The sequence below is a fragment of the Saccostrea cucullata genome, unplaced genomic scaffold (genome assembly GCF_032062105.1).
Source record: "Saccostrea cucullata isolate Sc308-1 unplaced genomic scaffold, CSIRO_AGI_Scuc_v1 ctg652, whole genome shotgun sequence".
NCBI classification, from domain to species: Eukaryota; Metazoa; Mollusca; class Bivalvia; order Ostreida; family Ostreidae; genus Saccostrea; species Saccostrea cuccullata.
The window spans coordinates 4,503-148,681 of NW_026919061.1; the positions used below are offsets into that span (position 1 = coordinate 4,503).

Genomic DNA, 144,179 nt, shown 5'->3' on the forward strand with positions numbered 1-144,179 from the left:
TGGAAATCCTTTTGCGCAATACATACGATTTAATTGGAAACGATACTTAGATGATTGTTTCATTTTTTGGACGAGATCTACTGAGGATTTACAAGAATACCATACCATTCTTAACAATCTACATCCTTCTATTAAATTTACCTTGGAAAAGAGCAGGTTAGAACTACCCTTTTTGGATATTCTTATAATTAAGGAGGGTCGCAAAATCATAACAGATTTATACTACAAGAAAACGGATTCCCACCAATATCTCATATTTAATTCTTGCCACCCGTCACACGTTAAACGTAACATACCTTTTAATATGGCAAGACGTGTTTGTACCATTGTCATAGATGAAACCAGAAGAAATGGCCGTCTACAGGAATTAAAAACATTTTTGCTCAGACAAAAATATCCTAACGACTTAATAGATATAGCAATTGAAAAGGCCAAGTCAATACCGACTGCAGATCTCCGTTCTACTAGACGAGGACGCCAGGAAAACAATAAGGAAATCCCGCTGGTCGTTACCCATAACCCACGGAACCTTAATATATATAACTCCGTAAAACAGTGTTTTCCTATTTTACAGCAATCCCAAAATTTAAAGGAATTAATTGACCCAAAGAGCATCATCTATAGCCGACGCCAACCTCCAAACCTAAAGAAACTCCTAACAAGAGCCAGATTCTCATCGGATGAGGAAAAACGCACTGTAGCCAAATGTATGGATCCCCTGTGTGGAACCTGCCCTTATTTAAAAACCGGAGAAAATTTTACATTTAAATGTGGTAAAACGTTTACCGTCAATGCGAATATGTCATGCAAAACTAGAAATTTAATATACTGTATGACTTGTACTTCATGCGGGGAAAACTATATTGGACAGACCGGTAACAAACTAGCTGACCGTGTAAGAGTCCATAAACAACAAATACGAGACCCCTCCGTCAGGAATACACCTTGCAGTGAACATTTTGATTCATGTGCGAATGGAAACTTTATGATATTTCCATTTTATAAAATCACAGAAGATAATGAACAATTACGGAGGGCCAAGGAAGATTATTTTGTTAAATTATTTCAGCCTAAATTAAATGTAAATTGAACATTTTAGCTCTAAAGAAATGTTCCATTTTATTACAATGTACATGTGTTTAACTCTATACATTTGGCGCTTTTTTGACATTTACCTGTGCCAATGTATAACGCTGCCTTTGTGACGTCATAATAACGACGTCATAACAACGAAGTTGTATTGTTTTTATTATCATTGTTACACTCTGAAGAGCCGTAACGGCGAAAGCGCTTAGTGTAAAAAATTAAACGTAAACTTGTTTGTTTATCTTGGATTTAATTTTGATTTATAACTTAACCTATACCATGGACTTCTACAACATTTCCCCTATATATATATATATATATATACTTTTATATATATTTTTATATATATATATATATATATATATATATATATATATATATATATATATATATATATATATATACTCCAACCCCGGGCTGGGGCGGAAGTGGGTATCCATGTAAAAGTGAATTTCTTTGTGCTTTCTATATTAATATTTCTTCACTTAGGGCAGTTATGTTAGTTTAGGAGTTGTTGTAAATTGTGCTTTATAAATAATTAATTTCATTACAACATGTATTGGTAACAATCCTCTGTTAAAACTAATGTCCAAATGACTGTATCTCACTTCTATTCTCAATGACTGTGTAGTGTAGGGCAGCGCCGCGAGAATTCCATTGGCATCGAAAGCAAGTTTTTTGACTTGCCTAGATAGCCGAGCGGTCTAGCATTGCACTGCTAGGAGACAGATTCCGAAGGTCGAGAGTTCAACCCCGGGCTGGGGCGGAAGTGGGTATCCATGTAAAAGTGAATTTCTTTGTGCTTGCTCTCTCTCTCTCTCTATATATATATATATATATATATATATATATATATATATATATATCAGGATATGAACAAAAACTGTGAATTACCATGTTGATGAATATTATTATACACGTTGTAATTTTTTTTAAATCGTCTTTCAAGTTATTGCTAACTCAGAAAAAATATTCTTCTCGAACATTACTTCTCGAAGTCCATTACCATTTTTTTATTGAGGTGGGAGCAACATCTAGAGCAACCCGGCTACTGGAAAACATTTTCATAATGAATGCTATACACTGATTCAGAAATTCACTGATTAAACTATGATAATCGGTACTCATACGCACAACTCTAAACGTTTTAATCTTATATATACATGCATACTACAATGATTCTTTAGTTTTATTTAAATATTTAACACATAAGTGATCAATTGCTTCTATTTCACTTCTACAAAAAGTAAGTTTTGGAGAATCAGTCAATCTTAGTTCTAAATTCTGTGTAATATATCACACAATAATTTACGCGCATTAATTTGCAAGATTTATTCAATGATAAATATTATTCAAACTATTTTACGTAAAATAAGATTATATTTATTGCCATGGTTACATCAAATAAAATATTATAAAGATTAAAGTGATATATTAAGCGAAGATTTAAAAACTAAGTTCAAAAAGGTCAACTTAATTGTACCGCAGCTCAGTAAGATGCACACTGACCCCCCTATTTTTTCTGCGATTTTGCTATACGAGTATTTATCCACAATAAACTTCTAAAAAATCCTGATATTCTAAAATTTCACGAGTGACATACCATAATTCCATCTTGGTTGAAATATTCGTTCTTCCTGTTATATCCCATTATATTTTACAAAATTTGCTTTCACACTATGAGTTTTTCTACCGAGCAAAAACTTGAGATATGGGCATAATTATCAAATAGAAAACTTAGAAAGACAAAGTAATCGTGAATACGGCTTTTCTTTGGGAAACATTCTTGGTTAAACATAATGCATGGGTTATTTGGGTTTTAATATCTGTTTTTGTTCAGCTTCAAACATTTATCCCACAATTTGTAGCTGATTTATGAAGTCCTCTGATCCGACTTGATGTTAAAGCATACATCCAGTGCAATCTATCATTTTAACCTCCATATTTAGAAGTCCTGAACTATAACAATTCTTTTCGTATCATTTTACTATTCCCAAGGAAATGAGACATTTCTGACTAAAGAATTCTGAAAATTTCAGAATTAAGATTTGGCAAGGCGAGAATCAAATGATTTAGTTAAAGTATGTTTTAAGTCTTAGTCACTTTAACTTCCCATTGGGTGAATTTCACCATCCATTATTATATGTGTACCTTAAAAATCGTGATTATTTCGAATTCAAATTGCGAAGTATTTATGTACATAACAGATTGTGACTGGTAGAAATGTGAGAAAAACAATGAAGATTAAATATGATTATCATTCTGCTTGTGATTCATTATAATTTGTTCGTAACTGTTGGACAGGGTTGGTCTTGAATGCAATGACGTTAGTATAAATCATATACAGAAGCGGATACCTTATAATCAAACTTGCCAGACAGATGAGAATTTGTTACTCCCTCATCATTATAGTCAAGTCCTACCATGCTAATTAAGCTCTTATTTCCAGTGATTGCCGCTCTACTAGGAATAAAAAGGATCATTTATTTATTCGGTCACCAGTTCCATTCCAGTGAGGATCATATGTTATTCTATATTGCTGTAATATACAGAGGACTAAACATTAAAAAAAAGCAAAGCATTGAAACCGTTTTTTGTAACATTGTAAGCTCAGGATTCAGGATGAACCAGGACTGGTCCTTTGAAGGAGTGTACGGTAGAGTCTTCTATCCAGTTTTAGGTGTTGTGTTGGTGACGTCTATTATTTTGAATTGTGCCTGTTGTTTTATGATGATGCTGGATAAAGAACTTCGAAAAGAACACCAGAACTTAATTTTCATGTCCATTTCAATGATGGAGCTTGTTATTGATACAATGTACATGTATGGAATGTTCGCAAGAAATCATTCAGTGTATAGTTGTATCGCAGTACATCTTTTCATATGTGTGGCAAGACATAGTCTAATATTGCTTCTACTATATCAGTGTATAGAATGGATGTGTGCTTTACAAGTTTCACTTAGACATTGTTTTAAAATGTTGAATTCAAACAAGTCTAGGGTAATTTTTCTTTGTTTTTCCATTTTATTTTCGACGGCTCTAATACTGCCATTTTTCTTGATGTTTTCGCGGAAAAGCTCGGCATTATGTGGAATGCATGATATATTACGATCAAATTCAAGATTTTTCCTGGATTATCACAGAACAATTTTGTCCTTGGAAATATTGGTCATGTTAGTCATATATACATACATTACAATTAAAATGAGGAAAAAAATTACTCGAGTTCAAGGTGTAATTAAAATAAAAAACCAACAAATTGAAACTGAAACGAAAGAAAATGTAATGTTGGCGCCATCAACGCGTTCAAGTAACTTAATATTCGTAAAGCCTGTAACAGCTGCATCCAACAGCATTCACCAAGAGAAAACTCGAAGTCAAAAGGACCTAAGCATCAAAACTCAATATAGATCATCTCCTAAACAGGAAAATGAAAATGATACAAACATGATGTCAATCCAAAATAATGCACCTTACACATCTGGGAGGAAAGAAAATGAGAGAAAAACAAGTGTATCTGGCAAACAATGGCAAATAAGAGCTTTCAAAATGTTACGCTCGGCAGTTCTGGCTACAGTTATACCCGCCTTGCCGATGATTATGGTACAACTGATAGCTTATATCAGACCAGCCATTCTAAGTCAAAAGTCAGATGTGATAATTTCTCTGTTTAATGTTATACACTGTGTGCTTTTCCCGGTATTGTTTATAATTTCAGTGAAAAAGTTTAAATGTTGTGTTAAATAAAGACTTAAGAATTAATAAAAGATCATTTAAATTGCACAGAAAATTTTGAAAGGAGATATTTCCCTGTAATATCAAATTAATTTTTGAAAGTATTTTTTAAACAGGAGTATAGGAACGAAAAGTTTGGTATTTAAAGGGACATGGACACAGTTTCAGCAAAAAAAATCAACTCATTTTCCATTTAATTAAATATTTTACATTTTTGTTTTATTGTTTAAAAATATTTAACTTAGGTATTTCTAATGATCATCAAAAAATTAAATTTCAGTGGTCGAGATACAAGACAAATTTAGAGCTCCAAACCTTTGTATCCAAGGGTTTAACTTCGTTCGTTATATTCACCTTTAATTTGGAACTATGGAAAGAACAGTGCTCTGTTAAAACTTTTTATTTCCTCTCTTAAGGATAGGGGGATACAGCATGTCATCGGTAAGCTTTGCGAACTGTGTTAAGCAGACCTTTAAATATACAATTCCAAAAATACTTTCTTCTTGATGTTGCTGTAATTCTTTTCTCAGATGAGTTTAAAAAATTAAATCATTAATGAATATGTAACTATAAAATAGTCAGAAATGACATTCCTAAGATATACATTATATTTTAAAATTCTTATTTAATAGTGTCAAATTATCATTTCACTGATCAAGTGACAAACTTGATATATAAAAGATATAACTTGTCATTTATAAATGATGGTTATGTACTCACCCAAAGATATATTAAATTAATTATGTGATGCAGTTTTTCGGATATCGAGCATATTTTTCGTTTCTTGTAATTTTGGTATTATTCTACATTTTGTATTCAATCATTTTTAATGTGTGATATGTTTGATGATTACTAATGTTCCTTTACATTGACAAATCCCTCCTTTGTGATATAAATAATACTGTAACTTCATTTGCAAATTTACATTGTTGCATCCACTCTGATATAATGGAACTATATTCACAATTTTACAATGTTTGATCCATTTGTGTATAAGGAAACTGTACTTTGCATATAAACATTTTGAAATCCATTTTCTTATACTATAACTATTTTAAAAAGTTTGTACAAGTCTAGATTTGATTTTATCAGAATATTATTATATTTTGATCACTAAACTTTTTTCAACACACATGTGAGTTTGTCGAAGTTTGATGTGTAGATAGGGAAAGTGGAGGCTTAAAATGTTAAATACAAGAAACTGAACGACTTATTTTTTATTTCAAAAGAACATTATTAGGACTATTTTCAAATATCATTTAACTTGAACACTGTGGTGACTTTAAACACATGCGTTCATTAGTTTTGTTGTTAATATTCCTTACGAATAAAATCTTTAAAAACAGATGCTTGTATGCTGCAAGGTTCTTTCAGAATTTTGGAAGGAAAAAACTTTTTAAATATTTCAAAAGTATTTTTTCTGTGATACCCACAATATTATGAATATTATGTTTTATCCTTATCATCCTAAAAAAGGATATCATTATATATTCTATTAAACTGTACAAATGGAGATACATTTACTACTATTACTATTTACTATTTTAAACCATAGTTGCGTGAAGTGGGATATACCTTTAGTGATAAAGACAGGTGGTTTTTTTCTTTACGTTTATGAATGGCAAACGTGATTTCATTATCAAATACCCCACTTCAAATAGGTCCAAATACTAAATGAACTTGAGCGATAAAATTTTTGATAACTGAATTAAGCCAGCTCATCTCTGCGGTTATAGTTGTAGTGATGGATAAAATTTCATTATCATTTTTCTGCTACTCGTGGATAATTTCTAAATTGTCATCATCATGTACGACCAGTGGGTACTGCCAAAATACGGTAAGTTGGAACCTTAAAAGAGGTTGTACACCCGGACATAACAAAATATTAGACATGTACACCCTGACGTAAGGAATGTAAGACATGTACACTTTGATATAACAAGGTATGTTAGACAGGTTCACACTGACAGAACAAGGTATGTTAGATATATAAACCTTCACATAACATGTATGTTTGACATGTACACCCTAACATAAGAACGTATATTAGACATGTTCACATTGATTTAAACGAAGTATGCCAGACATGTACACACTGCCATAACAAAGTATGTTAGACATGTACACCCTGACAAAACAAAGTATGTTAGACATGTACACCCTGACAAAACAAAGTATGTTAGATATGTACAACCTGACATAACAAAGTATGCTAGACATGTACACACTGCCATAACAAAGTATGTTAGACATGTACACCCTGACAAAACAAAGTATGTTAGATATGTACACCCTGACATAACAAAGTATGCTAGACATGTACACCCTGACATAACAAATATGCTAGACAAGTACACCTTGACAATATAACAAGGTATATGTACACCCTGACAGAGCAAGGTATGTTTAGGCCAGTACAGTTCTATTTTTTAATAAAAAAAAAGTATTGTAATACTCTTTTTTAACAGTCTCATAAACAAAATCAAAACTTATAAGATTGTTAAAAGGCGTCGAAAATTAATTACATTTGTCACATGAGTTTTACATCCTGCCAAAACAAGGTATGTTAGATATTTAAGAACTTGTACATCCTGCTATTAAAGGATATGTTAGATATTACACAGGTTGTACACTCTGATATAAAGGACAAGGTTTGGTAACCGCTGAATCTGGCTACTTATTTGAAATAAAAATCAGAACACAGCTAAAACTATGATAATTTTGGTTAAGAACTGAAATTGATGCCTGTTTTAAAACCAGCACTAATTTTGATTCAAAGCATACACGGAGGTCATAAGAGGGTGCAAAAGGTTGAAGTTTTCCCAAATTTTCTCAATTCTGGTGGAATTTTGTCAAATTTGAGATACTTTTCACTTTGGAAAATATAGAACACAAGCTTGCCTATCTGAGATTTTTACACACAAGATGCATCTGATTCTAGTATATGAAATATATAAATTTGGTAGATAGACTTACCTGTGCTCTATGTTTTCTGAAATAAAATGTGCTGTAAAATTGATTAAAATTTGAATAAAAATGAGAAAATTTACTTATTTTCTTACATTCTTGCTACCTTTATGTATCCCATAACTTAGAACCAATACTCATTTTGTGGCAGGGGTGATAAGTAGTTTTCAGTTAATAAACTGTTGCATCATTCTGAAAGACACTCCAAACCAGGGGCCAAAAAGGCGTCTTACCCTATCTTGTCCTTTTTTGCGTTAATGTTTGCTAAATTATGTATTGACCTAAAACAATCAGCAATGTTTGTTGTATGACATGATTCCATTTATCAGCTGAAGCGTATTTGAATTTGGTTCATTTGTTAGCAGAGCTTGTGTATCAGTAAGGAAGCCAAATCTTCAGAGGGTGAGTATACATCAACTGTAAAATGTGGCATTCAAAGTATCTAGATACCAACAGGAACCGCAATTTCTATTGTTTCCCTGCTTTGTATTCTAACATCCATCGTTTTGTTTACCAAGCACGCATATTAGTCTTTCTTTTCTTGTGTTCAACTTATCCTCATGCACGGCTGACGTCTTATCAGGCCACATATATACTAGTATGTCCATACTTTCAACACGTAAGGGGTGTCTTGCTCTTTAAACAAGGTATATGGACAATTCAAGGTTACAATAAAAAAAATGTATAGTTCTTGCCATGTCTTGTTATGGAGAAACAAAGTACTGTCTAACAGGTGATATGAATTTGGTTCGGATTCGCGGTTTATTTAGCCAAGTTCGGGGTAAACAGCGGGAACGTGTAAAAATTGACGTTATTCAAGGTCATTTATCAGTCCAGTTTAAGTTAAATAGCAGGAAAAGGGTACAAAATTGATCCATTACTTTGCAAGTGATCAACATTGTATGCTTCTGTGAAATTAATAGAAGAACTGTTAATGGTCCAGGGGTATACAATAAACTTTGTCTAAATTATCTATTTCAAGATCACTAGTTAAGAAACTGTTAAAATTATTGCCTTTTAACAAGTTTTTTCCCTTCAAAAATCTGCAACAACCTCTAACATCATCTTGTTAATATACCGGTATTTACTAAAGTAAAATTTTTAAAAAGATCAAAGTATATTGTTTTGTAAATATTATAATACATGAACTAAAATGAAGTCCACCAACAAACTTAATCATTGTATACTTTTAATCTATTTTCCTATTTAGACATATTCTAAACCCATTTTCTTAACAAATCTACAATACTTAATGCACTGATCATAACACAGAAATATATTTCGTTTACTTTTTGTTTATCTCTAGTTTCTCTGGCCTGAATTAAGACAATTTTTAATGCTCTCTTTATATAGAAATACAGATGTTTTCAGCTTAATTGAATGACAGTTCTAAGATATCAATAGCGAGAAACAATGTACTCCATTGTATTTAGAGATATTTGAGAGTCTAACCATTTCGGAGGAAAACCCAGGCCCACCACGATGTAACCATGTCAGGTGTAGTGAATGTTCAGAGGGAAGGTGCGTCCAGTTTTGTTGGAGAGGACCAAATGATGGTAAGTTTATATCTTTTATTTAACATTCCAAAAAACATTCCAAATCGAAATACGAATCATACAAATCGTTATAACAGTAAAATATATATTTGTCACACATATATCAAATATATTTCTTATTATAACTTATCATTTTAACTTTAAAGTTATCAACCTTTAGTAAAAATCTGGATAAAGTGAAAATAAATATTACATATTTTTTATCATGAGGTTATGTTAACTATATCCTTTTAGTTGAATTTTATAAAATTATACAGAAAATATATTTAAAAACGTATTGAATTGGTAAAATGATTTTTTTTTTAAATGTTCGTTTTGAATTGATATTGAAATGTTTGATATCGAAATGTTCTACACTGGTTTACATGTAACTGTCATCCGTTACCTTTAGTCTCCGCTGCCTCGCTGACGGGGTTTTACGGGTATCTTTCTACTGGTTCAAATCCAGTAAAGTCCACCACATTTCTGATCAAACTTAACAAGGACAAATGGCAGAATACCGGAATTACAGACAAAAAGGTAGTAAAAATAATTCCTGCTTATAAAGAAAAAAAAATACTTTGAATTGTACAATGCATAAAAAATATAAGAATTATTATGGTACATTATTTTGCTTATTATATAATAAATACACTACAGGTTCATTGTTTTCCAGTTCTTGCAATTTTCTGTACAGTTTCTGTACAAAAAGAATCTCCCATATTATTATGAAAAGATTATTGCATGCTTTTTATGATTTTTTCTTCAGTTTTCCATTGTATTCATCTTTATACATTTTTATCTCAATAAACAGAAGGCGATGTTTTGTGTGTCGTGTAAATATAACGATGGTAGCCGATGTGTGGCGAGAGGTTATGTCTGGAGTTTACCAACGCTTAACGTTAGCGGAAGTGGATCAAACGCATGCTCAGAATCTACGTTTAAATCAGGTACTAGTATGTTATTTCCTGGAAAACTTAAAAGCTTTCATTCCTGAACAAAGAACAGTAACTCTTGAAAATGATATAAATATACTCAACAAAACTTCAAAATTTGTATAGGAAAGTTAAAAATTCAATAAAGATCAGATCTGCAAATGCGTTACGCTATTATATAATAATTAAATATTTCGAATTCATTATATCTAACCTTCTTCTCGCAAAAACCCACATATATCTAGTTTTCATGTATGAACCTTCCTTGTCACTAATAATGGTTATATTAAATTATAATTATTGCAAAAAAAACTTCTCTGAAATGTGTTTGATAACTGAAATGTCGTTGAATTAAATCCTCGAAAAATTCAAATTCAAAACATTCATATTTGGTTTTGTAAATGAAAGAATTAAGTGACTACTTTGTTTATTCTATAGCGAAAGATTAATTAGTTGATATGTTACTGACTTTTATTATGTAAATTGTGTAACATTCTAGTTACCTTCAACCAGTAATTCTAACGTTTATTAAAATACAATGTCAGACTTTATAATGCTCCACGTACATAAAGCAACAGAAAAAAAAATCACTCAAACCAATGGAGGTTTTATATATTTTGAAAAGTATTATTATGACTAAGTTGACAAATAAATGAATCGGGATAGTCTACAGCTTCTGTTGTGAAAAGTTATTCCAGCTTATTCCATTACTTAACAGTCAAAGTTAAATCCATCTGTAATGGTTTTTAAAAAAAAGATTTTCTTTGAAAGCCATACAAAGACATTGGAGTCCTATAAATAGAATAAAATTATATTTTCATACATGTAGTGGGAAGGATTACATTGTTGCGTTTTTTTTTCTGTAGTGAGTAACTTGTATATTATTTCAGTGTTAAAACTTCGAACAAGATTTCTCTTTTCAAGGATAAAAACTGAGTAGAAAAGTCATAGATAATGAAATGTTTTTTAGCAATGCTTCGATGGAAAGCTGATTAGTTTACTTTACACAAAAGAAATTCAAGTTGTTCACCTTCATGAGAAACAAGGTACATGTATAAGGAAATACCAATTAACGCAAAACAGTAACAAGAATTCAAATTTCTATGAACTCTTTACCCGGGTGTTCTAAAACCCTTTGGCCCTTTTCACAAAAACTCTTCCAACAAAAAAAAAAAAAATTCACAATTCTTTAAGATTTTTTAAATAGAGATACTAATTTTTTTTCTACTTTGATGTTATTTACAATGTTTTCTAAAGTAACTGAAAAGTAAGAGTTTTGTGATCTACTACAATGTGGATACCCCTTGAAGAATGGAGGTTTTTGTCTTAGTCGTAAGATTTTTTTGTGAAAAGGGTCACTGGTATCTTATTTTAAAACGAACACGTCAAATACTGTGAAATCACTAGTTTCGTGGGGGATTACATTTCGTGATTTTCGAGGTCTACCACGAAAAGCTATTTTTCACATATATTACTACTGAATAAATTTTCAACCACGAAATCAAATCCCCATGAAACATATTTTCATCAAATCACGAAAATCTGGCCACTCGAAAATATGTGATTTTACAGTATTTGGACAAGGCAAATACCACAAATACATTAAAGACACTTATTTTTTTACTTTTTGTTTAAATATTGTCTTGAAGGAAAATTAAGAGATGACAAATATGATATGAATTTAAAACAATTTTCAATCAATGTTATGAGAAATATTTCGGTTAAAAAAAATCGATCTTGTCAATTGATCAATGTTACATCTACTAATTTTTTTTTAATAATGTGAGAAATACAATTTAAAGGTAAATATATCAAAGATTATAGATATCAAATACTTTTTAAGACTAGAAAAACTGAATACTGCAATGCGACGGAGTTGATTTTAACTTGAAAACTGAACATCTGTCATTTTTTGTTGACAACTTGAGAAATATCTCTTCATGTTTTTAAACAAATTTTAATTTATTTGCGCCTTTCATCACGGTTCATATCACACATTAATCCAGAAAGCAATCTTTACCAAGTAATTTACCTTAGAAAACTAATAGTCATAAACCATTAATGTTAAAACTGATATTTTGGATTATTTCCTTATTGTATCACATAAAATATGCAATCATAAATGATAAGGAAAGTTCAATCCTCAGTAAAAATCGGAAACTCTTGATATTGTGATGATGAAAAGAGTTTTAGTACAATTTTATTGCAAAAAATCTAACAGTAATACATTACTTTTTTTGTATTGTGTTAGAAAATGGAATAACAAAAATTATCATACTTGTGAATTTTTAGAATGTCGTTTTAAAAGAAATCAAAAAGACCGAGTACCATGATCTAAATGTCTGAGCAAACTCTCTCTCTCTCTCTCTCTCTCTCTCTCTCTCTTATACTTCAGAAATATTAACACAAGTAGTTGGTTCTTAGATGAAAGATTTTCCAAATCACAACTTACTTCGACCGCCATGGCTTCAAATGCATCGACCATTATATCTAAGTCACCTGTGCCACTGCCGAAAGAATACTTGCCAGCCATTGTTGTATTTGGTGTCATCCTGGGATCAGCAACGTTTGGAATGATAATATTTTTTGTACAAAGAAGACATAAACATGAATCCTATGTAGAAAGTAAGTGAGGAAATGAAACCTAACTTTTATGAAGTTATTATCTAAATTCCATATATCGGATAGTCTCACTCCTTCCAGCAATTGCAAGGAAATGATACTTTCATTTTATTTTGCTTTTACATGTATAGAGAACCCCACTTTTGATGAAAACTCCATTAACGATACGATAAGTCTTGAAGATGATGATGATGACCTAGTTAGTGCAGTTACTATAGGACAGGTAGACTTACCGGCCCCAGATACTCCCAAGACATTTCACGAAGACTCAGAAGACCTCATCAGCGCCGTTACTGTGGGACACGTGGAGCTTCCAGTTTAACTCCATGAAAACGTCAACCGTGGAGCTCAAGGGATACATACTGTTTGTAATTCGTTAAATTTAGGACGATGGCACCAAACTAAAAAGAAACCAACAGTACTGCAATGCAGAAAAGAGCAGAGAGAAGAAACAGATGATATTGTTCACAGATCATGCGTTCAATCAACAATTATCCCTCGAATACGGACATGTTTTTTTATCTTTGCAAAGCAATTTACATTTATGCAAGATAAAAGACATGCGATCGTGATTATATCATTCCAAAAACTGAAAGGCAAGCACGATGTTACTGGTATCATGGTTTTTCCGAAACCCAATTTTTGAAGAGTTCAGATGTAAATCTTGCCTTTTTAGTCAAGTGCATCTTAATTTTTGAACGACCCTCGTATTTTAGATTTGATCAGTTTTATTAAACCATACCAAAGCTGTATACTGGCCTTTGTGTATCTAGTTCTTATATGTTTTTTAAAAAAACTTTTTGCTAAATATTTAGATCAGCCAATATGTATAAACCAGATACAGAACACGTTTTAAAAAGCCGAGGCATATATGTTCAATATAAGCTGCCAGGTAATTATATTCATAAGGAAATTAATTGCATGGATGTTGTAAAATATTTTCAGTAAATGCAATAATAATAAATTATTCAGGGCATGTGTGTATAAGTGTTTCTTTAATTTTCATTCTGCTTATCTCAAATGGAATACAAAAACTCTTATTGGCCTCAACGTCTTTGTAACCATCAAAGCAGTCCATGCACGCAAAAGGTCTATGATGAATTAACTAATGCGAAATAAAACACTTATGTTTACGTACATTGAAACTTGTTTCTCGACTGCATTCATTCCTTTATTAGAGTCCGAATTTGGCTGATTAAATCTGCGGGCTTCCGTAGATTAAAGACATTTTTTCAAAATAAAAATCAAACAAGAAAATTTCCATATATATAAAAAGATATTTCACTTGTCCCCAACCTTTGAGGTGAACATTACATTAATATTTTTCTAGAGAAAAAGAGCTTCCAAATCTATACTTTCTGTTATGAAAAGCATCTCTTCAGCAGAATTGTAAAATACATGTATTTCGTCATTTCGTAGGGGATTTTCTCTCTTCCATTCTCTTCAGTTTCATACATGTGTCGATGATTGATTTCATTGACCCAACCTGAAATGAAAATCCAGAAATATGTACGGTTATATCAATTAAGATAGTAACAATAATCGCCTGTATTTCACAGTTTTATTGTTAAGCATCAATTCCTTCATTACATTATTACGTTATGAAGCGAACTGTGATCAGATGTTTTTCTAGTTTTCATCTTCAATATTATACGTAAATCATATACGTAAGGACTATATGAAAAGAGAGACATCGCTGAGACAGACTTCACCCGGGATATCATCAAAAATATGATGATTAATTACAGACCATGTTTTTATTACATTTTTGCCGCAGTGATTGTATCCTCATTAAGTTTTCAAAAAGATATCGGCGTTCTATTAATGACTGAAAATACCCTTCCGTTTGATATGCCTCGCATTGCGCCTGCAATAGACATGGGTGTGCGGGATGCTAAGGAAATATATAATGTAAATTTCAAAACAATTTTGTCTAATTATTCTACCGACTGCAATGGTGTTTGGACGGAAGGTGTAGGGAAAATATCTGATCTCTACCATTTTAAGAAAGTTCGTGTGTTTGTCGGTCCAGCGTGCTCTCAAGGTGTGATCTCGGGAGGGCATCTGGCGGAATACCTGAGAGTTCCTCTTGTCACGGGGGTAGGAGATTTAGTGGAGAGGTCCCCCCAAAAAAACTTGGGATATGAAACCACAACCATTTTGTCATACTCCATTGATAAAATGTCTGGTAAGTTTTAAGCTATTCTTATTGCTTATGCAGCAGCTTGCATGTTAAAATCCAAATTATTTATCATCGTAAATAGTGTGACCAAAAGAATAACAGAAAACTAAAATCAAAACAAAGTTATTAAAATCCATTTTTTACGCAGAGTTGTCGATTGATTTTCCCGTATTTACCCATCATAACACGGCGGAATGTGACTGGTCGGTAGGATATACTCACTCCTCCATAGCACCCGATCCAATCTTTTACGTTTTAGAGCTCCGTATTTGTTCTGCTCCAAAATTTGTATAGTATAGTGGACTTTTGAGCTTGAATACATTTCGTTATCGCATATATCATCTTCGTCGCGTGAGAGAGCTATACCTTCTTCCTGTATGTTGCTTATAAATGTAAAAATGTAAATATAAAGAATAAATTCTAATCTTGATTTTCGGATGATAATCAAGCAGATTGCTTGGGTAAAAATTTATGCATAAATGTGACTTTACTGCTTGATGAAGATCAAGAACATTATTCAAGCTCATAAGTCAATACAAACATTACATATCAGGAACAGAGCAAACAAGGACCTATAAACATCAGAAATGGAATCATGTGCCATAGAGGAGTGAGCATCCCCTGCCGACCAGTCAAACCCGCCGCATACTCTTAGTCTTGATCGGAAAATGACGGAAAAATCAGTCGACAATTCACTGACGTGTCTAAAATAATGGGCAAAGAATTGGTATTAAAACCGTCTGTTAGTGTATGACTTACTGATAGACTGCATTTGCCGACGAGGTAATAGTATCGACATCCGTAAACTTAAGAAATTATGTTTTTAAACAGGACTTGATATTTTTGTTTCATCAACTTGTTTGTCCATAATTTGTTTTAGAAATTGTTCATACTTTTAATACGTTCTTGTGTATTGAATCACTTAAGAGATATAAACCAGGTGATAATGGTACAATGTAGAATCTTAAAACGCTTTTTCTATAGTGTTTTTTGTTTAAAATAACCATGACAAACAACTTGCCATATCTTAGCTGCAGAACTGTAGCTCTCTGCTTGAGAAAATTTGGACAGCTAATTAAAGCAGAGATCTGTCCAAATTGTCTCATGCAATGAGCTACTGTTCTGCAGCTAGCGATAACAAAACACATTCAGCAGAATACTTTACTCCTCCTACTGTTCTGGATTGGTTTCATTTATTTCAAATACGTTAGGAAACAAGAAATATACATCTGAAAATTAAAACAAGTTTTGGCAGTCCATGAACAGTAACCTGTTTTCCACTGTTTTATGTAGAAACCTGTGGAGCTACCTTCGATATTAGACTTCAGGTCCTTATTTCAGTACATTTAAAACAGCATTTGTCTCTTAGTTTCCATGAAAGAAATTTTGCTCCATTACGGATGGAAGCACACCGCCATCTTATATGACGAAGACGATGTTTTCTTCCGGCGAGTAGGAGAGAACCTGGCTCTGGACTTCCGGAAAGACGACACACTCAGAAGGCCATACGAGAAACCCTTCCCAGAATCCACCGAGAACTTCTCTGGTATCCTGTCTGAGGCCTCAAAGTATGCTAGAGGTGTGTTATTGATAAGTTTATTAATTCTTTTTCAGCTTTATCAATGTGCCGTTTTCCTCATTATTTTTATAACAACTTTTTATAACTTAAAATAACAACTTAACTCGACAAATAATTAATTTTAATATTGAATATAATTATATAATTTTCTTATATATAAATATATAATAACACAGTCTTAAATACCATAGAATGCTGAAGCATGATAAACATAAGCTGAAGCATGATAAACATATAATGAACCTAACATTACTTGCATTGTTTGAAGACGAATATACACTGCATGATGTCATTTCCTTTATCCTCGACATTTACAACATATTATTCCATGTTTGTGGTATTAGAATAGTACGTTCGTAACAGATACAAATTGATCAATAACATAGAAATTAATATATAAACTGTCAATCTGATAAGTTACATAGAAATAATAATTGAAATGTAAATTTATTGATCAGGCATTAAAATTGTGTACAGGGAAATCATCCAATAGGAGAAACATTAATTTTGTAGATTTGTGTACATGAAGTTATCGACTATGTACTCTGGTAGTAAGATAAAACTATCACATTTAATTATGTTCCCCAAACGGAGTTTGGGAACATATTGTTTTTACTCGGTTTCTTATTATTATTATTAAGGTCTTCCGTCTTCACGGAAGACCTTATAGTGATTGTATTGTTTCTTATTATTCTTATTCTTTTTTTGACAAAATTTTGTGCAGGCGATTTCTCGAAAACTATTCAGCGGTTTTTCATGAAACTTTCACAAAATATGAGTTATAATATGAAGTTGTTACTTCCGATGCAAAATTTGGAAAATTCGCTTCTGGTGCCAAGTTATGGACAATTTCCTGATTTTAAAATGCAATTTTGTCGCCCCTTTTTATCGAAAACGGTTTAGGATATGAACTGGAGACTTCTTGGAGATGATAGATCATTACTTTGTGGTTTGCAGAATCACCTTTTCGTGCGTCGTCAGTACTTCCGGTCGTTACGAGATGCAAATTAAAAAAAATCATATTTTCTAACTTTTTTGTTTTTCAGTATTTTTCATTTATTTTCGGCTTGTTTATAGAAACCCTTCTAATAATGCTTACTATATAATTTGTTTGAATGGTGATAAGTCTAAACTCTAGATATTAGCATTCAAAAATCTGAAGGGGGTCCAAAATGGCGGCTGTCTCTGTCAACGCCGACATTTCGCAATAGGTGTTTACGGAGGCAGCCGAGCGTTTGTTTGAACGAAAGTAACATAAGAATAAATGAAAGGCAAAGGAATACTTGGATTGTCACGTCGTATTTATGTTGCAGTTCTGTGTCAAACTAACGTCTTCTATAATTGGTTTTGGCTGGTTTTCAAACTAGAAAAAGAAAAGACTAAATGTGCAAATGAAATTCGATACCTTATATCTCTTGTGCATCGCCGAAAAACAGATCTTAAATCATACTTATAAGTAATGCTTTCTCAAAAAAGAATATCAATTAATTTTGTCAATATAAATATAAACCACTGTTTTTCCTATGCACACTTGTGTCATATTAAATTAATAAATTAGACAAAAATAAGAAAACGTTTTTTTAAAGATCGCTTCATGGAGTTTGTTTTAGCATTCTTGTCTCAAAGACCTGATTCAAGTTATTGAGCATAAACGATATCGGATTCCTGACAGTCGTAGGGCGAGCCATGTTTTCCGGCGAAACTTTTCAACCTTTTTCGATTAACTATTCGGGATAGTTCACTTTGAGGATAAACAGGAAATTGAAAAAAATTCATAACCGTTTCACCGCTTTAGTGTTACATGCATATGTACAATATGGAATTTGTAAAATGTGTTAAACATACTTTCTAAACTTCGAATCTTAGGCTATAAGAACGTTCTTTTCTTTTAATTTCACTAAAGCTATCACTCCTATTTAATAGAACATTCCAAAGAAAAGGGGCGAAGATTAACTCATGGTGTTTGGCGCTACAATTTGAATAGTGACCCGCCTTTCATAATTTTAAGAGAGAAGCACTGTATCATTGATATATACAAGTAGATTTAGAGTAGAGCTCCCGATAGCGTAATATTTAGTGCGTTGGAATTTCATGTGGCGACTTTGGTTCAATCCCCCTTGTGTGCAAATCTTTTTTTTTTACTTTTCAAATCGATTTTACGTTTTCTTTCCGGAATCGGACGGAAGACCTCTCGTTGCTCGCAACGAGTTTCATCTAGTTAAGGTCTTCCGTCTCCAACGGAAGACCTTCTTGTTATTCTTCGGTTTCTTTTTCCCTATTATTATTAAGGTCTTCCGTCTTCACGGAAGACCTTATAGTGATTCTATTGTTTCTTATTAAGGTCTTCCGTCTTCACGGAAGACCTTATAGTTATTGCTCTGTTTCTTATTATTATTATTATTATTATTTTTCTGACACGATTTCTCGACAACTACTGGATAGAATTACATGAAATTTTCAGGAAAGATGTGTTGTAAGTTACTCTTGAAAGTTCCAAGACAGTTTTTGGAAATTCCTCTCTGGTGCCAAGTTTTGGACCATTTTCCTGATTTTAAAATGACTTTTTGTCCACGATTAAACTCAAAAACGGTAAAAGATATCAATGTGAAACTTTCAGAGTTTATAGATGATGATCAATACTTTCCAGGACGCAACTTTTCGTTCGTCGTCAGTACTTCCTGTCGCTACCGGAAGCCAATTCAAAAAGTCCAAATTTTCAACTTTCTTTGTTTTTCAATATTTTTCATTTATTTTTGGAATATTAATAGAGACACTTCTATTGATGCTTACTATATAAGTTGTTTTAATATTGGTTAATCTGAACTCTAGATATTAATATTTGAAAATCTGAAGCGGGCCCAAGATGGCGACTGTCTCTGTCAACTCCGACATTTCGCAAGTAGGGGCTTATGGAAGCAGCTGAGCGTTTGATTAAACCATTCTGACATAAGGATACATGAAATGCAAAAAGCTACTTGGACTCTCACGTAGTAGTACGTTGCAATTCAGTGTCAATCTTAAAAAACTTAATTTACGTTTCACTGCTTTAGTGTTACTGGGCTAGATACGATATGTAATGTGTACAATGTGTTAAATATACTTTCCTAACGCCGAAATAAAATAAAGGTGATAAGAATGTTTTATTTAATTAATTTCATTGAAGCTATTGCACCTCTTTAATAGATCAGTACAAAGAAAAAGTGCGAATATTTACGCTTAAAGCAGTATTCCCAATAGCTAAATGGTTCGCGCGTTGGGGAGAAAAGAGAAACAAAAGGCGCATTCACGTTGGCGACCTGGATTCACTCCTTCTTGTGATCAAAAGTTTGAATCACTTTTTTGTTCGATTTTACAAGTTTTTTTTATCTGAATCGGACGGAAGACCTCTCGTTGCTCGCAACGAGATCGTATCTAGTTATTATTATTATTCTTTTTTTTCTTCTTTGTTCTCCGGTACTTTTTTTGTCCGCGAGTGTTCTCAGAAACTGTTCACCCAACTGAGCTAAAACCTTTTTAGGGTTAATAGGTGTGTAGTGTAGGTGTGCAACACGAAGGTTATTTTGCGCGCATACGCATGCACGTGCGGGCGCGTGAAATGAGTGAAATGACGGATATACTTTATATAGCCATAGCTTTAACATTTTTTGATGAAATATTTTAAAACTCATTTAATAAGGATATATTAATAGTGTAGATAATGTGACACTTTCAAATTAGCACGAACTCACGCGCATGCACGTGCGCTTCGCTCTGATTCGCTGCAACAAAAATCTCAATATCTTTTCTGTTTCTTGACGAAATGCTATGAAATTTAAAATATAGGCATACTTTAGGATGTACTACAATATGATATATAACAATTGTCATGTAAACACGCGCATGCACGTGCGCTGCAATCTGATTGGCTTAAACTTTAAATGGCTATAACTCTCTTGTTTTTCAACGAAACAGTATGGGATTTAGAACATAGACAAACATAATGGACAGCGACAAGGAGGTATGGTCGTCATGCACATGCATACACGTGCATGCACGTGTGCTTTGCTGTGATTCGCTGAAACAAAAATCGCAATATCTTTTTTTTACTTTTTGACGAAATGCTTTAAAATTTTAAACATAATCATGCATTAGGATGTCCTTCAATATGATATATAACAGTTGTCGTGAAAACATGCGCATACACGTGCGCTGCAATCTGATTGGCTTAAACTTAAAATGGCTATAACTTCCTCGTTTTTCAACCAAATAGGATGGGATTTAGAACATAGACAAACATAACAGACTCCTACAAGAAGATACAGTCGACATGCACATGCATGCACGTGCGTGCACGTGAAATGAGTAAAATTACAAATATACTAGATTAAAACGTATTTTTTAATACTTTTGGATAAAACGCTGTAATTTCTAGTATATAAATAGTGTAGAAAAGATGATATGGTCATTACGCACATGCATTCAAATGCGCATCATGCAATGCATAAATTTGAATATACTGAATATACTTCTGGGAAAACATTGTTATAATAGATAAAAGGCATAGAGTTCGTCTTATTTAATGAAGCTTACAGGGAATAAGGCACCAAAAGGGAGTTGGGGAGCGTTTGGGGAACATCTGTAACGGTTCCCGTTACAATTAGCCCTAGTTACTATTTATTTTAGTATTTAAAAGTATTTTAAAACCCAATCAAATGAACGTTTTAAATTACATTCATAAATATGTTTTGAGTCTGCAATTCATGTCTTGACATATGATGCCATTTTTAGATGAAGTTTCTAATACTCAGTAGTTCCCAGATTCGTGGTTCTCGAACCTTTTCTTCTCCACAGATATTTTTGTTATGGATGCATCCCTCAGGCGTTGAACAGAACCTTAGCACTATTAAAATAGTGAATCATTTAAATCACAGTCTTAGACATGATTTGTGAATCAAATAAACGAATAGTAGATAATTAATTGATGTGGTACATGTATATAAAACTGGACAAAGAATGCAGAAATATTTATTTGATATATATACAGTAAATTAAATTTTAAGAATTTTCCTTCAGTTTTTATAATACTGGCAAAAGCTCGGCAGTTCAGAGACGTAATGTACCACGCCTACAGACAGAATATGGTACATGGAGACTATGTGTTCATCACTATTGAACTTTTTCCAAGCACTCACTGGGGATTCTACACTAGGTTCAGCGATCAGTCATATAGTATGTCATATTCTTCTATACTTTCTAAATAAACAATAATTTTGTTTAAAAACTTTGTAAATTAAGTTTGAATGAAATATTAAATGGGACATAACCCTTGTAGAAGAGAACTAGTCCTGTGAAAAAAATTAAAGCATTTTAATTTCTTAGCTTCCTGGACAAAACAAATTATAATCTACTAAAAATCTATAGAGCACCATTTATCACGTTGATAATATCTTATATCAGAGATGATTTGTCTACTTTTCTAAGGAACCGTCGGTTATTTTTAGTATTTTAAATTTTTAAAAAAAAATTTCTCTCTAATTTTCCCCTTAGATGAATACAAACCTTTAAAACCACATTTTTGTGGGAAAACGTCGTTTTTCAACTTCTAGGATAAAAATGATTTTTTTATTAATTATGTTTTCTTTAAAGTAAGCAATTGTTTTTTTATATTATTGACTCTGACAATAAGTTTTGTATCGCAGATGATTCCTACAAGAACGAGTACGTGAGGGTGGCATACGAATCTGTCCTCATTCTCTCCTTAATGCGACAGGGAGGCGTGAAGTACGAAACTTTCAAGACAGAGGTGCAAGCCCGGGCTTTCAAGGATTATGGCTACATTTTGGATCAAAACGAGGCTGTACGTCACGTCCATATTTTATATACTTGATAAAGTAATATTTCGAGAGGTCGTCACAAACATTAGTGTTTGAGGATGTATTTTTTTGGCTTATTTTGGGTAGAAAAGATACAAATATCAAGTACAAGTTAAATATTCTATGGTATTTAAAATTTATCTACTGGTATTAAAACTTTTATCACTTTAAAGATACAATTGTAAAATTTTGAATGTGAAATAAAAGTCGCTTTCGTTTACTTGCAATACACATGACTAATCATTTTCATGATTTTTTGAGTATGCTTTTCAATTGTTTTTGACACATTAATATTAACGAATTCTTATTTACAGAATAACTATTTCATCAGAGCGTTTTATGCCTGCGTTATTTACCTGGCCATTGCATTCAACAGAACCATCCAGGAAAGGGGAGATCTGACTGATGGTTATGCCCTGGCCAGGAAACTCTGGAATCAAACCTATAAAGGTGAGAAAAACACTATCCTTTTCAAAAACTTATAGAAAAATTCTTGTTAAATGCATCAGATGTATTCGGTATGTATGATAGTTTTTATGACATTTTTTTTCCATCATCATGGAGAATTTTTCAACAACTTTGGGTTATCGTGCTATCCAGTTGGTTTGACAGCTAATTCTTTACAACCTAAGTACTTAAAGTCCTCGTTTCTTTGCTTTCCTTTTTCTTTTTGTTTTCTTAAGATGAACATCATTTTTTATTTGTATGTCCTCTTTATAAACAACTAATAAGTGAATTTTGCACACTTTTTAATAACACATGTATATCTTCAAAGAATATTTGTAATTTCATACGTGAGGCATTCAATATAAGAAAATATTTGTTTACTGTATGTATGACTTGCGCTGCAATTGTCAGGCATGATTATATTTGTACGGAGCTACGTCAATTGTCAATTTGATTAAAAAAAAAAACCTGCCAAAATTTATTTACTTTATACAATGTATATATTTCTAATGTTTTGGTAGTGCCTGCTCTTGATGAGGTGATAGCTATTGATGAGCATGGTGATAGAATTGCCGACTTTGACGTGTTTGATCTACGGAATGGATACACCGATCCCCCACAATTTGGTGTAAGATTTTAATGATTTTAATAACACAAAAATCTTAGTTTTACTATTTTTGCTCCCAGAAAATGAAAAGTTGGTTTCAAAAATGTTAACAGTAATCTAGCTCAAAAGTTCAAAAGTTGCATTAATATAAATAGGGAGCAGAGGAGACATAGATTTCTTTCAGAGTTTGAATCAAATGCGATTGAGAAGTAGACATCCCCATACTCGCCTTGTGCTCTAACTTTGTCATTATGGGGTAAACGGAAAAATTCCTTAGACAATTCAGTGTAGACAGAAAAAATGGCCTAACAATTTCTTTGAAAAAGCGCCAGTCAGCATTTGACTTAATGATAAATTGTATTTATTGACAATGTCATTGTATCCAATATAGGACTTACAAAATGATTATTATTTTTCAACGAGGTTGTTGATTTCCTTGTTTCATTTATTGCTTGTCTATTTCTTGCATGGGTATAGAAACTGCTTGTAATGAAACATATGGAGATAACGAACAGTATTCAAGCTTAAAAGTCCATAAAACAATACAACTCAGATGCAAAGGAAACACGGATTGTCAAACATCAGAGGTTGAATCAAGTGCCATGGAGGAGTGAGTATCCCTTGCTGACCGGTCACACCCGCCGTGTGCTCCTTGTCATGATCGGGAAATAATGAAAAAACTAGTCGTCAATTCCGTGGACTAACAATTAGTATGAAAAAGTCATTCAGCATTTGACTCAATGATAAATTGTATTTGACATTGTCATTGTATCGACCATAGAAGTTCCGAAATGATGACTTTAAATGAGACTGCTGATATTCTTGTTTGTCAATAATTTACCTCGTTTTAGAAATTGTTCAAACGTAGAGCATACTCTTGCGTATCGAATCGATTGAGATACATTAACTCCGTATGCAGGTGATGAAGTGATGAGGGTATATTGCTGCGTAAGTAAGTGAAGATGAACGGTCGAAAAGTTAAAGTCATCATGTTTATCATAGAGCTTGGTTGTTAGAATACCATTTACGTCTTTTTCAAGTAAAATATCTAATTATGAACAGATGTGACAGATTCTGTGGTTTCTTTTATCTTATGCTCACATGGATATATCGTATCGAAATCAGAATGGAAATTACCATTGTTTATTGACACTACGTCGTCGATATATCTAAATGTCGAAGTGTTTTCATATTCTCCTTCATATGAATACAAAATTAGGTCTGCTAATAATAGAGCAAAATTCGTACCCGTGGGAATTCCAATAGATTAATGGAAAAATGGTCTCCAAAAACAACAGGTATTTTCATTCAAGAAACTCAAGCATCTTTTTGATGTCAACTTCAGAATACTTGTGTGTACAATCAGAATGATTTTTAACAAAATAATTTTGCAAATAACTAATGGCAAGGTAAGCGAATTTAGGAGGTCCAATGTTATTAAGAAAGGAACTGTCAATGATATCAAAAAGCATGGACTTTAATTTTCTGTGGGGATTGGTTAAGAAATAAAGTCCGCGTTTTTGTGAATGTTGCAGTAAAACCTCCGATTTCGAGAAATGTTGTTTGAAAAATAAAAGCCGAGGCGTTAACCGAGGCTTTTATATTTCAAACAACATTTCGAGACCGAGGAGGTTATTCTGCATCATTCACGACAACAAGGACCTTATTTCTATTCTACTACAGCTGTAAAATACGAATGATCGTTTCTCTATAGAGAAACGAATTAGGTCACCATGCTGTAGTAGCGCTGTTCCATTTAGCACCAGAATATAAATTTGTTTGTTTACCTGTGAATAGAATGCAGACGACTTGTGCTTTCGTCGCATTAAATTTAGCCTTTTATTAGATATAGATCTGTTTGTAGATCATATAGATTAATCTTATGGAATATACAATAACAAAATTAGTTTCCTATTTTACCACTTTATCACTAAAATCACGTTTAAATATGGCGTAGGGAGGTCCATGAAATAGCCCACTTAGCTTCAGAAACCTACATTCATCAGCTACTTTCTGCAATATATAGTGTTTAAATTGCAAAAGACAACACATCGATGTGGTCTAAATATGTATTTCATTCTTAAGTCAAATTTACATTTCAACTACACAGGTCTGATACGTGTTTCTAATCTGATAATTTTTTGATGACGTTCGTGATTTATTGGAGAATAATGTCCGCGGCATTTCTTTGATCTCGGCAATAATCGTAGTAGAATTGTGTACAAAGTTGAAAAGTCCTAAGTTTTTAAGCTGTTGATTTTGGTGAAATCGTGTGATTTCAAATTGTCCAAAAGCTCCTTGGAATTTTAAGCATCTACATCTGATTTACACCACTTCTTGAATATATTGTTGCGCAGTTCTCTTGAAGTTTCTCCTTCACTAATGTTAATATCTTAGTAAGAATAAAGAAAGAGGCTTGGTCGAACATTTACTGGAACCTACTATGTATCTTTGTTTATAAGGATTTTAATGAAGTTTCAATATCCAATATAGATATGGTAGTTCAAATTCATTTTGGTTCTTTGTAATAAAAATGCTCAAAACTGACATGATTTTGAAGAACTTCTTCCTAGAAAGAGAACTATGAATATGAGTTGGATAACCACTTGTAGAATTAAATCCGAGTTCTTCTAAAATACAATTTATATAATGAACTTTAGTAGCATGTTCTTGAGTATCGAATCAACTACCGGTATGACTTAAACTCCATGTAGAGCTGAGAAAGATATATTTGTACATAAATAAGGGAAGTTTGCAAAAAAACAGGTGAAGACGTCATTACTTCTATCAAAAGGGTCTGCTCTGTTCTTAAGATACGATTATGTCCATTGATAGTTGAATATTCAAATATGAAATACATGTATATATCAAGTCGACATATATCAGCAAGTAACTTTTATCCAACGTTTATCGAAACATCAAGTCGATAACCACATCAAGTGTTTTCTTTTTCTCGTTATAAGTTTTTAAATAATTTCTGCTTCATATGAATACAAACTTTCCGCTTATAAGGAGGCCTAATTGGTACAATGTACCGATGCATTTGGAAATTCCGATTAATTGTTGGAAGACCCTAGATCTCCAAAAACTTTAAAGGTATTGCCAATTAGAAACTAAATTATCTTTCACAATCAATTTCGGGGTACTTTACTTAGAATCATTTATTTTAAATTATCGATACCATTCGGTGATTCTTGTAGTTGTTACATATAATGTAGGAAAGTTTATTGCCTTTTCCAGAATCGTTGGGTTGCCTTTTCCAGCGTCCTTGGGGAATGGGATTCTACAAGAAGGGTTAATATGTATATGTACATATACCCAGATTTTAACAATTATTAATTAAAATTAAATGTGATTCTTTTAGGACATTGATACGATAAATTTTCGATGCAGGTTGTAGGGAAGTTTTATGGGGCTACCTTAAAGTACGGTCCCGTGACAGGCATTGCTATTAAGTGGATTAAAGGACTTCCTGTAGATGTACCTGCGTGTGGATTTAGTGGAGAGCTCTGTATACAAAACGGTGAGAAAGCAATCTAGAATACCTTAATGACGCAATGCAGAATTATTCAGATATCAAATTAATGAAGATAAAAAAAATGTTTGCATTTTTTCGTTTAATTCTTTGATTTTATATTGAGTTTAAATATTACTATTCCTTTGCAATACATTTGCATTTAATGTTAGCTATCATTTTGCTAAGCCTCAGCGAAAGATACATACTCTGGAATCATTAATATTCTTGTGGAAAAAATATTCCTGGATTTAGAATTATCGAACAATTATTTTTTTTTTCAATATATGTATTCATTTAATTTCTGCATATGCAAGTTACCCAGGAAATTACATCCCAGCGAAGCGAACAAAGTGTGCTTTCCCACGAACATTGAACACCGCGAATTAGAATCATTCCACAGTATCTATCTAAATATCAATTCATGCTAACAGTGATATAATTATCTATTTCAGTGGATAAAACTACCCTGATGATAGGACTAGGATTTTTGTTCATCGTCATAGTATTCTGTATTCTGTTTGCCATAGGATATCATTTTCACAGGTGACGTTGTTCATTTCACAAGTATATGTTATGCTATAAGCTATATGTGTTCCTGAAGTCAATTTCACAAGAAAAGATATTCGAACATCAATATCACAAAAACTCTGGAAATTAAAATTATTCTAATCAAGAATTCATATTAAATAAGAAGCATATTTTATTTTGTAAAAATATTGACTTATCCAAAAATTGAATTTGATACTTATTTTTATATACAGAAAGAACCATGCATTATACGAAATGAAATGGAAGATAAATTGGGAACATGTTCAGCTAAAACTCACAGGATCAACAATGACGTTTGGAAGTTACAAATCTGTTAATACCTTTGTAGGTTTATTCCTAATTTTAACTTAATCGCATTTGCAGACTATGCATATATTATAAAGTTTCCCCCCAAAATTATTTAATTGTATTGTTCATTTTTTCAACTGAAAATTTTATTCCACGGTACAATTCATCTAAAGCTTTAGAACAACACCCTCGTACTAGATATTCCTATTTTTTTAGTCTGTTGAAGGAATATGAGGGAAAAACCGTTGTTTTCAAAGGTTATCCAAACTCTTAAAGCATATGCTAACCATAACTTTTCTGAAGCAAGCAACCAAAAAAAATTTAATTCATAAAAGGGAAAGGACGTATCTAAGTATTTTGACAACCTTCCAAACCGATTCAATTTGGTTATATGTTTATCCAGTAAAATGCTTTTCTAATGTTTGCATCGTTTTCTGATTTTAAGCATGATTCAACAATCGAGCCGGAAATTCTATCTACAAGGACTAACGAGACAAGTCGACAGGTCTTCACTACTGTCGCTTTTTGCAGAGGAGTTATTGTGGCTATACGGAAATTTGCCTTTTCTTCCATTGACCTCAATAAAGACAACCTCATTGAATTGAAACAGGTCTGCTTCATTTAAAATGTATATTTCCCATGGTAAAACATGGACACGGCTATTCTTTCTGTAATATTAAAGGGTGCCCATCTCCTATCTGCGACTCCTCCGATACCACAGAGTAAAATTCAATGAAACTTTCAGAGATTCTTAATTACATAATACCATTTAATTTTTGGATTTAACACTTATTTCGGGTCTCCCAGAGCAAAACATGGACTTTGCCTTTACAATCATAAAGAGGCGTGGAGTAATCTAGTGATCTCAATGCACGAAGTACCTCTAGTTTCTCGTTTCTGAATGTCTTCTTGACCAAAATAGTAGCCTTAATTTGAACAGCCTAATATAAACCTCCTTTTGTATCCATAAAAAGAAACATATTGTCATTATTAAGACTATTATCTAAAGGCATGATAACCATAAAGCTACGGCGCGATAACAATGACGCAACGATCAAGATGCTATAGCACTATGACAGTTATGCTCTGCAGAGACAATGCGGTTGTGCAAGAACACGATTGAGCGATAGTGAATAACGCTTTTTCGTTATTGCACCTTTGCACCTGTCATCACTTTCGCAATGTTACAGCATCACGCTTTCACTTCATCATGTCTTTGCAACATCGTCATCGCAATTTCTCCCAATCACATTATCGTCATCGCGCTTTCGCACCCTGTACCAGCGCTTCATTGTCATCGCATTATTGTGTCATTGCATAAATGATCCAATCCTCCATGATGCTATCAACTTCATGGTCCTATCCGGATTCCTGTACATTTCTGTTAGAATTACATTACTGTTTAATTTCTCGATTTCATTTTAGTTGCTGTCTTTACGACATACAAATGTTGCCACTTTCATAGGCGCTTGTGTCGATGTGGGGAAAATATCCGTGATGATGGAATATTGTCCTAAGGGAAGTTTACAGGTATCGACATTGATTTTGTTTCTCTGTTTTGTTTCTGTTTTTATTTGTGTGTGTGTGTGTTTATTTTCTTCAGGAAATTAAATACTGCTTAAACTTTTTTTTCTTTTTCTGTTTTATTATGAAGAACACATTTGAACAGTTCTTATAACAAGCTTCACACAAACTAAATAAAAATCAAAATGACATTATCAGCAAATACAATTTATCATTGAGTCAAATGTCGACTGATGTTTTGATACTAATTGCTAGTCCGTTATTCATACACTGAATTGATGACGGATTTCCTGATCATGACAAGGAGCACACGGTGGGTGTGACCAGTCGGCAGGGGATGCTCACTCCTCCATGGCACCTGATCCACTCTGATGTTTTGAAGGTCCGTTTACTCTGCTCCTATTATTTTGTATTTTTCTATGGACTTTGATATTGAATACCGATCGTTATCTCCATATCATTCATTTACAAATGCAATATTTTATGAAATATATAATTTGATTTCTTTAAAAAATCAAGAAATTGATTTCAAAAACCTATTTTCATTACGAAAGAGGCTTTACCGTCCTCTGTGAATTTCTTTTCTTCGACAGTCGTCTATCTGCAGATGTTTTCATTTCTTGGACAATTTTTTTGCGAATAATATCTTCAATTTCTTTGACAATTGTGTTATATTTGTAGATGCTAAACTATCGCACTGTTAGTTCATTTATATCTGTGCACACTGTCATCGAGGAGAGCAAATTGTTGACATCTGATGGTCTTGCTTCCTTTATTCTCACTACCTTGATAGTTTTCTACTCTGTATATAAATACGCAATAACTTCTACCAATAACGCCTACTATTTGACATTTGTTTTGTATCTGTGTCTACTGTTCTTACCGACACTCATTGCTTTAACAATAGTTTTGTATCTGTATAAACTATCCTCATTGAGACCTCGTGCCCTGACACTAGCCTTGTTTACTAGTATGAGATTACTGTCGTCAGTGACATATTGTGCTCTGGCAGTATGTGATAACTGTCATCAGTGACATATTGTGCTCTGGCAGTATGTGATAACTGTCATCAGTGACATATTGTGCTCTGGAAGTATGTGATAACTGTCTTCAGTGACATATTGTGCTCTGGTAGTATTTGATTACTGTCGTCAGTGACACATTGTGCTCTGGCAGTATGTGATAACTGTCTTCAGTGACACATTGTGCTCTGGTAGTATTTGATTACTGTCGTCAGTGACATATTGTGCTGTGGCAGTATTTGATAACTGTCTTCAGTGACACATTGTGCTCTGGTAGTATTTGATTACTGTCGTCAGTGACATATTGTGCTCTGGCAGTATGTGATAACTGTCTTCAGTGACACACTGTGCTCTGGAAGTATGTGATTACTGTCATCGATCATTAAGACCTCGTTCCCTGACACTAACCTTGTATATCAGTATGTGATTACTGTTGTCAGTGACACATTGTGCTCTGGCAGTATTTGATTACTGTCGTCAATGACACACTGTGCTCTGGCTGTATGAGATTACTGTCGTCAATGACACATTATGCTCTGGCAGTATGTGATTACTGTCCTTAGTGACACACTGTGCTCTGGAAGTATGAGATTACTGTCCTTAGTGACACATTGTGCTCTGGAAGTATGTGATTACTGTCCTTAGTGACACACTGAGCTCTGGCAGTATGTGATTACTGTCCTTAGTGACACACTGTGCTCTGGAAGTATGAGATTACTGTCCTTAGTGACACATTGTGCTCTGGAAGTATGAGATTACTGTCCTTAGTGACACATTGTGCTCTGGAAGTATGTGATTACTGTCCTTAGTGACACATTGTGCTCTGGAAGTATGAGATTACTGTTCTTAGTGACACACTGTGCTCTGGCAGTCTCCAGGTTTTTTTATGTGCTATTCTAAACTTAATTTAACAGAGTCTTCTCGAATCTTATTTTTCTGTCCTTGATTTTCTTCCCTCTACAGTGGTCTGGTATTTCTGTATTTTGTCTTTTCTTGTGTCTTAAAAACAAGGTTGAAACTCTTTCTTTGCCAAGCGCTCGGCACTTTGAATGTACGTTGCAAACCCCCAAATCGAGGCCTCTAGTCACCGTGAGCTTTGGCACGATAAACATTCTTCAATGTTCGATGGTTTTGAGTCTAAATCTGAAGCGCTTCACTGGTATATGGTGACGTCTCGTCTCTATCTTTAATAGTGAAAAAAATCTCGAATGGGACGTAGAACAACATACAATCATTTATTAAATCAACCAATCAGTCAATCAATTAATCTGTCTATCTTTGTCAATTATGTTCATTTATTATTCAGGAACTGTGTACTGATTGTATTTGAAAATGTTGTTAAAGATATGCTCTTTTCTCTACATTTATAACCTTTACAGATTATACGCTGTTATGCTAATTATATCTTATTATGGATCTCTAAAGGAATTTTACTGGTGTAGAATATTTTTTTAAGTAATTTTATAGCAAGTAAATCAGCTGATCGGTCATGTATTTTTGTTCACTTCACACAGGATATTTTGCAAAACGAAAGCATTGAATTGGACTGGACGTTCAGATGTTCTCTCATACAAGATATTATAATGGTTAGTAGTTAATTTTCGTTAAACACTAATGAAAAAAATCTTTTTATTAAAAGTATCCAAATACTAGAAAGTCCGATGTCGTACGAGATTTTTATAAATTTATCTTCTTTTTTGCTGCTAATAATATGAGCTTATCACTTTTAATATTTACGATACTAGTATTACTTTTAAGTCTGATTAAAAATATATAATGTTATAAAATCGTTAGGATAATTATTCATTGCTTGTAACACGAGTTGCTGTGGTCCATATTCTCAATTTTTGACTTTCAGGGAATGAATTACTTGCATGGAAGTGACATCAAAATTCATGGTCGATTAAGCAGTGCTGCGTGTGTTGTTGACCAAAGATTCTCGTTAAAATTACGATGTTATGGTCCGAAGTGTTTCTATGAAAAAGAGGCAATAAAGAAATCATCAGTAAATTACAATAGTATGTATATTAAATGGAATTGATACAATCAATTATTGATGAAAATGCCCCCCCAAAAAAACCCAAAATATTATTTAAGATAATATCAATCATTTGAGGTTCTCTTTTTCAGAACTTTTGTGGACAGCCCCTGAAATACTGCGATCGAAATACTGGAACCCAGGAACACAGAAAGGGGATGTATATAGCTTTGGAATTATCCTCCAAGAGATAGTGGACAGAGCTGCCCCATTCGATAGCTACGCTATGATTGCAGATGGTTAGGAACTCTTTTTTTTTCATAAGATGATCCGCACCAATTAAGCAGAGTAAAGAAATCTATGATAGAGGATTAAAAATTCATTTTCATATCGAAATATCATGCTGATGTCTTATTTATGTGACGTCATCATATAATTTTAATCAAATATGATACATAAAGCTCTGTTTCCTTTTTTTTCTTCAAATAACACACTTTTTAAAAATACTACAAAATTGAAAAGCAAAACAATTTTCATTCAAACAAATAAGTAAAAGTGTCTACGAAAAAAACCTCAACCAAATTAAAGTGTGAAAAGGGGAAAATCCATAATTTTTACATTATTCCAAACTATATGTCATTGTATAAGTTTAACCAATCTTGGCAGCTTTACGTATATAGAATAACAAATGTAGAGAGTCCACCATTCCGACCACTGCTAAACGACAGATATTCAGAAAAATTAAATATACTGATGACAGAATGTTGGTCCGAAATCCCCGATGATAGACCTACATTTGACGTCATAATTAAAAGATTCAAAACAATCTTCAGGTAAGAACAAACCAACACTTACCTTCCGTCATACTAGATACCAGGGTATATGACTGGTGCAAAATTTTATTAATGTGTAAAACAAAATTGTACCAGTCATATTTTGTCTAACTTGACGTTTCGGAAGGTCGTGAGTTTGCGGCCACGACTGAACTTGAATGGGACGTTAAACAACATACAGTCAATCAAAATAATTTGACATAAATTACAGGATATTCCAGCATTTCTAATTTGTGATTCTGGTAGTACAAGTTTTATAAAATATATTATGATATGTAAGAGTTTTACAGCTCGTAGAAATATTTTGAAAAAACACCAAACGATCTTATAATTAGTATATTTTTTACATGTCATAATTATCAGACTACGATTTGAAGACTATTATGTAGAAATGAGTCGGGTTTTTTACTTTAAAATGTAGAATTTTCACAGTAAAATGACATTAAATTAGTAATCGCAACAAAATATTTTTCTCTGGCTCTGTTTCATTCCCAAGGAACTTCCCTAAAAACTGACTTATTATTTTTTTTTCTATTTGCGTTCAGAGGTCGGAGTAACAATATAATGGACAACCTGATCAGACGAATGGAGCAATACGCCAACAATCTAGAAGGACTGGTCGAGGAGAGAACAAAGGCGTACGTGGAGGAGAAACGAAAAGCAGAGAATCTGCTAAATCGAATGCTCCCCAGGTGATACTATTATCTGTATACATGTAACCTTGATTTGCTCCCAGCGACATTAATAATTTGATGGATTATGATAAAGTAAAATTGTCTCTTGGGTAGATTTTATTTTACTAAATAATACATAATTGTCTATGACTATTTTTATTAGCATTGATACTGTTGATTGATATTCTGTGTTTCCTTTCATAGCTTTGATATCAGGAGAGACTGAAATGTGATGCATATACAAATTAAAATATGTGATTTATTTTTGACACACATTGATAAAGTTACAGTGTTAAGATTGAGCTCACTTCAAAGTAGTGAGGGAAGCTTGAGATGGGCGTCCAAGTAGATTTCTTTTCTACTATTTTTATACCATATAATTGATCATAAATAAATGAATACTGCTTTAAGTTTAAGTACGTTTCTCTGTACCGGTCGGGTTTCAGATGCTGCATTTTAAATCAAAGGAAGGGTCGGGTAATGTCTCATATACAGGTTAAAATTTAAAAGCATGCGGGTTTAAAAGTCACTATTATCTCTATATATACCACACTTATACATGTACCTCGTAAATTTACTTACCTTGTCATCGGTCATTTGCAAAATTATTATGTTAAAAACATTCTGATTATACACAGGAGTAAAATCTGTAGGAATCACATGGGTACCAATTGCGCTACGTTATTAGCAGTTTTTATTTGCATTCATATGAATATATTCAAAGTCTTATGCATGAGAAGAAGAAAACACTTGATCTGGCTATTAATTCGACATTAATAATAGTTATTTCCATTCATACGTCGAAGCGATATATTCAAATGAGCTTGAATTAAAACATTCCACAGACTCTGATACATTTATTTCATATTTGGATACATGTTTTTTGCTAATTTAAGACGTTAATAGTAATCCAACTACCTCACTTTATGATAAATGTGATGACTTATTTTTTCAATTGTCAACTCCTACGCAGCAATATACCTTTATCGCCTGCATAAGGGGTTAATACTTGTATCCCTTAGTTGATTCGATACGCAAGAGCATTCTCTAAATTTTTATATGAAAAATTTCTAAAACGGGGAAATTATTTGACAAACAATTTGAAGACATGAATCTCAACATTCTCGCTTAAAGCCATCATTTGAGTTCTGTGGTGGACACAATGCAATATATCCTTAAAGTAATTCCACCCTCCTATGATGTCATAGGTTTTTGCAAAAACTGTAATTAGTTTAAATTCATACCTAATAGAACAATATCTCTTGGAAGAATGCTTTACAATAGGTGTAATGATAAATATTGTTAAGTTAAAGAATTTAAAAATGCATATTTTCTATATTTAATCAATTATTCGATCTTTAAAAATGTTGGCAAGGGCAATAACTCCTTCCAAGGGCTCTTCATTCAGGCATTTGCTTTATTGTAAAATAGTTTCCTTGATACTCACAATTCAAAAGTATCTTTTACGTAGGAAGTATTTAGGAACACTCAGCATCAGAATTATGCATTTTAACCAGTTTTTACATATTTTTCATAATACTGTTTACAAAAAATGTGCGATTTTTTTATGTTGACATACACTTCTGTTTATTTATGTTTCGCATCTTAAATAATATGGTGACCTATACATTTTTTTGCAATAATTGGAAAGTTTAATGTATATTAAAAGAAAATAAATGCAGTTTATGTACTTTGAACCTATAAAATTGTGAGGGTGGAACCACCTTAAGTCAAAAGTTGACCAGTTGACGTTTTTCAAATTATTTGTTAGATCATTATTTAGAAATCGCATTGTGCACGGATTTTCCTTTATTTCCTGATCATGAAAAGAAGCAGACGGCGGGTGTGACTGGCTGGTGGGGGTGCCCACCTCTTTATAGCACCTGACCCCACTTCTTATGTTTTAGAGGTCCATTTTGCTCTGATCCTATTTTATATTGACTTTTGAGCTTGAATACCGTTTTTATCTCCATATGCCTCATCTATGAATGTACATTATCAGACTTGCTATGGATACTGGAGTTGAGTTAAGTTATTTTTCCAGATAAGAACAATTTCAAATTTTTGGATCAGTTACCAAGAAACTATAAGAACTATCTGAAATACACGATGTAACTTGCATGGATGATGCACAAATGTGTGCATTATATATAGACCTACTTCGGGTGCAATTTACGTTTTCTGAGTGAGTGACCAGGTGAGTTATTGGAGCTGTCTCATTCAAGTGGAACTTCAAGCCCACATTACCCTTTCTAAATCAAACTTTCAAGGATTCAGCATGTATAGGGTTGCTCACGAAGAGAATTTCTTGAAATGCTGAATTTGACCTACATTTTCTGAATGAGAAACCTTGTTAATTTTTTTGGACTAAGTCCATTCTTTCACAAAATAATTCCAGTGAAACTGGAGGCCATATGTGGACCAAACATGCAAAGATTTTGCATCTAGAGATGCATGCACACCATCAGACTTGCTTTAGGTGCTGGATTTGTCTCACTTTTAACTAAACGAAATATGTATGGATGAGGCACACTAACAGACTTACCTTGGATGCTAAAGCTGACATACATTTTCTGAAAGAATGAAAGTCTTTGTTTTTGAACAAGTCAATTCCCAAATTACTACAAGCTCTAACCTGGACCAATCTTGGATCAATTTATCATATAAGAATGTACACTATTTGATTTTTTGTAAGAGGGAGTCTTTGCCTCATTGAAATATAACAATGTTGAGATGAGCTCTTCAATCTTATATTACCTATGGTAATCATATCCTCCATCGAACAACTCAAAGAACTTCCATTAGTTGCCTTTTTCTCTGTTATAAAGAGTTTTAAAAGGTTGAAATGTACAATCAAGTTCGATATATCGCTTTCCTTCTTTTACGTAAAATACGGAGATCATGACTAGTTATCAGACTCAAAATCCAAATGAAACAATGCAATTTGGGAGCAAAGCAAACACGGATCTCTAAAACATCAGAAGATGGATCAAGTGCTATGAAGGAGTAGACATCCCTTTTATGTATATAAAGCATTCAATATTGAAATTCATTTATTTCAATTCAGGTAATTTTGTTTTGGTAGATCCGTGGCTAAGAGTCTACAGCTAGGACAGTCTGTTGATCCGGAGACGTTTGATGAGGTGACTATCTACTTCAGTGATATTGTCGGATTCACCGCTCTGGCGGCCAGGAGCACGCCATTAGAGGTGGTGGCCTTCCTCAATGATCTCTACACCTGCTTTGATTCCATTATCAATGACCGAAAGGTGTACAAGGTGATTTTTGTCCACTGACTTCATCACAATGAAAATTAATGAGTTACAGTTACCAATTAAAAACGCAAAACAAATTACATTGTATGTCATCACCAAGAGCGCACTGTGTATATCTGTATATTATTACTTGCATTTTGTTTTGTTCTACACCTTGATGATTAAATCATTTAAATGACAACCATTTGAAATAAATATGTTACAAGAAGAATTTAATTTGTTCGATGACGTCATATTTTGGCTAATTTTGCACCTGAAGAAGTGGTCCGATCAACAGTGATTGCTAAAATTATTTCAGCGTGTTAACTATATTAGCTATTTTTATGACGTTTTGTTTACTGCTGAAAATTAACTTCTGAAAATTGTGAAATTGCAATTCGTTTTTTTTTCTTTTGATCGATTCTACAGAATATGATTTCGTAGAATGTTTTTAGAAATTCAAATTCCCCTTTCTCAAGGACATATTTAGCTAAAAAGGTTTCCAGAGAAAACTTATTAAGAATAAAGTAAGACATGTCAAAAAGTGTATTATTAGATATAATAATCGGATTCAAAAATTATAACTATGTCAAAATATTAAACAAGATATTAAAATTTAATACTGTAACAGTAACTCAAAAATAACTCGATGATAATTAAACACATTAAAATAAGTTTATTTATATACCAAACACTACGATCTTTTTCAGGTGGAAACCATAGGTGATGCTTACATGGTTGTGGCAGGCTTACCAGAAAGGATAGGACCTTACCACGCCAAAGAAATCGCCGATATGGCACTGACAATCAAAGACAAAGTACAGACATTTACAATACGACATCTTCTTGACGAACAGCTCAAAATCCGAATAGGACTCCACTCAGGTACAGCTCTAATTGTGACTGGGACATCATCTCAGCCCCTGATACCACGTCTGGAATTTCCGGAGTTGTTTTATGCCTTTTTCACAGATCGTTATTGTTGTATATTTTCTCTACATCATTCACTGTTGTGCTCTTATTTTGAAATCCATGTACGGGTATTTGTCTTAATTAGACCCATAAAAAAGCCATAAATATCAAGGTCTACTTGATTGATGATGCAACGCCATTGTTGCTTTCTACTGGTATACCATTGTTGTTGGGTTACTTCTATATTCCTCATTAAGATATTAACAGTAGTGAAGGAGAAAGTTCAAGAGTACTGTGTAACAATATATTCAAGAAGTGGTTTAAATCCGATGTGGATACTTAAAAATTCCAAGGAACTTTTGGAGAATTTGAAAGCACAAGATTTTACCAAAATCAACAACTTAAAAACTTACGACTTTTCAACTTTATACACAACCATTCGAATTTCCCGCGACACATCTGTTTCATATTTGGATATTTTACTTGAAAAATACGTTAATGGTAATCTAACAAACAGGCTCTATGATAAACTTGATGACTTTAACTTTTCTATCGTCAACTTCCCTTACTTATGCAGCAATATACCTTCATCACCTGCATACGGAGTTTATATATCTCAGTTGAGATACGCAAGAGCATGCTCTACGTATGAACAATTTCTAAAACGAGGTAAATTATTGAGAAACCAGAATTTCAGCAGTCTCGTTTAAAGTCATCATTTCGTAAGTTCTATGGTCGATACAATGACCTTGTAAGAAAATACAATTTATCATTGAGTCAAATGCTGACTGGCGTTTTTCATACTTATTGTTAGTCCATTATTTATACACTAAATAGACGACGGATTTTCCGTCATTTCCCGATCATGACAAGTAGCACGGCGGGTGTGACCGGTCAGTAGGGGATGCTCACTCCTCCATGACACCTGATCCCACCTCTGATGTTTTCGGGGTCCGCTTTTGCTCTGCTCCAATTTTGTACTGTGTTATGGACTTTTGATTTTGGATATTGTCCGTTATCTCCATATGTTTCATTTGGTTAAATATACCGCATTATTGTTTGTTGTTTTCTACATGTACATTTGTTGCTGGAGTAGTAGGAGGTAATAATATAGAGTTATTGCTTGATATTTTCTATAGGTAAAGCAGGTGCTGGAAGAGTGGGATAAACATTGTTACGTTATTTTTGTTGTTTCTATAGGTGGAGTAGTGGAGTTAACCATGTCGCATTATTGTTTGTTGTTTTCTATAGGTACAAGTGCAGTTGTTGCTGGAATAGGGGTATTAATTATGTTGCGTTGTTTGTTTTCTGTAGGCACAGTCCGCACAGAGGCGTTGACCATGTAGCGTTATTGTTTTTCTATAGGTACATGTACATTTGTTGCTGGACTAGGGGTATTAATTATCGCGCTTTGTTGTTGTTTTCAATAGGTAAAGTTGTCGCTGGAGTTGTGGGGTTAACCATGCCGCGGTGTTGTTTAATTTTTCTATAGGTACAGTTGGAGTAGTGGGGTAACATGTGTAACCATGTCGCGATATTGTTTGTTTTCTCTAAGTACAGTTGTTTGTTGTTTTCTCTAAGTACAGTTGTTGTTTGTTGTTTTCTATAGGTACAGTTGTTGTTTGTTGTTTTCTATAGGTACAGTTGTCGCTGGAGTTGTGGGGTTGACCATGCCGCGGTATTGTTTGTTTTCTCTAAGTACAGTTGTCGCTGGAGTGGTGGGGTTGACCATGTCGCGGTATTGTTTGTTGTTTTCTATAGGTACAGTTGTCGCTGGAGTTGTGGGGTTGACCATGCCGCGGTATTGTTTGTTGTTTTCTATAGGTACAGTTGTCGCTGGAGTTGTGGGGTTGACCATGCCGCGGTATTGTTTGTTGTTTCTCTATAGGTACAGTTGTCGCTGGAGTGGTGGGGTTGACCATGTCGCGGTATTGTTTGTTGTTTTCTATAGGTACAGTTGTCGCTGGAGTGGTGGGGTTGACCATGCCGCGGTATTGTTTGTTTGGGGATACAGTTAATACAGCATCAAGAATGGAGTCCTCGGGGGAAGGTAGGAATTTCTAGAATGTCAGAAACAGTTGTGCTTCACTATAAATACACTATCAAAAATTCAGATCATTTAATATATCTCCACTTGTACTGAATGTTATTTAGCTACCTTTGACGAGAAACTATGCATGGAAATGAACAATATTGGCTGGAAAACCTGTATTAAAACGAGCTATCTCTATGTCATATAAAAAAACGTATACAAACTACCTTCTGAAATTGTCACTGTGGAAGAAGAATAAATTTATCAAAGTGATCAACCTGGCAAGAATTGACCTAGACGGTAAAAAAAAAAATAATACAAAACTTTTTTTTTCTTTTTCGTTGAATTGTTTTCTTTTTCGTTGAATTCAACAATTGTGACGATTGGATTGAAGATATATTTACATACAAGATTTTTGTTCCGAGAAATATTTAATGCTTATTTTAAACTGATGCATGTCTTGTTAATGTTTTTTCTCTCTTAGATACAAAATTTTCATTTCAGCTATGAAGATACATATATCTGCACCAACAAAGATAATACTTGAAAAATTCATTGAATATCAAATTCTAGAGCGAGGTGAAGTTGATATCAAAGTAAGAAATGCATAGAGTTGTTTTCATGCAAATATTTTCTTGAAGTAGTAAAATATAATTTATTCCAAAAATTTAGACATGTCTAGCCATTTATTTCCTTTTAAATAAATGGGTCCACAATAGATTATCTTGAGGGAGTTATCATTTGATAAAAGATACTTTTTTTCTATTCAAGGGGAAAGGCCTGATGAAAACATTTTGGTTGGAAAGAGTACACTGAGAGGTATTCAACAATCCTCAGTCTTAAATGGAGTTACATTCTCTTGAATTTGTGGTTTTCCAAATAAACTTCTCTTTGTATGATATTTTGATAAATGCAATAATTCATTTTAGACCATTTTTTAACATGTACATTTTACCATTTTCAATTTTCAAGAGAAATGCAAGTTCATAGCTCCAGGACACATCATGAACAAATACTAGTACCAATTATTGTATTCAATCAAAATTCTGAAATTAAAAATGCAATGCAGAAGAATTCAAACAGTCATGATTTGTCGTTATTTTATTCTTGTAAGGATTTGTCTGTGAGCCGGTAAATGTTCATGATATAAAAAAAAAACATGAACATTTATTGTAAAATGTGAATTTATTTTGAGGTAATAACTGAACAAACTGAATTTGAAGATGATGCATACTAAATATAACCCATAACTAAGGAAGAAACAAGTACACTGCAAGTTTTAGGGTTACCTGCAAATTAAGATAAAATTCTCACAACTTTTAAGCAAAGTTCGTAAAAATATCAGGTACAAGAACCTACAATTTTTCAATTTTTTAAAAAAAATGTACCATTTACATTACAGATTTGTAGCATCTTCATTGAATCTGTCAATACTGTTTAAAAACTATGAAGAAATACAAACACTTAATATTTAAATATTAATTACATCTATAGTTATTAAGCAAGACCTTCACATCCACATACATGTACATGTAATTACTCTCCTTAAAGTAGTGTTTTCCTAGTTTAATACAACCATATTGAAAAAATGTAAATGTGTTTACAAAGAGGTAGGCTTGATAAATTAAGATTTCTGTTGTTTTTGGTTTGGTTTTCTTTGACAAACCAGCTGTACTAATTCAAATATCATATTGACATTATATTATTACTATAAAGTTTGGAAGACCATATAAAGTTGTATTCAGCTACAAATAGTAAAATACCATTTCCTTCAATTCCCTGACTCTGTTATTTTCAACAACCTTCAGTAAAAATTTCAAAACATATTATTCAATGATCCCTATCAATATACAGTGGATAATAAAAATATCAGGATTTGCAGTTTGTACCAAATACAATAGCACCATATGAAATACGAACATTCAAAACTTGTGTACAAGGCCAACATACATACATTTGACAAGTTGTATAATGAAGAAGGTGAAAATGAGAAGCTAGTATAACAAAATCAAATATTAATTATAGCAATTATCTATTGATCATTTATTTAAAATATGAAAATTAAAGATGAATTGAGAGATTTCTAGTCCAATTGACCTAAAACTTGGTGTATAAAGCACATGACAACCCCTGTGTATTATGTCAGATCAAGAGAAAGGTATATGGATACACTTTGATGTACTACAAAAAATGTACCTGTATTATGCCCTATATTAAAGCTTTAACCTTCGTTCTCTGGTAAAATTCTCAATTCTTTCCGCTACCTCTGAGCGTAACATACTTTTTCTTTAAAACAAAGGAAAAAGTTTTCAGTAATGTGTAATGAGAAATTAAGAATATGTTATATTTGTCTTAAGATTCTGTTCATCTTGAATAAAGAATAATGACACACGTAAATGTAAACAGTTGTTCTTAAGCAGCAGTAACATCACAGTTATAATGTATGAGCATTATGTATAAACCATGCTATAAAATGAGAGACATAAAAACGTCTAGAACACATGCGACTATTACAAATTTTACCATAAAAATATGTGAATACATATAGGACATAAGTACAAACATACAGTCATTCACTTTACAATAAAATGGGACATGACTGTTTACCTAGTTCTAATTAATACAAAATCTTCACAAGACTGAAACAGTACTTGTGGCTAACACATCCCTGCTAATATAATATATACCTTGGCAAACTTATGCAGGTCAGATATATAAAACACCTGTACAAATCATTTCCAACTTGGAATAAATTTAAATAAAAAGCTATAATATACACTATAAAAAAACATGACACATTTGTCCATCTCACTGGGTCTATACTGTATATAAGCCTGGTATTGATCATAACATAAATCTGAACCTTAGTCAGTATTATACCTTTAAGTAGCAATGTACCATAAATTAAGTGGAAAATGTCCCATGAATTTTAAAACATAGTCAATCACACTCACAACTGTCTAAAACAATACCACCACATTTCCTTTTCATGTTTGGATTGAAAGATTGATACATAAAGACTGGTATCACAGATTATATATAACTTACAATAATGCTGACCATATATCTCTTATATAAATGTAATACCGATACTCCTCCACTTTAGATTACATGCAAAATTTGATCCCTATCTATAATCCATAGATTTCTTTCCAGCCCTGTTACAAGTCTGACAGTGACATGTCTACATGTATATTAACCCTAGGTCTTGCAGTTATAATACTCTGTGGCTTTATCGTTTATGGCTTGTAGATACTCGGCCATTCGTCGATTTAGTTCATCTATATCTGTGGAAAGTTTGTTTAGTCTCTTTTCATTGGTATCAAAGTTCTGCTGCATTTCTGAAAAAAAATCTGCCTGTTTTTAATACTGCTTTGGATCTTTCAAGACCATGCAACATTTTCTTCAAATGCTAAGATGCTAACATTATATGTGTCTTCATTTGAATTTGTTTGTTATTTATTTATATTGACATCAACATAAATTAACATTAAAAATACATGTTTATCAAGAATTAAAAGTCAAGTTTTGAAATGAACTTTTCATTAAGATGAATTCAACTCATATCTTCTCATAAATACTTACCGGCTAAATTCTTTAATTTGGCAGTTGTATCTAAGGCAAGTTTATCTGCCCTTTTCTTGAGAATCTCAGCTCGTGACTGAGCTTGAGTTGTGAGATTATATCTGGAGTTCAGATTTTGAGCAGTGTCATTATACTTGGTCTGCAATTTGTTGGCAGCCTGAAAAGAAATGGAGATTTCTTCACATGTCCACAAAAATTTAACATCAAAATGAAAATATTTTCTTTATTATTTTGCAGAGGTCTCTGATAAGATTAGCTGTGATGGTACAAATGTATGAAAAGTTAGCAAGAAAACAGAACTTGTACATATTTTCTCTTTTTTTGGGGGGGGGGGGAGAGAGTTGGTTGGTGATAGGGTTAAGTTCATTTACTTCACATGTCTGCAGTTTTCATCAAACTAAATTAAACTTGTACATGTTGTAGATGGGAAGTTTATAGAATAGAATGATCTGATTTTCCTCGTTCCTTTACTGACCTCCTCTGTTTTCTGGGCCAGTCTCTTGGCCTCCTGGGCCGCCCTCTCGGCGTTGGACACTTTCTGCTCGTTCTCTATGTACCTCCCCTGTAGGTCCCTCAGTCTCTCCCTCAGGGCCCCCAGTAACGCCAGGGACTGGTTAGACTTGTCTGTGGCGGCCGCCGTCTCCGACTCAATCTATAACACAACAATCAACAGATATCATTGTTCATTATCTTATTTACATGTACAATGCAATATCCCCTTCACTTGAACATTGTATGTGCATTACTGGAATGCTAAATTAAAATATCAAAGTAAACGTAAATATCTGTACTTTTTTTCATTATATATATATATATGCACTGCCCAGTATGCTCTCCCCTTACCTGTGTGAGGTACTGCTCTGCGTCCAGTATGTCTATGTCGGCCTGACTGATGGCCTTCTGAGCTGCCTCCTGGGCAGATGTGGCCCCCTTCAGATTCGCCTGAACATCCTCTGCCTTCTCCAAAATGGATTTGGCATCAGCCCTGTATGAAAGTAAATGTAACCATTTATAATGCAGATATCACTATTGCAAATAATTTTACTTTTTATGCTGATGTAAGAAACATAACTAGAGCTATCAATCATCTTTGGGTTGTAGGATTTACATTTATTTCCTTATGTATAATAAAACTCTATATTGACAAACACACTGAAGATTCTGACTTACTCAGCCTTTTCAGCTCTGTCTTTTAGACCCTTGGCCCTGGCCAGATCACTGCTGGTCTCTGCTAGAATATCATCAATATTCTGGAGCCCCTGTATGGTGACATTAATCTTCTGAGCCAAATCCATAATCTGCTCCGGGGTCAAAGAAATACTCATTGCCAGCACTTCCTCTGCGATCTGTTATAAAAATAAAGTAAGGGATATTGATGTTATCAACACTTCTTGTAGGATGAAGACAATTACAACTGCAATCTATATCAAAATGTACATACACCTCAACATTCAAGAACATGTTAATACACCAAATGAAAAAGTATGACTATATGTTCCATAAATTCAAAGTCAATAAAGCTGAAAAAATAAAGGCACATATGTAAATTATTCCTGCTGTCAACCTACCTGTTTGATATCATCAGGAGTGGCGCCATCTGCTGACAGGAAGCCAGAGATCCTGACAAACAGATCCTGAAGAGCGGTACGAGCGAATTCGGTCTCGTTTTTAACTTTGAGGGCTTCATTGTAAGCCATCTGGGCCTCATCTCTCCCCATCTCTGCTCCTCTCTGGGAATTCTGCAGCTGTAAAGCAATAGAAACCTCATTACAATCTTTTATCTGTAATGTAGACTACAGAATTCCGTAATTTAACAGTAACCAAAATGTGTCATATCTGAACACTTTTTGTGCATTCTTGTCCTTCAGATTTATGCCCCCCACAAAGTAAGTTTGAATTTTTATGTATTCTTCATTTTTTGAAATAAGCTACACTTATGATTATTTGGTTAAGTCATACAAAGCATAAGGATCCGAGTACATCAATACAAGTACGCTGTATGTTTAAAAGTAACTATCTTCCTTCAAGCTCTAACCTTCTGTAGGAGATCGGTGGCATTCCTCTCCTTGATGGTCAGTAGTTCCTCCGCTTTCCGTGCGAGGTCCAGGGCATTCTCCGCTTTCTTCACAGCTCCATTCTCACAGCTCTCTTCTCCACCACAAACACCACATCCACCTCCCCCACACACAGGGTGACACGGCTCGCCACGCTTGTCACATACCTATAACAAAAGATTTACAACATCATCAGTATCTTCATAGGTGCTTTAAAAATGATATCATAGAAAATGTCATTTTTCTTGACAAATCCTGAATCCCGACATCAAATTCAAACCTTGATGTCTTCTTTCATCAGAAATGGTGCAAAAAACTAATAGTCTCTTTACATTAAATCAAACATGTGATGCTTAAAAATGCATTTAATCCATAAACCAAAAATATCAAGTAGGTTTTGTACCATTTCATTGATGTCGGCTATTTTATTCCCGAGGCCTGAGATCTGGTTGTTGATTTCGTTGAGATTTTCCTCGTTCACCTTGACCTTTCTCTCAAACTCGGCATGCTGAGTGTTAATCATGTTCTCTACTTCCAGTCGGATTTTCTCAGACTGGTCCAGAATTCCGTCTGTAGCATTCACTTTCCTTTGGGCGGCCATGGACACTTCTTGTGCTTTCTTTGTTAAGTTATAGGCACCTAAAACATCAAACATAAAATATTGAAGGGTCCATCCTTGCAAGTTACCTCCACTTTCCTAAAAAGAGCTTCATGTGGTCAAAAACTTCAATATTTCATTACATTTAAGGTACAGTGTGTTTCAGACTTGATGTCAAGCCTTAATTACAGGAGTCTAGATTTTATTGATCCTGAATGTCATAATTCAAACTAATTTGAATCTTCACAACTTAAGGATGCTTGCTTATTAATTTGCCTAATTTATAAAGATTTAAAAGCTTCTGATTTATCTATGCATAATGCAATTTGGGACAAGTGCTTCCTTCAGCCCTTACCCTCTACATCCTGGGCCTGTACATTGGTGGCGTTCTTCTTGAGGTTTTCTATTTTCACTTTCAGTTTGTCGACTCCCAGCTGTAGGGCCTTAATATCGTTGTTACTCTGTCGGATGCTGTCAGATCTCATGTTTATTTCCACCTCAGTTCTCTCCAAGTCACTGTAGCTTATATTCAAGGATTCCCTTCAAAAAAATCAAATTTTTCATGGAGATGAATATTTTAGTATAAATTAAACTTAAACAATACATGTATGAAACTAAATGAAACAAATGTTTGATAATACCTTGTAAAAATTTTTAGAAGGAAAAGTTTGTAAAAATTTTTTAAAGAGAATAATTATGGCGAAATTTATCATTACAACTATTGTAAAGCATTCTAACAAAAAAAACCTTTAGTTTTTGCAAAAACCTATGACATCAGAGAAATCTTTGAAAATAACTGTAAGATCTCAGCACAGTAGTTTTAAGCTGTTGATGACATAAATAACTAAATGTGATTCTTTTATGATAAAGTGAATTTTTCTCAGGGGCAGAAAGTATCCAAAATGTGAAAATTCAGCTTTAATACAGTGTATTTCCTAGACTTTTAAGATCACTACTTATATAACATATTCAGTATATTTATCTGAAGCTGTGAACCTGAGCTGCTTGAGGTTCCTTTCGATGTCCTTGATGTCGTTGGATGACACGTTAGCGTTACGGATGATGTCCCGGATTTCCTGAATGTTGTTCTCCATCTCCATAAACTCTTTCTCGAAGGCTTTCTCTACTCCAGTGGCTTTGATCTTCAGGGCTTCATTGACCAAATACTGGGTCTGGCCTTAAAATGAAAAGTCATCATATTAAATGTTATAATAATACACTAAATGCCTAACTATTCTACGAATAGTGGCCTCGTTTTTTTTTTAAAACAGATTATACATACATTAAACTACTGTAGATCACTTAATTTTCGTGACACCTTATTTTTGCGAGATAGTCATTGACTCTTTATTAGCGAAACAAAATTTTCACGAATTGTGGTCATTGCTCTATATAATCTTAAGGAATTCTATTATGTATACGCGAGAATGAAATTTTCGCGAGCATATCATCTCGCGTTATTACGTGAAAATAAAGTCCTCGCTAATAAAAAGTGATTTACAGTAAATATGGCATTGTTCTCTTTTTTTTGTGCCCCAACCTTGTACAGAAGTCATAATTTACATAATTTACACAAATCTGAATCTGCACTACAAGATCTTTACAAAGCAATATCACTAAAATGCAATTCTTTATAAGGTTTTCGCAGAAGTTTCAATATTTATTCCCTTAGCAAACCTAACTCCTGAATCCAATATTTAAAGAAATCTGAATGTACACTACATATGAAGGATGTTTGCAAAACTACCTGACTTATTATGGCCCTGCTTTTTTTTTTTTTTAGGGAGAAAGAGTATTTTGAAGATAATTCTTCCACATTCCTTTGACTTGCTTTTGCTGTTACTACATCCTAACCAAAGGGCCATAAATTGAACAAACTTGAATTCAATTTACCATTTTATGAATTTTTTCAAAAGCTTACAAATCTTTGATAGACACTTGAACAATGGGCTCAGATGAGGCAAAAAAGTAAACAGTAAATCAATACCTCTGAGATCTCTGATGACTCGGTCCCAGTTGTCAAAGCACTCCCCACAGGGTTTACAGTTAGGGAGTTCTCCAGTGGTACCTCTGTCACAGCGATCACACTTATAGCCGCTTATACCAGTCAGACACACACACTGACCGGTACGACGGTCACACTGCATGTCAGCAGACCCCTGACCATTACAATCACAGGCTGCAAATAACATGGAAAGTATTAATAACTTAACCATAACATTTATTGTCACATCATTGATAACATACACATGTATCTACTGAAAGTTACACATTTTAATTCATATTATATTTTTTATTTTGTTTTACTTAAACTATTATAAATTTGGAACAAATACAAATTCTCCTCAGCTTACTCATCTATTGCTTTGTTATGTACCTGTACACTGGACTTCAGGGTCGCCCCAGTAGAGATCCTCACACTGGCTACAGTCTCTGCCTCCCCTCCCTGACTGACACGAACAATGGCCATCAAACTGGAAAAACAAAATGGGTTTTATTTAACCATTTCATCCTTGGATTTTTTAATTCTAGAATCTTCAGTAATCACAATTTCCAAGAGGACCTTCAGCAATCTTTCATGAAAAAAACTCTAAAAAAAAAATTTTACAGGTCTCATCAATTGTCATTACTTAAGATTTTCCTTTACCTGATTACAGGTGATTCCCAATGATCCCTCAGGGTCGCACCCACAGGCTGAGCAGCCCTCCCCACTGGTAATGTTCCAGTACCCGGGCAGACAGGCATCACACCTCAGTCCTGTCACATGAGGCAGACACGGACACTGACTGGTCTCTCTGTCACAGGGTCCAGCAGAGCTGTCCGTACCATACTGGTCACACACACACTCTGGAAAAATCAGCAAAAATTTATACCTGACTGCACTGATGATTAATTTCAGTTTAAAATATATTTTATTCATTGAATTGGATTGAACAGCAGACATAAATTAATTATGATTAACTTTGGTTTACACCTTAGCTTACAACTCATTTATATCATATGAAATCAAACAAACCATCACTTTGGATATTCTGTGAACAAAGGCAATACAGCTTTATGAACTACAGACAGATGACAGAGCTTTAGCACTTACCCACACAGCTCTGGGTGGTGGCATCCCCATAGTACCCTGGCCTACACTTCTCACAGTTAAACCCCTCCGTGTTAAAAAGACACTTCAGACACTCCCCAGAGGACGTATCACAGCTGCCATCCACGTCAGGGTCTATATTGTTATTACACACACACGGCTCACAGGTACTGTTGGCTATCAGGGGGTTTCCAAAGTAGTTCTCACTGCATGTGTCACAGTTAGGACCTATGGCAGGATAAATTCACCACAGGGTGAGTTCAACTTAATAAAAACTTGCTTTGTACATTAGTTTCAAAATTTCAATTACTGAACATTTAGAGCACACAATTATGTTTGTATCTGTATTAGGATATATTTACCTTGGTAGCCAGGTAGACAGTTACAGACAATGACCCCCCGTCTGGGGTCCTCCTCACAGGAGTCAGCGTGCTGGGTCTGACTGGTGGGACCCCCGGGACACATACAGGGGCGGCAAGGCTTCCTGATGTAACTTCTGGGATCACCATAGTAACCAGCATCACATCTATGGAAATAAATTATGATATAAGAATCTTTACATGAAGCAAGTTAAATGTTTAAATTTTTTAACTTAAAAGCTCAAACAGCATTGCATAAGCAATACATATATAGACAACAAGAGACACTATATTAATGTTTATAGTATATAAATCCCTACCGTTCACAATGTTCTCCAGCAGTGAAGTTCAGACATCCGATACATTTTCCGGTCAGATCGTCACAGATTTCTGCGTTTCCATTACAGTCACACTGTCGACACTGAGGGAACCCCCAGTATCCGGGCTCACACTGACTGCAGTCCCGGGATCCCACATTATAGATACACAGACACTGTCCTGTCTGGGCGTCACACAGGTTGTCACGAGATCCGTACTCATGGCAATTACAGGCTGGTAATCAAAATTAATTATCATGTAAATATGTACACATTTAGAAGAAAAAACAAATCATGACATATCTTAACAATTATATTGTTATGGGTTCTCAATTACATTGTATAACATAATGTATAACAGGTTACAAACTCTAAAATTCTAATTACCAGAACAGCCCGCAGGTCCAAAGTTGTAGGTACCCGGGGCGCAGCGGTCACACTTCCTGCCGACGACATTAGGTTTACACAGACACTGTCCACCGGCTGGTTCGCACTCTGAGTTTAATGAACCAGTGGGATCACACTCGCAGGCTGTGATAAAGAAATCAACATCATTTTCACAACCACTACAGTCTCTCTCTTTATTTCTACATTAACTTAAGATTAATTTGGACTAAATAAGAGCAATTTTTAATGAAAGTAAGAATTTTAAATTTCAAGTTTAACTTACGCAGAGCTCGATGCAGCATGCTTGTGCTGATGCTGAAAGTCAGTTTTTTACAGAAGTCTGAGTAATTAGGTCGGTATGGTGATAGCTGCTTCTCGCGACACTGGTAACGGATAAACTGGTTCTTCATGAAGTTCAAATACCCAAACACTTGGAAAATAGGAATGCTGTCTGTGGCAGGAACCAGCACAATCTGTAAAGAACAAGGCACGTTTTAGTGATAAACAAACTTAGACTCAATGGATTTGATTCAGGTTTTTATAGTTGCTTATGTTTGATTTCCCTTCTAAAAAATTTACTGAAAAAAGTTATATAACTAAGCAGAAACCCAAGCTTACTGAGTCGATGAGGGCTGTAGCGTCTGGTGTGGATAATCCAGACTTATAACGACGGAAGTCCAGACGGATTCTGTAGTTTGTATTCGGCTCCAGACAGGCCGAGGGGACAACCTCTACATACCGTGCTCCTATAAAAAATTATATTTAATTTGTGCAGGTCTACTTTCAAAACAAATTAATTTTTTCAGTGGTTTAATACTGATATTGTGCCAATATTAATCAAGCCCTAATACTAATTATTCCAACTTAATTCCTTCCAACAGACCTGGGTTAAGTGTGGTGCTTTTCTCATCATCTCTAGGCACATGATTGGCACAGGGTCCATTCTCCTCAGGGATTTTGTCACGACGGATCGTTACCAACACTTCATCCCATACCTCAGGCATCTGTATCAAATACAGTACAAAACTAGGTCAAAAGTACCGTAAATCTGGAAATTTTTACGTCAATTTTATTTTGCGAGTTCGGGTCAAATTGCTGTTGATTAATTTTTATGTCTCAAAATTTTGCGAATGACCAATGCTTTGTTTACATTTTCTCATAGCTAATTTATTTTTAAGAAAAATATTTTTGCGAATGCAATGAAATCGAAAATTTGCTAAAAATTTCCAGATTTACGGTATGACATGCTATGAAACATCAGAGAAAATTGTTAGCTAACATTGGAAATTTGATGAGTATTATTTACCAATACTTACCTGAACTTCTGAGAGCAAATGACAATGAAAGAAATTATCAATACAGATCTTACAGTACATAAGTTACATCCATCCAAAAGATGGAGTATTTATTATCCTATTACACACATACACTGAGTGTTCTGAATGGAGTTACCTACCCTTAGATCATATCGGATGACTATGTCGTAGTTAGTGGGGAACTCTATGTCGCTGACGTTAAACTCCAGACTGTCCCCCTCCCTGATCAACATGTACCCCGGGCCGGTCCACGGCTGATAACCATCAGGGTAGGGCTCCTGGATGTACTGACGCACTTGCTGTTGCAATGAAACAAAAAAAGTTCATAAGAAAGTTCAAATAATGAAAAGTTACTAAATAAGAATATTCTGTTTAGAATCTTTAATTTTTACTGATAACAATGATTAATCTCCTAGATTGCTTTGTTATTTCACTCTCGGTAAAACTTGTTTGAGAAACAGATGGGTTCTTCTCAATTCATTTTTTTAATGCAAAATATGACAATGCCATAGAAAACAGTAGGATTTTTCCACGTTTCTGAATTCAAAATGCCTTTTTCCACTTACTCCAAATCCTTTGGCTAACTCAGCTTCATATCGTAGATAATCCAACATAGCATAGTAATACCCAGGGCGGGGCTGGTCGCACTGTTTACCAATGATGTTAGGTTTACAGGTACAAACTCCAGTCACCTGATCACACTCCTCACTGATAGACCCGCCCACATCACAGTCACAGGGGGTACACCCAGTGTCAATATCACTCAACCCATAAAACCCAAGCTGAAAAAAATTTACAGCAATTTTATTAAAAGATAAAATCAAAAGTAAGAATTCTTGAATGCTACATAAAGGAAAATAACAACATTTTCAATATTTTAATTTTTTTAAGATTTCAATTTTTGACTATAAAAGGTTTGACTTACATGGCAGGTATCACACCTATCTCCTGTCACATAACGTTTACACAGACACATTCCACTATCCTTGTCACAGGAGGAGTTAGTCACGGTACCAATCATACTGCAGTCACATGCTAAAGAAACAAATATCAAAATTTAGAAATACAGTATCTGTAAATGTTATTTCTGTATAAAACAACGGCATAAATTTTTAGATGACTTCTTCTGTATAAAACATGGGCATAAATTTTTAGATGACTTCTTCTGTATGAAACATGGGCATAAATATTTAGATGACTTCTTCTGTATAAAACATGGGCATAAATTTTTAGATGACTTCCTACCCTGACACCCCTGTGGATTGGCCTCGTTAAGGTTGTAGAAGCCATCTTTACACGTGTCACAGCGCTTGCCCTCCACATGCTCCCTACAATGACACCTCCCGGCCACCAGACCGTTAGCCTCGTCTGAGTGGTCGTCACAACGCCCCCCAAACATAGATCCCGAGGGGTCACAGTCACAGGCTGAAAGATATAGAAATATGATAAGTACTTTAAAAACGTACATCTCAGATATTATTGTAAAAGATGGAACCAAGGTTTGACTTACAGACGAACACATTAACTCTAAAAAAAAAAATTCAGTTCTAAGTACATTTACAATTGATTTGAAAAGTTAATATGTGGTCTTATAGTTGTGGAGTGTTACATTTACATATGGTTGAGGAGTACTACATTTACAAATGGTTGAGAAGTGTTACATTTACATATGGTTGAGTGTCACATTTACATATGGCTGAAGAGTGTTACATTTACAATTGGTTGAAGTGTTACATTTACAATTACATTTACAATTGGTCAAAGTTTTCCATTTACAGATGGTTATGTTACACTTACAGATTGTTGAGAAGTGTTACACTTTTGCTCACAGATGGTTGAGATATTACACATGTAATATATTTACAGAGGACTGAATTATGCAACACTTATATTTACAGATGGTGGAGTTATATTACACTTACGTTTACAGATGGTGGAGTTATGTTATACTTACGTTTACAGATGGTGGAGCTGCGGATGTCCTGGAAGGGGTCCTGGTAAAACATGTCCCTACACTGCTGACAGTTCCTCCCCATCGTGTTATGTTGACAGTCCAGACACACCCCTCCACTGATCCCCCCATTGTACTCATACACAGCAGGGTCAAACTTACACTTGTCTGAGTGACCATTACAATTACATTCTGAAAACAGAGGTTTTGTGATTATATTTGAACTGCTGTGGTATCATCCATCCCTACTTATACAAGTTTCGATCCAAGAAAAAAATCTTTTACATCACAATTTTTTTTTAAATGTGTTACAATTGAGGGTTTTTTTTTACCATGAAAAGTATTCTTTGTTAATAGCAAAATTTTTGCATAACATACAATACAATGCATGTATACAGTGAATATTGTGAAGGAGAATTAATACATTTGAATATTATCATTTTATAAAATCTTCTCCTACATACTTTTACAAGCATTAGGAGAGTCCCTCCTGGCAGGTCTCCAGGGGAGGTCATTATAAAAGTCCTGACACTGCTCACAGTTACGTCCCTTGGTGTTGTGTGTACAGACACACTGGCCATGAACCTAAACGCACAGAAAAGTAATATATCATTTAAATTATATATATAAAAATTCAGTTTTCAAATTTGAGTCATGAAATACTGTGATTGTCTGTAAAAAAATTCTGTACATGTAACTTGAAAGTGAACTGTGCATTCTTCATATGAATTCAGTAACTCCGCCATCAAAGGTAGCATTCAAATTGTGTAAATTGTACAAAATATAAGGATTTGATGAATTTTCAGCTTAATTTTTTCTTTTGGTGACTTTCGACATCGATTTATTTTTTCAAGCCACTCTATAGTTTCCATCAGATTTATAGATTGCTCATATAACTCACCATGTCGGGTCTGACATTATAGCCACTGACAGGTTCACATCGGGAGGCGTGGCCGTAACAACTACAGCTTCCCCTCACCGTCATGTCGTACATAGAGTAGTAGTATTTATCCTTAATTTCCTGTCTACTGTCCAACAAGGTGTCACCTAGGAAAGAAATGGATGCCACATTTATACACATTCAGACTTTTGAAGTACATGTATATTAATAATGCTGCTTTATTTATAATTTTTACATACATTTAGTACCTTCTACTACATGTAAATGACTAGTATAAATGTTTAAAATTGTGCATATATTTATTTTTGTACATGTTGTATGAGACTCCTCTTTTTCTACAGCATCTCATTAATGATCCATTGCAAAATAAAGGCCATAAATTATTACAGATTTTTGGTGAATTCAAAGCATATATATATATATCAAATACGCATAAAAATACAAATTAAAATATCTTTGAAGACCAACTGCAAGGAATCAGCCAAAATTTGCTGCAAATGCTGACACGCTTATACATGTTATGGTGACCTTTTCAGTATGACATACATGTCTGGCATATCAATTGTACATAGGTTGACAAAACTGTATACACTAACATCTGTGACATTGGAAAGTTAATTAATCCTCATTTCAATTTATTTTTTGTAGTGTTTTTCTTTTAAAAGTCATTCATTTCTAGAAACTTGCCTTCGGCCAAATTGCACCTATTCAAACAAACCGCAAATTTCAATCCGATCGACAATCTTACGTTAACATAAAAAGTTTGTGAAGTGTAGACTTTTGTTTCAATGACCCAGACATTGTTTACCTTCTTAGCTCTGACTGTAGGTGACATGTGCAGATGTACAGGTCAATCCAAACTTTGATCTGCTAGACAGATCTAATACATTAACATTCCACAAAGTCAACAATCCTCCCTATCAACCCACTGGTATTCAATTTTTTATGTACTTTGTCAACTTAACCAAGTTAATGAGATACAAATTTCCATAATATTGTTTTTTGTAGTTAACTTTACCTTAATTTGAAACTATTCTTTTAACTTTTTGAGAGATGCATATTAGCACATTTTTTTCTGTTATCTAAAAAACAGCCATAACTTTTGAACCATGAAACAAGACTTTCGACCAATGAAGCTCTTTTAAATGGCACCAAGCTCAATGACCTTGTGACCTTGACTGTGCTAAAAATATATTTGCATTTTTAGAGACTTTATATTTTTTTCGACCAAAAATAATTTCCACATACACCTTGACTGTGTGTTGATCGCCATAACTTTTGAACCAAACTTCATATTTGGTATGACTTGTTCATTTGTGTGACTGTGACTTAATATCTGCCTCCCCTTTAAAACACATCAACACATAATAATAAAAAACATACATCTGTGTGGATTCAAAGGCTTGTTCATTTTTTCAATATTTTTGTACCCCCTCCCTTTTAAAGCCATCATCCTCAATATAAAAAATTCGTTCAATTTCGTGTCAAGTCAACAACCCCCTGATTTAATAATTGAGAAATTTCAAGGTCTTTATAACAATAAGGTGAAAAAAACCATACAGAGAGTTAATAACAAAAGCCTCCATAGCCATTGATCAAAATAGGGATGGAATATCTAATCAAGTGAAAGAGGTTTGAAAAATTAAAATTTGATGAGTACCAGAATTGGACCTAGAACAGACAACCTATGAGCAGAAATAGATGCAGTGGCATGATTCCCACATGGAACACAAATACATTCCATATTTAGTATATAAAAAATAACAACTTTCAGCTCAAGATCATTGCCATGGCCATGTACTACATGTACTTCTATTTATGGAAGTGGCTTTAACATTAATTACAGCAAAAATTATCTCCTGTCAACCCAGTGAATGAATTCATCAAAACAGATACAAAAGAGATGGTTGATAATCAGGCAGTCACCAGTGGGGTACCTACCCAGTCCATGGAGTTCTGTCAGGTTCACTCTCAGATTAGTCAACTTCAGTAAGTCCTGAACCTTCTCATCATATGGATTCTCTATCCGGATAAACGGTGGAAGGACACGGAATATCACCTACAAAACACATACAACCAACAGTGTTAATTCTCAAATCTTGTCAAGTATATAAAGTTTAGGCTTCAGCATATATAATTCCAAGTCTTCAAAACAATGATACAAATTAATCAAAATAACAATTTTGAAATTCAACCTTCCTATAATGGGATTGAAGTATGCTGCTGCCTTGTATCTAAGTATCTGTCTAAGGCAAAACTATGTTTGCTATGGTCTTGACTTTTGAACCATAGATCAAAATGTATAAAGTTGGGCATATTGTTGCCCATGACCTTAATTGTGTTTCATCACTTTGACTTAAGGTCACAGAGGTATCTCAAATGTCAAGGTCACTTGGCTATGACAGTTTAAGCTGTCACATCAAAAGAAGTTTATAGATTTCTTTATGGGAGTGAACTCAGCATTTTAAAATTATTTTCCTACCTAAATCCTTAACATGCTGAATGTTTATATCATTTGACTCAAGGTCATGTCTAAATGATGAAGGTCACTAGGTAAGGAAATTCTGAAATTCATATTGTCAAGGAAATACCTTTGTATAAGTTTACTGAATTATATTAATCCTTTTACCGAGAAATGGTCATTATGCCATCAAAATCATATTGTAAAGGAGGGTATGATGAATGGTTATGGCTCAGAAAAACACCTAACTGTATTATCTGTTTGTATTTCATGGAATATTATTTCAGTGGAACTATAGCAGCATGTAAGACATCAATCTTATGTAGGTACACATATTACAAATGATAAATCTTTGGAAAATAAAATTTCAATCTTTAAAGTGTTATATTCAGAAAATACCATGCCTTGAATTATACAGTATACCTGTAAGCTTTCAAATCATACCATACCTGTCAGGTTTAATGAAATACTAGATATAAATCCTCGCGACATTCAACAACTAATGTGTTCATTTCAAATAGATATTTACATTTAATTGTGTAATCTATTTAAATGCCACACAATAACTATTCTTTACAAAGTAATGAAAATATAACAATGCTTGTTGAGAAAATAAATATTCATAATTGACATTCCCATGGATTTGGGGGGTTTGATATAATAGTCTGGTCAAAAGAATTTGGATGTGTCATGTTTTGCTAGATGTACATATTATAGCCCCCTGCATTCATTTATTACATAATAATGGGTTTTGGCTCCAATTGCATACCATTGCAGACATCTGGATTTCATCATTAAAACCTGCCAAAAACCTGCTATATCAAGGTCAACATGCACTATATTTAAAACTGTTTATATAACATACAGAAACTCATCAGCATTTATTTACTGGTATAAGCATAAAAAATTATGAAACAGGCTTAAATAGTAGAATTCTGGGTCCATTACAAATCAAATGCTACTCGATCTGTCTGAAGCAAGTACCTATACATTCATTAAATAAGGACAGTTTCTGCCAAAGACATCGGACTATCTGACCTGACCATTTGTACATGCAGTGCCTCAAGTCCGATGGGTCAGTTTTTTCACCGGACTGCAATGTCCTGTTTTGAAGTTTGCTATTTTGACTTGGAGTCATAAATACATTCGTTTTATGAAAAAAATATTGTGCAAATCCAACTACATGTACCTAAATGAGTGTGATAAAAACCACTCAGACAGTAAAATTTACTTGGTTCTGCTTTTTCCACCTGTTTCAATTTCTTACATAATATTTGGGGTTTTACATTTGTTTCTGTTCTGTGTGTTCCACAAGTACATTGGGCTAAATTTCCTAATCCTATGCGACCCAAAAAACTTTACAATGATTGGCACTGTTTAAATGTGCCAGTGTACCAATGTATGTTTAATAGAAACCATTAATTCATCTCATTCAATAAAATGAAAATTACACAGCTCAATTCTCAACTCAATTCAGTTTTAATATTATCTTTGCAGATTAATCTGCAATGGCCAATACTTTGTAATATAAATGTGCAATAACACACATAGGTATAAAAACACAAAGGATGTAAGTCTGACTGGAGGGGAAACTACAGATTAGCCGGCCACTTTAATGATCAAACCAGCAGCTGTAGCTGTTACAGATAAAATGATTGTGTGTGAGAGAGAATGTAAATAGAACCCTCACAACATATACCAATGGGTGGGGCTCCCTCATCACACACAAGTGTGTGTAAACAATCAATAGAAACAGCTTCTACACAGCTTCCAGGAAAAACTCTTATCAGCAGAAAATTCCTTGCTATTTGAAGTGGTTCTTCCACTGAATGAAATCCTTTCTAGTAAAAAAGTAACTGAAACTGAAACTATAGTGAAAACATGTACTGTACATGTTACTGTATATTGGTATTCTTTCACAAACTGCTTTATGAGGTAAAAAAACAAAATCATAGATCTTGTGGAACATTGCCCTTCAAACAATAAGACTAAGAGACAAAGAAAAACCTCTAATATAAATATATAAAGCACGATAGCACCTCAGTAAAAATAACGTACATCGTCGGACGTCCGAAGACATGCCTTTAAAGTCTACTGTGCCATTCAAAGACACCCTTGGCCCTTCTAAATCTATAGCTATTAAATAAACCGTGCACAGAGTAGAAAGAAAGAGACCATCCCACCCCCCACCCCCCACAACACATACATTTTCCATTCCAGTAAATGTCTTTTCTTCATATTCAGTTTATAAAAACTATCAACTTTGTGATTTATAGTGTTGCTTAAGATATGCAACAGACACCTAAAGTGATGAAGCACGAGTTAACCTTCAACATATAGAGTGACAGCTTGTAAGATGACAGTCAGTGGCTGGTGTCCTAAATAACAGTCTGGTTACTGGAAAGTTGTCTCAATCATTCTATGTCAGCAAAGAGGGTTAAGGTATAAATATATATGACCTACATCTAGAAAGAATTTAATACCACTGATAAAACTGAAATACTAGTATTGGAAAACACTTGAACCAAAAACAAACTCAAACATTGTGTGCAATTCCTGTAATTCAAAAGAAAAATTATGCAAAACAACCCAATGTTAATGTATCTTTTACTCTGAAAAACTAATGCATCTCTTGGATTCTATGTCAAAATAGACTAGCAGCTTCTTTTATAGGTCCAAAGTAAAATGGTTATATCTTGTTCAATGCTTGTGTTGTATGTGTACTGTTTCTGATAATTCTGACATTCCACACGGCTTTTTAAGGTCACTGCGAATTTTCTCTTTCTTTATGGCGGAGTGACCCCCGAGGTCTGGTCAGCTGGTGGTCTATATACCTGACACTGAGCTGTTTTACCTGGCAGCAATCAGGTCAAGGTGTATTTTACCTACAAGGTGTTGTTCTTTCACCTGATCATTTGCTCTTAAATGGTCACTTGAATGTCCATGGACGATTTAAATAAACAAGGTTTATCATAATCCAGACCCAAATCTTTCCAAATATTTTAAGTCCTTGTGGTTATAATTTCCCCCACATTGAGGTTGACTTGTGGCTTTGAACCTATTTGTACTTCACAACTTTTGAAGTGTAAATTTTACAATATTTTCAATTTCTTGGCAATATCTAAACTCTCTATCAAGCTCCAATCTTTTTATAAACAAAGAATTTACTTTTCTTTCTGTTAAAGTCTAAGAAATTCCACAGGGAAATTAATATGATCAAGAGATGAAACCTGTAAATTCAAGTTGCAAATATTCTCAAGTCTCTGGTGCTTCAACATGTTCAATATCAGAAAATTTACCCTCAAAGAGAAATGCCACAGATCTGCCCTAGTTTCATAAATCATAATATATATTTCAAAGTTTGGATAACTGTGCCATATGGAGTACAATTACTGCTTTCAAAAGCAAGTCTTTTTTAAATGTTCCTAAATGATTATTAAGGTGAACTGTAATGCAAAAACACAAAATTCTCCACATTTAATCATCCAAACGAGTGTCACTTTGTAAGCCTGTATACCAGCTCTGTGTCTGGTGAAGTGATCCTACGGGTTAATATGTACCCGCCTGTGCCTCCACTGTATAGATAGCCCTGCTCTGATTTACCACTCTCTATTGTCCTGCGGGCCATACGACCTTAAATCACCCTCCAGCTGTGTCCCACAATGCCCACAATCAAAGTCGTCTGCTGGGTACACAAGCCACTCACCTGTCATTTCTGTCAGTTCCTAACTCAATGTTTACCCAAACCCACCCTGCCACTCTTTGATTACCCTTGTTTTACTATCGAGTTTGTTCTGAAGTTATTGAAATGTAAACAGATGTTCAGTCATTCACCCAAACTGATATATATTTCTAAAAAAATATATATATGTGTATGTGTATATGAATTAAAGTAGCCTGCAAAAGCTCATAGATGAAGTTAGAAACTAATCTGAGCTTGGATAATAACCCTAAAATATGTCTGGGTGTCTTCAATTGAAGTTTAATCTTAAGGTCATCTGTGTTCACAATCTATAACTCATTTACATGTTGCATATGAATCTGCTGTCTGCAAAAACCACTAAGGGTAAAGTTCTGTTTTGCATGAAACAAGTTAGAGAAGCCATGCTCCATACCTAAGTATGCGACATTATAATAGGATATCTGTCTAGCAATGCTAAACTTTTATACAATTCACAAATTGAAAATTCAGAAGATCATTTTATTGGAAATTTGAATTTATGGGCTCACTCACTTTTATGAGATTTTTGTAGTTTTACGCTACTTGTGAACCCAATTATTTGATTGATTCAGCTCAGCTCTCCATCAAGCTTTAAAACATATAGGACAAAGTTATCAAAGATTACAAAGTTAAAGATGACTGCATTAGTGAAAATTTCACACAGAATGAATACCTGAAAATTCAATGGATATTTTCATTGTATAAATGGTGTTTTAGTTATAAGTATCCAGTAAATATGGCATCTGAAACATGTTCATGGATGCATTATCTGATTCCTGCATGTTTGGTTCATGCTAGGGTTCCAGATAGAAGACAATGGACCTTTCCTGCTGTACTAACTTTAACCTGACCAATCCTCTGCAATATGGCAAACAAAGCAAAGTTGGTATATACAGAGATGTAGAGAATTCTGAGATGTTATTACTGTTATTGAGGTTCAGGTTCAGCTTTCAAGAAATACTTCATAAGAAGCACCTCAAGAAAGTATACACAAAATTAATCTGTTTGGAAGTGTATGCAGCAAGTTTGGTCTAGTAGGGGCTTCTTTAGATAGATTTATGGAAAATGGACCTGCATGCCTCTAAAACTTAAACCTGATGGCTTTAATACAGTATAAGCATACTGTACACAGGGTTATTTTTGCCACATTATTTTCCCCCTTTCACACTTGCAACCAATATTGCCCCCTTTTAATTTTGCCCAGTCACATTTCTGTTGTAGACATTATACTGTAAGTAGGGCAAAGGTCTAAGCGAAAATAAAATCAGACGTGAGGGTGAAATTTTCCCTACATACAGTAATCTTAACTTGGTCAAGGTGAGCTAAATAAGGACATCTTTCCTTCTAAGTTTGAACTTTTGAGTTATATTATATTTCATTCCTTCAAATTTTGATCATCAAAGAGGGAGGAAATAATTACAAGGGAAAATATTCTAGTGAGAGAAGTTAAGTCACAGGGAACAAGCATAACTTTTTTTTCCCTTACCTGCATGAGTTTTTGAGTAACATTTAACCTTACAACTTTACTCACCTCTCCCTCTGTAGAGGGTACTTCATCAGAATATCGATCATCACAGATCACTTCTGACAAATCTCTGGGTGGCCATCTCCTGACTCCGGGCCACGACTCGTCACACCGCTGGGCAAAATATCGGTACACCTTCCACGTTTTCCCAAAGTCATAAGAACGCTCGATCAACAGAGCTTTTGGTCTGAAGGTCTTAAAAGTCATGATAAGATGAGTGAAATGAAACTCTGCCTCTAAATCCAACTGAATGTAAACCTGCTGCTTGCCGTTTTCTGCCTGCCACCATCGCAGCTTCCTTTCACGGAATGACGACACAATGTTGCCGATCCGATGGCTGTTTCTGTGGTATTCTGACCATGGCTGGCGAGAGTCACATGTAAAACACTTAGTGTCCTCCTCTAAGTGACTGACAATACAGTAGTTCTCTGGCCGTCTCAGACCACACGTGGACGAGGAGGTCAGGTTAGCCTCACGACCTATGAGAAGGTCCCCGGTCGCAGGGTAACAGCTGCCTGTTTCACACCTAGGCTGCCTCTGGGAGTGAGATCCTACAATACATACACAATGTTATAGAAAGGATGATAGGTATCATATAATTATATATGAACAATTTGTTTATTGAAGAATTTTACCAAATATACACCCATATACATGTATCCATGTACAATGGACCTTATATATACAGTAATATTGCATATATACCATAAAATTTTCATGTACATGAAGAGACTTACTGGAAAAATTCATGCACTAGCTAATTAATTCTTTGAAAAAGAGAAAGCAGAAGGGGAATTTATCACCATTTCAAATTGGGCGCTTAAAATTTCCTAATTTGCAAAATAATCTATTGGAAATAATTCTAAAAGCCTTCTCAAATGAAAAACTCAGTCATCAGTTCAGAGAGTGTCACATATGTATAAATCATCAGAATTCTAATTGAATGTACGACATTACAATTACTTTGAGGTAAGTTGTGTGTTATCATGCCACAAAGCAAAGGAATACAGGATAAGGTTAATTCCATCTATTAGATATATACACAATTCACCAACAAAATGAATAGAAACTGCTGTTTAAACTGGAACAGGCTACTGACAGATAAGTTGATGTTACAGGGGTTTCAACCACCTACCCTTACAGAAAAAACTAATAGAAACTTATAAGTGTTTTATAATCCACTTATTAGCAACTTATAAGTCACTTATAAATTTTGAAATTTACTTATAAGTGTACTATAAGTCAAAGTATGTATAAGTGAGGAACGGATTTCGTTAATACTTCACTTATAAGTAAAGATGAGCTACATATCAGTGAATATTTCACTTATAATACCTCACTTATAAGTGAAGATCAGTATGGTATGAGCAAAGTATTTAAGTGTGGACTTAGAATTTTTACCCTATACTAGACTTCTCTCAAGGAGCATTATGGGTATTCAAGGTAGCCAATCAGAAAGTTTGTCTCTGCAGAGATCAGCAACAAGAATTTGAAACCAAGTTTGTGTCTGTGAAAGGATGTTGGAGATTTTAGATTTATTTTGAGTATGCCTTCACATCAGGTACAACAAGTAGGTTCTATTTACATCATCTCTCTATCTTAACTTCCTTTGCCTGAAATTTTGAATCAATTGACTCAGTTGCTTTCAGATTTCATAAATTTGAAGAAGCCTCAAGGTTATTAAATCTTGTTGCCTTTTTGTTCAACATTTTTGTTTGTAAACTGAATTAATATGTTAAGTTTGCATCATCAAAGAAATGTCATATGAAAGTGATTTTTTTTCCATAAAATTTTTACTTGATTATTTCATCTAAAGTGCAGATACATGTGTATATGTAAAAAAATAGATTTGAACATATCATGCAACCCCTGCATGGTTGGAAGTTCTGTTCTAAATTAAGATCTTACAGGTAGTGTTGTACTTCACTTATAAGTCACTTATAGTCACTTATAAGTGACTAATACTTGATAAAGTATGAAGGGTTAATGCTTGAATTATAAGTCACTTATAGTCACTTATAAGTGACTGTACTTGCATAAAGCATAAGTGGCTAATACTGGCTTATAAGTCACTTATAGGTCAAGCAGCTCATTTGCATATAAAATCCTAATGAGTAACATATAAGTCACTTATAAGTTAAATGTATCAGTGAAGTGTAAGTCCAGAATAAACAACTTATAAGTAAAAGAATAAATCACTTATAAGTCACTTATCAGAAATTGTTGTAAGGGTTGTATAAAGTCAGCATTTTGTAAATTTTATGGTCATTATAATGACTTTGATAGCAAATATAACCTATCATTGGGTCATATTTTTGCTGTCAGACTTGTTTCATACTGATTGTTTTAGGCACTATGATTTAGATCTATCTGGTTGTGACCAGCGGACACAGGATGCTGATCCCACCTCTGGAATCTCCAGGGGTCCATGTAATATGCCCCTTCACAGTTTTGTATAGTTTATGGATTTTTATTTAGATTGATCACTCTGCATTATCTTCATCCTTTTCATTATTTTAACCAAAAAAAAAAACCACAAAAATTCTCAACAGTATTAAAAAATGTTGAAATTTTTATTTCATTCTGCTCTTCAAGATTCTTAAGCTTGTGTCACAACATATGCAGCATTACCCCCGTACCTCATAACTCTATATTCTTCACTAAATAGTGGCATCAGGTAACATCCCAGGGAAAAGTGTACATCTTGCCGATAGAAAATTCTGAAATTTAAACCCCGACACTTCTGATTCACTGACTCAGTAAAACAGAACTGGGGTCTCTAGAATTACCGCAGACAGTAATTTGACAGGCCATGTGGTGGTGAATTCCTAACCTGACTGACATACTTATCAGCAAATCTCTAGTTCTCATTACCTATACAATGATTATTCACATTTAATTTAACCTAATGCCTTCTTCAGATTGCTGATTTTCTTTTATTTATGTCCACTAAGCCAATGTGTAGTTTTCCGGGTAGACTGTGTTAGTCATGATTTCTCCTTTTCCAATAAAATCAGAATGAACATGCCTTCAAGTTGACTTTTATGCATTAAATGAAAAGAACATTTGCTGTAAAAGGACCCCATCTGGATTTACTTTCTCAAATTTGCACATTAAGGAAGTCTATACAATTCTAATAGTCTAATACTTGTGCAGAAAAAAAGGCAATTTTTCAAACTGCATTCGCATATATTTTTGACTCATTCATGCGGGAAAAAAATGTTGATAAGTGGAATGTTTTGCGTGAATATTAACTAAGGTACAAACATGTAACAGTGTACTTACATGAATTACATAAAAAATGACTTCAAGTGCCATCAAAATTCTAATTTAAAGTCATGAAAATTAAAGATGGCATTCATAATACAGTATATCATTAAAACATATTTATTTTCTGCATATGTAAATATAAACGTATGATTGTACTACAAGTTCCTTGTGAAAATTTTTCTGAAATTCTGCACTTGAACATGTTGAACATCGGAAATCATCACAACTTCTAACACTTCCAACTTGACTCCCATGTTAAACCCATTTAAGAGGAAAACAAGAGGCCTTAAAGTTGATGTTCTCAATGGCTTTTACATTGTTCTTAAATGGCTTTATGACACATATATTAAATATTTGGAATGTCTTCTCTCTGAATATTTTCTCCGTGTAGATTATGAGAATATATGATGTTTGTAAACATAAAAACAAAGAGAGCCTATACATCATTTACAACTGAAAGTGTTGATACAATGAATAAAGCCCCATTTATCTGTATGGAATGTTAGCTATTCTGTGAAACATGTATCCATAAAAAACAGTACCCACAACGCACAAATCAAACTCCCTTAAACCTGCTTCTGAACATGCTTGTAGGTCATTTATACTCCATCAGAAAAACATAAAAATCACTACCCAAGATTTTAATCAGTTACCATACGTATCAAAATTCTCCCATTTCCCCTTTAAATCCAATTCCCCCCTGATAATCGGGAGTGATCTGTCTTTGTTAGCAGTTGATGGGGATGAGATCTGGCAGTTATCAGTAAACCACTGCACTAATGGGGATGTAATCTGACAGCCCGGAATGACAAGCCGACAAATCTCAGCTACCGAATCAAATGTTCCCACAGCATAGCAACAAATTCTGGATCATTATTGTAAAACCTGATCACTGTCACAATAGAGGGGTTGTGGGATATGATATTTAATTTTCAAAATAGTTGTTCTTACAATGAAATGCAATGTTCATTTCAAGCATGTACAGAATTATATAACCTATAATTTTTTTTTTCTCATTAAATTTCAATTATACCAGCTAGAATACATTTTTTTCAAAGCTTTTAAATTCAACTTTTTAAAAAAATTTAAATAATTATAATTGGTAGCTAACATTCTAAAGTTATTTGTACTGCAGTTTTAATTTCTAAATAGGTTTCGAATTTTGATGCACCTGTATAAAGAACTTTAAATTTTGTGACCTAAAGCAAGATCTATTGAATATCCTTACAAGTTTCTTGTTGAAAAATTGCTGTTGATTTTATGACTTTAATCCAGTGTTATATTATTTCATTCAACATGAAACTTTGTTTTTCACATTTGAAATGTATGTCAAGAGCACGAAAAGACAGAAGCCACATAATTGGCGCTGTTCGATTTTTGAACGGCTCTGATTCATCGGTATTTTATTTTCTTTACAGGTTCTTGGCAGAACTTGATTAACTTTCTCTCGACTTTATTTACAAGGCATTAATCACATGAAAAAGGTAATAAGAGTTACAAAAATCCTTTGAAGTATGTTGCTTGACGACTACCAACGGTGGAAACTGCGTGTGTGTTTAGTTATTCAATATTATACATGCATCATAACCCTATACAACAATATTTTTTCCCATCAAAGGTGTTGTAAGTGCATGCAGATGTTAAATATGTATAATGTCAAAATAAGCTGCTTAATTACTCATACATATGAATAAATACACCATGAACTTACATGTTTTAGTACAAAGAGAACAAAAAAATAATTCAGGACATCTCTGTTACTCTGTTCTTTGAAAAAGTTCTTCTATAAGTTGTACAATAAGGATCATGGCACCTTAATTGCTATGATTTTAGAGGTTTCTTTTTAATGTTAAAATTTTACACAGATTAATTTTAGATGTATCATAAAAACAATTTTCAAAATATGAAGCATAATGTTTTGTCAAACTATAGATTCTTAGACTAGATTATTCATGTTAAATACCCTTCATTCAATTCTTACAGTCTTTATTCCTACCCAGACATAGAGTAGAGTATATACAGTGATTGTATAAGAGTCTTGAACCCCAAATTGCTTTGTTAGCTCTATGGTGGTACTTTGTGGAGAGGGATGAATTAAGATAAGAAATTTATTTAGGTCAGGCAGAAAAACCTCCCCATCTCTCCACAGCTTTGATAAGAGATAAGATAAGCTGAAGCCGCAGTTTGAGAAAATAATGGAGGCTTGTCTGCAAGCCATTAAATCCTACACAGAATTATAATCCTCAAAGCCTCTGCACACCTACAGGGTACCAAGAAGACCACAACAGACACCATTTCTGACACAATTTATCAGACATTTTATAACCTAGTAAATGTGGTAAATAGGCAAAATATTAATGTTTCAACTCAAATTGGTTATTTTTCCTTCACTCATCATGCTCATAGGTGTTTGCAAAGTTCCTGAAGTTAGTATAGTGAACATGCAAGCTCGAACTCCAATGATACTGTGCAATTAAAAATACACTTGAAAAAATCTCATTAATAATGTAGTTCTATAATAACTATCCAAAACAATGAAAGAAACAATTTTTAAATCAAAATTATTAATCGAAGGAAAAGAAGTTTGGTTGGAGCTTCAGTTTTGAAAATTATGTAACTTCAACTCTTCAAACTTCATATGACCCAGTTGAGAGACAAATGAAAGGAGTGTTCCATGGGTCAATGAAAAAGCAAGAGAACAGCATATTCCTCTTTAGACATGCTGAATAAGTAAATATATGCTGCTGACAATACTCCTTAACAGCTTATGGAGGGCTCTCTCTCCTTATCATGGTTCAGTTCAGCCTAGGCAAATTTCCAACAACCCATTGACTGGCAGAAACAGAACCACCAAAACCTATGTCTTACACATGTTTCTGCCAATTTCTAAAATTCTGGCAGGCAAAAAAAAGTTTATCACATGATAGACTTAAAGTAAACCAGCAAGTGAAGGAAGAAACTTCCCAGTTCTTCTGACCTTTGTTTGAAGGGTCATACTTTAGAAACTTACCTTTTAACAAAGATATAAATAGGAAAAATTTGTACAGTGCACTTGAATCCATTTTCAATAAATAGTTCAAAACTTTGTAAAAATCCCCATAAATTTGAATGCTGTTTCTTGTTCTCGGTGCACAGAGTTTGTAGTTTTGATAATTCAACAAGAACGGCTTGTCCACGGCACACTCTTTCTTCAGCAGCACTGCCTCACGATTTCTGATGGCAAAAGATGGTGCTCCCTACTACTTACAAAGGACAAGCCTACAAGAGAGAAATTTAAATCCATATTGTACACTTGTAAAATAAATTTTTTTAAAGATCATTTTTTTTTAAAGAAAACAGTGAAAAATTACTTGTGCCGAGTTGGTTTTATTTCTCATAGACTGATAGAGTTGATTAAAAAGAGTAGTGTTGTCATTTGTGTTTGTGCCATATGATTTAATTATTTTCTATTGTTACTAATCAAAAGACTTGAACTTCCAAACAGTAAAAATTAGTCCCAGGTGCCTAATTACGCGCTCATTAACAAATTAATAAGTTAGAAGCCCATGCTCTCATTGCATTGAGCAAACAGTGTCAAAAAATGCCAAACAAACTCGGGAAGTTTTAAGATCTTGAAAATTTAACCTTATTTTATCTTCAGTTAAAAAAAAATAATCTTTCGATACTGAACGTAGCGCGACGAGAAACAGAAGACTTACCGATTCAACTCCTCCGTAGCACCATGGTAAAAATAGTATCAAGTTTCCCCCACCACAATCAATCGGCAATCCTCGGCTGACTCCGCTTCGCTCCATTCAAACCTCGGATGTGATAGGTGGAGGAATACGCAGCAGATCGCTACATTTCTCCGCCGGAAACTGCCTTGTTACTCATTTCATATTTCGCTCTGCCTAAAGTTCTTAGAAAAGGTATCTTTATTTTTGTAATTCCTCGTGTTAATTACAACCAAATGTTAGTATTCTTTGAAAGCAAGAACACAGTGATGGGTGTACATCAAAGTAACTCGGATTTCAAAAATATAATATTTGAATGAAATTCAAATAAGATCACATGACCGAATCAGCAAGATGGAAGATCACCTTTGACGTCCGAGGTTATGTGCGAGGCACGAGTCATCCGAGGAACTCCGATTGCACCACAATCTCACCACTCTGTGCCGGAAAGTGGCGATCAGGAGATTAAATTTTACGACAATACTTTTAAAGTCCTTAGCCTTCCTTAGTGTTTGAAATCGTGAAAATTGTCATGAATGAAGTATTTAATGGAGGAGAGTAACACTTATTTCTTTGTAGTGATTTAGCGTTAACTGTGTAAATATGTGGGGGTGGTCGTCAGAACGCTTGATCAAAGGGCGCGGACTAAAAGATTTTTTGTAGGGCCAAAAATAAATGTAGACTCACAAACTTGTGCAGGGACTTTCAACAGGTTTATATATATCTTTAACTATTGACAATATACTTTTTTTTTTTACATTCAACAGTTATATCCCCCGAACTTTTTGTTGTAGTCCAATTAATAGACGTTTTGTGGTGAAAATTATATCAAAAATTGTAAAAAGTCCGGAAAAGTTTAGCCATCAGATATTTCGGACTACTTATGTCGGTGTCTTCTAGCTATTCCCACTTTTTAAAATCTCAATTCCACCTATTCCCACTTGCAAATAACAAAAGATGTTTAGATTTACCTGTATTTTGTACATTTAAAGACAGAAAATAACGAATACATCTATGAGAAAATATGATTTATCTTGGATTTTTGAAATAATAAAAAGATCTTACAAGAAATAGCAACTTAGTACCTAAATTTAAGAACATAGTTAATTATTTGTTTACACAAAATTCCACCTACTCCCACGTGAAATTTCATCTTTTTCTACCCGATTTTCAGAAAGTGGGAATAGCTTGCATAAACCCTTATGTCTGTAAGGTGGAACACTGACAAATTCCAGAATTGACTGGGGAAAATGTACCAAAAGCAGGGACGTATATACTAGTATATACATTGTAGGTCCCTGCCAAAAGTAGGAAAAGCTTCAAATCAACCCTAACTAATTAAGGCACTAATTGTTTCGGAAATAAATTTGTTCACCCATATCATAATAGTAATGTTATTACTACATTAAGGATTAAAATTTTTATTTCCAAAACAGGTGCCTTTGCCCTACCCCCCCCCCCCCCGGAGAAAAATGGGATTTTCGTGTTTTGAAATTGGGGGGTCAGATTTTTGTGGAGGCCAACCTCCTGCAGTTTTAAAACTGTTTGTACGTTCGAAGTTTACCCATGCTCTCGCGACTGTGCATCTTTGTATATGCATACAATATGCCATGGTGTGCAGGCCCTTTGGAAGCAAAATCAGTTGAAGGGGGGGGGGGCACAACCAAACATTTTCTGTTTGGAGGTACTACTAACTACCAACTGCCAAAACTTCTTTGACAAGCCAAATAAAGGTTATCAGACGTTTTTAATCATTGAGGGGGCACAAGCATATGGTACATGTACATGTACCTATATGTTTTCTACAGCATTGTATTTATCGGGAAAATAGGGGGCAATCCCCTCCCCCGGTTCCTGTACGGCCATGTGCCGCCGTAACATAAGTTGAAAGAAATTATGTATGCATATATGCAGGGGTCAATGTGTGTCTACACAAGTTTACATTTTAAAAAAAAAAAACATTTTTTCCTCTTTCACTTTTGATATTTAGTTGAATTACTTTTCAAGAGCAAAAACTCTTGTCAAGAGATTTTTTTTACATAAGAAAAGGCCAGTTAACTCCCCCTCGCAATCGTCCCACTCATCACTGTTCAAACCTTCTCTCATGTTTCAAATCATGATCTTGGGCTATATATAGGTGTAAGATGCGGTTAAAATAATTAATTAATATTCTTAATCACAAAAGGGTCCCGTCTTGCATTCCACCATATTTCAAGTTAAAGACTACACCTTGTATGTCCTACAAATATGTACATCAACTATTGTTTCCAAACTTTTTAATTACAAAAAAAGACTTTACAGGGCCTGGATATCGAATATCTTAAACAAAATCCTCCATAGTGTTCATGTTCTTCACTCTATAACTATAGCCCTGCTGGACACGTTATAACTGATGCCGTAAATATAATTATTATTAATAATGAGGACCTTAGATCACTAATTTTAAAAAGTCCGAAATAAATGGAACTCCTTCCACTGGCCTAGGAATTTCAAAAATATTATGGACTCTGTAGAAGATCACACCAGGCGATTGGTTAGACATGAAAAGAAGGCCTTGACACTTTGTCAGAATGGATCATCTAAATGTATCAGATTTATGTTAAAATCACACATTGAGCGATTGGGGAACAATATGAAATTTTAACGACATCAGTACAATTCTCAGTTATCCTTGGACTTTCAGTAAGACGTAGTATTTTCGACGTTACATAATTAGCGCTGAAAAACACAGTCTTTTATTCACTGTTGAAATATACATTCCAGCGAATGTCAACGAGATTCTCATTGATTCAAAAATATAAATAACATCAGCAACTTAAAATTTTTGTTGACAAGAATGAAACGACTTCAGTCTCACCCCTCTTCCGTACGAAACGCTATCATTAGATGATTGAAACACTCATTCATCATTTGAGAGATGTTAATTACGTAGTGTCGAGAAAGTCACGCCCTACCGAAAGTCCAAGGTTGACTGAGAGTCGTACTAGATTAATGATCAGTACGTACTTGACAAGGAGCATACGGTGGGTCTGACCGGTGCAGGGGATGCTCACTCCTCTATGGTACCTGATCCCACCTCTGATGTTCTGGAGGTGTGTTTTCTCTGCTTCTATTTTGTATTTTAATTTGTTCAATTGACTTTTGAGCCTGAATACTGTTCGTTATCTCCCTATACATGTATTTCCTGCAACAGATTTCAGGTTTTACAGTCTGGATTAATTAATGACTGTTATAGAAGGATATAGTTTGACCTGAAGACAGAAATGAAACAGAAGGCTGATGAAAAAGTTTTTGCCTGAAGCGTGTTTAATAAATCTTTTACCGGACAAAATTAGTAGAACCCTTTCCGGGTAAGCATGGACTTTCAGTAAGGCGTGGCATTCTCTGTGCTGAACGTAATTAGCTTCTCCCAAATGGCGAATAGATTCTCATTGGTTTATAGAAATTAATAACATCTGGAACTTTAAATTGTTGTTGACAACGATGAGACGACCTAAACTCCACCTCTTTGCCAGACGAGACACTGTTATTGGTTATTGGATACACTAATTGGTATTTGCCCGAATTTCTATCCCATGTATTATTCAATAGTGAAGGAAAGCTGTGTAAATTCCAGTAGCTAATAATGTAACGTCGAGAATGCCACACCTTTATACTGAAAGTCCAAGCTAAACTGGGATTGTCCTAAGGGATCATACCGGGTATTTTTACACAAGAAAATATTTCTATACCTATGAATTTAAGTGACAACAAGGCTTCAATAATTTACAGTATGTGTCATTCACACGATTCTATTCTTGAGTAATACGCATTTGATGAGATTTGCGGCATATTGCTCATGAAAGTATGTGTCGTTAAAAAAATACCCTGTAAGTGGAGCTATGGGAGCATAGAATTAAGTATCATAGATCGGGAATATATCACTAATAAGAAAGTTTCAGTATTTCTGGCCAGAACTATGATGGTGATAAGACGCTATGCAAAGGCATTGAGCATGTACAAATGATCTAATTAAGGCAGAGGGGATGCTTGAAGCTGCAATGTCAAATCGCAACGTCGCGTTGCAGAAAGACTTCATATTTCCAAAAGTCTAATTAGCCGTTTATGGAACCGATTTCACAGGCAGGAAATTGTCAAAGAAGGCTAAATTCGGGATGTCCAACATGTACGTCAGTTCGTGAAGATTGTTGTTTGACCAATTTTACTAAGAAGCACCGCTTCCAAAACGCTCTTAAGCTTAATGCTGAGCGTCAGTGAGCAACGGGTAGACGGTTACTTAAACAGTTCGAAAGAGACGTCATGAAGCAAATATCAAGACCTTCCGACCAGCCGTACGTCCAGTATTAAAATCAGAGCATTACAGAAATCGAATTGTGGTCAAAAGAACAAAAAAATTGACCATAATGTCATTGGTTTTCTGTTCTATGTTCTCTTCTCAGACGAGTTGCGATTTTTTTTTACTTCCATGATGACAGAAAACTTGTTTGTAGGGCATATGGGGAAAGATATGTCGATTCTTCAGGTCATTAGGAAGCAATTTCAGTTTGGGGGGGGGGCACATCCAATATTTTTAGGTGGGGGCACTATCGCCAACCAAAAATTCATTGACAAGCAAAAAAAAAAGAATTCATAATTTCATTTATTTAATAATTTTATGTGTTTCTTTCCTTTCATATAATTAAGACTTAGAGAGTGGTGAACTTAAGGCATTCTAGAATTTGCAATTGTTGTGAGTGGCCAACTTGCACATTATTTAAGGAAGGGGAGGATATGAGGGTAATGGGTGACTGTTACTTTATAAAGTTAAAAAAAGTAAATATTCGACAATGAAATCTGTCGCTTTTATATTACTGATAAAATCCGCATTAAATTGAGAATATCAAGATATCTAACGGTAACTGCTTGTAAAACGTGTCTTTTGTGCATTTTCGTCCGCATAGAACTCGGGTTATTTCCCTTTACTTCTAGCAACATTGTACATAAGTGATTTTTCAGTCCCCATTATTAAGAACAGGCTTGTGCTCTATATAAGATTATAAATGTATGCGTTTTCTGTCAAAATAATTACATGCACCCTTTCAAACAATTCACTTGATACTGTGAGCTGCTCTCAGTAATCACTCGGCAGCTGGTAAACAATGTCTGCTATTGAGTTTTTGAAAAGTACATGTATGATGACTTGCAAATGATTAAACTCAATATTCTAATTTATAAGAAAAAAATCAGATATATTTTCCATAAAAATGGAACTCGTAAATTTACATACTTTGTCACTGCAATTGGTCATTTGCAAATTATTTTGTTAAAGTAAATTCTGATTGAAGACACAAGTACTCTGAAGATGATATTAAGAAGATGCTCGAGTTTTTGATTTACAATATCTATGTGGTTTTTGAAGACCGAATCTTCTACATGTAACTCTCTACCGGAATTCCATAGGTACCAATTGTGCCCTGTGATAAGCAGATCTATTTTGGTATTCATATGAAGCAGAATTTGTTCAAAAACTTTACTTGAAAAAAAAAAAACACTTGCTGTGACCTTCAACTTGACATTTAGATGTATCGACGACTAGTTGCAGAACTGTCAGTAGCTCTCTGCTTGAGAAAGTCTAGCTGCTTGAGAGAGATCTCATACTAGTAATGAACAGTAGGGTATTTTTTGTGGAGCTGTTATTTTGGGGTCTTTACGATTTTTTCCTATTGTGCACATGATGAATAAGTTAAATAAATATAATTTGTGAAAAAAATGTCCAATAAGCCCCATGGTTGAATATCGGGGGAAGGGGGGGGGGGGTGGTGGACGTTCCAGTCCTGAAGTACCTGTGGCCTAGACCTGCAGCCAAATTTGATAAGAAAGCTCCCTTTTTGCCACCGTGTCTCTGCACTATTTAGGTGCAAAAACTGTAGCGTTATGGTTTTATATACATTTATTAGCTAGTCTTTGACCAAAAGACTAATATAAAGCTACAATTCTGCAGCAATAATACACCCACCTTGAGCCCTGTGATTGATTGATTGTATACTGTTTAACGTCCCTCTCCAGAATATTTCACTGATATGGAGACGTCACCATTGCCGGTGAAGGGCTGCAAATTTAGGCCTATGCTCGGCACTTAGGGCCTTTGAGCAGGGAGGGATCTTTATCGTGCCACACCTGCTGTGACACGGGGCCTCGGTTCATACGGTCTCATCCGAAGGACCGCCCCATTTAGTCGCCTTTTACGACAAGCAAGGGGGTACTGAGGACCTATTCTAACCCGGATCCCCACGGGAGTTGAGCCCTGTGTATTAATTGTGTATTGATAAGGAAGACGAAACGTTCGATCGATATGTAGTCAAACTCAGCATGAAAATAAAAACCTATAACAATTTCTCTGAAACAATTAAATCAAAAAACGATCCAATGTCAGTTTACAATTGCTAACAAGTCCATTATAACAAACAAAGAGATTACGAAATGCCGATTTTAAATGATGTCGTTAAGTCCTTTGAATATCAACTTATAAGTCAATAACCTGTCTCGGTTTTAAAATTGATCATACTTAGTATTCTATGCATGCTGTTGAGCATCAAATACCATCTAGTAATAGTAAGTTTGTAGGGATATGATGCAGGGGAACGCTGGATATTATTGCATAAATAATGAAATGTAATGATAATAATAATGAAATTTGACGATAGGATCGTTTGCCATACAGTTTAGTTGTTAGTCGGTCTTTATCTTCTATATTCAGTAAAATATCCAAATATGAAACAGACACATGGCAGACTCTGTGCTGTCTTTCATTTTAAGTTCAGTGAGATTTTGTCAAATCGATCATGGGCGCTCCCCATGTAATTCTGTAAAAGACGAAAGGTCTACCCCTCTATACTATAAAATCAACTATAGTATATAGGGGTGGTCCTATATATCTTTCGTCACTTGCAGAATTACATGGGGACACCTTTAAATCGACATAGGAATGAATATAACTATAACTGTTAATTTATAATACATCGTTGATATATCTAAGTATCGAGCTGAAGACCACAGCAGGTGTTTTTATACCCCCCGCTTGAAAAGTGGGAGGGTATATAGTAATCGGTATTTCCGTCCGTCCGTCCGTCTGTTACGCTTTAGTTTAGGGTACCCATCTCTTTTCCGCAACTCCTCTTATACTACGGATTGAAATTTAATGAAACTTTCACAGAATCTTTATTACGTATTGCCATTGTGCACCTCCTATTTTACCTTTTTATTCGACAGGTATTTCAGGTTTCCCATAGCAAAACATGGACATTGCCATTATATTCTATATTTATATCCTATGACGTCACCTTTAACATTTGATAAGACGAGTTATTCCTCTTTACACATTACCGTAAAACAATAGCACAACATCGACATCATGGGAGGCGGGGGGTATCATTTAGTGAGCTCATTGCTCACAGTACCTCTAGTTTTTAATAAAGATGCCTTAATTAATGAAGAGCAAAGAAAATTGAAATGATGTCTTCAAATTCTCAGACTTAAATATTTATATTATTTTGAAAATCAATACATTTATTCATTATTACGACTGCTTTCTGAAAACACATAACCACTGCTAATACCTACAATATTTATTGATCGGGCTCGGCATTCACAATGTTATGAAAACAGGGAAGGTAAACAGCTGTTGAATAATCTGCGACACACAGGTAGGAATAGAGCTTGTAAATACGACAGTATTACAGTTTATACAACACATTTAGGCCTATCTTACGTTTTCATTAGTGTGTTATCTGGTGTAGGGGGTGTTAGTTAGGGTTATTAATTATCGTTCCCATGATAATGAAAGGTCGAAAAACACACACAAGGGTCGCCTGGTACAACTTGAATTATCTCTGTAATTATGGAAACGATAAGATGACAGAACCTGACTATGTTATTGTCTGTCTTAATTTGAGTATGCTTAAAGTGCATTGTTATGTAACACTGTTATGAAATCCATTCCAGAGAGATTGTGTAACTGTCGCTGTGTCTGTATACATGTATGACGCAATCTCTCTGGACATCTAATGATCTTGCATTGTAAAAGAATTTTATAAGTAAAATATAGCAGACACCTGATATATGCCATACATGTTAACCTACTGTGATGAAAAAGAGGGAGATTCAGACCTCAAAAGCGGTAGCATTGCGCGCGTGTTGTTTAACGCTTGGATTATCGATATCTTTCATGTAATATACATGTATATTATAAGCTTTAAATGAAATCAGGTACCTACACTAATTAATCTTAAATATCAACAGCAAAGAAGAAGACAGAAACACCTTAAGTTTGACATAAATTGTACAAATTCAAATATTTTTCATGCTCATCATTTTGCTTGGATTGGCTGCTTTACTTAGCCTTTTGAAGTGTGATCTTTGCTGAAATAGCCTAGAAGCAATAATTCTGAATGTTCATACAGTTTTTAAACAAAACAAATGATGGCGTGGTTTAATCTAGATCTAAAACAAGTTCGTATCTTTCGTTATATAAATTAGATTTCCGCGATGATCGAAAACGAAAGTAGAGATGTGCCACATGGCTTGGTCAATCGAGTGATTTCTATTGACTTTATTGATAAAGTTGTGAGCTTCTGTGCTTTTAAAGACGATGTCAAATGTTTTCATCTAATTCTTAAAAGCTGTATCTCCTTTTTCATGGCAGGGATGTTGATAAATTTATCGTAACTAATGTAATGATCACTGGTAGTCTTATGTTGTTGTCGTTGTCAAATCCGTGCTTGAAATCTATGTACAAAAAAGCGTTTGTATGATTCCGAGTCAAATCACGCGATATCTAGCGAGATTTTATGAGAGTGGCTTCAAAAATGGATACCCAAGTGAACCAAAAATACTTTAGACGCAGCTTTTGTAGAAAAGCGGTAGATTTCTGAATTAAATCGGTAGGCGGGAGATGGAGTGAAAAAGCGGTAGACTCCCGCCTAAATCGGGAGAGTTAACATGTATGTATATGCTGTATTAAAAATTTGAACAACGGTCTCTGAACGGTCTTTGAACTGTTCTAAACCCAACAGCCCTGACAAACACTCAAAATCTTATACAGTACTCTTCTTAGTTGAAGGAGAAAGCCTATTTGCCGTTTGGCTTATTAAAGTGGGATTTAAATTACTCGATACAAAGGGATGTTTCATGTTTATGAAAATCTTCAACATACATGGTAAAAAATGTATTTCAAGTGATCAGGCATAAAATAGTATTTTTTTCTCTGACTGATTATAAATTCATAATTAAGATACTGATCTTAATTTCCTTTCCTTCCCAAATACTTGTTCTGAATGCTTATGAAGAAGTTCAATAAAATCTGGATACTAATGTCCATTCAATGTGGCTAGTTTATGGTATATGTAGTAAATTGTATTGCTTTCTGAGTTTCATAAAGGCAGGAGTTTACATGTACAATTTTACTTGTTTATACATGTACATACTATATATATAAAGTATGTGACACTGAAGTGATTGTATATATACTTAGTATCAGTGAATTTTTAGGATGTTCTTTTGACTAGTAAATGCTGTTTGAAATTATACAGTCCTACTTTGTCACATGAACAATTTACTCATACATGTACAGTGATGTACTAGATTTTAGTTTTCAAAATCATGTGATGTTTTATTAAATAACCTTCAAATGATTTTTGAGCAAACAACCTGGTATTTGAACTCTTGATCAATGAGGTTTAAAACCTCAATATTTGTAATGCCTGTATATGACTTAGCTAAGATATTTTTATTAAAGAGAAACATTTATATCCATAAATCAACATAAATTTAAAATTGTTCAAAAAGCTAATATTAATACATGTACTGAAGTATTAAAGAAACTTTCTTAATGTTTGATAAACTAAAGTATTTCTTGTGACTGAAAAAATTGATTGCTTTTTTATGTTCATATGTATAGATGTTGTAAAAACTTAAAGTTTACAAGAAGACCTACACACTTATATCCCTCCTTCCTGATCAGAAATGTGATTCAGGTGTGTATCATTCTGAAGAGTCCATTATCTGAAGTGGTGTGTATCACAAACTTCCTGTGACTTCAGGCATTTGTTGATAAATATGTAAAAGTTACATGTAACTCATAGAATACCATGGTCACAACTCACTTTACTGTTAGAAAAAAAGATCATTCTATAAACTTTTAGTAATATAATTTTTGTATCATCTGCTGACAGTAATAAAACCTTCAGATGTATATGTTTGTGGTGTATACAATGAGGCATCCTAATAGCTTGGACCATTATAGTGGGTTAACCCGTAAAGCACTGTACTGGCATGCCAGAGAGACTGGATTGAAATCCATTTGGAGTGAAACATATGGAGATAACAAACAGTATTCCAGATCTAAAGTCCATAGAACAATACAAAATAGGAGCAGAGCAAACACAGACCTCCAAAACATCAGAGGTGGGATCAAGTGCCATGGAGGAGTGAGCATCCCCTGCTGACTGGTCACACCCGCAGTGTGCTCCTTGTCATGATTGGTAAAAACATGTCTCTGTCACAAACATATTATTTTTATGCCCATTGCTTGAAAGATAAGGGTTATATAGTGATTGGGTGTCAGACCATTAGTCTATATAGCTGTTTGTCCATCTGTTACACTTTGGGTATATAGAAATCTCGTCGAGATCTGCAACTCCTTTTCCACCAATGAATAAAATTTATAAATGAGACTTTCACAGAATATTTATTACATAGTGTCATTATGTGCATGTCCTACTTTATGTTTTGATTGGACAGATATTCTGTGTTTTTCCATAGTAAAACATTGACTATGTCATTATACACTTATGACAAGGGGGGGGTGGGGATGAGTATAAGTTTTCATTTGTTGTCTGTTACACCATTGACTAAGAGTCCTTTTTGAAATGCAGGTTTTCTCATTAAACTTAATGCTTTCCACAGCTGGCAATAGCAAGCCTTTGTAAGTATTTTAGGGAGATTTCATTATCATGGTTTGTTACGTTGAAGTTTGCTCATCCTTAGAACATGCTGAGGGAAATTTTTTCTTTCATTATTTCTGGAAGTTTTGTGAAGTTTACAAGCATGTTTACTGTAGGATGTTACAGATTATATCAGAGTGTTTTATGAGTTATCAACTTATGCCTTGTTTTCAACAATAAAGGTATTGCGTTCCTAGAATAAACTGGAAATTTGATCCTTACTAGGTATAGACATGTCACAATAGAGAGAATTGAAATACTGAAATTCTGTTTAGTGATCTTATATGATTCAAGGTAAACAAGTTAACAGTTTAAAAAAAACTGCTTTTTGCTGAAGTCGGTCAGAATAAATATTTTAAATTTTACTGTGTAGTATTCAACTGATGCTTCTAATCAGTTTATATCAGGTGGCACTTCCTTGTGGAAAAAAATATCTCTTAAATCATGCTAATATATGATGAAAAATCAATATAGTCACATAGCTTTATATTTTTCTTTTTAACGAATAACTGCAGTATTTTCATTCTCCAGCATGATACTGGTTTAAGGACAGATCGTGACACAGGAAAAAACAAAATGGATGCTAAAATTGATAGATTATATATTTTCAAAGCTATATATTCAGATTGTTTTAAAAATAATTCATGCGGGTATAAAATTTCTTAAGTATAAAATTGTAAACTTTCTATCATCTTCAAAATTCTACCTTTTTGCCATCACCATAATAAATGTATACAACTTTTTATCACTTGAGGACATTTATTTTGAAACTTTAAATGAAAAAATAAGATGTGCGCGGTTAAATTGTTTATTGTTCTTATATAAATATGACATTTTTTTGATTTTTGGAAAAAAAAAATCATTTGTCCTTTACCTAAGATTACCCGGTATAAGTTCAGATCATGATGTACAGATCGATACTTTAATCATGTAGTTTGAAGAAAATGTTGACAATTTTTCAAACAATTTCATTTTAATTTTTTTTATAATATTAATTATTAATGTGATTAATAATAAGTTTTTAACATAAATGCTGATTAAAAAAGGAAGTTGAATTTATTAGGAATTATCAGCTACAGTAAAACTGATATCTGTTTATATATTTGTACTGCACAGTTTGCCAGGAACTGTATTTGACAAACATGAACATACAATCTAATCAATCCAAATCATGTTATATCATATTTTAAATCAGGACATGTGGTGCAAATATTTTTTTTCAACTGAAAAAAATATTTCTCCATGCAAACATAAAATTTAGTTACAGAGTAGGGAACCTTCTAGTGCGTTGATGCAGAAATCCTTTGAGGATTGACTGCTTGTATAGTGATATAGATAAAATATACATTATCAATCATTTCTACTATTTTCCTTTCCTGTGTTTTTCCACAATCATTTTACCTGTGTCAATAGCACGATATTGATGTCACTTTTGTTGCCTAAAGCAAAAAAATTATCCAAATGGTGACAGATTTATTTACAAAAAGGATTTCCACCATCTTTTGTTTCTTTGATCACAGCGAGTTAAGGAAAATCCATACAAGATTGCCATTCATCAGGTAACATTTTCTTTGCTTTTTTTTAAATGCCGCATGGAATTGACCCTTTTTGGAACATGATTCTGTGCCCTTTCTGGTGGGAAATGTTAATGACATAGACTTACAAAGTAGCTTTAATTACCATTTTTACGATGTCTGTTTCACTGTAAAATACATTAATAAGATGGTAGCTTGGCTATATATCCTGTATTCTTATTGTAATCTAACAATTGAGGTTTTGATCAAAATCATTGAAAAAATTCAATATATATGCTTACAAGTTTTATTTAATTTTGTGTGAAAAAATAGAGAAGAAAAAAAATGAAGCCAACTTGACTTTTGGGCAAGGAATAGCATAAGAGGTGTTTCTCAAAGGATTTTTTTTAATACATTGAGCACTATGGCCCCACAGGCCTGTTGTTTTAAGGATATATGAGCATTCTAAGAGTTGGTATATATTATTGTATCTTAATACAGGTATTTTCTGTAGGTGGAAATTTCTGTGGTTTGACCCCAGAAAGGTATCTCATTAAATCAGTGCTCTTTGTATACCCCAAAAATTCATTTACCCACAATCTCTTCTGCTTGTTTATAATTTGGCAGGAAAATGCACTATTTTGCACTTTTTTGCAAGTTCTAGTGACTTGTTTAGAGTGCATAAAATGGAAAGAAAACTTTTTAGCTCACCTGAGCTAAAAGCTCAAGTGAGTTTTTCTGATCACATGTCTGGTGTCTGTCTGTAAACTTTTCACATTTTCAACCTCTTCTCCAGAACCACCCGACCAATTTCAACCGAACTTGCCACAAAGCAACCTTGGGTAAAGGGGGTGCAAGGAAAGATAAAACTTTTTGGGAAACATCTTCAGGTATTGTAGATTCATATCTGTTCAAACCCGGAGGGTAGGGCGGGGCCACAATGGATGATCAAAGGTCTACATAGGAATATATAGGAAAAATCTTTTAAAAATCTCTCAAAGCATGATCCCTTAGGTAGGGTTGGGCCACACTAAGTATTACAAAGGGGAAAATGTGGTGAAGAACAACAGAGTTAAAGTTGCTCAGGTGAGCATTGCGGCCCATGGGCCTCTTGTTTTATGTATACCCTTCTTTTTGAATTCTTATGGAAACCTTTCATTTAGGAATTAAAAAAAGAGCAATACATTTAAGAAATATCTAAGAATTTCATGAACTTAACATTTTATGATCATTTGCATGTTCCAGATTAATTGATCGACATGTATTTGCAAAATTCTGCAAAAACTGACAAATGCAGAAAATATTTTTTCGACAGTACTGGTATATTTCTTACATTTTACTTTTGATTTTCTATTTCCAGGTTTTTAGTGATTCGCTTTCAGTGAAGAGCACACATACATCAGTCAGAAGTCAGCATTCAAAGAAAATGTGAGTTCTATTTGATCTGTCATAATATGTAGACAATAACGCAGGCAGCTTTTGCACAATGTATTTTGTAAATGCACCAAGGGGTTTTTAGGGGAGGATGGTTTAGTTTTATGATTTTGAAACTGACAATGAATTAAGCAACTTTTCTTTCTATAAAACTGATTTTAGCTTTTCAGAGTGCTCAGGTGGGCAATATATGTAATATACCCATGGGCTTCTTGTTTAATTGAGTTTCATTCATATTTTAGCAGGTCACATCCAATGCATAAAAATAACCAACAATTTAAATTGCAGGATGAATAAATTTTGCAATTCAACTTCAGAACAACATTAATACTTTGGAGGCAAACATTTCTCTTTTGTAAGACTCGAAGAAGAAAATTGTTGTATATCTAAAAATAGATTTTATGTAAGTCTTAAAGTGCATGTCCACTGGCATTAAGTGAGGGACAGGGAGTAGTGGTTATATATAAAACAAGTCAGTTGGTCAGGAGGTGAAAGGAATTGGACCATATAATAGACCTGTTAATGGTTCATATATAGGTATACATAAAACATAACAAAGAACAAGGCCAAAAGGTTAAGATTCAGGCCACAACCAAAACACACCTACTCATTTATAGATCTTTTATATCCTAATAGTAATTAATGATGGGAGGGAAGTTTTACTTCTGACTGCATAAAAGTGATCAGTACATGTATTCGAAATTTAATTATGGCATATATTAGTTATGTGGACTTATAATAATGCCATAATAAATGCTGTTTTTGTTTTTTTTTTTGGGGGGGGGGGGGGGGGTCAGTAAACAAAAAAACATAAAAGTGACATTTTGCTTTCTCTTTGTTATAAACCGTACAGTATTAAAAGCTGCAGTATCTACAGTATTAAAATCAGTATCAAATCAGTATCAAAATCTACAGTATTAAAAGTTGCCATACACATGTATTAATATTTTGGAACCTTGAAAACTATTATCCTCAGCCTATGGGGCTTGGTGATTTTTTTTTTCTCCTCATATACAAATTGGTATTTAAATCATGGCATTGACCTCAAATATAAGAAAATATGTAGCTATAATATCACAAAAAAGACATGTGAAATATAAAGCTAATTTAAATTAGATTAAAAGAAATCAGGTTTTAGATTTTATTTGAATTTAAACCATTGAAGTAATTTAAACTAATCTTTTTCAACCAATAAAGCATGATATCTCTGTGCATTTTACACATATAACCTAGCTTTACTATAATGAAATGATTCCAACTGATTTCTGTATAGTGTAGAAAAGCCATTCTCATTGTTGAGAAGATTTTTTAAACAAGATTGCACTGTTGTAAGAATTTTTAGTGAAGTAGAGATATGACCATGCCCCCCCCCCCCCCCCCCCCCCCCCACACACACACACACACACACACACCCTGACAGACAGAAAGGCAAAAAAAACAAAATGATACAATATGTATTTCCATGCCTCCTTAGTGGAAACAAAAAGCTAATCTGTGCATAAATCTTTTTATTTATAGTTACCTATGTTTTCAGTACAATGCATAATAATGTAGTTTTAATTGATACTTTTTACTTATGCATGTATATTTACTAATTTAAGTAAACAGCTATTAGGAAAAGTTAAATGACAGTTCAAATTTGATATACAATACATATGTATTAAAAAAATTTCTGATTTTCCTACAGGTTAAGATCTGAATAAATTAAGTGTCATGAAATAAGTGTATCATGTGACTCAATCTTAAAGTGGTTTGAAATTCTGATAAAATTGCATGATTAAGAAGGCAGTCAATATTTTGCAGTGTATATAGTCCCAGACTAGTCCTATTGCAGGCAAACCAGGAAATTTGACCCAGCTTCTATTTAGATCATGCTTGGTGGTTATAGTAAAAATTGAACTAGAATTTGGAGAAGATATGTTTTCACATAAATCCCTGTCCAAATTTCAACTGTATCGGTCAACAACAGGTGAATGGGCATTGTTCTAAAATTGACCTAGATTCTAAAAATTTTGTATTTTAAAACTTAAATACCCATTTGTGGAAGTCATAAGATATTTGGAATGACCTTGGAGCTAGGAATTCATTGTATCATGTAATTGATGTAGCCTTGGTTTGCTCTGTAAAATTCAAGAGTCACAAGATACACAAAAATTGAATAAGACACCTCTGGACCTGAAGAGTGTAGACATTTTTCCTTTTCTCTCTGACAAAAACACATGGCTGTAAATGTGACTTGGTGTGGTGTTGTGGGAGTCATGAGATATTAGGGGCTCTCTCCTGTAGGTTACTTACCCCATCAGCACGATCAAACCAACAGAACAACATTAATTAATGGAATGCTAGATTTTTGATTCAGTGGAAGATGTGTTGAAAGCCAATGACATTGTTTTAGTGTCTTTAGCAGTTTGTAGCTAAGTCAACTCAACTATTGTCAGACATTAACTATAGGATGAATTCAAACCAAAAAGCTTGTTTCTCAACAAGAACCTGCAGATAGTTCAGAGCATTATATTACACATTTCATTGTGAAATAAAATTCTAGTATGTTGGGTATGCTGCAGCCAGGGCATCAACGATAGTTGGAAATATTTTGCAAAGCCTGTTATGCATAAATTATATCCCCAATTTCCAACTGCCGTTGATACCCAACAAGCTAGACAGGGATCCATTCCTTATATTTCCATTTCATTGTAAAACAAAATTGTAAATTTAGATCTGAAACATGTAGTTTAATAGATTTTAATAACACAAGGCCTCCCATGTCAATTTCAATAGTTCCTACTCACAGAACACAAAGAAAGCTGCATGAGATTTTCATGCATATTAGCTAGGCCTTTATTGTTAGCTCCTGACCTTTCACTTGGTGAAATTTACATTCTGGTTGAATTATCAAGAAATCATCTTATCAAACTTTCAAAGAGTTATCACAGAGAAAAAAATTAGAAATAAAAATATTAGCTTATTTGAGGATAAATTGAGTCTTTATGCCCATCCCCCACACACCCTTAATACAAATAACCACTGGTTATGCTTACAGTATATGGTGTAATGTATTGGTGTAATGTATTTGAAAATGTACAAAGATTGCTCAATAAAATATATATAAATATATAAACACATTAGAGAGGTGAATGACTCAGAAAAGTGTCTATTTCAAATAATCAGCTGATATCCTTCAGATGCACTCCTAATAATTTTCCATTTTTGTTTTTCCCCCAAATAAACATCCTCTGTTTTAAGAAAATAACAAGGATTTTGCATTTTTATAAAATTATGGAAAATAATAAAACTTGTCATCTTTCATGTGGAGTTTGACATGAAGTTGTACTTGAGGTCTGAACAAAACATTTTGTTGATCATGAATCATGTACACATCCTGGTCAAAATCAACAAGACAACTGCGACTTCAAATATGAAATGCATTATCACACTTGATTTTCATGTTGCAATTTATTAAGTCTTTTTTATAAGGTTTTTTTTTTTTGGTAGATATATAGACTTTATAGAAAGGAAACTGTTTTCTCTCCAAACTCAGTCCTTAATTTTAAAGTGAAGAATCTCAGTTACTCTCTCCTAAAAGTACTTTTATCCTTCCTCCATTCTCTCACCAACCAATCCCCCTCCTTTCTTTTTCCCGAAGGGGACTGGATGCACAGCATAAGACATGTTAGCTAACCAAAGCACAGACTTAGGTTGATGCAGAATACCCTTCTGTTCTAATCACTGTTTGGGGGGGAAGGAGTTTAATTTCTTTAATTACAGGGCTGATTAATTGATATATACATTGTACTTCTTTAAAAAGGTCCCATATTTTTGTGAATAGCTCAGTCTTTTGCTTCTGGTAAGCCTTATAGGCCATGTGAATTTATTTCTAAGCTAGCTGTTTTCTTACAACCTTTGATGGGTCAATTGTACTAAATATTTTATAAAATCTACTTTATAATATTTGAGAAATCCAAAGGTTTTTCCAGCATATCAATTAATTATGATGAATATTGCACTAAGTGTATTTATACTCTTACATTTTAATATCTTTCTCATGATTGAGACCCTAGGGCAATACTTTTAATGGGATATATCTTTTTATTTAATGTTTTGTTCTCTATCAGATCAGAAAATTGTGATGGTCTCATGACTTGTCATATACAAAATTCATTCAAGGGAAACAACTCCGTATTTTCTGAATCTTTTCTGTTTATGAAATTCTTGACCTTGCATCACTGTAATTTGTATTGGGCCTATGAAGGCTATATAAGAGAAGGGACAACCCAATTCCTGATAGCTAGATCTTGTGGTCTCTGGGGGCATTGCTTCAACACCAAGTGTATGGAATAAGACTTTCCTTAGAACAAGGGCAGCATGTTCACTTTGAGGTAGAGTTTTACTCCTTTTCCCAAAGTTTTCTCTCTTTTGTGATTTAGAATTTTTTGTTTGGTTTTATTTTTTATTTTTCATAGAATTCAAATTATTCATTTTGTGTGTGTGTGTGTTATATCTGCTAGGAAAAATAATTTGTTTTAGTCATATTTTTTTGGTAAAATTTAAAACAAAACTTACTTTCAAATTTTAAAAATTTTAAATGTTATGTTTTAAATCATGAAAAAATGATTTTGATTGATATTAAATAATTTATTTTCTTTTTAAAATAAAGACATATATTTTGAAATAAACAAAACAAGAGATAAAAAAAATAATATGTCATGTTGACTTGACACGATAAAAAAAAAACTACCAGAGATAATGAAAAATTGACAAGGTTTTGATGTATGGCCATCAGATTAGATATCCATCATTCATTTTCAATGAGATAAGATAGTCATTTACAATCATAAGATATGACTGGGTCATCCTAGTTATTCCTTTGTAAACTCTGCTGGCCTTGAAGAACAAATCACAAGACCTGATTCAGTCATATACATGTACAACAGCTTTGTCACGTGGAGAAACCCCTTCAATTTGTTCCATGTTTTACACAATTACAAGCTTGTATGATTGTGTCATTACCTGTGATCAGGAGGACACGTAGGATTTATTCTTAGTAGAGAGTCAGAACATTTTAGGCTATTTTAAAACTTGTAAGTAAATTTTTCCAAGTAAAAAAGTTTTTTTACAGCACAAAGTGTTTTATTTAGAAAAAAAAAAAAAGAAATACCTAAATATTGGTTTAGATATAAATACTGGAAAATCAAGTGCTTTGCATGTATTTGATAGATGTTCTAAAACAAGTACGTACCGGTATATGCATGGCATGCATTTTTTATGCTCTGTTAAGCTTTTTTTATGTGACAAATATTGTTTTGTACTTTCAGAAGCACCATGTCCACTGCCTTGAGATGTCCGTTTTTGTCCCGAATTCCGGTCAACCAGGTCAGAAAGACGGCCAATCAGCTGATGACCTACGCCGAGCGATGTCCAGTAATGGTGCATGCCATGAACTACATGTCTACGCCAGACATGATGACCGTGACAGGTAATTAATAAAACACATTTTTTAAATTAATCCCTAATTAGGCATAGGTCAATACAAAACAATGGAGAGTATAAAAATAAGACATTTTGGCTCAGTCCTCATAAATAGGAAAATCATGGAGAGTTTTAAAAAAATTAAACATGTTATTTCTCAAAACCAAATAAGGGAAAGTTTGATATACATGTATTACATGATTCATAGCAAAATAATAATAGAGTAATTGAATTAAAATAAGCATCAAAACATTGAACATGGTAAAAGTACTAAAGCAAACATGGACATTATGAGTCTCCATGGAAATGAGAATTTCTGTTTTCAATTAATTTCTTATTAAATTGCTTGTCAGGTAAATCCTGTTATGAAGCTTGTGGAAATTCCACTGTAATAGAAAATATTAAAGTATGCACAGAAATGATAATTTGTGGTTTTTATCAATAAGTAATTTTAACTTAATTTTAACTTTAGTGAAATATTTGAATTCTTGACTGCCTTTTAAATGCATACCAAACATTCCTTGAGATGTTGGATTTTTTGTTATTGTAGATAATTTAACATTTCTTTAAAAATTATATTGTATATAAAACACCTCTAAAGACCAGTGTAAAATAAATACAGTTGAAATTTGATTTATCCCAAACACTGATATCTCGAAAGCCATGGATATGGCGAAGTGATCTGAAAGTCTCAACACCTAATTCTTTTAAATTAAGTATTAATCCTGGATAACTGGAATCCTTAAATATCTAAAAGGTTTTTCTCAGTCTCGCTGTGTTTGATGTAGTGAGGTTTGACTGTATTAGTTTCCTGTGACCCCCATTGATCATTGAAGGATTCTCTTTTACAGACGAGCCCCTGGAGAAGCAGTGCCCATTCTTTGCTAAGGAGGGACTGGCCATTAAGGACGTCAAGAACCATGTCTCCTCACTGAAGGAAGCTAATCCTAAGAAGGGTAGGTAGCCAATGAAAATGGAGTGTGACTTTAATCATATCAAATATGAATTTCAAGCAAAAACATCAATTTTTTCAAATATAATATCATAATAATTCATGTTACATTGGAATAAATCTTTCAGACTATTATTGTGTAAATAATTTAAAGTAAAAAAGGGAATGTATATTACATAACAGAAACCGTAGCTCAGCCAGATATGACCGTTAACAAGGCTACAGCTGCTGAGGCTGAGATTGCTGCCCCTAAATACCCCTCAGGCATCACTGTGGAGAAAACTCTTGAGTACATGAAGCAGTGGGGGAAAGACAACAAGAAAGGTGAGGGAGGTGTATCAGATGGGGATAATACTTAACAGGGGAGAGGGAATAGGGTTTCAAGCAAATTACCTTTGGATTAAAAGGGATGAATTGTCCTCTTAATTAAAATTAATTTCCGAGTACTTTCAAATTCATAACTGTTTAGATTTAACAAAATATTTGTTTCCAAATTGAAACTATGAAAGTGCCTTGATAGCTGTTTATTTAAACTTGTTAAGAGTTGGAAGCAGAAGAGGAGAAGCAGGAGGAGACAACTGAGGGTATAACTTGATTGCTGGAGTTATTTACCTTTGTTTTATCCTTACATTTTGCTTTATTTTGTGTGCAGTTCCTTTCTGTCAGTCTAATTTTTAATTGATTCAACTTTTTGTTTTCAAAATTTTTCTGAATTAATTTTGATACTAGATGCTAGCTCTAATTTTATTTTTTGTACATGTATGCTTCACAAAGTATCATCTCTACTTGATTCAAGTATATGTGGTATAAGTAGGAATTCAATTTTGGCATCATAAAGGGATGCATTGACTTTGCTATTAATTCTCTAGGAAAGTTTTCTGTATAGGACATGTGTCTATCTCTTTTTGCTAAAATTTTAAAGAAATTTTTTTTTTTTTGCTAAGCATACCATTTATATATGGTAATAATATTAAATTATGTAATTTTGGGCATTAAAAAGTAAAGAAAGAAGTAGAAAACATGATCTAGCTAGTACATGTAGTAGGAAATTTCTAGAACATGTAGCTTTCTTGCAATAATTTTAAAGAAATGATTTTAATTTTGCTGAGTGACATAAACATAATTATGTTTGAAAAGTGTTGTCAATTGTAATCCTTCCATCTTAGATTTGTAAAAATTTTTCTGCAACCATTTATCATGGTTAAAAGAAAATCAAGTAATGGTGTAATATACATGAACACTTAATGTTTTGAATGCTTGCGCATTTGGACTACAATTGCTTTGTGCATGAAGTAACTGTGTTCTTAATTGTGTTAATTATGATGGAATGTAAAAATTAATCCGTAACAGATAATGAGAGTTATGAGTATTTATTTATTATAAAATTATATGATTCTGATATAATTAAAATGTAACTGTTAAGATTCTTAACAAAGGTGCTGAATAGAACAGAAAGCCAAAAGTAAACATGTACATTATGTTAATTAAAGAAGAATGCAGGTGTTTAATTAATTTTTCTTTTATTATCAGGTCAACCAAAGCTGTTCAACTACGAGGATTTCTTTGAGGGTGAGATAAACAAGAAGAAAGACGACCATACCTACCGCGTGTTTAAGAATGTCCAGCGCAGGGGGAGGGAATTCCCCTTCGCTGAGGACCACTCCACGGGGAAAAAGAAGGACATTACTGTCTGGTGTAGTAACGACTACCTGGGGATGAGCTGGCATCCCAAGGTCATCAATGCTGTCAGGTGAGGGGTCAAAATTCAAAATATGAATATGATCGAAAGGAGAAATATGAATTGGAAAATCAGTGTAGTAACAAGTTCATTCTAACTCATGAACATAGATATTTTGTCCATGAATCTTGTTTACAAATTCCATCATATAGTATATTTGAGCTGAATAAACAGAATGTACATGTATAAGGAAATGTGCATGAACAGAATATTGTGTTCATGCAGTTTGTAAAAATTAGATTTTTATGTAGATGTATGTAAGTCAGTAATTAAAGCATATTTTCTTGATTTCAGTGAAGCTTTGAAGAAGCATGGTGCTGGTGCAGGAGGGACTAGAAATATATCGGGGAATTCCCCTCTACATGAAGGTCTGGAGAAAGAGCTAGCATCACTTCACCAGAAAGAGGCTGCCTTAGTGTTCACTTCCTGTTACGTAGCCAATGACACCACTCTTTATACTCTAGGAAAGGCTATTCCAGGTATGATAGAAGAGTTGTCCAGGGGTAATTTCTAGATTTTGAAAAATATTTTGTCTATTGATGAAAAACACAATGCATCATATTTTAATTAAACTCTTTAAATTTTTGCATGTTATTGCAGCACTGTAAATTAATTGTTGTAAAATAACAATTAGATTTTACTTTACTCTCTTATATTTGGAAAATATTCTACATTTCAAAACCAGATTTAAAAAGTAGCAGTCAAATATATAATAAAATAGGACAGATTAAAACTAAAGTTATACATTATATAAAAATGCCGAGCAATATTATACACACAGAATGACTCCCATCTTCTTTCAGTACATTTTGTTTGGGTCAATTTGTTATGACAAGATATACACAGGAACCAATCAGTTATCGGTCTCTTCTAATTTCTCTTTTTCAGGTGTTCATATGTTTTCTGATGCTGGAAACCATGCTTCCTTGATTCAAGGTATACGAAACAGTGGCGTCCCCAAGCATATATTCCGACATAACGATCCACTGCATCTGGAGGAACTTCTGCAGAAAGTGGACAAGAGTGTCCCGAAGATTGTGGTGTTTGAAACCGTGCATTCCATGACAGGTAACTTGTTCTCTCAATATGCTAGGTGATAAAGATATTCTTGATGAAATAAGAAAAAAAAATCAGGAAATATAAACATACATTTGAATTTTGGTACCTCGAAAACCAATATTTAGATTTGACTGTATATCTATAAACTCTGATATCTTTGATGAAAGGACCGAGGCTAAGGGGGTTCCACTTCACATCTTTATTATATCTACAGGTGATGTATCCCCCCTGAATGAGTTGTGTGATGTGGCCCACAAGTACGGGGCTATAACCCTTGTAGACGAGGTCCATGCCGTGGGTCTCTATGGTGACCACGGGGCAGGGATCGGGGAGAGAGACGGGTGTATGCACAAGATTGACATTATATCAGGAACTCTAGGTACGTATCAGAAAAGATTGAAGTGGAAAAGTTGATTCAGAGTATAGTTGGAGTCATTTGTGAATTATTGCAATAATATTGGAATACATATAAGGTTTCAGCAATTTATTTTGATAATAGTATGCATGCAATATCCTGCAAATTTACAATTTTCTTGTATTCATATTCTCACTAGAAGTACATGTATACAAGTTTTATAATGTGAGGAACTTTATTTATTACCAACAGTAATTTTCTATTACAGGTAAAGCGTTTGGTAATGTTGGGGGGTACATTGCCTCCTCCGCCCGTACGGTGGACATGATCAGGAGTTACGGCGCGGGCTTCATCTTCACTACCAGTCTCCCTCCCACAACTCTGGCAGGGGCAACTGCCTCCATTAGGGTAACAACTCACTTATACATTGTTATGATTTGTACAATCAAGTCTTAGGAATCCTCACTAATAATCCTTTTATGCTATAGTAAAATATGCTCATATAAAGTGCCAGGGCCAGATGATTTTACTTCATTAAAAATATAATTTGTATGTTCCTTTAGGATAAAAACAGCATCATTTTGTCATAATTGTGTTTTCCATAAACATGATTTACTCAAATATAAAGCATGTTTAGTTTTCAAACATATCAAAGATTAAAATAAGTTTGTTGGTTTATAAACAGGTATTGCGCAGTGAAGAAGGGAGACAACTGAGGGCTCGCCAGCAGAGCAATGTTAAATATCTGAGAAGTAACTTGATGGAGGCTGGGATACCCGCTCTACACTGCCCCAGTCACATCATCCCTATTCACGTAAGAAGTTTCAATTGTATCTCAGCTTCACTTTTTTGTGAAAATTTCTGTAGTCTTAGAATCTTGTACTAAAATTCTTTAAATAATTATCATAGAATAATCATAGGACATTCTTGAATAGAATCATGATGTTCATTTCGTTGAATAATGCATACATTTGATTGAAAGGAATTAAATGTTAAAATAAAACAAAGTTGCAATAACCCAAGCTTATATCAGACATTTTTTTCTCATTCCTAATTTCTAATTTCTAGGTTGGAGAGGCTGCATTGTGCACACATCTGTCAGCCGAGCTCATGAATAAACATGACATCTATGTCCAGGCCATTAACTACCCGACCGTGGCCCGGGGGCAGGAGCGGCTCCGCGTGGCCCCCACCCCCCATCACACCAAGGCCATGATGGATTACTTCGTAGCCTCGGTGGTCAGCGTGTGGAAGGAGAATGGTCTGGAGCTAAACAGAGAGCGGTCAGTGTGTCCCGAGGAGTGCGAGGTCTGTCAGAAACCGCTGGACATCCAGATACTGCAGGCCGTGGAGAAAGTGTGTGGGCGCTCCAACTGTACCTACGCCTCGCTCCAGCAAAACATCGCCTCGCTCCCGCAAAACGTCGCCTTCGCTTAAAGGGAGGCAACTCAAGGAAATAGTACAAGACATTAAAAAGAAAATAAAAAATGGAAAACTGGAAAATGTTTTAAAAAATATATGGGGGGAAATATTTAGATAATGACAAAATGCTATTGTTGAGTAAGTCTTACGATTGTGTTTATTTTTCCTAAAAATGTAACAATTATTTTATTTTTTTATACAAGCAACAAAAGTTTATTTTTTTATTATTTGATATGTTTAAAGAAAATGTTATTACATAATGCATCTTGTGTTTGATTCCGATTAAGAAAAAAGTAACTCTAAAAACAGCCTGTAAGTTTATTTCCAAAGGTTTTCTTCAGGCTTCGTAGCTTTGTGTTGGTTGTAAAATGTTGTGGCCTTCACTTTTAGTTTAGAATATCTAGCCAAAATTGGTTTTAGTATAAATTTTTTTCAAAAACTAGTTACCATAGCTTATATCATCCCTTTAGCATTTTATAAACATGACTTCAGTGAGATGATGCAGTCACTGGATAGTTATTTTTATTGTATCTCAGAGGAATCTCACTATATACATGTACTTAAAGCTATTATATAAAGGCATTTTGAGTCGCTTGACATCCTTCGTCGGCCATCGGTCAACTGTAATTGACACGATGGCGAATAATATACTTACCTGTTTTGTATCTGTTAATATCAAAGGCTTGGAAAAACAAGATTTGATTTGTTATATATTTATATACTTAGATCTCTACATTTAAGTTATAAATTGTTATTGTATACTGTCTTTATGATGAAGTATATTTTATAAATCAATCATGTTCATTCTGTTTAACTTCCTGAGGTGTTCTGAATTGTAAATCCCATGCCACTTTTATTTTTTTTTCTTGAAGGGTACACATGTAGTATAAATTTCAGTGCCTGCTGTGTTTATTTGGACAAATAATTATGAATACTGCTAAGCTTATATAGGTATTGATATCATTATGAATCATCAATTTAAAATAAAGTTAATAAATTTAATATGAAATGTGGGCATTTAAATGATTGTAGTGGGCAATTTAGATTCTTTCAAATCTTTATTCTTTATAAGTGGTGATGGTATTTTGATAGGAACACAAAATTTTGATTATGTTTTTGTCATTTTCATGAAACCTTTTATAATATCCTAATTTTCTTTACTGTTTATTTACATCAGCTGATTAAGATATTTGATTTTCAGGATGTGTCAGATTGAACTTCATTAATTGTGACATTTGTACATGTGTGTAAAATTTGTTGGTTCAAATAAAAAAATCATTTGGTATATGTAAACAATTTCGAAACATGTAATTATACCATATAATATATAAAGTACCTATATGTATATCCAAAATATTTGCTTTGAAATTTGTTCTTAAAATTCACTGCCAAATATTATGACCAAACTTTGTCCTTCAGGAAAAAAGCAATAAATTTTTGAACATCATGTCTTTGTTTTTGTTTTGTCTCTGTTAAGATTTTAATTAACTGGAGATATGCAACAGATGTGCACCTAAACTGTAGCTTTCAGTTCAATATACAGAGTTTTGTTTGACTTGCCTATTTTACACTTTACATTATCTCATTTACCTGTCCTGTTAATTGATTACAAATGATTTTGATAATTAAGTGCTTTTGCAAAGCTTCAGACTTAGCTGGCAGAGATGGCCTGGCTTAGCTGGTCTACCTACATGTATGCACTTTAAAAATAAGGATAAGCTAATTGAATTGAAGAATACCCAATGGCCAGTCCAACAATTTGGAAATGGGAGGTCTTACTTGAGACTTACTAGTATTAGTTCCGAAACAGAAATATGTAAATATCATCTCGCTTTGTGATTGGTTCAGACAGAATATTGAACATATTTTTTCTTCATTAGGTTCATCTAAGACAAATGTAAATATTTGCCTATGTATATTTAAGGACCTATACAATTATTCTGATATCTTGGACCTAAATGAAAAAAAGTGTATGAACAGTGACTACACAGTCAAATAGATTTCAGTGCATTATTCATAGGCGCTTGGGTCAAGGATACTGTATATTTTCTATAAAATGTATTGTCGAGGAAATTCGAACTATACTCGTAATATTTTTTTTCAGTCTGCAGTGTTAATTTTTAGTTTTTTGTAAATCTTTCTGCTTCATATACACTAGCATGTCACGGAAATTTGATTTTATGCGCGCTTTAAAAATGACATATCCCAATGTATACTAAAAAGAAACGTTTCTTTTTTCATGTTTTTAGTATACACAGACTGACTGAGATATATGTCTCTGGTATACAATTGAATATGTCATTTTTATACTTGTACATTATAGAAATTATAGAAAATACTCAAATTTTAACTCAAACATTTTAACAAATAACCATAATTAAATACAGCTTGTAAAGGTAAAGGATTTTAAACATTTAACTATACAGGCCTTGAAATATCGCAAATTAATTTTTTTAAGGAAGGCCCGGGTTTAATTTTCTTTGTTTATCGAGGTAAAGAGATCTACGATTTCATTTTTACCATAAAAAATAAAATAAAATGCATTTCTACTCAACGCCTCGAACCACGAAATCAAACCCCCGCATATCAATATTTTTTCCCTTCAAACCTCGAAAATTTGCGCTCACGAAAATGTTTGATTTTGTAGAATTGAAAATTTTACAAATTCAATCGCTGAAAAGAGGATAAATTCTTCATTGTAAAGCATCTTCTACGATTTAAACGTAAAATGTAATACTATTAATCATTGCATGTATTGTGCTGTATTTTGCTGATGCTGTACGTTAATTATGCAGTGCCGTGCATCCCTCTTATCTCAATTAACAAACCACTTCTAATTAAGTACATCATTTAAAGGTAAAGGATTTTAAACCTGCAACTAAATTGCCTTACAAATGAAATTAAATATATTTACATGTTTCAAAAATGTCTATCTGGTATGTGAACGCTATTTTTGAAACATTTGCATTAGTAGTGCACAAATTATCTTCCCCTAACTTTCAACTTGTTGACTTCTCAGCCACCCTCACTCAAGAACAGCTAGGCTTTCATTCTGAATAAGGCTTTATTCAGTCAGTAAAACATAAAATGCAATGATATTCCTTGAGTACTTGTCATTAACAGCCAACAATCAATTTTGAAACTGATCGAGTTTCTTTAAATACCATTATATGAAATTATATGAAGCAACGCTAGTCTCTTAGACTAACAATTTAATGACAAAGTCCAGTAAAGTAAATTCTTTGTAACCCAGACACATCTTCAGGTTCCATTTGCATGTACCATATCCTGTGCACATATTTTATTCACTGCAAAATTTCGAATATTTACGAACTCACAATAAGATCTCTAATAGAATGCGTGTACTGTACAAAAGATTACATGCAGCCTACTTGAGGTAAATGATACAACATTCTCCAGATTTTCATAACCTTACTATAAAACCTTACTATAATAGATGTTCAAGTTATCTCCCCCTAACCTTCTACTCAATGATTTTATGCAAATTCTCAGTCCTCGTCACTTAGGCACAGGTTTAATATTATGTAAGTCTTAATGCATTCATTAAAAGATCAGATAGCCTTAAAATACGTAGTATTAACCTTTCACTACTGAGTTCTACTCACTAATCCAACTGATTCACAAACCAACGGTGCCTGTTTTAAAGGTCATTCAAACCTTGAAAGATAATATATGCTCACTGGAAATACATGTATTATATTTCAGAAACGATATTTTCTTTATCAATATCATGCATAAATCATATTTGTAAATCTCTACATTGGAATTTCATTGGTTCATACAGTTTATACAGAATGTTTATGATTTTGCCATAAAAATGTATTCTTTGTGGCACAGTCCTTTTATTGGATACCAATAACCTTGAACTTTCGACCTTGACCTTACAGATTTCCGGACTTATGAAAAACATTAACCTTGGCAAGAACTTTTCAAGAGTAAGGGCTATGTCTTTCATACTTCACATTTATGTAATTCTTGTGACAAGACCTTTCATTTACCAATAATTGATAACCTTGATCAAAAACCTACTTTTAAAATCTTTTTAACCTTGGCATAACTTTTGAATTTAGGGCCAAGGCTCTTTTAAGGATGAGTTTAAATTTGCAAAATTTCATTGAATACCAAAATTCACCTTCTGACCTTGATCATGAAATTATTTGAAAAAAAACTTTTAATAGCCTGGCCATAATTGTTATGGTGATGCTTTCATGTTTCACAATTGCATTTCCAGTTAGGAGACCCTACTTTGGGTACCAATAAATTAAATTTGCATTGAAGAAAAGTTTAATCTTCACTATGTTGCCATACGGGGGCATCAGTGTTTCACAAACACATCTTGTTCATATTGCATCACAGTTTTGGTATATTTATAATCAGACCAACAGTATTTACAAACTCACAATAAGTTCTCTAATAGAATGCGTTTACTGTACAAAAGATTACATTTAGCTTACTTGAGGTAAATGATACAACATTCTCGAGATTTTCATAACCTTACTACAATAGATGTTCAAGTTATCTCCCCCTAACCTTCTACTCAATGATTTTATGCAAATTCTCAGTCCTCGTCACTTAGGCACAGGTTTAATACTATATAAGTCTTCATGCAATCGCTAACAGATCAAATAGCCTCGAGAATATTCGATAAAAACCATTTGCTACTGAGTTCTACTAATTAACCAACTGATTAACAAACCAACGGTGCCTATTTTAAAGGCCATTCAAAGCATGAAAGATTATATATGATCACTGGAGATATATCTCAAAACGCCATTTTCTCTATCAATATCATGCATAAATCATATTTGCAAATCTCTACATCGGTGGTCTGGTAGAATGTCTATCGCCAGAAAAGGATTTCTTCTATGTAAAGCATTTTGATGATTAAAAATCATACTGTATAAATCTACTATAATTTGCGCTTATTCTGTAACTTGTGCAGCGTCATGCATCCTTCTTATACATCTCAATTAACAAACCACTTCTAATTAAGTACAGCATTTAAAGGTAAAGGATTTTAAACCTGCAACTACAAGCCTTGAGATCTTTCAAATATATTTACATGTACATGTATTTAAAATGTCTATCTGCTTTAGCGTGAACGTTTTTTTTGACTGAAACATTTGCATTAATAGTGCTCAAGTTATCTTCCCTTAACTTTCAACTTGTTGGCTTTACACAAAATTCTCAGCCACCCTCACTCAGATCAAGAACAGGCTTTCATTCTGAATAAGGGGTATTCAGTCAATAAAAGTGCAAGAAATATTCCTTGAGTATTTGTCATTAACAGCCAACAATCACTTTTGAATCTGATCGAGTTTCTTTAATTACCAGTATATGAAATTATATGAAGCAACGCTAGTCTCTAACATTTGACCAAGTCCAGTAAAGGAAATTTATTGTAACCCAGAAATGTCTTCAGGTTCCCTTCATGTACAATATCTTGTGCACGTATTTATTCGGTTCAATACTTCGAATACTTACAAACTCACAATAAGTTCTCAAATAGAATGCGTTTACTGTACAAAAGATTACATTTAGCTTACTTGAGGTAAATGATACAACATTCTCGAGATTTTCATAACCTTACTATAATAGATGTTCAAGTTATCTCCCCCTAACCTTCTACTCAATGATTTTATGCAAATTCTCAGTCCTCGTCACTTAGGCACAGGTTTAATACTATATAAGTCTTCATGCAATCGTTTACAGGTCAGATAGGCTCGAGAGTACTCTGCAAAAACTTTGTGATACTGAGTTCTACCCACTAACTCAACGGATTCACAAACCAACGGTGCCTATTTTAAAGGCCACTCGATCCTTGAAAGATGATATATGCACACTGGAGATATTATATCTCAAAACGCCATTTTCTTTATCAATATTATGCATAAATCATATTTGCAAATCTCTACATCGGTGGTCTGGTAGAATGTGTATGACCCTGTCATAAAATGGTCGGTATACATAGTCAATATCTCTTTTCCGGACGTCTCTACTATGCTGTTAGAGATAATGAGCTGATTTTCGGCTTGTCTCTTTATAATAATAACGATCATCAAAGTAATATGGAGATTCATATTGTCATGATTTGCATTTTGCTCTTTTCAGTTAATTTTTTTTTTTAATTTTTGAATTTTAAAATTATTTGTTCATAAATTATTTAAAAGAGGGTTAGTTTGATCTATTTGTTGTGGTGTTCTGCAGGTTTCATGCATGTCGCTCGGCCAAGTAAATCAAGAATACGTCCATTTGTGTTTATCAATATGAAATAATATCAAAGGAATTTCACTGGCGCATTGCCCGTGAAATTCAAACGAACAAAAGAATTGAAAAAGCGGATCGGGGTTGGGGTGGGGTGGAGTGGAGTGTCATTTTCAATTACAGGACAAAATACGTGTACCTAAACCTGTAGCATCACAGTTCATAGAATCATGGACTGTAAAATTTTCTGACTTTATCAGTGATAGTACAAGCACGAAATACTGGAATCCTCTGAAATCCGCGATCAGTTGATCTATTTTTTCAATCTTTTTTTTTTCACCTATAAAATATTGTACAAATCCAATCGCCAGAAAAGGATTTCTTCTATGTAAAGCATTTTGATGATTAAAAATCATCCTGTATAAATCTACTATATGATTTGTGCTTATTCTGTAACATGTGCAGCGTCATGCATCCTTCTTACACATCTCAATTAACAAATCACATCTAATTTAGAACAGCATTTCAAGGTAAAGGATTTTGTACCATAGTTAGGTGTGATTTCTTTTGTTAAAAGTGTGGGTTTTCTGTACATAACCCACACTTTTCTATAACTCCGCCCAACAAAAGAACTATTTATAAAACGATCATGCACGGTTTTTAAATGAAACAATCATACCAAACTTAGGAGAGTAAAAAGGGGTAAAAATTTCAATTGTATACAGCATTTTGTAATAAATAACAGTTAAAAACGGCCATTAATACTTTAACTTTAGTTAAAAGTGAAGAAAAAAAAAACTTCAGAAATCGCTTGATTTAAAAAAAAAAAATTAAATAGTGTAATGACCAGCTTAGTAGATTTCAATATATCGTTCTTTTGATAACCAACAAAGGAAACACGGTACATACTTAACGTAAAAACAAGTGTACACTACTGTACATAAATAACCTTTTCGATCTAGCCGATCAAATATCTAATTTTCATTAAATTAAAACATAACAAACATTTCAATCAACGTACCACTGTGCACGGCAAAGTTTGTATCAGGTTTACAAAAATTTAAGTTAAACCAAGTTCATAATAAATTTAAATTACTAGTATGTAATTTTGACGATTGAAATTTACGAAAAAAAAATCATATCAAATTAACATATATCATTGAAACCAAACTCGTTATTTTTTCAATTACATAAATCAAACTTTTTAAACGGGCTTAGATGTTTAATTTTTATGTCGCTTGCGTGGCCCAGTGGTTTAACCACCTGCCTGAGTCAACATATAAGAAGTTGAATCCCACTGTGGGACGTGGAGACCTATAAAGTATAAACAGAGGTCCCGTTGCAGGAGGTGTAAAGATCCCTCACTGTTCAATGACCCTGAGTGCCGAGTATAGGACAAAATTTGTAGCAAAATTTGAAAAGTATATTGTATACAAATCACTTACCCTATATTCGATGGACGTGGTCAGAAGGAAGAAGGAGCGTAAAATCATATAAAATCCAAATGCATATTTGAAACCAAACACTTAATGTTTCAATCACGCGAACCAGTCTGACCGATTCCTAAGCTGACTTACATATGAAAGATTTTTGAAAAAATGACAGTCATTTACATATCACACTTTTGATTATTGTGCATACATATGGACGTGTTTGATTTTTATCACAACACACGCTCCCTAAAATCGTCATTATGACCATAAAATAAGGTTTACACATAACCAACAGTATGATATGGGGTAACTACTACTTAAACCTGCAACTACACGCCATGAGATCTTTCAAATACTAGTATATTTACATGTACATGTATTTAAAATGTCTAGTATCTGCTTTAGCGTGAACGTTATTTTTGACTGAAACATTTGCATTACATAATAGTGCTCAAGTTAGCTTCCCCTAACTTTCAACTTGTTGGCTTTACACAAATTCTCAGCCACCCTCACTCAGATCAAGAATAGGCTTTCACTCTGAATAAGGCTTTATTTAGTCAATAAAAGTGCTAGAAATATTCCTTGAGTATTTGTCATTAACAGCCAACAATTACTTTTGAAACTGATCGAGTTTCTTTAATTACCAGCATATGAAATTATATGAAGCAACGCTAGTCTCTAACATTTGACCAAGTCCAGTAAAGGAAATTTATTGTAACCTAGAAACGTCTTCATGTTCCCTTTGCATGTACAATATATTGTGCACGTATTTATTCGGTTCAAAACTTTGAATACTTACAAACTCACAATAAGTTCTCAAATAGAATGCGTTTACTGTACAAAAGATTACATTTAGCTTACTTGAGGTAAATGATACAACATTCTCGAGATTTTCATAACCTTACTATAATAGATGTTCAAGTTATCTCCCCCTAACCTTCTACTCAATGATTTTATGCAAATTCTCAGTCCTCGTCACTTAGGCACAGGTTTAATACTATATAAGTCTTCATGCAATAGATAAAAGGTAAGACAGAGTACTCTGCAAAAATTTGTGATACTGAGTTCTACTCACTAACTCAACGAATTCGCAAACCAACGGTGCCTATTTCACATGTAAAGGCCACTCAAACATTGAAAGATGATACAAGCTCACTGGAGATATTATATTTCAACAAGAGGCCCAGGGGCCACATCGCTCACCTGAGCAATTGGCTAGGAAAAAGCACATATCAGATCAGAACTGAAAGTTTACTGAGGTACGTTGGGGGGGGGGGGCTTGAAATTTAACCCCCAGGGGATCATGGTTTGAACAAACTAGAATCTACACTAGCTGAGGATTATTACCTATAAATATCACTAAGCATGACTTTGAAGTACTTGAAAAGAAGATTTTAAAAGGTTTCCCTATACATGTATATTCCTATGTAAAACTTTTATCGGCCATTTTGCCCCAAAGTACCCCCGGGGGTCATGATTTGAACAAACTTGAATCTACATTACCTGGGGATGATTCCACAGGAGTTTCATCTTTCCTGGCCTAGTGGTTCTTGAGAAGAAAACTTTATAAGGTTTTCCCTATATATTCCTATGTAAAACACTGATCGGCCATTTTGGCCCCACCCTAGCCCCGGGAGTCATGATTTGAACAAATTTGTATCTACACTACCTGAAGATGATTCCACACGAGTTTCATCTTTCCTGGCCTAGTGAGTCTTGAGAAGAAGATTTTTAAAGATTTTTTCCTATATATTCATAGGTAAAACTTTGATCGGCCATTTTGGCCTCACCCTACCCCCGGGGGTTATGATTTGAACAAACTTGAATCTACACTACCTGAGGATGATTCCACATGAGTTTCATCTTTCCTGGCCTAGTGGTTCTTGAGTAGAAGATTTTTAAAGATTTCTCCTATATATTCCTATGTAAAACTTTGATCGGCCATTTTGGCCCCACCCTACCCCCGGGAGTCATGATTTGAACAAACTTGAATCTACACTACCTGAGGATGATTCCACATGAGTTTCATCTTTCCTGGCCCTGTGGTTCTTGAGAAGATTTTTTAAAAATGCCATTAATTTTTCTCTAATTCATAATTATCTCCCCTTGGAAAAGGGCTTGGCCCTTCATTTGAACAAACTTGAATCCCCTTTACCCAAGAATACTTTGTAGCAAGTTTGGTTGAAATTGGCCCGGTGGTTCTTGAGAAGAAGATGAAAATGTGAAAAGTTTACGACGACAACAACGACAACGACGACAGACGACGTACAAATTTTGATCAGAAAAGCTCACTTGAGCCTTCATCTCAGGTGAGATAAAAAGCCATTTTTTTTTATCAATATTATGCATAAATCATATTTGCAAATCTCTACATCAGTGGTCTGGTAGAATGTGTATGACCCTGTCATAAAATGGTCGGTATACATAGTCAATATCCGATGTTTATCCTGTTAGAGATAATGAGCTGATTTTCACTTTTTGTCTCTTTATAATAATAATGATCATCAAAGTAATATGGAGATTCATATTGTCATGATTTGCTTTTTGCTCTTTTCAGGTGAGGGTTTTTTTTAATTTCTGAATTTTAAAATTATTTGTTCATAAATTATTTAAAAGAGGGTTAGTTTGATCTATTTGTTGTGGTGTTCTGCAGGTTTCATGCATTTCGTTCGGCCAAGTAAATCAAGAATAAGTCAATATGTGTCTAACAATATGAATGATAGTACAAGCACAAAATACTGGAATCCTCTGAAATCCGAGAACAGTTGATCTATTTTTTTCAATCTTTTTTTTTTACCTATAAAATATTGTACAAATCCAGTCACCAGAAAAGGATTCCTTCTATGTAAAGCATTTTGATGATTTAAAGTCATACTGTATAAATCTACTATATGATTTGTGCTTATTCTGTAACTTGTGCAGCGTCATGCATCCTTCTTATACATCTCAATTTAACAAACCACTTTTAATTAAGTACAGCATTTAAAGGTAAAGGATTTTAAACCTGCAGCTACAAGCCTTGAGATCTTTCAAATATATTTACATCTACATGTATTTAAAATGTCTATCTGCTTTAGCGTGAACATTATTTTTGACTGAAACATTTGCATTTAAACTGCATTTAATTTTTTCCGGGTCTTGCAATTTCGATATGGTTTCTTCTATTTACAGACCGAACAAAAACATCCGATGTTTATCCTGATCACATGATTATCATGAATTCAATGCAATACACTTTTTGCAGCAAGAAAACAATACCGACGCATATCTGTAATAATTACACGGAATGTCGCAGTTAATTTTGTAATGAAATACAACAATGTTTGAAAGTAGACCCGGGAAGTCCGCCGGCTTGTACCAGGCCACAACGGGAACAAAGTTAGATCATTCTAACTATGTATACCATTGTGATGTCACTGTATGTAGGTCTGTTCCTTAACTTCTTGGGGATCAATGAAAAGGTATCTGCAGAAAAATTCTTACCAAAAGTTATTCCATATATATAATTATATATTCTGGATATGTTTATTGCCAAAATGAAAATTTTCAAAGTGTATGACATTTATAGCCCATAAAACACAACAAATAATGCTAATCTAAAATTATTGTTTAAGACAGCTATAACTTCATGCACTGAACATTGTGAATACATGTATATAGGGTATAACAAACTTAGTTAAACAAAAAATGTAGCCTACAGGAAATATTTACATGAAAAAAATTATGAAAAGAATACCTTGTTAATAATTTTTCCTGTTAACCATGCACATTGAATTGATGTATGTTTTCTGAAGCTCCAGTGCATATAACTTCCATTGAGCAGTAGAATCTATTTTGTATATAGTAATATGATCAAGTCTTCACCAGTAAAAATATTAATGATGAAGAGATTTCATTTGAAAAAAAAAATTACATATATCCTAAAATCAACAGCCATTCTTTTACATAAGCTTTCCTTCCCAAAGATTATTAAATCAATCTACCCATTTCCAATAAGTGCACAACTTAAATAATAGCAATAAAGGACCCTTCACAAAACTTCTCCCACATTATTCAGGTAATACTCATTAATAAAATGAGATTGAAATGAAATGTGGATTGAAAAATGTCAAAAGTATTCCATGATTGATTTAAAAAAAAAAGATGTTTCTGTTAAAATGTTTTCTTTATCTAGACCTATGATATTGTGGAAGAAGATGGAAAAAACAGAAACACGGGGTTTACATCAGAATGTGAAAAAGAAGTCTATGAAATTCAGCTACTTCAGCTTCAAGAACAGTTAGAAGCTGCAATGATTGAAAAAGAGCAACTTGGTATGTCAATATCCAACAATGTTCTAGAGATTTTTGTTTTAAGAAAAAAGTCTTTAATATTCAAGTTAAATTTTTTCATATTTTTTTACTCTTTTTTTAATATTAATTAGCCAAAAAGTTGAAGAAGTTTTCTGAGGACTCATTTAGGAGGCTGGAAGATGAACTCAAAGCAGAAAAGAGAAAAAACAAGGATCTTCAACTGATGATAACCTCAAAAAAGTAAAGCACTCACTTGGTATTTTACACACCATTTCTTCTCAAAAGCTAGATGGACTATCCATCATTATAAAAAACTATATACTGTATTCAAGGTTATTTTCGTCTTTTCGCTCTTGCAAAAAATTTTGCCCCGTTTTAAATTTGGCCAGTCATAGTTTCGTTGATAAAATTATACTTTAGTGTTTGAATTGGCCCCATTTTAAATTTGCCCAAATGAGGGCAGGGCAAAAGGGGCGAAAATAAAACGGGGGCAAAAATTTCCCTGTATACATGAGTATTAAAATGAAAGAAATGCTTTGAAGTCATTTGAAGAGTGCTACATTGTATATTGATCACAATTTATGGAATTTTACCCTTTTGACAATGTATGGTCTCTTGAATTAAAAAAGAATCTGAAAGTGAAAAAATAAAATCGTTTCAGACACAGCGATTTCATTCTTCATTCTTCCACCGAGGCTACCTCTACGACAGATTTAAAAAGAATGGGAAGTGAAAGTAAGAAAAAGGGGAAGGCAGAACACAGATCAAGCAAAACAAGTGCTATACAAGGTAAATGTATCATTATGTCATGATTTATTTATTTTTTCTTTATTTATTCAAAATTTTATTCACATAAATGAATAGGATTGGGCACCAGGCAAAGCCTATTTCAGCCCTCTCCCTTTGTCATGATTTATCATTATATAGGAGAAAATACTTAGTAAATATTTAAAGGGAAAAAAGAGTAAATGAGATACATAAAATAAAAAAAATATTTTCTACCAATAAAAATATTCTTTTTGATGTTATCTGATTGTCTACTATTAAATTTATTTGTTTTCTTTAGAGAAGAAAGGAAATCTTCCAACGAGAATAATGGAGAGAGTGGTTCGTTCTTTGTACGACATTGCAGATGATTTCTCCCCCGACACTCCAGTGGAGTCATCAGAGGAAGAAAAGGACAAACAAGTCAACATCACAATGTAATTATAGGACACAAGTCAACATCACAATGTAATTATAGGACACAAGTCAACATTATTTTTCTTAGAACACAACAATGTATATAGGACAAAAATCAACATCACTATGTAGGTTTAAATGCAAGTCAACATCAAAATGTAGGTATAGAACTCAAGTCAACATCACAATGTAGGTATAGAACTCAAGTCAACATCACAATGTAGGTATAGAAGTCAAGTCAACATCACAATGTAAGTATAGGACACAAGTCAACATTATTTTGCTTAGAACACAACAATGTATATAGGACAGAAATCAACATCACTATGAAGGTTTAAAACACAAGTCAACATCACAATGTATGTGTAGGATACAAGTCAATATCACAATGTAGATATAGGATACAAGTCAACATCACAATGTATGTGTAAGATACAATTCAATATCAGAATGTAGGTAAAGGATACAAGACAATATCACAATGTATTTGTAGGATACATGTCAATATCACAATGTTGGTAAAGGATACAAGTCAACATCACAATGTATGTGTAGGATACAAGTTAATATCACAATGTAGATATAGGATACAAGTCAACATCACAATGTATGTGTAGGATACAAGTCAATACAGTATCACAATGTAGATATAGGATACAAGTCAACATCACAGTGTATGTGTAAGATGTAGGATACAAGTCAACATCACAATGTAGGTATAAGACACAAGTAAACATCATAATGTAGATATAGGATACAAGTCAACATCACAATGTAGGTATAGGACACAAGTCAATATCACAGTGTAGGTATAGGACACAAGTCAACATCACAATGTAGATTTGGGACACAAGTCAACATCACATCTTCTTACACAAATGACTATTGATTCAATAATATGTGTATTTGCTCCATTAAATTTTCAATACTTGTATTTTGATCTGCTTAGAAATATTTGGGCCAAAGAGTTGTTTAATTTGTTATATACCTGACATTGATGACAATTTCACTTCTTTCAGTTTAAAAGAGAATGTCAAAAGGTTTAGTAAGTATTTTTAAAAAAGTTAACTTACAAATATCATTTCTATTTCAATCTGGAAGAAAATTTAACATCAATTATAAAAGTAAGACAAAATTCTCTTCCAAAGTAATATAAAGGTGTTGATTGCATGAATATTGTTTTGCAATTTCACAGGCACAGCTATAAAGCCATACATCAGCACAATAAAAGGAATAAAGAGTCTCTTCCACTGGGAGACGTCAGCTTATACGCTAGTAGTCTTCATGGTAAATTTCTACTCTAAAACGTACATGAACATCTCCAAGTTTTAATGTGAAGAAAATGATACGACATATTATTTTATTAATAAAGTTAAATCCTAATCTAGGAACTGTCATCATGCTTGCTCATCACTGTAGGTTTACATGTATGCTGTCTGGCAGGGAAGGGCTGTACAGCTGTTCTTGTTATGTCTCATCTTCAGACACTTCATCAGCTATCTTCAGAGCTTGTAAGTTCATAAAAAATAGACAGAGCTGATAAATGCATCAGTTATCTACAGAGCTTGTGCGTGCTTTCATAAAACATAAAGGTTCAATTTTTTCCATTAACTTCAGAGCTTCCACGTTGATTATTGATCCACAGAGCTTTTAACTGCAAAAATCATCTATAAAACTTAAAATTTATCATTTATCTACAGAGTTTTTAAGTTCATCATTTATTTAAAGAGCTTTTAAGTTCATAAGGTACATGTAAAGCTGTGCTTATGGATAAATGTTCATGTATCGTAATTTCTCTGTGATGTCATAGTTAAGTTCATCAGTTACCATAGAGCTTGTAAGTTCATCAGTTATCTACAGAGTGGATTCCATACAGTTCATCAGTTGGGTAAGTCATCAGTTTCCTATATAAATTATATAAGTCATCAGTTTCATATATTTACATTTGCAAATGTTGAAAAAGTATAACTATAAATACGATCAGGCATGTGATATAAAGTATGACGTCAATAACGCGCGTCACAAATGTAAATATAAGTATATAAAGGTATCATTTTTAAACATCTATTGGGATATAAATACGGGTTGGTACGAGATTAAATTCATCATAAAGCCCTTAAGTTCATCACTTATCTATTGAGATTATAAGTCATCACTTATCTATTGAGCTAATAAGTTCATCACTTATTCATTGAGATTATAAGTCATCAGTTACCTATAGAGATTGTAAGTTCATCAGTTACCTATAGAGATGGTAAGTTCATCAGCTATGTATAGAGCTTGTAAGTACACAAGTTATCTATGGGGCTTAAAAGTTCACATGTCTAAGTAAAATTCCAAATCAGCTCCAATGTTATACATTACTTTTTAAATTATTTTAGGATCAGTTCTTTTATAATTTGCCAATATCATGACCCATCAGAATACACTGAAACGTTTTATTTTCACACAGCTTGAAGATATTACATATATAATTATATGTATGTTATAAAGATGACATGGACTTTTGACCAAATATTCAAGTTTCAGTTACTACTACTTTGTAACATTGTTGCTGCTGTACTTTTAGAGGAATCAAAATCAAGTTTAATTTTCTGGACAGAGAAGAAGTAAACAAAACAAAAGTAAGCAATATCAAATTCTTTGATTAGAATTTCTGTTTAAGTTCAATGCCCATAAAATTTAGGACCTTGAGATTGAAATGTACAACACTTTTGATTTTCCATCTTATGTTATCCACAGATCAAAAATCCACAAATGTACATTTTGAATATCTTTTTTAAAACTGCAATTAGTGTTTTAAACAGGTACCATTTTTCTAGTTTTCTTTTCTGATGTTTAGAAAGAAGAGCCACCTTTAGGACTATCAGACAAGATTAATGTGGTTGTAGAGGTAGCCAAGAAAGTACAGGTCAGGAAATTGTTCAGTCATTATACTAATAAGTATTACTGAAATTATCTGGATATTTTAATGACTCGGATACACATCATGAAGGAAATTCATGAAACATATTTAAAATGTCTTCCTGTTTCCAAACATAGGATTTCCTTGGTAAAGCTGCAGATAGTCTAGAGAAGATTGAAAGGTATTCACTACATCAGAATGATGAATCATTATTTAACTATTACAAGTAAAAATGAAAAAAGTTGTTAAAAAGACTTACACTAGTGATTATTTAATATACAATTTAAGAGACCAGGAACATTTATTCTAATATTTTATGTTCATTTAATTTTTGATTGGTCCAGTGTTCTAACATGGAGATACCGACCAGCTGCTCAGCGTGTGTTTCTGGGTCTCTGTGGTTGTCTAGTCATGTCTGCAGTGATGGACTTCGACTTGTTGCTTTGTATTATGGGTGAGATTTTCTATCAGTTATCAACTCAACAGAATTTTCAAGGATCTATCATTATTTTTTTTTTAAAGTTGTATTATTTAAAATTAATGATTGAATTCTTTGGCAAGTTTCTTATTGTTAAAAAGTCGACCGATTGGATGTTCAGCATCTTGTTACCATTTGTAGTAGGAAAATAGCTAAAATGCAACTTCTTCATATTTTTCAGGTCTCAATATGGGAATAAAGCTCTTTTTAGTTGACTATATTTACTACAAATTTCCAAGAGTTAAAAGAAGATATGATTCAGTTTATAGACTGTGGAAGGCTCTTCCGACAAAAGAGGAATGGCAAAAGACACACATCCAGTCACAGATAGACAAGGTTATAGGGGCTAGAATGCTGATAAAGTCCTTGATATTATTTTGTTAAAAATATGACTTTTACTGCCTTTCTTTTTTGTGTTTTTTTTTTATTATAGTCTGTCACACCAAGCTATTGTCACCACTTTTTGCAACATATCTCAAACAAGAGATGTTTGTAAAACATATATTATATATGGCACCATCTACCCAAAACAGAACTTGACCTAGATATTCATCTGATAAATCTGTATATTAAATTTCATCTCAGTATATGCAACGAGTGCAAAGAAAATGAACGAAAACTGCAAATAATTGGATTTTTTTCAAACTCCAAGGGGCATAACTCTTTCAAAAATGGTGTGATAGTATCCAAAATAGAACTTAAATTAATAGATATTAATTTGATATATCTGTATACCAAATTTGATTTCAGTATGTGCAACAGCTCCAAAGAAAATGAGCGGAAACTGCAAATAATAGAAATTTTTCTAAGTCCAAGGGGCATAACTCTGTCAAAAATGGTGCCATTGTACCCAAAATACAACTTGACCTAGATATTCATGTGATATATCTGTATACCAAATTTCATTTCAGTATGTGCAACTGTTCTAAAGAAAATGAGCGGAAACTGCAAATAATTGAAATTTTTCTAAGTCCAAGGGGCATTACTCTTTCAAAAATGGTGTGATCGTATCCAAAGTAGAACTTGACCTAGATATCAATTTGATATATCTGTATACCAAATTTGATTTCAGTATTGCAACGGCTCCAAAGAAAATGAGCAGAAACTGCAAATAATAGAAATTTTTCTAAGTCCAAGGGGCATAACTCTGTCAAAAATGGTGCCATTGTACCCAAAACAGAACTTGACTTAGATATTCATGTGATACATCTGTATACCAAATTTGATTTCAGTATGTGCAACTTTTCTAAAGTGAGCGGAAACTGCAAATAATTAAAATTTTTTTAAGTCCAAGTGACATAACTCTGTCAAAAAATAAATCGATCGTACCCAAAACAGAACTTGACCTAGATAATAATTTGATATATCTGTATACCAAATTTCATTTCAGTATGTGCAACGGCTCCAAAGAAAATGAGCGGAAACTGTAAATAATTGAAATTTTTCTCAGTCCAAGGGGCATAACTCTGTCAAAAATGGTGCCATTGTACCCAAAACAGAACTTGACCTAGATATTCATGTGATATATCTGTATACCAAATTTGATTTCAGTATGTGCAACGGTTGCGAAGAAAATGAACGGAAACTAAGTGGACCGACAGACCGACAGACCGACCGACCGACCGACCGACAGACAGCAGCAAAGCAATATGCCCTCCCTTCTTCGAAGGGGGGCATAAAAATATATATACCTTGGCCTTCAACATAGGTCAGATCGATAAATTATTTTTTCAAAACTTCCTGCATTCATCCAAACCCTCAATCAGTGCAGGACAGACTATGGCAAATTATTATTTCTAAGTTCTCGTTGGTTTTTTTTATCCATTATCTGCCCTGTCACAAATATATAGGTAATTGTTAAATCAAGAGTTAGTTTTCCATTAGCAGTTTAAATTATTCATATAACTTGATCTGGCAGCATTCATAAATTATATGTAATAACAAAGCATAAAATTCCTTCTTTTTAGTATGTATTGTCAGATGCCAATAAGGAGAATGAGGACCATTCAACCAATACTGCCTCAGGAGAGGAAAGTCCAGAACCCCACACAGAGGCAGATCTATCAGCGGAAGACAAATCTTTCTGTCAACTCTTCTGTTTGCCATCCTCAGAAGTACCTCTACAAGGTTTCAGTATTCAAATCTGAAAGCTGCTTTTACATGTATATGTGTGTTAAGAGTTGGTTTAAAATATTGTCTTTTTTAATTTTTAAAATTCATTTTGCTTCTCTTCACCTTTTTATATTGTTCCTTCAACATTTATGTATCATTAGGGCCCCGCTTGGCGGGCGCCCTATAGTGATCAGTCTGTCCGTCCGTCCGTCTAGCTGTCCGTCCGTCTGTCCGTCCGAGATCTGTCCGGAGCATATCTTCTCTCTCCTTGGCCTAATCTGGCTCATACTTCACCCACAGAGTCCCTTTGGGTAACCTGTGTGCAGTGACCTTGAACCATGTTTTTAGGTCAAAGGTCAGGGTCATAGCAGAATTATATGAAAAATCCTTGTCCGGAGCATATCTTCTCTCTCCTTGGCCTAATCTGGCTCATACTTCACCCACAGAGTGCCTTTGGGTAACCGGTGTGCAGTGACCTTGAACCAAGTTTCTAGGTCAAAGGTCAAGGTCATAGCAGAATTATAGGAAAAATCCTTGTCCGGAGCATATCTTCTCTCTCCTTGGCCTAATCTGGCTCATACTTCACCCACAGAGTGCCTTTGAGTAACCGATGTGCAGTGACCTTGAACCAAGTTTCTAGGTCAAAGGTCAAGGTCATAGCAGAATTATAGGAAAAATCCTTGTCCGGAGCATATCTTCTCTCTTCTTGGCACAATCTGGCTCATACTTTATCCACAAAGTGCCTTTTGGTAACCGGTGTGCAGTGACCTTGAACCAAGTTTCTAGGTCAAAGGTCAGGGTCATAGCAGAATTATACGAAAAATCCTTTTCCGGAGCATATCTTATGTCTCCTTGGCCCAATCTGGCTCATACTTCACCCACAAAGTGCCTTTGGGTAACCGGTGTGCAGTGACCTTGAACCAAGTTTCTGGGTCAAAGGTCAAGGTCATAGCAGAATTATACGAAAAATCCTTGTCCGGAGCATATCTTCTCTCTCCTTGGCCCAATCTGGCTCTTACTTCACCCACAGAGTGCCTTTGGGTAACCGATGTGCAGTGACCTTGAACCAAGTTTCTAGGTCAAGGTCAAGGTCATAGCAGAATTATACGAAAAATCCTTGTCTGGAGCATATCTTATGTCTCCTTGGCCCAATCTGGCTCATACTTCACCCACAGAGTGCCTTTGGGTAACCGGTGTGCAGTGACCTTGAACCATGTTTCTAGGTCAAAGATCAAGGTCATAAGCAGAATTATACGAAAAATCTTTGTCCGGAGCATATCTTCTCTCTCCTTAGCCCAATCTGTCTCATACTTCACCCACAGAGTGCCTTTGGGTAACCGGTGTGCAGTAACCTTGAACCATGTTTCTAGGTCAAAGGTCAAGGTCATAGCAGAATTATCTGAAAAATCCTTGTCCAGCGCATATCTTCTGTCTCCTTGGCCCAAACTGGCTCATACTTCACTCACAGAGTGCCCTCGGTTAATGGATGTGCAGTGACCTTGGTTGTTCTTGTCCATAGCATATCTTCTCTCTCCTTGGCCCAATCTGGCTCATACTTTACTCACAGAATGCCACTGGTCAATGGATGTGCAGTGACCTTGGTCTAAGTTTCTAGGTCACTTTCAGAATTAGCCTCTTTGTTTAAAATCTTTGTTTGGTGCATAGTTTTTTCACCTTAATTCCAGTTAATTTATATAACGGGATACAAGATAACTTCGATATATATGTGTAAATTCACAATATCTGTGAAGTCGTACTAAATGACTTTTACTTTATTACACAAATGTTCCTCTTCAAAATAAACCCTTTTAAACTACCTTACATTTTCATGTTCATTGTTGAAAGCGGGGCCCTTTGAGATGGCCACCATCTCAATGATATCTAGTTTTACTTATTTTCACTGCATCATTGATTTCACAGTTTAAATGGAAAGGGGCAAAGTTTAACAAATATTAAAATACTGAGAAAAAAAAGTCAATTGTGTCAATTGCTTTTTAAATCCAGTTTTGGAGTTGCTGTAAATTTCTTCAGTACACATGTACTTCTTTGACAGGTTGGCGTGGTGGAAGGCGCTGTACACTGGTGAACAAGGAGAAGAGAGGAATAGGGGCATTTAAAAATGGAAAACTTTACTTAACTAAAAGGTGCTCACTTCTATAAACCCAGAAATAGAATTAACTTGTGCTTGCTTACTAAAATTATAAACGTTTTCATGTACGTGTATGTAATACTTGTATACAGGGTTATTTTCGCCCAGTTTTATTTTCTCCCTTTCACTCTTGCATACGATTTAGCCCCGTTTTAAGTTCGCCCAGTTACAGTTTTGTGTAAGAAAATATTTACTGTGTTATTATATTCGCCCCGTTTTAAATTCACCCATCTCTGAGTAGGGCAAAAGGGTTGAAAATAAAACGTGGGTGAAAATTTCCCTGTATACAGTATTATACTTCTTTGGGCACAAGTATGAATTCTTTCCATCATAATAGTATTATATTCTGGGATTTGATTTTGTCCACAGCTTTCTTTGTTTTGAAAGAAAACGCAGTCCAACAAAAGAAAACCTGCTTATTCCACTGGTTGATGTAGAGGCTGTAAATAAGGTACGTAGTTTCTTTGTTAATATGCTGATTTTAATTTTATTTTAATAAATAATTGCTACATGTGTAATATTACTATAAGACTTTTTCCGAGCATGAAATTTTGTATATAGGGTATTTTCAAGAGTATTTTTAAACAAGAGTTTTTTTTTTAAATTGTGCTAAAATAACTACCGCCCTCACACACACACACACACAAAATCAGAATCTCCTGGATCATGCTTATTTAAAAAAAAAACAATCTGGTCAATTTCATTTCATATTCCAGGCTAAACCATATCAATTTATGCTGGGTACAGGAATGGCAATAGAAGTTATGGTGAAAGACAAGGTAAGCATCAATGGATAAATACTAAGTAAATGAGAGATGAAAACATAACTATTTGTGAACAATTTCCATATCACATCCTGTAAGAATTAGATTGGAGGTTTGATTTGACATTGTCATAAGGCGTAAGAATACAGTATCAGTAAGGAAGACAGACAATGTTCAGAGTCAGGAAATAATTTTAGTAATTATTACTGTGAAGTATTCAGTGGCCTTTATTGCTGTTAGCTCACTGGTTTGAAAAAATTGGAATGGATGACCAGTCTCTGATAGTCCATCCCAATTTTTTTTTTTCAGACCAGCGAGCTACAGGTTTTATAATGTTAGAGAAAAAATATGCAATTTATTTGTAATGGAAATTAGCAAAAACGTGCGAACTTATTAATTTCAGAGTTTTATATTTGGCGGTATTCTGAGTCGGGACGATGCTTACAATAGTATACAACAACACGGTATAAACAACGAATTGCCATGGGCAACTGGAATACCATTGGATGAATCCCCCTCGCCACGCCTAGATATTGTAAGATTGACAGAAAATAAACAGAACTTCAGTTTCCCAGCTGAATATAGTGATTTTGATTAAATATACTGTACTTTGAAGTTTATAATTAAAATGGCATTTTTATGTTGAAAACATTGCCATGCAACAGTTGTCAAATTCTACATGAAGCATGAATTTTCAGAATCGTTATTGTGATATTTATTAGTTACAATTTCCATGACATCTCCAGTACAGAAGTGCCATGTAGATTTATTCAATTTCTTTGTACAATAATTATATATATATATTTACAAAATAATTTTTATATATTTATAATCATTTTCAGTCATAGCTTGTGTACAGTACACTTAATTATGTTGAATAATACATGTATTTTTTGTACCACATGGGTGCTCTACATATCAATCTTTTGTAACATGTTTTTTCCTTTAAAAATAATTTGTTTTTATGTTTTTGTTTTTTTATGAATGAATAAATAAATGCATAAATGCATACAGCAATCAAATCTTCATCTCAGATTGCTGAAATTCACTATTTGTAGTATTTAAGGTAAGACTCTTCTCTCGTTTCTGACTAGAGGAAATATTCAAAGTATATTTGCTTATATGTCATATACTTAGGTGTAAGATATTTCAAAACACCATATCTTTCTTTCTTCATCACAATTGTACAACTTTCAATAGAAATGGTAAATTCCCTTTGAAAACTAGCAGGGACTATATTTTTGGCGGAATGGTGGCGTATGAAATTTCTTCTTTTCCGCCTCTCAAAATTACTATAGAACAATGAATATAATAGTTATAATTTTTACACAATCAAAGACTTGAAGAAATTTTCAAATGTATGTAAAATTAATAATAAGGGACTGAATTTTCAAAACATGTCGAATAGATATGATTTTTTAAACAAACTAGAACTAAGTTAGCTTTTAAAAGCTTCCAATTTAAGTAGAGATTTGAGCCAAAAAATCCTAAAAAGTGTTTTTTCTAGATCCTAGTAAACGATCAAAACTTTTTGTTTTTGTATCATTTTGTATCTTTATGTGACAACTAAGTGAAAATAAGAAAAATCTAAATATACAAAGCGTAAAAAAATAACTAATATATCCTAAAAATTTCAGAAAAGTAGAGAAAATATTTGGATTAGCCAATATCCATTTTAGTTAAATTATTTATGTCAATTTGGTAATATCATCTTATAGGCCCTGTATGGTAGAACTTTTTAATGCAAAAAAGGGAAACGTTCAATCTTTTGAAATAGAAGTGGGGATCGCATGGATTGGAAACAGTAATTTTTTTTGTTCTTAATGTCCAGGGAAAAGGTTATGTCCTTGCCTTTAAAATAAAACGGTCAAATTTAATCTCACTGATACCATCACTTTGTGATATTGTCTTCTTGATTCTGAAATTTTCACTAATTTTTAAATACAAGAAATATGAGAAGAATGCTACCTTTTAAAATACCTGCTTACTTTATGTAGACATTTGCATGTGCAAGATTGAAATAATGTGCAACGCTCCAGAAATTAATGAGATATATGATATTTACATATGACAGCAATCCTTCCAGACATTTTAACACAAAGTTTAATATTACATCAATATGTAAAAAAAGATTTCAACCTTCAATCCTATTTATATTAATTTTGGTCTTGGTATGGAAATGAAGGCTTACAAATTGAAAAGAAGCAAATCGGGAAGAATACGGACTTCTAAATACATCAGAGGCGGGATCAGCTGCCATGGAGGAATAAGCTTCCGAACGGTCACATCCGCCGAATGCTCCCTGTTATGATATGGAAATTATAATTATTATGTTATGGAAAATTCATAGAATTTCAGTGTATAAATATAGGACGAAGTCCATTAATCAGCATTTAATCTAACGACAGATTTATCGACTGACAAGGTCATTGTATCGACCATAGAACTTGTGAAATGATGACTTCAAAAGAGGCCCTTGTTTCTTAGTGTAGCCTAGTTGTGTATCAATTTTTACTGAAATCAGGACCAAAACTGTAGAAGTAGATCTTAAAGAATTTTATAGCTGCAGAACTGTAGCTCCCCGAAAAAATATATGTCCCGGTATTGACATACCGGAGAGCTACAGTGCCACCCATTGAAAAAAAAAACTGTATATTTATTGCGCACAAAAAAGTGCGCTTTTTCTCGATTTATTTCTCCATGTTTTTAAAACTGTCATATCAAAATATTACTAACCGTGTGTTTTTAACATATTCTTTCACTGTTTCCACAACAAAGCATGCCTTATAATTGTTTTAATAGCCCTCCTGGCCCTAAAATTGAGATCGTCGAAAATTTCCTCTATTTATACTGCCATTTTGGTTTGTAAGATAATTCGGTTCAACGCGCTTCGTACAGATGTAAAATACGAGAGTACTTGATAGAGGAGCAAGGAATTTTTTGAAATCTAGCTTTTTTTGGCAATTGAGGTAAGAATTTGGAACAATTAATCCAGAGCCGTGTGCGCAATAAACATACAGTTTCTTCAATGGGTGGCACTGTAGCTCTCCGGTCTGTCAATATCATTTTATTCGGAGAGCAACAGTTCTGCAGCTAAGAATTTTACAGATATTGATGAACATTATCATGACAACATCGTTTTACCGGTTGTAAAAAAGTGAAGATGAAGATCTGTGATCAAATACCCAAATTCAGCGAAGAAAACAAATCGTGAACAGGGCAACGGCATGAACTCCTAGAAATAAAAGATACGGTGGAACCAGGTGCCTAGGAATAGTAAGCATGCCGTGTCTATAGGTCAGATCTGCCATGAGACCTCTGTATTACAGGTAATCGGAGTAATCCGTTGTCAAAATGGTATACTTTAGTCCAAAAATCAATGGCCTGACGATTGGTCGGAAACATGCGAGTCAATACCTAGCAAAATTGGACCAAACATTTATATAGGAGTTGCATTTTAAAAACTGAGATTTTCACAGAAAATTATATTGTAGTAAAGACAAGAAAACGATCCAAAATAAGTGAAATGAAGAGATTCACTTTATTTTGATCCATATCTGAATGGACAACATCATACATTAAAACATGCTCAATATAACTAAATACTTGGTAAATAATCTCACAACATCGATCCACATGAAAATATTTTACAAATGTGAAAAAAAAACAAAACGAAAGTTTAAATGTATAAACATGTATAATCATGTATAAACATGATGTACATAAGTCATAACTACACGGTCATTTGACGTAAGCGTTCTCAGAGAACAAGACATTGTATTGATTGTACGTTGAAAAGTGAGAATTTTCTCTCTTCAATGCAATTTTCGTAAATATCTAGCTGCTAAATTTTGATGATTTCAAACTGTCACGAAACAATGTGTTCAACCTCTCTTTCTCTGCAGCTAAACAAAATAGACACCCCATTTACAATTTTCAAGTGAATGTCTTGTTATATGAATTTGAAATGAATCCAATCAGTTGTCCATAAAAAGAAACCTTTAAACACCAGGAAAGTTTTACCTCCCTTTTATAAAAATGGATTTATGCAGGAAATAAAAAAGCATAAAAGAGTGTAACATTTGTTTTACATCCATTGGATTCTCAGAGTCAGTTTTTAAACTGCTAGGACAATATAGCAGATAGTCAACAAATATCTCACTCAATACAAGTATATTTCATGAATTATTACCCAAAAAAAATTAGTTACTAAATCTGGGCAAATAAAGGTTACTACAAAATAATAAAATAAAGAAATTAATACTTGGTATTGGGTCCCTTCATTTACACACAGGCAGTAGGTAACACGGTTGTAATGTAGTCAATTAATAAAAAACATGACTGAGCAGTTTTCCCTGAAAATAGCTGATTCATTGAACAGTTCAAGTTATTAGAATGAAATAAATTACTAAAAGTGAACTTTTTCCGTCTACGGAAGATTAAGTATACTCGGGCAATACTGTGCGTTGAATTTTTTTCATTAAAAAGAAAATAAGCTAAGGAGGCCTTTAGTATTTGAACTTAAATATTGCTTATTTTAAAAATATACAAAATTGTAGTAATGAATGTATTGCAAAGAGTAAACAATTTTTTTTTCATTTCATCTTTTCTAAATAATATCTTTAATGTAGAACAATTACCGGTATTCTTTCCTTCAGGAAAGATTTTTTTTTTACACTTTAAAAAACACATAAATATAGTTAATATTTCTTTAAAAAATGTCAGATAATTAAAAGTTCTGATCAGAAGACAGACTGATTATATAAAAAAATAACAGTACAAGAATATAGATTCTATATCTACTTATTTACTCTCGTTGTTCTTAGCGACTTGAGCAAAGTCTGTAATCTCATTCTGCAGAAAACCAATACCCATACAACACGTACAGCCCAGCGGCTTAGAACAATGACTTCTGCTATAGCACCTGATACACTTCTGTAAAATAATCACAGAACGCACCTCTGTCTGGAAATATAAGTTCTTTGGTTATCTCTGATTATTGTGTCTGAAGTCGGTACTTCAACTTTCCACTGACTGAATACAGAATATTGGTTGAAAAGAAAAAATTGCTACGAGGTATTGAAAAAACGAGTATGACTTTTCAGCTCGCCGTTTCAAAAATTAGGTCAGTATATTTATAAAGAACTTTGTTCATCAAACCAGTGAAATAATTATGTTATCCATTCTGCAACATTTACACAAGACAACATTACACTGTTACAGGCAGCGGTGTACAACCTCTAGAACTCGGCAGCCATCAGTGCGGCCATTGTTTTCTGCTTTTGATCAGTGGGAGGGGTACCTGAGAGCCTGGGGGGTAAAGTTTCTAACACTCCTCCGCAATTGGAGCCTTTTCCTCATCTGTTCCTTCTGTCACAGCGTTGTCGCCATTGGATGCTTTCAGTTTAATTGGCTCCTCCCCCTGTTATATAAATTTAAGTAAAATTAAAGTGAATTTTTCAAAAGAAGAAGTACACAAAACTTTAAAATATCAAACCCTCACCTTTGATTTTTTGTTCGCCCTGTAAACCTCTATTAGCAACATGAGGACCCCCACAATGATACCCAAAAGAAGCAAAATGAAGGCTATAGACAAGTCAATAGTATTTAGAGGACGCGCAGGCGTCAACAAAGTCACTTCCGGTTTATTCAAATATTCACTAAGTGACCCTACATTGCAGCCATTTGGCCACCATTTCTGCCGAAACTCTTTCAGTGGTAGTGTGCTGATGCTGTTTGACAATTCTTCACAAAGAGACACATTATTACAAGCAATGGCTTGATCTGTCGGTTGTACTTTCTCCCCCACCACCATTACACTACAATCTCGTCCCGCGAATCTCTCGGCCACGTAATCTTCCATGATGGCGGCAAAAGATCCCTCAGATGCTTTAACTTTCTGATAGCCTTCATCGTCTGTTTCAAACAAATTATCTGGCTCAGATCTTGAAATGTAATATAAACGATTTAATACTGGGTCTTTACTAAGTTTGAGAAAATTGTCCGACGATTTGGTTCCATAGGCGACTTCGGACTGCAATTCCATTTGATGGAATGTCTTAAAAGGGAGAACTGGTTTTCTTGGGGCACTTGTTATTATAAACGAGCCAAGATTTGCAATGTAGGCAGTGATCATAAACAACACGAAACTCATCCACATAGAAGTCAGAAAGCGACCGCCCGGTGACCTTGGAACTTCCTTGAAACCTATAAAAGTAGGTAACCCAAGTTACTCAACATGTGAAGTTTTCTTTCGAAAATTTGTGTTCATGCTGAATTAAGCATAGTTAAAGATAATATTGTAGATGGTTTCTTTCTTTAGATATCTGATTAAGACATACCTTGCCAACACACGGTACTATGAACAAAGAACAGAGCATTGTTGATAGTAAAGCTGTCTTTACTATTAGTCTTGTCCTCGGCTTCCGGTATTTTGCTCCATTCAGACGGACTGAATTTGTTAATGATGGTCAAAAGAATTCCCGTTATCATACAAACCACCATTAACATTATCCAAACATCGGCACTACAATATAGACACGAAATGAAAAGAATTAATAAAATATAAAATTGTTTCAGAAACGAATAATGTACATGTACATGTCATGTAATTCATTGTGTCTAAAAGCGTTGCCCAGTTGTTTTGTGGAAAGCCACTACTGGGCAAACAACAACTGAGAAAACTGCAAGAAACAATATCTGTGAGTATTTACATGTACAAGCATACCGATCCTATACATATAATACATGTATAGGCAATCTTTGAAAATCTCTGGTCTATCTCATAAAAGTACGAAAGTAGGCATAATTTTGTTATGGAACGGATTTTACATCTTGTCTGTTATGATCAAGCCTTTAGATAAGATCGGTTGCACAGTGGACGTAATTAAGTAGCCGAGTATAAAATCTGAGAGCTGAATGTTTCAAGTGAAGTTTAGGCATGAATTCCCCTGTTGCAATTTTGACCTCACCCAAAGGACCTGCATGATGTAAGAATTTTTACACGCTTATCTTAAGCTCCTTTATGTCGCGTTTCTAATATTTTTTTCAGTTACAAAGATACACAGTTTTTTTTACTTTAGATCCTTGGCAGCGATATTGAAAGTGAAGGAAACAACCAACGTGTGGAGGGCGAGCCTGGGGATTGGTGATATTCCGAGCTTTATAAACTCGTGCTTAAGTTTGAAAGGTAATTATAAAGAAAGACTACACTGGACTCCCCTCAAATATCTTCCGAAATTAAAAAGTAAATTAATCTGTAATGCTTTTACATGAATTGAAAAGTTTCTTTGATTTTAAAACATTAACTTGACCAGTCTTTGATAATATGGCGTTAAATAAAATAAAAGTTCATAAGACTTAAGACTTAATTTCCGATGTTTTCTGATGATGAAAGCCTTGCAAGCGACATTAGGCTATTTCAGAGTTAAAGAGGGGTTCGTGAATTGGAAAAAATATACCTCACAAGAAGAAAAAAAACAAAATTGTAAGGATTTAATGTCAAGCATAGGGCGGATTACACTTAGTCTGGACAGAACTTTTGTTTATACAGTTTAAGTATATTTCAAGGTCTTGCCTTGGTGTTTGTGAAATCTAGACAGAATCGCAACTGTTTTGGATCTTAAAATAAAATAATATTTATCGATATATATTAGCATTTCCCAGTCTTAGCATAAGTTCTCAGTACACTTGATATTGACGCGAAATGTGTAAACAGTGGGCGAGATGTCTGCGGGGTTAGAAATTCGAAGTCAGTTATGCCAGATACAAGGTAATAAAGAAAAGGCAGCTTCCTGAACGGTTATATAGGAGACAAGCGAAGCACTGAGCAGCAGCTGATTTTCTGTCAGTTAATGAAAAATACTGACATCATTTGTCTGAATTACCGTTGATGCATGAAATGTGAAACCAATATACAACTGATGTTATAAAAACACAACTGATAACTTTACAAAAATCAAGAAAGACATATCCACAATGAACAAGGAAGAAAGATTTGGAGTATCCTAGTTTGTCAATTACAATTACTTGTGAAGGACATGACCGAATCCACCCCTACCCTGCCCCTTCAGATATATGACCCTGGCCTTGTCAACTTTTTATCATTACCATTATTCATGATCATCAAAATAAACTCAAAACAACTGTTACAAATGTAACTTTTTATCCACTACCATTATTCATGGACTTTCATCAAAATAAACTCTGAAAACAACACTGTTGAAATATACATACAAATAAATACGAATAACCAATTACAGTCCCGAAAAAATTTTGTCTTCTCATCATTGTCAACAACAATTTAAATTTCTGATGTTATTGATTTCTTAACCAATATTTATTTGACAGATCTACAGGAAAGTCCAAACTGAGCTGGAAATGGTTCTATATACAGATCCACAGGGATAAGGCAAACCTAACAATCACACCAAAATCACAATACTGATCTCTTGAAATTTTCTTGTAATGAACAGCAATAAAAGACAAGATACCAATATTTTATTAACAAAAAAATTTCACGGCTTTGGATTTACCTGAAGGGTTGAAACAGTACAGCTAAACCGCTGTAGGGAGGAACTTCCGGCTTCCACACCAGAATCCTGTGGCTGCTGTGAAAAATAGGACTGGTAAAGGCTACATCCTCTCTCCGCTTGTCTGTCACCGTCAGATCCGCGGCCGCTAAATCGGCTTTCTTAGTACATAAGAGCATTATGTCAGTTAAAACAGGAAAAACAACTGGTCCCACAAAAAATATAATAATTATAAATCAATACCATATATTTACCATTGAAAAACAAACAATAACCATGATTTAAGAAGATAACGAATTAGAATTTTCATGATGCTGAAGAAATGTATTCATGAATTTAAATATATAAATATTATTTCTCTAAGAACCAGGAAAAGGAAAAAATACATCATAAATATTTTAAAATTATATATACATTCAAACCCCGCTATCTCAAACTCGATGGGACAGAGAAGAATCTTCGACATATCTGACACTTCGAGATATCAAAATTGAAATATATACAGAAAAGGTGCTTGCGTGTAGAATTCACTTGGGCATAATTCGAGATATTTAATTTCGACATAACAAACTTCAACTGTATTAACCTAGTACATATATGTACAGCAAAAATAGTATACATGTATGTATGACTGTATAATTTATACACACGATTAATTTTAATAGATCCCCATCTTATATATAGTAACTAGCTAGAACCCACCTTAGTAACCAGAAGTCCCATCATACCACTCCAGTCACCTTTTGCGTCCTTCATCCCATAAACCCCATCCGGTTCCGGTTGGATGGAGTAAGTAAAGTTGACAGACTTTGACAGGGCATTTAATACATCTATCATGTAACCCTCATACTTCCCAGGAGAGCCGCTAACCTCCATCAAAAACGGGGGCTTCTAAAATATCAAAGAATATTTACTGTGTTAGACTTATGACGCTCCAACGACGCTGCAACAACACTGAAAAAATCAGAATGTTGAAGTAAGAACAAAAGTAACATTTATTCATAAAGTGATGCAAAGAGACCCACCATGAGGACTTTATGGTTGTCATCTATTAATATACTTCGTTTATTCATTTTTCGTTGTTGTTCAACGCCCCTCTCGAGAATGTTCCAATTACATGTACATGTTTATGGAAACGCCACCACTTGCCGGTGGCGGGCAGCAAATTTATACCTATTCTCGGCATTTAGGGCCGTTGGGTACTGAGGGATCTTTTTATGTGCCAACACCTACTGCGATACGGGACCTCGGTATACAGACTCATCCGGAGGACCGGTCTGCACTTCCCCCAGTGGAATTCGAACCCGCGACTATGTTCATGCAAATCATGTTGATATAGGTTTTTGATTTTTTAGACGGGGTCACGTAACCCCGTCTTTTAGTTTACTGTCAGAAGCCTCAAAACAGGAAGCCGTGATGATAACACATGAATTAAACATACGCATATGAAGTAGTGCAGAAATTGTTTTGATCAAAACATAAACATTCTGTATCAAACTAAGGAAAGTGATATGAACCTTTTTCTAACTCAAACTAATAAAGTATTTTGATAATTTAAAACTGAAAATATTAACTGTAAATCACACTAGTAAACGAAGTACTATCCTGCGTATTAATATGACTGCGTACGCATCATCCATTGTTTACTTACGGAAAAAATATCAATTCGTACCTGATAATATTCGGAGCAGTTCAGAAAGGCTTCCAGACTGAGCAATAAAATTCTACTTCAAATTAAATGAAAAGTGTGAATGCATATTATTCATCGTTTTGTTTTAGTATGTAAATGAAAAATTAAGTTTTATATAGGACTAGCTAAAAAAAATCACATGCAAATGGTGTTGATATAGGTTTTTGATTTTTTTTAAATTTAGTACAATTCTCTTATCCTTGCATTTTCAGTAAGGCGTGGTATTCTCGACGTTACATAATTAACGTCTGAAATTTTTAAAGTCATTCATTCATTGTTGAAATATACATGGAATAGAAATTCGGGCGAATTGCTCAAAGTTGCAATGAAAATCTTCGAGAATGCCACGCCTTACTGAAAGTCCAAGGATGACAGAGAATTGTACTATGTTCAAAAGTTTACGGACGCTGTGTAACGAACGGACAAGAACAAATAGCGATACATAGCCTTGGATACACTGATGAACTAAAATTCACATTTTAGCAGTATATGATGTATACGATCTTCATTTCTTTTAAACAACAACAAGCGCCTGTCAAAGACTTTTTAATCAGTTTTGTGTACATTGAACATAGGCGTTTCTCGTGCCTACACGCTGTGTAGCATTATGTTGGCATTATAGGATAAAACAAAGATGTATTGCTGGAGAAGTGAGACGTGTCGACCGCCGATCACCCCAAATCTAGATTTCAGAGAATTCTGCTGGCATTCTTTGCCAATGGATAGAGGTGATAAGAATTAAGAAAAAATAAACTTGACAAATTGTGAATTTGGAAACCTCTGTGCTTGTATCAAGTTTCAAAATATATATTTGTATTCGTTTTAAATGCACAATTAATTTGAACATTAACCAGCTGTGTTTTATCTCGAAACTTAGAAAATAATGTTTTTCAAATTACTAAAAAAATGTCTTCAACTCCCACACAAATATTTTTTTTTCTCTGACATCTCTGAGAGAGATTTTTTTGATCGATCACCTTTGACTTTGGCCTACAGACAGTAGTTAACCTTGTTCTGCCTGACCGTCCTTCCTAGGTCCTATGGAGGTTTAACGAGTGCATTATTAGTGTATTGAAAAGCAAAAAGACAAGCACACAAGGTTGATTGCCGCTAAGAACGGTCAAGTTTTCCCTCCGTCTATTCAAGTTAACTCCGCGCGGGAAAAGATGCAGTCTAGCCCGAGAATGCGGGCCTTATTTTCCAGAACACGTGCTCGTTAGCTCTTCTTGCTTTTTTAAATGTCAAATTCCTCAAATATGCTTTTTGTCACTTTGAGATTTTATCCTGCAACAGATACTGGACAAATGTGGCTTTTGACAATGGAGAAACAGAGAAAGAGTTGCAGAAACCTGTACAGGTCTCAATTCAACTAGAACTGTCCAATAGGGACAAATACCCCCGCTGGGTTTTTCAGAGTAGGTGCCAATTCAGAAATATTTTATGGATTTAGTAAGTGGTATTCACTATTTATATAATAGTGTTGCATTATGCATGTACTATGCCTAAATAGTAGGCAGGGTTTGACACATGGTGCACGAGCCGGAGGCGAGTGCACTATGTGTCAAACCCTGCCTATTATTTAGGCATAGTACATGCATAATGCAACACTATTGTTATTATTATGCTGACTGTTGTAATTATTTATGCGGCAATCTATTTGACTTTTTCCTGAAAATATCGGTGCTTAAACAGCGCACTTGCAAGAACTCATTCAAAATATTCATGCTAAAATTGTTTGCATGCTTAGTTATTTGGGTTACTAGTATTTTCTCTAAATAAGTCGGGATTTTCTGTCCCAAAGCAACTCATCTTTATTTTCTGTTATGTTAGTAAGCCTTATTTGTTTGCAGACGTCGATTCTCATTGATAATTTTCTTTTACATCCTTCAATCAAGCGTCATATAAAAAAGCGTTTTAATGACCCTATAAAATCAGTTCATCTAACGATATGTGTGTAATTAGTTTGAACGTTTGTTGTACACATTAATCTAAAGTTCCTTAGAATAATATAACTGTTTTCAAATAATATTTGTCTATTTTCTCCTTCTTGTGTCAATTGTATAAATTAAGTTTATATATTTAATAAAACTGCAAAAATTAGTGATCGTCTCTATGGCGTAATCGATAAGGCATCAGACTGATAAACTCATGGTCGTGAGTTCGATCCCCGGCATGTGCATTGAAGAATTTTATTCAGTAAATAAAGCCGTGCACTATTTCGGCATAGTATGTTTACGCTATATAAATCCTTAGACCACTATGCGAGAATAGTAGGGTATGGGTTATATAGAGACAAACTGACAGGAAGCATAATAATGTCTAATAAAGTGTCTGCCACAGCATGATAAGCCCATCAGATATTGTTGATAATCATAAATTGGTTAGGGTGCAAGAAAATTAAGTAACCTTAATTAACAGATTGACACAGATTTCAATGATCTAATTTCCATTTCTTATCATGTTTAAAATATTGTACATACATCTCTAAGAGACTTACAGTGTAGGGATTAATTAAAACAAATAATACATCATATAATTCTAAACTGGCTGTGTTAGAGCTTAACAAATATCCATCTGCAGCTTTAAATTGTTTATTGCAATATTATGAAATAATGGAAATGCTACAGTCTAATAAAAAAAATTCAAAAATTAATTACCGGTATTCTTTAGACTATAAAATTCAAGTGAGACATGACTGCAATTTGTTGCAAATATATGAAAATTGAAATGTAATTTTTTTTCAATGAACACATATATATAATTAATTTTAATTATATCATACAATACTAATTCAGTTTTAATCATACACTTAAACATCAATTTGTTTTAATTACATTACACCAATTGAAAGATCTTTATCTGAACTACAGCCACAAGAACTCTTAATTAACACAAGCAACTATAAGGCCATTTCTTTTTACCCAACTCCCAAGAGGTAAATTAAGATTAGATCTAGAGATGCTCTTGCAAGTTAACTCCCGACAATGAACTCATTAATTTCTCTCTAATTTGACATGCACATTTCTGCTATCAAAAATTCTCCTTGACCAGTGCTTGATAATTATGCCCATGGGACAAACTGAATTCCTCTCAAATCATTAACATTTGTTATAGAATTTGCTGTAAAGTATATGATAAAAAATATTTAGTTTTTACTTAATTTAGCATTTTTTAATAAGCCTAGGATACAAATATATTTTTTACATTTTTAAGGATTATGAAATTTAAAATTTTAAAGACTTAGTTTTTTTTAAAAAAATCACTTAAATTAAAGGTCACAGTGACCTTAAAATAGGTCGTGACACACCGTCTACCCAAGATGCATAAATTGTCAAAGTTTGATGATTGTAAGTCTAATAGTTTTCTAGTTATGACCCAAACAAAATCACAAAATAAAAAAGAAAAAACGCCTGTAAAATGCAGAAAAATCATCCAATCATGATGAAAATCCCAGGTGCACACCTTCATATGGTGAATAATAAGTGTATAAATTTTCAGACAAATCCATCCAACACTTTCTGAGAAACGGTCCGGACAAAATCTTGTCTACAGACAGACGGACAGACAGACAGACGGACAGACGGACATGGTGATTCCAATATACCCCCCTAAACTTCGTTTGCGGGGGTATAATTAAAGCAGACGTGTCAATTTAGCATCCCCCAATATGAAAGCACATGCAGGCTTACCAGAATTGACGTGATCTTCAGTTCTCTCCCCTGAAAAAAAAATGTAAATGTTAAATGGCTCAACCTTTTTTTTATTACTAAAAAGAATAGCTGCAGATCTGTAGCGTTATGGTTTTATATATTTGTGTTTGTCAAAGACAAATATCATAAAACCATAACGCTACAGATCTGCAGCTACAAAAAGAATGGAAACTTAATATATTTTCAAATTTTTGTTTATCTTAACCATTAATGATTTTAAACATTTAAATACTGTAACCGTAAGTACAAATTCAAATAAATAAACAAACTCGCAATATGATTTTCAAAGTTTTTGGTCCGAGAATAATGTGTTTGTTATATTAGAAAAATTCTTCAAAACATCAGCGAATGAAACAAATCTGGTATTTTAGCCATTTTAAAGGTCATTGACTGTTTTTAATCGCATTTTAAGCAAAATACAACGTCTCCCAGGGTGTTAGAGGGGTCGTTCGCTAGCCCTCTGTTTTTATTATATTACAAACAAAACAAAAATAACAGTAAACCAGATGGCTAAACAGTGGAAACTCTCCTGACACGCCGTCTTCTGATCGCAGCGAGGCTGGGGGCACAGGGGGCTAACTGAAGTTCAAAAGTTTAAACTTTTTTATTAAGCAGGACTCCAAGGAATTACATACTTGTTTTATGAATGACTTTACCGTTTATAATTTATGAACAAAACAAATATTTTCTGGAATTTATATTTAAAAAATCATGTTCTAAAAATCATATTTTTGTGTATTTGTATTTGAGATGTGTACAGATGCCACGCACTGGTATAAGACGTTAAATACGGGTTTCGTTCAGATGCATTTTTTTAAATTAAATTACAAAATATCCCCCCCCCCCCCCAAGAGACAGACGTACATGTATACACAATACGATACAGAAATACAGTACGTATGTGTACCAAATGAATACTTAGCTGATTTTATTAAAAGGATTGAATAAATTGATTTTCACCCTCTTACACTCCATATTAGCTACATTACTGTATTAGATAAATCTCATTTCTTAGTTTCTCTCTCTCTCTCTCTCTCTCTCTCTGTGACGTTTCTTTTGCTTAGTATATAACAAAGTATTAATCTACGTCGTGTTCGAGTTCTTATCTCTCAGTATTACCCTCATCCCATCTACCCCAGGATCCGCTATGACAGGAAGATTACTAATCAAACTCTCAATATGAAATGTCGATGCATATTGTTACTTATAATTTACAGCTTTGATTAACGGCGGACATAAAGGGACTTCACTGTGACAAAAGATCAATCTTACAAGTTATATTTTAGAAACTCAAATATATATATGTACTATGTCAGTTTTTTTTTTTTTTTTGCTTCTCGTTTCGTGTTTTACACACACTCTGAGAACATTGCCAACATTCCATCATTCAAAAAATAAAATCTAAGTCACTGATGTGTTCACTCATTTCAAAGAAAGAACGAAGCCAACGAAGGAAAAGCTGATAAGACACTGTACAGTAGAATAAGAATTCTCTCATTATACCCCCCGCTTGAAAAGCGGGAGGGTATATAGTAATCGGTATTTCCGTCCGTCCGTCTGTCCGTCCGTCCGTTCGTCTGCGTCCGTCCGTCTGTTACGCTTTGGGGTACCCATCTCTTATCCGCAACTCCTCTTATACAACTGAATGAAATTTGATGAAACTTACACAGAATCTTTATTACATATTGCCATTGTGCACCTCCTATTTTACTTTTTGATCCGACACATATTTTGGGTTTCCCATAGCAAAACATGGACACTGCCATTTATACACATATGGGAATAAGTGAGCCCATTGCTCACAGTACCTCATTTACCCTTTTCTTCATCTTACATCTAACATGAGGCATCAGATAAAATAATTCTCAAGTTACATTTGTATTTTTTAATGAGCAAGATATACACATACACACTCAGAATTAATTACTTGCATTGCAGATATTAAACTTCAAAAAATAATTTTGATTCCATATTTTTTAAGCACAAACGCCTTGCCTTTATAGACCCCGATTCTTTCTGCATTTGAAGTTATATATAATTAAAATTGGCGTAGATCTACGCGTTAATTTAACGTTTTATAAATATTCTTTCTACAGGGTTGCTCTAAAGCTTTCATTGGAATTCCGGCTATGTGCAATATTGTATATTCTGACTGTATATATCATTTGTTAACACTTTTAATAACTTGCAACAGGAATTCTGTAAATAAAAACATTATACAGCATTGTGGATCTTGAGAAAATATTAGGTCAAATGAAGTTTTTTTTTAATTTGGCAATATATATATATATATATTTATATAAGAAACTAACTTCGCGTAAATCAGGAAATCGTATATTCCGACCGACTTATACCTAAAAAATAAATTGCGGAAATTATGCATTGTTGTATTTGGGGAGGGGTGGGATAGTCGTGATGGTTCGAAATATACGTCACCCTTGTTACTGTGAGTCGCTTTACCAGCGTCCCAGTTTTTATTTCAATGATCCGTGTCTGGGCCCTATTTATGAAAAGTCACGAATTAACTACCGGTTAGGGGTCCCCCGTCTGCCGATTATCCTTTACTTGACCCACAAATTTCAGAAAAGAAAAGAACGGCCCAGAATTCGTTCTTTGTCCTGTATGCAGTGATTTTTTTTTTTTTACAGATGGCTATAAACAGTGTATCAATAGGCCAATCAGATTCCTCCTCGAAACGCTGAGGATGTAGTCTCAGCAAAATTACATCCTTTTTAAGGCAATAATGACATCCCTTAAGGCTAATTTAATCATAATAATCACGAAAAGAAATCAAACCTTTCTCAGAGATGCAATTACGTTTAATAGATCTTTACTTCGTTTGTCTTTCACTGAAAGTTTTTATACAAGATCATTTTGTCATGTCGCGAACTCATCAGCCCTGGTCACCTACATGTATATACTCAGTAACGTGTTCAGTGGTTAAATTACAAACATGAACATGTAAATCTGTAGGCTTATGCGGATGTACATATTGAATTCAACAGTCGAGATCATATCGTTTTTGCAAATTTAAAATGTAGCATACATGTATTTATGAAATACACTAAAAATGGGCCATATCATTACTTTATAAAAAAGATCACTTTTTTTGTTTAATTTGTGAACTAAAGTTTCCAATTATTTTATTCGCACTTCCAGTAAAGGATTACAGGATGTGATACTGACAAATTAATCCTCTCTAAAAGTCATATCAGTAGAAAAAATTATTAAGATGGCATATAAACTATTAGCTGGAATTGCCATGGAAGTGTAAGGCACCATTCAGCCGCCTTTTAAGTACAGTAATAAAAAAACAAATTTCGGGACTTTCTATATATACATACAAATTTTCCCACACTCTCCTCTCTTAATATTACATTTGTAAAATCTTATACATCTAAACATCTATAAAAAAGTTAATTTAACAAAATTTCTTATTGTAAGTTCAAGCCAAAATTTAGCTCTCTCCTACCAGAATGGGAGAGTATCATATATTTGGGCCGTGGCTTACGACGATGGTATTTTCCGTGATTTGAAAATACTAATGAAAAAAAAATGATTGAACAGTATTTTCTCGTTTTTCCTGTGCATGTGATGTAAACAAAGGCCCGATGGACAGAAAAATTCAGAAATTCCGGCATATTTATATTTAGACATAATTATATCTGACATACCAAAAAGAAATCAGCATAAGTGATATAGTTAGTTAGATTTTAAGACTTTTTTATTAACACTGGATGTAAATCTTTAATATAAAAACTGTCGGATCACCGAAATAAGGATTTTTCTTTCTTCAGATTTAAGTATACAGTTACCATGGTTTTCATGCCATCCAATAAAAGTTAACATTTGTCATACTTCTGACATACAATTATATAATTATGTATTAAAAAGAAAACTACTTATGAAGAGTATGCAGCAGACACATATTGATTTCTTCAACAAGCAGGAGTGTCGTACTACCACTAAAATGAATTAACATGCACACATGCACAGTTTTTTTTACCTTTTAGTTTAATATGATTGTATATGTAGAACAATTATTTTAATGGCACGGTCTCGGTGACAACTGGGTTGTTATTTTCATTAAGGAGATCAAGCATTAACTTTGCACTTTATATCCCTAATTTCATCTTAATCTTTCATAACAAAATCTCGTATACAAGTGACAATCGTTTTCCATCTTATAAAATTTCTTCGACTTCTTATATACATTACGAGATCACGTTTTATTTACTTGCTGTTCTGTTTATAAAAACCCACGTGTCTTTTTACTGCACGGCTTCACAACACCATCGGTCAAGAGGTCATATTAATAATAACCATTTCTCAAGTTGACCGCTCTCATTTAATCATTCATTAAAAATCATTAGCAAAAACAAAACCTTTAACTAAAATCATGGAATAAAATCCATTTTATTAGCATAGTGATGTTTATTAAGTGTACATGTATATTTCATCAAAATTGTCGATTACTTACCCATGTTAATATCACTATGTCCAAACATAAACAAACACAGAGTGCACGCATTCTCCTTAGTTCCTGATTGTGACCTGGTCAAACTAACGCCGCTGTCCAATTGACCAACTGTCTCGCCGCCTCCCGAGAATTCTAGGTCAACAGGGGCGTTATTTTAAATTTTGGATGGCATCAGTCGATGTCAACTTAACCACAGGCATCAAAATAAGATTCTGTATCGGAGAACTAAACCACGGGTTTTTATACTACAGTACGATTCAAAGGCAGCTCTGCGCACCTGCGCGGATATTAGCAGCCATGAACTTGCAATTGATTCAAGACGTTGAGATGCATTGCATGTGTTGAAATAAAAAAAATATTTTCACGTATTGGAAGACATGTAATGTAAAACTCGTACTTGGTAATTTGTAGGTATATTGTCCGGAGAAGCACACATATATTAAACTAGTCCGAAAATATGTGTGTTTTTTTCAGGATTTTTTATTTTTGGTTGCGAAGAAAATGTTTTTCAATCACTTTAAGTATGAAATTCTTGGAAAAAAGCCTGGAAAGCATCACACAAGAGAAAACATGAATACACGCTCTTTATGCAATTTTAAAGTTTTCACCAGACTATCAAAATGAAAAAATATCAAATGTTGAATGAAACCACATCATCTTGTAAAATTAAATATCCGTCAATCTCTCTCTCAGGTTATTTTAACTTTAAACAAATTAAGCCTAAATGGAAAAAAAATTGCAGGTAAAGAGTCTGAAAAATATTTAAATTTAGGACTAAAAGATATGGAAACCAGTCAGTTTTCAATGCAGGATTAAAAAGCTCACTAACATTCATATCTGGCGATTTATATATTTTTAATTTTCACAACATCAGAATTACTAGTGATTTGAATTACCATACCTATTAATAGATTCCTAAACTATCATGTAAAGGCCTTGCAGACAATAATTTTAATATTTAATATTTAATATTTAAAAATATAATCAACACCAAATATTGTTTCATTAATGGAAGTTATTCAGTTAGTCGGGAACTTTTTGATCACCCCTCGTAATTAAAAAAAAAATTTCTTTTTATTAATACGTGATTTATTACATACTATTGAACTCGAAATAAAAGACAACGACATTAAAGCTTAAATAACAAACAAATTTTACGTGATCATTTCACCTTTTCTATCCTCAACATCGCATATTTATGAAACAATATACCTGTATCACTTGAATATTGAGTTTATATATATACCATGTAAGTATTTACTGCAAACAATCAGCTTAAAAACGAAACAAGCCACTGACAAACAAGTTGACGAAACAAAGATATCAACAACCTCGTTTAAAGACAATCCTATGGTTGATACAAATGCCTTGTTAGCAACTGCATTCTATCGATAAGTCAGATGTCGTTTTAATAATGAATTGTTATAGCCTTTTATTTTCACACTGAATTGTCTCCAGAATTTTCCATTTTTGCCCGATCATGAAAATGGGCACAGGGGATGCTAATTCCCACCTCTAAGATTTTCAGAGCTTCATGTTTGCTGCCTAGCTGTGCTTTGTGTTTTTTGTTCCTATGGATTTTTTAAACTTTATTGCTGTTAGTTTCATCTCCCCAGGGATTTCATGAATAGATTTTGAACTTGCTTAACGACTCTCTTTTTGAGTGGTGTAACTCTGTTTCTAATCGTATTTGCTCATGAATAACGTTCTAAAAACGGTTTTGTCCTTGTGTTCTCGCATTGTTTTGCCTTCATGTACAGAATGGCTAGTGCTTTCAATGTCGCAGAATAGAGTATTTTTCAAAATAACTTAATTTCCCTTTTTCTCATGAAGTCTAGATATTTTTTTTTAAATTCTTTGCATTAAGTATATATATAATTGTAAAAACAAATTCATATCTGTGAATATTTTTTCTTCTTTATTTCGAAATACTAGTAAATAAAGTACGCAATTTCACGGCCTTTAACACTATAGGACACACACAATGTATAATTTTGAATTTCATTTACTTATTCTATGTATTATTTAAAAATTTTATTGATTGATAGCCCTGTATGCGATTAGTATTCTTCCTTATGATGCTCCACAAAAAAAAGACAAGAAATATGTCTCAAAAACCCTTGGTAATTAATGTACGCAAACTAACCAGTAGGTATTTATGCTGAAGACTATACTAGTATAACCCTAGCGATAATCATGTAGATTCTTGTGCATGCGATGTTGCCTCATTTTCTTTAATGTTCATTTCCAATAATTAATTAGATTTTTATGCTCCCATAATTTAGGACTCGGGGGGGGGGGGGGGGGGATATACATGTCGTGTTTCCCATTGACCGTCCCTCTGTCTGGTCGTCTCTTTGTCTGTTAGTCTTTCTGTCTACAAAACTAGTACTTTAACAAGTTAGTGCATTCCCACAGGTACTTGTGGACAGGACAATCCCCCTCCCCACCCCAAATATACAACTCCGGATCAAAAGGTTTTTTTTTTCGCAATTTATTCTTCTAGTACATATTTACAATGTATTCCACGTGAAAATCCAAAAAAAAAAATAACGTAGAATTAAGGTTTTAATAAAAAAAAAAAATCATACCCGCGGTATCATAAAATAGGGTACAATACTTCATACTTCACTGTAGGTGCTAGGACTTTCCTACTTCACTATAGGTGCTAGGACTTTCCTACTTCACTCTAGGTGCTAGGACTTTCATACCTCACTCTAGGTGCTAGGACTTTCATACCTCACTCTAGGTGCTAGGACTTTCCTACTTCACTCTAGGTGCTAGGACTTTCATACCTCACTCTAGGTGCTAGGACTTTCCTACTTCACTCTAGGTGCTAGGACTTTCCTACTTCACTATAGGTGCTAGGACTTTCCTACTTCACTCTAGGTGCTAGGACTTTCCTACTTCACTCTAGGTGCTAGGACTTTCCTACCTCACTCTAGGTGCTAGGACTTTCCTACCTCACTCTAGGTGCTAGGACTTTCCTACTTCACTCTAGGTGCTAGGACTTTCCTACTTCACTATAGGTGCTAGGACTTTCCTACTTCACTATAGGTGCTAGGACTTTCCTACTTCACTATAGGTGCTAGGACTTTCCTACTTCACTATAGGTGCTAGGACTTTCCTACTTCACTATAGGTGCTAGGACTTTCCTACTTCACTATAGGTGTTAGGACTTTCCTACTTCGCTATAGGTGCTAGGACTTTCATACGTCAGTCTAGGTGCTAGGACTCTGACACTTATAATTAACTCTAGGTGCTAGGACTTTCACATTTCACTCTAGCTGCTAGGACTTTCACATTTCACTCTAGGTGCTAGGACTTTCACATTTCACTCTAGGTGCTAAGGCTTTTACGCTTCACATGCGTGTTTATTCCGCTATGACCTTTTCTTGGGTATTATTTATAAAGTTTTTTTTTTACTTTTTTTTCTTCTTTATTGCGAAATACTAGTAAATAAAGTACGCAATTTCACGGCCTTTAACACTATAGGACACACACAATGTATAGTTTTGAATTTCATTTACTTATTCTATGTATTATTTAAAAATTTTATTGATTGATAGCCCTGTATGCGATTAGTATTCTTCCTTATGATGCTCCACAAAAAAAAGACAAGAAATATGTCTCAAAAACCCTTGGTAATTAATGTACGCAAACTAACCAGTAGGTATTTATGCTGAAGACTATACTAGTATAACCCCAGCGATAATCATAATATACAGTTATTGACTGGGTATGAGGGCAACATATGATTTGTTGGACCTGAAGGTGAAAATGTTGCCCGAGGCCGCAGGCCAAGGGCAACATTTTCACCTTAGGTCCAACAAATGATATGGTCGAATGTACTATAACTGTTTTGTTATACCCTTCACTGCTCACTTAAGAATGATCAATTTAATCATTACACGCTATATTATCAATTATTTAATATGGAAAATTATGGCTTCTTCAGTAAATATAAAACATCAAGCTGAGAAAAAAAAAATCAATTATATATCTATTGTATCACAAAAATTATTTATCACAAAATATACTCTTCCTTCTTCCCTACCTAGCTGTTAGCAACAACTCTTGTAGCTCTTAACTTCGGCTATTTTGTCGCCGATATTTCACGATGATTAAAATTGTGACGTAACAGACGAGTGACGTTAGATCTAACAATTCTTATGTAAGACCGGTCAATAGTGAAATTGTTAGTTGATTTTTAAAAAACAGTTCTTTTGTTGGACTTTTTAATTGTAATAAATATATAGAATGATATTTATTATTATCTATTGTATCACAAAAATTATTCATCACAAAACATACTATTCCCTTCTTCATTATCTTGCCTTGCTCTAAGCAACAACTCTTGTAGGTCTTAACTTCGGCTATTTTCGCGTCGCCGATATTGAAACTTGTGACGTAACAGATTATGACGTTGGTCAACAATTCTTATGTAAACCGGTCAATAGTGAAATTGTCAGACCGATGTAATAAACAGCTCTTTTGTTGGACTTTTTATAAGTAATAAATATATAGAGTGATATTTATAAGGGTATAACAATATACAGTTATTGACTGGGTATGAGGGCAACATATGATTTGTTGGACCTGAAGGTGAAAATGTTTCCCGAGGCCGCAGGCCAAGGGCAACATTTTCCCTTCAGGTCCAACAAATTATATGTTGCCCGAAACCCAGTCTATAACTGTTTTGTTGTACCCTTCACATAAGATATATACATATTACAAATACAAAGTGAAGACTTAAGAACAGATTTAATCAAAAATATTTTACACAATAAATTTATCTGCACTTTTTGGCTTCAACAATTAAAAAAAACTTTACAAACAATAAAAATATCAACTATGTTATTAAAATAACAGAGAAAGTAATAATTAAATAACAGAAATAATAAACGACAACTTTTGCAGCAGTAAACTTCGGTTACTTCCGTGACGCCGAAATTGAACGAAAATTATACCTGTGACGTAACAGTGACGTTGGGTTAACAATTGTTATGTAGGACCGGTCAGAGTGAAATTGTTAGACCGATGTATTTAACATTTCTTTTGTTGGACTTTTTATTGGTAATAAATATATAGAATGATATTTATAAGGGTATAACAAAACATTCTATTCCCTTTTTCATTACCTTGCTGTAAGCAACAACTCTTGTAGGTCTTAATCGCGTCGCCGATATTGAACTTACTTGTGACGTAACAGACGAGTGACGTTGCGGTCTAACAATTCTTATGTAAGACCGGTCAATAGTGAAATTGTTAGACCGATGTAATAAACAGCTCTTTTGTTGGACTTTTTATAAGTAATAAATATATAGAATGATATTTATAAGGGTATAAAAAATACTTTTGATACACCAAGATAAACTGATGGTTAAGATCGGACTCTCTAGAGAGCTACAAGTTTATCCACTGATAGGTCGTGTACAGAAGGTGTGACTTTACATAACATATGTTACATGTATTCATCAATAATCTACCACTACAACTACGGTAATACATCAATATCTGAAATGTTATAAATTGTAATAATTGTCATTTATTCAGTTATGATATTGATGTATTATTATTTTATTTTATATTGAACTTTGAAGAAGCACTGTGGGTAAATGTAGAGTACTTTGTGAAGTCAGAAAAAATTGTTTTCAATCTCATGTAGATCTACTTAATCAAGGGTTGATTATCAGTTGATTTTTAAATGAACCTCAGGATCGGACTGCCTTGATATGCTCTAGATATTAAATGTATTTATTTTGTTTTGATTTCTCCAACCAACTGAGCTCCCCATCAAGAAATAACTAATTAAAGTTGTTCTCAATTTGTATTTTTCCCCCTTGAAGACCATTATAACTGGTCAATAAACTAATGAATTTCATTGCATTACCACATGTCATCTTCGCTAGCCAAGGGTTTCCGATCCGAAATCTACTCTACAACCCTTGGCAGATTTAGTCCTATCAAACGGGAACTTTAATTGCGCCGCCTATCGCCGAAATTGAGTTAAGTCCCTTGAAGCTCTTTAATATTTGTCCAATGAAAATAGCTGTAACATACGTAAATCAATGTGACGTTTAAAACAATATGGCGACCTCCATGCAGCTTGATGTAGAATATATCCCAACAACCTCATACAGCTGTGGGCAGTGGGCACACCTCAAAAGAGGTAGAAAATATCGTTCTTTGTGGATTTTTTGTCAAGAGTATGACTATACTTTCTACATGTTGCCGTATCAATTATTATCAATGAGCCGTGACATTTGATTGGCTTAAATTGATGCACCTAAAATGCGGAACATTGACTTATGTGGTCCTTTAAATAATTCTTGTAAACATATATAATCAAAAGAAAAAAAATTCAAATTAATTACTCCCTTGTTTTTAAGCATAGATCAACGTCCTAACTTTCATCCCTTGTAAATATTACTCTTCTTTTGCATAAAACACGAACAGACTTTAATTCAGCCGAAAATTCTTTAAAAATTTAAAATACTCGGATAGCCAATCAAATTCGTTTGCGCGAGTTCTAAAATTTTCAGCCAAATCTGCCAAGGGTTGTAGAGTAGATTTCGGATCGGAAACCCTTGGCTAGCGAAGATGTACCACATGTTAGAGTTATCTTTCTTTGGTCAATACTTTCTCGAGTTATTGAGTACATGTTTAAGGACCCTCTCTACACAAGTGCAAATATTCTTTTAGACATACCCTCGTGGGTACAGGGCGAAGCCCTGATGGGGACTCAGGGGGCGAAGCCCCTGTAAGCTCCTGGGTTTTCGTGTGTTTTAAGAGTAAAACCAGACACAAAAATAGTGGTATTGGTTAGCTTAATTACCATTTATTACTGACCATTAATTATAAAACCAAAGTATGACAATATTAATATTAATGAAAAGTCATGTCATATACTGAGTGGGTCCAAGGCAAAGCTGTGGTGGGGGCACAGGAAGCCCTGGAAGCTCCTGGGTTTTCATGTGTTTTAAAGAGTAAAACCAGGCTCAAAAATAGTGGTATTGGTTTGTTTAATTACCATTTATTAATTGACCATGAATTATAAAACCAAAGTACACTGTATGACATTATTAATATTAGCCATATCATACTTTGAAAATTTTAGGGGGACATGCGCCCCCCCCCCCCTTTAAATCCGCCAGTGCAAACATGTCATAAACTTAACAGATAAATGTCATTCACCTTTGAAAAAATTTACATAAATCATAATTGACATTGTTTTAATGTTTAGCAAAGATGATCATGATACTGAAACTTTTATTGTGTTAATACTATAATCAAATGAGTTAAAACTCCTAAACAGGTGCCTGCATCGCCTGAAGCCCGTAGACTATGCTACACTTATGACGTCATGGTCCATAAATATTACGTCACTCAGTAAACATGAGGTAAGATTTACTTTCCTTTTCACACCCGCTTATGGAGTTTGTAGATAGATCTATGCTGCTATGCATGTTAGCTTCATCAACATTATAAAGATATACAGTCAAAAGACATAAGTATTCGTTACTGAGTCTGACGTAAAAATGTTTGCGATATGTTGCTTCTCATTCAAAACATTCTCGAACGTCATAACGTGTTACTAGGCTAGTAGGCCTATTTTGCGATATTTATCCGGAGTTCGACATTTTTTCAATAAAGCCGATAGGGCCTAGAAATCACTCGATTGACCAAGCCATGAGCTATGCGTTAGCTTTTTGACTTGGTCAATCGAGTGATTTCTACCGACTTTATTGATAAAATTTTGATTTTCTGCGATTTATCTTAACCATTTTTAATATTCATGATATTGTAGAAAATATTTGCTAATCTACAGGTAGCTACAGATCTGTAGCGTTATGGTTTTATATATATTTGTCTTTGACCATAACAGTTAAGAAATAAGATATCATTTTTAGAGTTTCATTGGGGTATGACATGAAGTTGGTCACGTGATCAAATTCTATAACGCCCGAAGAGCGTTATAGTAGATTTGATCACGTACCGACTTCATGTCATACCCCAATGAAACTTTAAAAATTTTTATTTCTTATATTTATATTTTACGTTTTCATTCATGTTACAACGAAATATAAGCATTATTTAGACTTTGATTTTGAAATGCAATGTAACGTTACTACGACGTCATATGACGTCACAGTCGGAACTTGCTCGTGCAGTTTGCTTTCCATACGCAACGGCAAGAAAGTCTGATCATGTGACCAACTGCATGCCATTGAAAATTGAATTTCAATTTTATTAGCATTGTTATATAAGGAAAAACATCAGCAAATGTAAATATAGAAAAATATATAAAACCATAACGCTACAGATCTGCAGCTAATCTACAGGCAGTTAAAAATACCATCTCACAATATTCCCCCGGCCCCCAAGAATACGAGATGTAAAAAGACACGATGCAATTTTGATATAGGCTATGTTGTTTATTCAGTCCTGTAGACATGTCGAGATAAAAATTGCACATCCATCTAGATAGTTGCATTCACAATAATAATAAGCTGCAAGTCAAAATAATACGTTGCATGTCAAAATAATAAGTTGCAGGTCCAAATAATAAATTACAGGTCGAAATAATGAATTACTGGTCTAAATAATGAGTTAAAGGTCAAGCTAATAAGTTGTAGGTCAAAATAATGAGTTGCAGGTCAAAATAATAAGTTGCAGGTCAAAAATAAAGAGTTGCAAGTCAAAATAATGAGTTGCAGGTCAAAATAATAAGTTGCAGGTCAAAAATAATGCATTGCAGGTCAAAATAATAAGTTGCATGTCAACATAACTGATAAGTAGGGGCCTAAAGTGCATGTGAACATGTCCGATGTCGAGACGAAGAAATTAGTTGCATGTCTCCATATAACAAGTTAAATTCAATAGATTTTGTGATACTCAGCAAGCTGTATTTTTGAAAAATGTTTCACTGAAAAAAATGCTACTCCTCCTACAGCTTTGATCTGATTTCAATGTAACTTGGTACACGGGTAGACTACACTAAGAAACTTACTTCTGTTCATTGTTTCTTGATTTCGATGAACAGTATTGCTGTGGTTACTAAAAATAGAAAATTGTGCGAAATATATTTAAAATGCTACTACTCCTACATTTTTGGCCGGATTTCAATATACGAGAGGTGATCAAAAAGTTCGCGAACTAATTGAATAACTTCCATAAATGAAACAATGTTTGGTTTAAGTGTTGATTATATTTTAGATTAAACCTCTCCGATTTTAGGTCCTAATGCACATCTGCCACCGTTCTGCTCATGTGAATCACCTGATATAGGCGGTCACGTGACCCCCTCTTTAGCGTTCTGTCACGCTGAAATATTTTTCTGAGTTTTATATTTCTTTCCATGTAAGTTAATTTTTATAACAAGAACAGTTCATTCGTCAGAAATGGTCAAATCTAGGAAACAGAATGGGTGGATAAGAATTTCCTTTCCAAAAATTAGCATGGCGACCATCAAAACCCAAATCTTCTGTCTTGGGAGAGACGTTTATTCAAGGTGGAAAGAGAATGCATGTCTCCTTTTTATCAAATCTAATATGTTTAAAATCTAAAGTCAACGATATCTTAGGTATTTAATAATTATATTATTGTTGAAATATTCAACTATTTTCAAAGTGTAAGTTGGAGGTCTTTGATAGCAAATTGCTTAATTAAAAACACATCTCTTTTCAAATTTGCTTTCACTGGGCAACAAAACAGATTTCATTTTTAACCATCTGCCTTCCTTCACTAAAACGACAAATCCAATCATTGATTGAATTTATAGGAAGTCATTTATCTTATTAGATGTACATATTATTGTGCGCTTCTTCAAAGGGAATTTTAAGATATACCATAAATTCTACAGTCGTTTGTTAAACGAGTACTAGTGAGACAACCATTTTTCGTCACAAGTGATCTACATAGTGACGT

At 33.8% G+C, this 144,179-nt stretch overlaps 5 protein-coding genes and 1 long non-coding RNA gene across 11 annotated transcripts; 4 read left to right on the forward strand and 2 right to left on the reverse strand.

Moving 5' to 3' along the window:
* Positions 1 to 6,550: 6,550 nt before the first annotated feature.
* LOC134278582 (uncharacterized) lies at positions 6,551 to 9,266 on the forward strand. Its single transcript, XR_009994476.1, has 3 exons — positions 6,551 to 6,658; positions 8,154 to 8,190; positions 9,222 to 9,266. It is a non-coding gene; the product is annotated as an uncharacterized LOC134278582 (long non-coding RNA).
* Positions 9,267 to 14,611: 5,345 nt separating this feature from the next.
* LOC134278590 (atrial natriuretic peptide receptor 1-like) lies at positions 14,612 to 41,290 on the forward strand. The gene is given in 20 exon segments (XM_062760896.1): positions 14,612 to 15,068; positions 16,432 to 16,641; positions 21,694 to 21,849; positions 22,320 to 22,526; positions 23,462 to 23,568; positions 26,941 to 27,070; positions 27,517 to 27,607; positions 27,826 to 27,937; positions 28,347 to 28,511; positions 29,327 to 29,431; positions 31,962 to 32,033; positions 32,306 to 32,465; positions 32,578 to 32,717; positions 33,092 to 33,258; positions 33,804 to 33,950; positions 37,018 to 37,210; positions 37,897 to 38,071; positions 40,050 to 40,148; positions 40,635 to 40,726; positions 40,902 to 41,290. Coding segments are annotated over 20 exon segments (3,030 nt in total). The 3' UTR covers positions 40,947 to 41,290.
* Positions 41,291 to 41,296: 6 nt separating this feature from the next.
* On the reverse strand, positions 41,297 to 69,424 carry LOC134278611 (laminin subunit beta-2-like). Of its 2 annotated transcripts, XM_062760912.1 has the most exons (31): positions 69,365 to 69,424; positions 68,677 to 68,924; positions 62,403 to 62,947; positions 56,631 to 56,748; positions 54,690 to 54,835; positions 54,253 to 54,373; positions 53,792 to 53,980; positions 53,083 to 53,262; positions 52,763 to 52,872; positions 52,404 to 52,619; positions 51,978 to 52,136; positions 51,405 to 51,525; positions 51,140 to 51,267; positions 50,805 to 50,994; positions 50,522 to 50,665; positions 50,138 to 50,369; positions 49,821 to 49,984; positions 49,462 to 49,686; positions 49,015 to 49,214; positions 48,745 to 48,841; positions 48,355 to 48,546; positions 47,364 to 47,544; positions 46,723 to 46,907; positions 46,173 to 46,408; positions 45,751 to 45,936; positions 45,284 to 45,460; positions 44,886 to 45,061; positions 44,559 to 44,700; positions 44,191 to 44,367; positions 43,716 to 43,872; positions 41,297 to 43,471 (listed from the first exon to the last, which is right to left on the reverse strand). In XM_062760912.1, exons 2-31 carry the CDS (start codon positions 68,726 to 68,728, stop codon positions 43,332 to 43,334), a joined length of 5,286 nt encoding a protein of 1,761 aa, XP_062616896.1. In that variant the 5' UTR covers positions 68,729 to 68,924; positions 69,365 to 69,424; the 3' UTR covers positions 41,297 to 43,331. The 2 variants fall into 2 exon arrangements, with proteins under 2 accessions (XP_062616896.1, XP_062616904.1); XM_062760920.1 differs by lacking the exons at positions 53,792 to 53,980; positions 54,253 to 54,373; positions 54,690 to 54,835; ... (2 more) ...; positions 68,677 to 68,924; positions 69,365 to 69,424 and adding an exon at positions 53,760 to 53,771.
* Positions 69,425 to 77,005: 7,581 nt separating this feature from the next.
* On the forward strand, positions 77,006 to 94,829 carry LOC134278628 (5-aminolevulinate synthase, erythroid-specific, mitochondrial-like). Of its 5 annotated transcripts, XM_062760942.1 has the most exons (13): positions 77,006 to 77,061; positions 83,233 to 83,300; positions 88,619 to 88,779; positions 89,624 to 89,728; positions 89,908 to 90,048; positions 90,267 to 90,308; positions 91,255 to 91,474; positions 91,757 to 91,941; positions 92,351 to 92,530; positions 92,736 to 92,900; positions 93,145 to 93,284; positions 93,562 to 93,690; positions 93,945 to 94,829. In XM_062760942.1, the coding sequence occupies exons 3-13, from the start codon at positions 88,626 to 88,628 to the stop codon at positions 94,311 to 94,313; spliced, it is 1,830 nt and encodes a 609-aa protein (XP_062616926.1). In that variant the 5' UTR covers positions 77,006 to 77,061; positions 83,233 to 83,300; positions 88,619 to 88,625; the 3' UTR covers positions 94,314 to 94,829. The 5 variants fall into 5 exon arrangements, with proteins under 5 accessions (XP_062616926.1, XP_062616922.1, XP_062616915.1 ...); XM_062760938.1 differs by lacking the exons at positions 77,006 to 77,061; positions 83,233 to 83,300 and adding an exon at positions 87,391 to 87,682 and having other exon boundaries at positions 89,917 to 90,048; XM_062760931.1 differs by lacking the exons at positions 77,006 to 77,061; positions 83,233 to 83,300 and adding an exon at positions 87,393 to 87,682.
* Positions 94,830 to 105,275: 10,446 nt separating this feature from the next.
* LOC134278602 (GRAM domain-containing protein 4-like) lies at positions 105,276 to 116,693 on the forward strand. The gene is made up of 18 exons (XM_062760904.1): positions 105,276 to 105,374; positions 106,131 to 106,269; positions 106,380 to 106,488; positions 106,910 to 107,037; positions 107,315 to 107,450; positions 108,450 to 108,475; positions 108,626 to 108,717; positions 108,850 to 108,941; positions 110,000 to 110,054; positions 110,273 to 110,341; positions 110,473 to 110,516; positions 110,680 to 110,789; positions 110,995 to 111,149; positions 112,781 to 112,940; positions 114,979 to 115,069; positions 115,444 to 115,525; positions 115,791 to 115,853; positions 116,242 to 116,693. Exons 1-18 carry the CDS (start codon positions 105,276 to 105,278, stop codon positions 116,434 to 116,436), a joined length of 1,845 nt encoding a protein of 614 aa, XP_062616888.1. The 3' UTR covers positions 116,437 to 116,693.
* A 3,823-nt stretch (positions 116,694 to 120,516) lies between these two features.
* Positions 120,517 to 134,530, reverse strand: LOC134278664 (glutamate receptor U1-like). Its single transcript, XM_062760967.1, has 7 exons — positions 134,250 to 134,530; positions 129,749 to 129,778; positions 125,072 to 125,260; positions 124,373 to 124,530; positions 122,180 to 122,364; positions 121,342 to 122,045; positions 120,517 to 121,260 (listed from the first exon to the last, which is right to left on the reverse strand). Exons 1-7 carry the CDS (start codon positions 134,298 to 134,300, stop codon positions 121,165 to 121,167), a joined length of 1,413 nt encoding a protein of 470 aa, XP_062616951.1. The 5' UTR covers positions 134,301 to 134,530; the 3' UTR covers positions 120,517 to 121,164.
* Between the last annotated feature and the right edge of the window lie 9,649 nt (positions 134,531 to 144,179).

Excerpts from the sequence above, each read along its gene's own strand:
- LOC134278611 (XM_062760912.1), bottom strand. The coding sequence starts at position 68,728 with ATGGATTCAAGTGCACTGTACAAATTTTTCCTATTTATATCTTTGTTA. Across the intron at positions 53,263-53,791 it reads CAGCTCCACCATCTGTAAAC|CCTGTGACTGTGACCCCTCG; the intron begins GTAAGTATAACA and ends TATATCTTTCAG. Across the intron at positions 50,995-51,139 it reads CTACAGCCCTCATCGACTCA|ATTGTGCTGGTTCCTGCCAC; the intron begins GTAAGCTTGGGT and ends TGTTCTTTACAG.
- LOC134278628 (XM_062760931.1), top strand. Across the intron at positions 91,475-91,756 it reads AAGGTCATCAATGCTGTCAG|TGAAGCTTTGAAGAAGCATG; the intron begins GTGAGGGGTCAA and ends TCTTGATTTCAG. Across the intron at positions 92,531-92,735 it reads AACCGTGCATTCCATGACAG|GTGATGTATCCCCCCTGAAT; the intron begins GTAACTTGTTCT and ends TTATATCTACAG.
- LOC134278602 (XM_062760904.1), top strand. The coding sequence starts at position 105,276 with ATGTTTGAAAGTAGACCCGGGAAGTCCGCCGGCTTGTACCAGGCCACA. Across the intron at positions 106,270-106,379 it reads GATTGAAAAAGAGCAACTTG|CCAAAAAGTTGAAGAAGTTT; the intron begins GTATGTCAATAT and ends AATATTAATTAG. Across the intron at positions 108,476-108,625 it reads AGAGAATGTCAAAAGGTTTA|GCACAGCTATAAAGCCATAC; the intron begins GTAAGTATTTTT and ends GCAATTTCACAG.
- LOC134278664 (XM_062760967.1), bottom strand. The coding sequence starts at position 134,300 with ATGCGTGCACTCTGTGTTTGTTTATGTTTGGACATAGTGATATTAACA. Across the intron at positions 125,261-129,748 it reads TGAAGATCACGTCAATTCTG|AAGCCCCCGTTTTTGATGGA; the intron begins GTAAGCCTGCAT and ends TTGATATTTTAG. Across the intron at positions 122,365-124,372 it reads GTACTGTTTCAACCCTTCAG|TGCCGATGTTTGGATAATGT; the intron begins GTAAATCCAAAG and ends TCTATATTGTAG.